This window comes from Balaenoptera musculus, chromosome X, assembly GCF_009873245.2.
Source record: "Balaenoptera musculus isolate JJ_BM4_2016_0621 chromosome X, mBalMus1.pri.v3, whole genome shotgun sequence".
Classification (NCBI taxonomy): Eukaryota; Metazoa; Chordata; class Mammalia; order Artiodactyla; family Balaenopteridae; genus Balaenoptera; species Balaenoptera musculus.
Window position 1 is genome coordinate 45,281,298 of NC_045806.1, and position 111,793 is coordinate 45,393,090.

The 111,793-nt window shown below is 45.0% G+C and overlaps 4 protein-coding genes and 1 pseudogene across 10 annotated transcripts in view; 2 read left to right on the forward strand and 3 right to left on the reverse strand.

The window, feature by feature from the left end:
- Positions 1–7,048, reverse strand: part of IQSEC2 (IQ motif and Sec7 domain ArfGEF 2) — a 76,174-nt gene extending 69,126 nt beyond the window's left edge. For both annotated transcript variants that reach the window (XM_036840481.1, XM_036840480.1), the window contains exon 1: positions 6,148–7,048. In XM_036840481.1, coding sequence (XP_036696376.1) covers positions 6,148–6,854 — 707 coding nt within the window. In that variant the 5' untranslated portion in view covers positions 6,855–7,048. The remainder of the gene's footprint in view (positions 1–6,147) is intronic.
- Positions 7,049–8,333: 1,285 nt separating this feature from the next.
- LOC118888287 lies at positions 8,334–9,182 on the forward strand (annotated as a pseudogene).
- Positions 9,183–48,032: 38,850 nt separating this feature from the next.
- SMC1A (structural maintenance of chromosomes 1A) lies at positions 48,033–93,590 on the reverse strand. 5 transcript variants are annotated; one of them, XM_036841104.1, is made up of 25 exons: positions 93,372–93,586; positions 88,337–88,525; positions 88,106–88,218; positions 86,916–87,119; positions 86,584–86,822; positions 85,687–85,945; positions 85,453–85,593; positions 84,126–84,208; positions 83,764–83,971; positions 82,236–82,421; positions 81,963–82,142; positions 81,716–81,862; positions 81,479–81,616; positions 80,385–80,501; positions 80,172–80,278; positions 76,583–76,724; positions 74,705–74,850; positions 74,460–74,613; positions 73,300–73,410; positions 64,550–64,706; positions 63,920–64,074; positions 63,649–63,800; positions 62,461–62,530; positions 62,065–62,175; positions 48,465–48,609 (listed from the first exon to the last, which is right to left on the reverse strand). In XM_036841104.1, exons 1-25 carry the CDS (start codon positions 93,478–93,480, stop codon positions 48,562–48,564), a joined length of 3,666 nt encoding a protein of 1,221 aa, XP_036696999.1. In that variant the 5' UTR covers positions 93,481–93,586; the 3' UTR covers positions 48,465–48,561. The 5 variants fall into 5 exon arrangements, with proteins under 5 accessions (XP_036696998.1, XP_036696999.1, XP_036696996.1 ...); XM_036841101.1 differs by lacking the exon at positions 48,465–48,609 and adding an exon at positions 48,637–49,362 and having other exon boundaries at positions 93,372–93,587; XM_036841102.1 differs by lacking the exon at positions 48,465–48,609 and adding an exon at positions 58,918–61,631 and having other exon boundaries at positions 93,372–93,480.
- A 75-nt stretch (positions 93,591–93,665) lies between these two features.
- Positions 93,666–108,056, forward strand: RIBC1 (RIB43A domain with coiled-coils 1). Of its 2 annotated transcripts, XM_036841107.1 has the most exons (9): positions 93,859–93,896; positions 94,223–94,315; positions 97,914–98,006; positions 100,040–100,156; positions 101,774–101,855; positions 102,060–102,410; positions 106,855–106,973; positions 107,415–107,809; positions 107,925–108,056. In XM_036841107.1, exons 4-8 carry the CDS (start codon positions 100,040–100,042, stop codon positions 107,796–107,798), a joined length of 1,053 nt encoding a protein of 350 aa, XP_036697002.1. In that variant the 5' UTR covers positions 93,859–93,896; positions 94,223–94,315; positions 97,914–98,006; the 3' UTR covers positions 107,799–107,809; positions 107,925–108,056. The 2 variants fall into 2 exon arrangements, with proteins under 2 accessions (XP_036697001.1, XP_036697002.1); XM_036841106.1 differs by lacking the exon at positions 97,914–98,006 and having other exon boundaries at positions 93,666–93,896.
- A 262-nt stretch (positions 108,057–108,318) lies between these two features.
- Positions 108,319–110,745, reverse strand: HSD17B10 (hydroxysteroid 17-beta dehydrogenase 10). The gene is made up of 6 exons (XM_036841108.1): positions 110,621–110,745; positions 110,097–110,261; positions 109,302–109,466; positions 109,045–109,173; positions 108,858–108,966; positions 108,319–108,658 (listed from the first exon to the last, which is right to left on the reverse strand). Exons 1-6 carry the CDS (start codon positions 110,645–110,647, stop codon positions 108,468–108,470), a joined length of 786 nt encoding a protein of 261 aa, XP_036697003.1. The 5' UTR covers positions 110,648–110,745; the 3' UTR covers positions 108,319–108,467.
- Positions 110,746–111,793: the final 1,048 nt, after the last annotated feature.

Sequence of the window (111,793 nt, forward strand, 5' to 3'; positions counted from 1 at the left end):
CACACTGTGCAGCCAAAACAAAAAACAGGCATCCTTGCGTGAGTGCTTTTCAACATGGATGCCTGGAGAGAGACCTGACACCACAAGGAAGTGAGGGTAACTAGCAAATGATCTTGCCCTAAATGACTTACCACAACAGAGGAATAAGTCATTTACTCATCATTCTTCCCCATGACAAGTGTTGATTCTTCTGCCAGGGAACATAGCAGAGAATGAGCTAGAGGGGCTGTGTCTTATTCTGACTCCAAGACACCGTGCCTAGCCCAGGGTCAGAGCCCAATAAAGATTTGATGGGTAAATAAGTAATTTCCCACTGGATGAGGCAGAGGGCACACAGGTCCTGTGCAGGCCTCTTTGCTCCTTTCAGGACAGAAGATCCCGCATTAAGGGAGAGGAACATGGTATGACATGGCCATGGCATGGGAGGGACAGGTAATGATGAGCAGATTGGCCTAAATGTCTCTGAAGTCTCATCTGACTCTGCTACCCTGACATCCTATGAACTGGGAGACTGGTGAGTGGGAGGAACACAGAGGGCAGAGGCCAAACAGCTCCAGGGAGCATGAGGAAAAAGCCACAGAGAAGCCAAGAGAACCCTGAAGTTGAGTCATCTCTCTCTACAGGAGTCCTGAAAGGAAGAACACCTTAGGCACCCCTGGCCATTAGTGCACCGGGACTTAATCTGACAATCATTTGTCTACTCAACATTTACTGAGCAGCTACTATGTGCTGTGCTATGTTTTTCCAAGCTTCTAGCTCCTTCAGTTACGCCCACAGCACCTAGCAGAGGGACTGACACAACGTGCACATGATATATGTGTATGAAATCTTAATCTGACGGAGCCCTCAAACTAGTAGAGATGACACAAGATGTAAACAAATAAAGGTATAAAAAGGGGCAAAGTGCTCATTTCAAGGGTCAGGGACAGACCTGTGCGCAAACACGGGAGAGGCAACAACAGTGGAATGCAGCCTGGGCACTGGATGGAACAGCCCGGGAGGAGGGAACAACATGAACCCAGAGGCTCTCAGGAGGCTGAGTGGGCTGACAATGGGGCACACGGGCCAGTCTGGCTGGAACTCGGTCTGTGTGAGGGGGACTGTAAAAAGATGAGAGGAGAAAGGTGAGATCCTAAAGGGCCCATGCATGGCAGGCAAAGCAGTCTGAACCTCCTCCTGCAGGCAGAGACAGCGGGAAACTGCTGGAGCCCCACACAAAGCTTGGTCTGGCTGTACCTCATCAGGGGCCCAAGGGAACAAGAGCAGGAGGGCATCGATTAGGAGACTGTGGTCAAAATCCAAGAGGCTATCAGGAGAGGGAGCTTGACTCAAGCAGTGGTCCCAGGAGCTCTGCTGGGGGAAGCCCAGAGCCACACCCAGAGCATCTTTGCCGTCTTCACACCTGCCTGCAGGAGGCATTGGTGGACCAAAGGCTCAGAAGCCAGATAGTTCTGGGCCTCATGCAGTTGTGTAACCTTGGGCAGGTCATCGCACCTCTCTGACCTCTCGTTTCCCTGTCTGAAAAAAGAGGATAATACCAATATCCACCTGGCATGGACTCTGTGCAAATGAGATAAGAAGTAGCATGGAATGGTGGGTGAGAACGTTGTGGACGGACTCTGGAGCCTGGCCACCTGGGCTCCTTCTAACTCCTTCTCAGTTCTACTACTTATTCACTGAGTGACCTTGGGGAAGTTATCCAACCTTTCTGGGCCTCGGTTTCCTCATCTGTGAAATGGACTTAATAACAGTATCTACATCAAAGGATTCATATGGCGATTGAATGAATTAATACACAGAAGGCACTTAGAACAAATAGTGCTTGGCACACAGTAAATGCAGGTTAAAAAAAGACGTTAGCTATTGTTACATAAAGCCACATAGGGTGGTGCCTGGCACATAGAAGGCTGAGGCTCACTCAGCACATGTGCGGCCCCTTCTCCATGCCCCAGGCCTCCCCTGTGCTCCCAGCAAACTCAGAGGCCACAGGAGGCAGAGGTGAGACAGATGAAAGAGTAGCAGAGGGCAAGCCTGGGTCCGGTCTTCCTCCCACCTCCCCCTCCGTCCGACACCCACTCTCTCCAAAGCTCCCTGCCCAGGTCTTTGACCAGTGGCCTGGCCTCCACTCCTCACTGCCCTTCCTACTCATTTTGTCCTAAGCACCGGCACTACAGTGGGTCAGGCTTGGTCCCCTGTGTCTTTGGCCAGGGAAGGGGGTGGGAGGGCTCTCAAGCCTCAAGCGCAGAGAGTCTGGTGTTTGCTCAGCCTGGGGGCCCCTCCTGCTCTGTGCACACAGCCAAGAAATGTTTGTGGATGACAACAGCCCCATTCTCGCCCCAGATCTGACTGAGAAGCAAGATTCCTCTAATTCTCATTCAATTCGACATTATCATTGCCTCCCACATGAGTATAATGCTCCCAACACAGTGGGGGGAGGGAGAGAAATGGTATTCCCTCCTGGGAAGAAGGAAAGACCCCCACCCCCCGCCCAGGAAAAGTGCCCAATACCCCAAAGGAGACAGACTTCCCCAAGGCCCCTCCCTGGGCTCCCTCCCTCCCTCCCAGTGCCCTCAGCCCCCGTGGGGAGCGCACTGACACTCCAGCGCACACACAAGACAACCCGGCAACTGTGCCTGGAGCCTAGACCACGCATTGCCCTGGCCGTTGAGAACACCAGGCCGGTCCTGCTGGTTGCTGTTCCCCAATGCAAGCCAGCCTGCTCGGGGTGGGGGGTGTTGCAGAGGATGAAGAGTTACCACCAAACCAGCTTCAGCCCACCACCGCCTACGGCAGAGCCGGAGCTGGGCCCAGGCAAAAATCGTAGGAAATGCAGCTCTCTTCAGCGTGGAGGACTCAGCAGTGGCCCCCAGCATGCCTGTAAATCATTCCAGGCGCCAGAACTGCAAGGGGGGCCAGGCCAAGATCAACAACGAAAACAGAGCTCTTCTCTAACCATGGGGAGTGGGGGTAACAATTCCAGGGAAAAAGACCTGAGCATTACAGAGACCAGCAGCTGCTAAAAAAACAAACAAGCAAGCAAAGACCTCATGTACAGAGGCCCAGTGGCCAGAAGGAGGTCGGGCCTCATCGTGCGCTATGCTGCACTAGAAAGGCCACACCCAGAGCACAGCAGAAGGCAGACTGGCATCCGGGAACCTGTCCAGAAGAGACAGTGCGGGAGGATGTGGGAATCCTGGGGGGATGACATAGGTGGGGGTGGACATGACAGCTGCTATCAACTGCGGTAGAGGGCAAGTTCACAGGCTCGGGAGTCTGTCTCACAGATAGTGTGACCTCTGGTGTGTTACTTCACTTCTCTGAGCCCTCGGTTTCTTCAGCTGTAAAACGTGGGTTGTGGTGACAGACGGACAGGGTCCCTGGGCAGAGAGGCCCTTCAACAAGCAGCAGCTGGGCCCAGGCCCCTCTCTCCCCTCTTCCTCCACCAGAGGGAGCCTGGGGACCAGGAGCGCCCAGCATGTACCAGCTCTACCTAGCCTCCCCCAATGCTGCAGCCTCTGCTGCTCAACACCCACCCTGCCTGCCCTGGCTTCCAGCGGCAGTCTCTCACCCACTCCTTACAAACCCAGAACAGGCCTGGCAGGGGAGTAGCTTGCAGCAGCTGTGGCGACAACAATGGTTAGTGCATCAATAGGCCCTCCTGACGCCTGGTCGAGAGAGAGGGAGGGAGAGCGGAAAGAAGGGAGACAAGGCCTTCTGCCCTCCCCCATCGACTCCCCCTCTCATCACTCATCCCAGAGCCATCTCCCCCTGCTCAAATCCTCCAGATACCTCAGGCTCTCCTGGCCTCTCCCAGTTGGTGACCTGGCCAGGTCCTGAGGCCAAGAGACTCCTTCAGGCTGGAAAGCTCCAGTGGAAAAATAACAGGCCTCGGAGACAGGTGGACTTGGGTTCTAGCCCCAGCTCTATTAGGAACTGGCAGTGTAATCTTGAGCACGTTCCCTTCATTTTTTTTGGAGCCTCACTTTCCCCATCTCTAAAACGGAGTTGCTAGTGCTCACTGCACAGGCCCTGTTGTGAGGACCGAAAGAGGTAATAATGGGTGTGCAAATATTTAATATATGGTCAGGAGAAATTCAAAGTACCCTCTAAATCCCCGTATTAATCCAGTAGGAAATGTGAAGCAAGGGAATCCAACAAACAGCCTGGAGGGTGCACAAAAAGAGGGAAAGACCGAGAGGCAGGCCTGTCCAGATGGCAGAAGCACAGAGCTCAAGAGCAAACAGGCTTGCAGCCAGCCAAGAGATTCAGACCCACGTCTACAGGATGGAGAATCTGAGAGGAATGGAATCCTAGAATTGGGGAAGACCCAGGTCATTTCATTGGGCTTTCCACCAGTTCAGGAATTATGCTTTCTCCAGCCCTCCCCGACCCCCTTGAGGCAGTCCACTGCATCACCAGACAGCCAGGTTGGAAAGTTCTTCCTGATTTATCCCAGAATTTCCCATTGCTCCTGGTTCTGCTCCCTGGAGCCACACATAATGAGGCTGCTTCCTCTGTCACAGGTTTGACTACTCTGGAAAAGTCTTCCGCAGCTAGGCTAAAGGACCACAATGCCCATACAGTCTCCCTCTGTCCCCACCCCATCATGGCCCTCTCCTGAAAAGGCCTTGCTTGGTCAGTCGACCTGGCCCCTCCCTCCAGTGTGGGGCCCCAAGCTGCACACAGTCAGTCCTCCTGGAATGGGCTCCCAGCAGCCCTGCCTGGGCAGAAGAGCCCATCTCCCTCTGGGGCAGCCCACACCAAACCTCAGCTGAGGGTGCACTGCAGTGAAGCCCAGCCGAGCCCTTGAGCTGCAGCTGCTGCTCCTGGGGCCCAGCCATCTCAACCCAGCACCCCAGCCTGCTGCCTCACCACGGGGGAGTTGCAGAGAGCTGTCTCCCGGCAGATTTCCTGAGGCAGAAGGCTTCCCCACCCCCAGCCCAGCCTCCAAGAGACACTCCACTGGTTGTGGCACATGGTAGGACCAGCTGAGCAGTGAGAGGAGGGGGAAAGCTGTCCATTCGCTAGAGGACTTCAGACTTGCTCTGTAGTGGTGGCTGGATTAGTCACAGAACCATCAAATCTAAGCTGGAGGGGCCCTTTAAAGAGCATTCAAGGCAGACCTTGCCTTTTAAAAAGATATGGGGGAACTGATGGCCTGAGAGAGGAAGGGACTCAGTCAAGGTCACAAAGCCAATCTGCAGCAGAGCTGGAAGGGGAACCTGGGTTTCCTAACTCCCAGGTCAGTATTCTTTCCAATCCCGCAGAAGAGAAATCAGGGAGCCTTTAGGGCAGCCCTGTGAGCCTGCACGCCCTTGACTCTCTTGGCCTGACATTTATCCCGACCAGCTCACCGTGGTATCTGCATGGAAGAAGTGGACCCAGCCCATGCCCCACCAACCCAATAGATGTTGCCAAGGTGTCCCAAATAGGCAGAAACACAGACCCCAGCACAGAAACTGGCACTGATCCAACAAGAGGGAAGATCTGTAGACTTCCCTTGCTGGTACGCTCTTTAATTGGGTGGTTTTTCCTTGAGGGTGGAGAGGGGGTGGTCTTTGAGGAACTAGCCAAGGGCCGGGCCTCCATCTTTGCTCCCCCGACCAGGATGTGCTGCAGTTCCCCTCAGAGGGATATCAACCTCCAGCAGCCATTCTGGTCCCCACCTGCCTCTCTGCGAAAGGATGGAGCTGAGGCCGCCAGAGGAGATCAGATCAGGCCTGTGCTCAGGACCCGCAGAGGAGACCGGGGCGGGGGGGTTTTCTTTCCCTTGGGGCTCTGATCTGACACCGTCGGAGACAATAAAAATCCCAACCGGCACATCCAAATAAAATAAATAAATGAAAAGCCATCCTCTGGCAAGGATATAGCGAGGGGGTGAAGAAGTGGAGGGGATGATGACTGCTCCAGGCCCTCACTGGCCACGGTTTTGAGAAAGAAGAGACGCCTGCACTCATCGGGCCAACCCACTCTGGGGTAGCTAGAGAAGGGGTGTCGGCTGCACGAGGGGGACCCGGCTTCTCCCGGCAGGTTGGGACTGGAGAGAAGGACATGGAATCAGGCACCGGCTTCTTACTTTACCAGCCATACAAGTTGGAGAGGGAACTAGCGGGGAAGAGCCAGGGAAGACAAACACGCGTTCCTTACTTTCTCTGGAGGGTTGTGGCCGGGCTGGTGCTGGTACTGGTACTGTGGCCGCCGCCGGCCCCGGGGCTGGAGCTCCTGGATGCGCCACGGCTCAGCTGGCCCCGCTCTCGCGGTGGACGGGGCCCCACGCCCACCGCCGCCGAATAGCCGGATTCCTTCTCGCGGCCCGGGTGCGCTGGCCCGGCCTCCCGCCCGCCACGCTCGCGACCCAGGGCTGGGTTCTCGTGGTGCAGGTGGCACTGGGCCACGTCGCGCTCGCGGGCAGAGTAACCAGCAGTGTCCTGGAGTGGGTAGGAGGCGTCCCGCTCCTTGTCCCGATACACAGCCTCCCGGTTCTGATAGGCGCCGTCCCGGTTCGGGTAGCCCACGTCCCGGGCCGCCTGGTGGAACTGACTCTCCCGCAGCTCGCGGTGGTGGAACTGGGTCTCGCGCAGGTTCTGGTACTGGCTCTCGCGGCTCGGGCTATCCCGCGCACCGTGGGGGTCCCGGTGCAGCTCCCCGCGGTGCAGCTGGCTCTCCTCTCTCAGGTCGCGGTTCTCCTGGGTGAGCTGGTCCAGCTGGCCCTCCAGCTCTTCGATGCGCCGCCGCTGGGTCTCCAGCAGCTGCTGCTGGCTCTCTATGATGTTGTTCAGCTCCAGCAGGTACTCCACTGCCCGGTTGGGGCTCTCGGATCCCGGGCCGCCCGGGGGACCCGACCCCGCCTCCATCCTGGCGGCCCAGGGACAGGGGAAGGGGCAGGAGAGCCCGGTCCCCGCTCGCTCACGGCGCCACCCTCCCCCGGGCCCAGCCGGGGGAGGGGGCCGGCGGGACGCGAGGGCGCGCACCGGGCTCGAGGGCCCGGGGGCCCGGGGGGGCCCGGGAGACAGCGCTGGGGCAGGCGGCACGGGGAGCAGGAGCTGAGGCTGCCGCTGCCGCTGCCGCCGCCGCCGCCGCCGCCACCGCCACCGCCACGGCTCTCGAGGACGCGGCCCACGGCGCTCCGCCCGCTGCGGAGTCACTGCGCAGCGCGGCCGCGCGGGACCGCCCCGGCCGCCGGCCCGCCCCCCGCCCCTGCCCCCACCCCGCGCGCCCGGCCCGCCCCCGAGCGTCCCACCTGCCACCGCCGCCCGCACCCGAAGCCGGACCCGCCCCAAGGCACCCGGGCCAGCCCCATCACATTCCACCGGTCCCAGAGTCTGCACTTAATGCAGCCTAAAGAAGCCCTCCATCCCAGTCCGTTCCAATGTCCCTTGGGTCCACCAGGCCCAAGATCCTCGTCTAAGACCTCCCAGAAAACTCCATCCCAGGCAGCTCCCAGGTCTGGGCATCACACAGACTCCCCATCCCCTGGGTCTGCCAATCCCAAGTGTCAGATTCCCCATCCCATCCAACCCCTGGACCTCCTACCTCAGGTGACCTCTCTCTAGCCCACAGCATGGGCAGTCCCAGGATCTCCCACTCCAACAAGCCCTGGGACACCCCATCACAGCCAGTCTTAGGATCAAAGCCCCATTCATTCATTCAACCCCCATTTTCTGCTCTCTTTTGGAAATGCTCACCTCCATTTACTCCATCACCTCCATCCAATGAAACTGTACCCATCTTTCAAGACTTATATGCCACCTTACTGAAGTCAGCCCTGATCTCCCCAGCCAGAATCGCTCGCTTCCTCCACACGTCTTTTGTGGCACTTGTGGGACAAGTGGAACTCTGCTTTATAGCGCATTCATTTTTGTTCTTGTGTCATGTCCTCTGCCAGACCAAGCTCCTTAAAGCCAGAAACATGTCTTCATTCATCTTTGTGAGCAGGTTGGGGTAGAAGAGAAAGCTTGAGTTTTACAGTCAGACAGAACTGGATTTAAATTTCATCTTCTCTCTGAACTTCCATTTCCCTGTCAATAACACCTACCTCACAGGAGTGGTCTTGGGAAACAGCATGCAAAAACATTTGTCACAGAAAAGACAACACAGAAAATGGAAGAAAATATTTGCAAATGATATATCTGAATATGTAAAGAACTCTTACAGCTCAACATCAAAAAAACAACCCATTTTTAATGGCCAAAGGACTTGAATAGATACTTCTCCAAAGATATACAAATGACCATTAACCACATGAAAAGATGCTCAACATCATTAGCCATCAGGGGAATGCAGATCAAAACCACAATGAGCTTTCCATTGTAACTTAAAGGGAAACTTTCACAATGTCCAGAGCCCTTGATATCCTGAGATGAAGGAGGAGGATGTCCTTAAATTCCTTGCAGCAGGAACCCACTTAGGTGGCACCAACCTTGACTTCAAATGGAACAGTATGTCTACAAAAGGCAAAGTGACGGTATCTACATCATAAATCTAAAGAGAAGCTTCTGCTGGTGACTCGTGCCACTGAAAACCCAGCTGATGTCAGTGTCATATCTTCCAGGAATACTGGCCAGCAAGCTGTGCTGAAGTTCGCTGCTGCCACCAGGGCCACTCCTACTGCTGGCCACTTCGCTCCTGGAATCTTCGTTAACAAGATCCAAGCAGCCTTCCGTGAGCCACAACTTCCAGTGGTCACTGATCCCACCGCTGACCACCAGCCTCTCACAGAGGTGTCTTATGTTAACCTGCCCACCATTACTCTGTGTGACACAGATTCTCCTCTGTGCCACGTGGACACTGCTACCCCATGCAACAACAAAGGAGCCCACTCAGTGGGTCTGATGTGGATGCTGGCCTGGGAAGTACCATGCATATGTGACACCATCTCCCATGAGCACCTACTGGAGGTCATGCTTGATCTCTGCTTCTACAGAGACCCTAAAGAGATCGAAAAGGATAAACAGGCCACTGCTGGAAAGGTGTGACCGTGGAAGAATTTCAGAGTGAATGGACTGCTCCAGCTCCTGAGTTTACTGCTACTCAACCTGAGGTCACAGGCTGGTCTGATAGTATGTTGGTGCCCTCTGTGACTATCCAGCAATTCTCTGCTGAAGATTGGAGCACTCAGCCCACCACTGAAGACTACTCCCAATGCTCAGGCCACTGAATGGGTAGGAACGACCACTGGGTAGTTTGAAGCTGTTCTTCCATAGGCTCTTAAACAGAAAATGGAAATAAAGTTGTTGAAAAATAAACATCAGTTTCTTAAAACACACACATACAGATACCACTTCACACCCACTATGATAGCTAAAACAAAAAGGACAGACAAGGAGAAGTACTGGTGAGCATGTGGAGCGATTGCTGGTGGGAATGTAAAATGGTTCAGTTGCTTTGGAAAACAGTTTGGAAGTTTCTCAAAATGTTAAACATAGGGTTACCATATGACCCAGGAATCCAATCCTAGGAATATACCCAAGGGCAATGAAAAATGTTTACACGAAAACTTATACATGAATGTTCATATCAGCATTATTCATAATAGCCAAAAAGTGGAAACAATTAAATGTTCATCTGTTGATGAATGGGTAAACAAAATGTGGTATATCTACACAGTGGAATATTGTTCAGCCATAAAAAGGAATGAAGTTCCAAAACATATAAACAGCCCATCCAACTCAATGTCAAAAAAGCAAAAAAATTTTTTAAATGGGCAGAAGACCTCAATAGACATTTTCCCAAAGAAGATGTACAGATGTCCAACAGGCACATGAACAGATGCTCAACATCCCTAATCATCAGAGAAATGCAAATCAAAACCACAATGAGATGTCACCTCACACCTGTCAGAATGGCTATCATCAAAAAGACCACAAATAACAAGTGTTGATGAGGATGTGAAGAAAAGGGAACCCTAGTACAATGTTGGTGGGAATGTAAATTGGTGCAGCCACTGTGGAAAACAGTATGGAGGTTCCTCAAAAAACTAAAAATAGAACTGCCATATGATCCAGCAATTCAACTCCTGGGTATATATCCAAAGAAAAGGAAAGCATTACTTCGAAAAGATATATGCACCCCAATGTTCGTAGCAGTATTACTTACAGTAGCTAAGATATGGAAGCAACCTAAGTGTCCTTCAACAGATGAATGGATAAAGAAGATGTGGTATATGTACAAGATGGAATACTACTCAGCCATAAAAAAGAGTGAAATTTTGCCATTTGCAACAATATGGATGGACTTGGAGGGTATCATGCTTAGTGAAATAAGTCAGACAGTGAAAGGCAAATACTGATGATATCATTTATATGTGGAATCTAAAAAATAGAACAAAGTAATGAATACAACAAAACCGAAACAGACTTACAGTTATAGAGAACAAATTAGTGGTTACCAGTGAGGAGAGGGAAGCGGGGAGGGGCAAGAGAGGGGTAGAGGATTAAGAGGTACAAACTACTATCTATAAAATAAATAAGCTACAGGGTATATTGTACAGCACAGGGAATATAGCCAATTTTTATAGTAACTATAAATGGAAAATAACCTTTAAAAATTGTGAATCACTGTATTGTACACCTGAAACTTATATAATATTGTAAATCAACTATACCTCAATTCTTAAGAAAGGAGTGAAGTACTGATACATGCTAAAACATGGATGAACCTTGAAAACATTATGCTAAATTATGCTAAAGGAGACACAAAAGTCCACATATTGCATGATTCCATTTATATAAAATTCCAGAATAGGCAAATCCATAGAGACAAAAAGTAGCGTAGTGGTTGTCAGGGGCGAGGGCATGGGTTGGGGAAAGAAGAGTGACTGCTATGGGGTTTTGGGGAGGGAGAATGAAAATTTTCTAAAATTAGATGGTGGTGATGGTTGCACAACCCTGTTAATTAAAAACCACTGAATTGTACATTTTAAAAGGGAGAATTTTACGGTATGTGAATTGTAACTCGATAAAGCTGCTTTTTAAAAACACTTTGCACAGAGTCTAGCATGTAACAGCAACTACAGTTGCTAATAACACATCTATGGTGCTTACCATGTGTCAGGCACTGTGCTAAGTACTTTACATGCACGAACTCAATTTGCATGACAATCCTATGAGGTAGATAATGTTATTACCTCCACCTTATGGATGAGGAAAGTGAAACCCAGAGGCTGAATGACTTGCCCAGGGTCACACAGAGGCATAGCCAGGATGCTCAGATGTTTCCTCCTCACTTCTCTGTATCTTTCCTTATACTCTGTACAAAATAGGTGCTCCATAAGTGTTAAATTAATATATCCATCAAATACTTCTATTCATCCAGCAAACATTTACAGAGCATTTATTATGTTCTAGGCAAACCTGCATTTCCATCCCTGTCCCTGCTTCTCTCATTCAGATTCTCTGCGAGGTAGGAGGCAGATGGGTACAAAGTTTCAGTCACAAAATATTTATTGAGTGTTTACTATGTGTCAAGCAGTATTATAGACACAGAGGATATACCAGTGAACAAAATAGACAACAGTTCCTAACCTCATAGAGCTGACATTCTACTGGGGGAGAGAGACAATAAAGAAATAGAATAGATAGAACATGTTGGATGGAGTACTGGGTTGAATAGTATCCCCTCAGACTTGATGTCCACCCTGTGAATGTGATCTTTTTTGGAAATTAGGGTCTTTGCAGATGTACTCAAGTTAAAGTGAAGTCATATTCTATTGACATGGGTCCCAATCTAATGACTGGTGTCCTTAAAAGAAGAGGGAAATTTGGACATAGACACACACACACACACAGGGAGAGAGAGAGAGGGAGAATACAATGTGAAATGGAGGCAGAGTTTGGAGTCTCCAAGCTAGGGAACACAAAGGATTGCTGGCAACCACCAGAAGCTAGGAAGAGGCAAGGAAGGATTCTTCCCTCTAGCCTTCATAGAGAGCATGGCCCAATTTCGGATTTCTAGCCCCCAGAACTGTGAGAGAATAAATGTCTGCTGTTTCAAGCCACCCGGTTTGTGGTACTTTGTTACGGCAGCCCTAGGAAACGAACCCAGATGGTGCTAGATGCTCTGGAGAAAAACAAAGCAGCAAAAGATGATGGAGAGCTCTGGGTGAATCAAACATAGCCTGTGCCCTAAGGGAGCTCCCAGTCTAGTCAGACTACAATCCTAAGTCACAAACAGGACTAACAAAATGGAATGTGCAAAGAACAAGAGTGGAGGCACCAGGACTAGGGTGCTGGGAGGTCTTTATGGTTGTGAAGGTATTTGAGCTGAGCTGAGGATTTCAACAGGTAGAAGTGGTAGAGCTGAGAAATACCTGTTGAAGGGAGCCACATGCCATGGCAGGAAAGGAACAGAGTTGGGAAAACTGTGTGTTTAGGGAACCACACGTAGTTTGAAGAGAGAAGGAGAAGTGCACGCGTGCGTGCGTGCAGTTGTAAGAGATAGAAGGAGATGGGAAGACATGGCTTGATTCCCCTTGGAGAAGACTCCAAACCAAACTAGAGCATCTGGACCTTCTGTTATAGGCAATGAAAAGTCATGGAAGGTTTTTGAGCAGGAGAGTAACATGCTAGGAGGGGAGGGGCTCCTGGACATGGACATTAAGTGTACCGAATATTACACACTACAAAGTGGGTTTTTATTGGTTCATTGTTGTCGTTCACCAGAGACTGTGGCACTACCTTCTTTTCCTGCCTGCTGCCTCCCAGAGTCGTTTCCCAGAAGCCTTGGTCCCCGGTGTGATTGTTGCAATTCCCCTTACCCCAGGGCCAGCTTTGCCAAGGAATGCAGAGCTAAAGCAGGAAAGAACCCTGAAAACCACATCTCACTGCTGCCAGTATCCAGTCAACAAGAACTCATCATGATGATGAGAGCCATGAAATATTTTCCTCAGATTTGAAGGCGGCATCTGTTCAAATTGGTTTTTCCTATTGGATTCTCACAGCTCTACCACAAGCAGATCGTCTCCTATACTGTTAGCTGCCAGACACAAGATGGGAAAATAAAATTTTTTTTTTAAATCATCAGTCTTTTCCCTCAAAGAGTTTACAGTCCAGAATATCCAACCTGAAGCTTAGAGTGCTTAGAGATGAACTCATTTTTCAGATGAGAACACTGAGGACCAGAGAGAAATGATTTGCACATAATTGCTGTGTGACCACTAGGCTATAACTCCTTACTTGGGCTATTTCCTGAGGTCTGGTATTCCCAAGAGTCTTAAGATTGAAGACTGTAAAGAGAAGAACGGTAAGAAAGTGACCATCTGTGAGGCACATAGAAGGAAAAAGGAACGGAAAAGGAAGGCTCATCCCTGTGGGGATCCCTAAAGAGACAGCGGTGCTTAAAACTGAGACAGCATTTTGCTAATTAATTAATTATCCTTCCAGCCCCTTTCCCCCTAGTGGGGGAAGGGGCAAGATGTATGTAAAGTACCTGTCAGCCTTTGAACAGTCTCACAGAAAGCAATCCTAATAGGCCAGTCTGGGTTTCGTTTAAGGAAAAATTTTCTCTCTGAAGATGATTTGTAAGCTCGAGTCTGTCAGAACATAAAACCACATAACCCAATGCATTTCCAATTTTGTCCTAGCTGCCATAAAACTTCGAGCCAAATTCAGAGTCCAATTATAATCCAGTTCATTTTAGGTACCTGGCAACATCTATTTGTGCTTCCTTTACATGGTCTCTGGTCTGTTTTCTTCCACATTTTTATCCCTAATTGTCTTTCTTTCATGTTGTAACTGATGAGTTGCCTAATATCCTCTTTAAAGTAGGTGGGATATAAATCTTACATAAACTAAACTATATTACAGATGCTAAGGGGATTTGAACCAGTGAAGAACATTTGAAGGAACAGATGATATTAGGCCTAGAGGAGAGCACGCTTATGAAGACATGATTCCTGGCTTCGAATATCCAATAAGCTGTCAGTGGGGGCAATGTAGTGGAATTATTCTGCTTAGCTCCAAAGGGCATAGCCAGAAGCAATGGGTGAAAATTACAGGGAGACTCCCAGAGGGAAGAAACATCTCATAGGCAAAGCCTAGTGAAGAGGGTGAGTTCACCATCAATGGAGGTCTTCAAATAGTGGCCAGACGGCCTCACTTGGAGGGTCTATTGCCTAGGGAATGTAAACACTGGATGGAGGGGTTAGATAAGATGATGTTAAAGGCCCTTTGCAGCCCTGATATATGAACACAGTTCTAGATGTAGACAAGAAGACTGGGGGGAGGGGGGGCAGGTGGGGAGAGGAGAGAGGAAAGAAAGAAACAAAGGTTCATGGAATTCTGAAACATTCTTCCCAAAAGCAGTGAACCCTAACTGCTCCTGAGAACCTTGTAAAAGGGAGAATGGTCCATAAACAGAACTCAAGTCTGCATTCCCCCAGTCCTATTCTATGTGACACCTATAAGGCAGGAGAAATGGAAGCATCCGCTCCACTGTTCCCACTGCCATCTAACCAGCTGGTATTCAAGGAAGAGCAGGGCAAGACAGTTAGAGCTAGAAGGGGCCTTAGGGATTTTGTAACCCCAATCTTTCATTTTAGAACCAAAGAGAAGGAGGGCCAGAGAGTGGAAGGAGCCTGTCTATCTGTCAGCCACTTCACCCGACCCTGTGCTGCTGAAGGGCAGAGACCGCTTTGTTTACCTTTCAATCCCCCAGCCCAGCCTGGCCCCAGGTCCTTGCACATGATGTGTGCACAGTAAGCAGTTGGAAAATCGAATTACCCAGAAGGGCTGGAACCAGGAATTAGGTCTTTGACCTCCAACCTATGATGATTTCCATGACCAAATTTCATCCAATTCAATTCCCCGGGCATTTATTTGGCATCTCTGTATGCCAGGCCTGGAGCTATAGCAAAAGATGAACAAGAGGCAGGTTGTGCCCTCAAGAAGCAAACAGCTCCTCCTGGGAGCTGGGTTCTTCCCCTCTCAGGCCCTGCACACCTGCTGTTCTTTTGGCATAGAAAGCTCTTTTCTGCTGCCTTTGCCTACTTACCGCTTATTCATTCTTCAGATCTCAGTTCAAATGTCAGTTCATCAGCAGCACCTTCTCTCACTCCCAGATGAGGCAGATCCCTCTGATATATGCTTTTGGTGAGTCCTCCTTCCTTGAACTTAGCAAGTGTGTAATTACACATTGATTTGTGTGGTTCTTTGTTTGCTTCCCTCCTACCTCCCTCACTAGACTATTAGCTCTACAAGGGCAGATATTCCATCTGTTTTGCCCACCACTGTACCACGAGTCTGGCAAAAAGCCTGGGACATGGTAGGTAAGCAGTAAGCAATCCATGTTTGTTGAGCGCATGAATCAACAATCTAATGGGGTATATAGATAGATAAATTACAACTACAATTTGATGTGATGACAGCTATAAGGTAATACAGTAATCAATTCTTTATTTATTTATTTTTAAAATATTTATTATTTGGCTGCACCGGGTCTTATTTGCAGCATGCGGGATCTAGTTCCTTGACCAGAGATCAAACCTGGGCCCCCTGCATTGGGAGCACGGAGTCTTAACCACTGGACCACCAGGGAAGTCCCACAAATCAATTCTTTAGGAAGGAGAAAGCCAGGTCCTGTATCAATGGAGCTGGCCTTGTGGAATGTATATACTGCCAGGAAGTCAAAGCATGCAAGCATAGCACAGGGAGATCAGCTCAGTGCTTTGTGAAGACCTAGAGGGGTGGGATAGGGAGGGTGGGAGGGAGACTCAAGAGGGAGGGGATATGGTGATATATGTACACGTATAGCTGATTCACTTTGTTGTACAGCAGAAACTAACACAATGTAAAGCAATTATACTCCAATAAAGATATATTTTTTAAAAAAAGCATGCAAGCAGCAAAGCCTTGTGAATGTTCCTGTTGTGTTCAGACAAGCCAACACTATGTGCCAGCATCTCCTATATCCCCAGTCCCCAGAGAAGCAGGGTAGTTCTGCCACAGTGAGACAGACTAGGCAACTGACTGCCGGTTGGGGTTTGGGCACAATTGGCAAAGTCAGACCATGTGGGACTGGCAAGGCCAAAAGGAAGCTCCTGGAATTCAAGGTCCACAAATCTTTCTGTTCCTCAGTGTTCTCTACAAGAGAAAGACTGAAAGGATTGGTTGGTCCTGGAATGAGGGGACACTTCCGTACCTTTTTTTTTTGGAGGGGGGGTGGTTAGACCTACTCCCAGGCATAAGAGAGTGTTGCCCTCTAGTGGTAATAATAATGGTAATGATAACAATAATGATAGTGATAATAACAAGTAGGGGATGTGGGCCTTGCTAGGGTGACCAACTATCCCAGTTTGCCCAGGATTGTTTCAGCGCTGAAGTTCTGCTTCCCAGGGAACCTCTGAGTCCCAGGCAAAATGGTACAGTTGGTCATCTAATCCCTTGATGGTGTTCAACACACTCTGGATGGATACACATGATCTCATTAGATGGCTCATAACACCCCCCACCAAGGCCAGGAATCAGGATTCAGGCTCCACAAATCTGTAGAGCTTTAGAGATTCTGTTTATTTTCCAGATGAAGAAAGACAGCCCAAGAGAAAGGAAGTAACTTCCTTTTTCAACATCACATTACAAAATGGCAGAACCAAGATCAGCATCTAGGTGTCCAGACCCACAACTCCGTGCTTTTGGCCTCTGCCTGGCATGCCCTCACCTACATTATCAGTTTGCCTCTGTCCCACATCCTCCAGGAAGACTTCTGTAAATTACCCCTTAATTCTTTCAGAAAGCTTCCCCCTCTGAAAGCCTGAAACACTCATTTGGCACTTAGCATGTGCTATAAGTACTGGTTTTTGTTTTTAATCCTTTAAATGTATAACTAGAAAAAAGGAAAGCTCCTCAGCTCCCCACCCCCAACCCCCGGCCATACTGGAGAGGAGAGCAGCCTCTGGGTAGAAGAGTCTCACGGGTGCCCATAGTTTGTCCAGGGCCCTGAGGAAAGGGCATTTGGCGTTGCAGAGCAAGGAAAGAAGCAGAGAAAGCCTTTTGCAATCACCAGGTGGGATAGATTTGAGAGCCAAGAGTTGAACAGAGGTGAGAAGGCGTCCCTGCAGCCTCAAAAGGAAAGAAGAGAGTGAGAGCCTTCCTCGCCCTAGTGATACTATCAGGGAATGGGCCCTAGTTTTCTTGTTACCAGAATTGCAGTGTCCTTCTCTGCTCCCCTGGTCCCTGACAAGGACCCCCCAACTCGGCTCTTGCCTCTCCTCTCCACTGAGACAAATTTGCAAACTCCCACATCTCTGTGGAAACGGCAGAGAGCAGGAGAGAAGAAAAAAGGAGAAAAATCCACCCACATGCCAACAAACTGGAAAAAAAATAACCCAGGCCTTGTCTCACTCAGCTGTTGGCTTGCTGCTCCCTCCCACTGTGGCGGCTGCTCCTGCCTCCTGCACAGGGACCTGGCTCTGTGCAGTCTCCCTTCCCACCCTGAGCTGGCTTTTGTCAATCCCCCTCCCTCCGCCCCAGCTATGGGGAGAGAGGGTCTTGGAGCCCAGGGTAGAAGAGCTGGAAGGGAGGACTGACAGAGCCACCAAATGCTTGTGGCCAACTACAAACTCAGTTCCCATCACTGTCCTTCCAAACCATACAGGGGACCCTCTTCTCATCCCAGAGAAAGAAGTCAAGGAGCTCTCCCTCACCAGGCAACTTTTTCCACAGATGCTGTCCCCTTCCCCCCGCCAACCCGTTCCTTCTGCTGCCTCTCTCTACCATTTCATTTCTACACTCTGTTTGCAGTCTAACTCCCTCTACTCCAATCTTTTCATGTCCTACCCTTTCTTCACCTCTGCCCCAGTTCTGGGAACCATATATTTTTAAAAAATGGAATGTGCTGATAGGAAAGGAGAGCTCTGGAAATCATCACTATTAGGAACTATTGAGGAAAACAGAGATGTTTAGCCTGCAGGAGAGATGTTATGGGCTCAGAGAATTATGGAAAGATGGAACCACAAGGAGCTTTTTGGATAACCTTGTCCAACCCTTCATTTTCTAGGTGAGGTGACTGAGGCCCAGAGATGGAAGAAGACCTGGACTGTCATGAAGAAGAAAGGACAACTTTGGTCTGTGGGCCTCCAGGAAACCGAAGGAGAACCAGTGGGTGAAAGATATGAGAAAGTAGATTTAAATGACAGTTTTGTTTCTTCCTTCCAAATCCTTATTCCTGTTATTTCATTTCCTTCCCTTACTGTGCAGGATCTCCAATTCAATGCTGAACAAAAGGGGTGACAATGGGCATCCCTGTCTTGTTACTTATCTTAAAGGGAAAAGTTTCAATGTTTAACCATTATATATGTTTGCTGTAGGATTTTGGAGGATGCTTTTTTTCGGTTTAAGGAAGTTCCCTCTTATACCTAATATGCTTAGAACTTTTTTTGTCACTAACAGGTGTTAAATTTTATCAGAACCTTCTCAGCATCTTTCGTAATGATCATAAGTTTTTTTTTCTCTCTTCTAATCTGTTTATATGGTCAAGAATGCAGTGCTTAGCTCAAGAGAAAGATGAAATTTCTAACACAGAAAACCATCCAAAGAGCCATCGGCTGCCTTATGGATCAAAGTAGTCAGCTCCAAGTCACTGGAAATGTTCAAACAGAAGTGCAGCCATTCAATAAATATTTAGGTGCCAGACTCTGCTCTAGATGCTGACAGTTTGGCGATGAAGAGGGTCCCAGCTCTCCTGGTGGTCACATTTTAGAGAAAGGATGACAGATACAAACAACCAACAAATACAGGAACAGGATCATTTCGGAAAGTAAAATGCTTTGAAAACAAATGAAAATAATGTGCAAATGTAGTGTGACTGGGTGGGGCTGGGGAACAAGATTAAATAGAATAGTCAGGAAAGGTCTCTGGGCAGATTTGGGATATATTTTTACCTGAACAGCACTATCAATCAACTTGATCACATTGTCACTTACAGACTACAAGATTAAATAGAGTAGTCAGGGAAGGTCTCTCCGAGGAGGTGACAGTTGAAGTGAGATTGAATGACAAGAAGGCAATCATTTCAGGAAGATCCAGAGGCATGGCATCCCAGACAGGGTGAAACACAAGGGCAAAAGCCCTAGAGTGGGAATGAGCTTGGTGTATTCAAGGGATTTCAGGAAGAAGTCTGACTAAAGAGAGCAAAAGGGGAGACTGGTACTAAATGAGGCAGGAGAGAAATTCTGGAGCAAGCCTGTGTAGGACCATGTCAGCCATGGGAAGGTGTTTATTCCAAGTACCATGACAAGCCATTAGATGGTTTTGAGCTGGGATTGACATGTCTATGATCATTCTGTCTGATGTGTGGAGAATGGATTATAGTGGGGGCAAAACTGGAAACAGGTAGACCAGTTAGGAGGCTAACGATGAGACCAGTTAGGAGGTCTAAGCAAGAGACCACGATAGCTTGGGCTAGGATAGTGATGATGGAGAAAGATAAGTGGAAAGATTTTGGATCTGTTTTTACCTATTTTTAACAGCACTATCAATCAACTTGATCTCACTGGCACTTATAGACTACTCTTTCCAACAACAGCAGAATGTACATTCTTCTCAAGCTTGCAATGAATGCTCACCAAGATAGTCCATATTCTGGGCCATAAAACACATCTTAACAAATTTAAAAGAATAGAAATCATACAAAGTATGCTCTCAGACCACAATGGAATTAAACTAGAAATCAGTAACAGGAAAATTTCCAGGAAATCCCCAAATGTTTAGAAATTAAACAATATATTTCTAAATAACATATAGGTCAAAGAAGAAGTCTCAAGAGAAATTTTTAAATATTTTGAGTTAAATGAAAATGAAAAATACAATTTATGAAAATTTTGGGGATTGTGGAAAATCCCAAACAATCTACCCCCCCCCCAAAAAAAACCCTTCTGGAACTAATGAGGGTGTATATAGATAGCAAGGGTACAGAATACAAGGTCAATACACAAACATTAATTCCTTTCCTATATGTCAGTAGTAAAAATTAGAATTTGAAATTTTAAGAAAACGGTACTACTTACAATAGCTGCAAAACAATGAAATAGGTATAAATATAATAAAATATATACAGTATCTGAATGTGGAAAACTACAAAACACTAATGAAAGGAATCAAAGAAGATCTAAATAAATGGAGAGATATTCCATGTTCATGGATAGGAAGTCTCAATATTTTTAAAATATCAGTTCTTCCCAACTTGATCTATAGATTCAACATAATTTTGGTCAAAACCCTGCTAAACTATTTCATAGATATAGACAAAGTGATTCTAAAGTTCGTATGGAAAAGCAAAAGACCTAGTGCAACCAAAACAATACTGAAGAAGAACAAAGTTGGAGGATTGACACTACCCAATTTCAAGATAGCTACAGTACCAGAAGCTACAGTACACAAGACAGTGGAATGGAATAAATTTTAAGGTAGAGCTAAAAAAATTGTTGATGGAGGTATGGGGTGAAGAAAAGAAAGGAATCAAGAAGGACAAGATGGGAGGAAGATTGGGTTAGATATCTTTAAAAGTTTCTTCCAAACTTTGTTTTAATAAAAAGCTGTAAGGTCTATGATTCCTTGACCTGATCCACATATTTCTCCTAACCCACTACAGTTATACTTGGGGCTGGGGTCTCCCTAGTTATTGACCCCATACCTCCAAGCTCAGCTTGCCCCCCCCCACACACTCCCTTTTCCTCTTCCGTGGAGGGTATGCTGGGGACTCTGCAAGTAAGAGCCAATGAGCAAGGTGAATGCTGCAACTAGTCTTTTTATTTATTTATTTATTTTTGGCTGCGTTGGGTCTTGTTGCTACGTGTGGGCTTTCTCTAGTTGCGGTGAGGGGGGGCTACTCTTTGTTGCGGTGGCGGGGTTTTCATTGCGGTGGCTTCTCTTGTTGCAGAGCACGGGTTCTAGGCACGCAAGCTTCAGTAGTTGTGGCTCACGGGCTCTAGAGTGCAGGCTCAGTAGTTGTGGCGCACGGGCTTAGTTGCTCCGTGGCATGTGGGATCTTCCCGGACCAGGGCTCGAACCCTTGTCTCCCACATTGGCAGGCGGATTCTTAACCACTGCGCCACCAGAGAAGTCCTGCATCTAGTCTTGATTCTAAGAGGCTTCAAGCTCTGTGGTCAAAGTCCGATTACCCTATAATTAATGTGTTAATGAAGCATGAGGGAGAAGGTGGGGAAGAGAAAGAGGAAGAAAAGGAGAATGAGGGAAAGAGAAAAGGGGAAGTTGAAGAAGAGATGGGAGGGGAAGGAAAAGAGAAAGAATAAATGGTCTGTTGGCAGAAAGGGGAGAGAGGAGCAGGCCATTACGGCACACAGGAGGCCCCTGTGGCAGAATGCACCCAGCCATGCTAGCCTCAGTCCATGTCCTCCGCAATAGCCCCTTCTTATTTGTGGCGCTAAGAGAGCAGAGAGACTTATATGGAGAAGTAGGTCTTTGTAGTGACTGCATGTGGTCAGAGTGGGCGGGGTGGGGGGGATGAAAATAAATGGATGGATTTAAAGCAGTGGTGTTTAACTTTTTTGTTGAGTCGCAGGCCTGTGTAAGAATATAATGAAAGCTATGGCTTGTACACTCTCCCTAGAAAAATGCTAATACACACAATCATACCAAATTTTGCCTGCAATTCAGCATGTTCGTGGATCCTTTGAAACCTTCCAGGGTCCATGAACCCTTGATAGAATTCTGAACAATAGAATATTTAGGAGGTAAAAATCAGCATGATTAGTGAATGGATTTCATGTGGTAGTTAACAGAGTGAGTCAGAGAGGAAGTCTGGATTTATGACTGAGGTGGCTGGATGGATGATGGAGCAATTCACTGACACAGAGTAAAGAGTAGAACCAGGAGAGTGTGGTGTCACAGAAACCAAGGGCAAATCATCTTCCAAAATGGAAGGAATGGTTAACATGCCAAATAGTACACAAAACAAAGTCTGAAAACCAACCACTAATTTAGCAACAAGATCACTGGGAGTCTTGTAGAGAACATGGAGTGGTGGGGGTGGATGGCAAATTACAACGGGCTAAGAAGGAAGGAGTGGAAGGCAAAAGCAATGGGTTAAGAGGTGATCAGAGGAAAAAAAGATAAAAATGAAAACAGTGAACAGGAAGTATGGACAGGAGTGCAAATACTGTTCTCAAGCTGTTCGCCCATGACAGTGATAGAGATACACTGCAGAAGCTAGAGAATGATGAGGCGCGCTGAGGCAGTGTTGTTGTTATCTTTTTGTGTGTGTGTGGTGAGAACATTTAAGTTCTATTCTCTTAGCCAATTTCAATTATACAATACAGTGTTATCAACTCTAGTCATCATGTTATACATTAGATCCTCAGACCCTCATCATATAGCTGAAAGTTTCTACCCTTTTACCAACCTCTCCCCATTCACCCCCCACCCCCCAGCCTTTGGTAACCACTTTTCTACTGTCTGTTTCTATGAGTTTAACTTTTTTTTTAAAGATTCCACATGTAAGTGATACCATGCAATATTTGTCTTTCTCTGTATGGCGTATTTCACTTAACATAATGCCCTCAAGGTCCATCCATGTTGTCACAAATGGCAGGATTTCCTTCTTTCTCATGGCTGAATAATATTCCTGTGTGCGTGTGTGTGTGTGTGTGTGTGTGTGTGTGTGTGTGTGTGTGTGTATCACATTTTTTTCATTCATTGATGGACCCTTAGGTTGTCTCCATATCCTGGCTATTATGAATAATGCTGCAGTGAACATGGGAGTGCAGATATCTCTTTGAGATCCTGTTCTCATTTCCTTTAGATATATACCCAGATGTGGAATTGCTGGATCACAGAGTAGTTAATTTTTTGAGGAAGCTACACACTGTTTTCCATAGTGGCTGCCCAATTTACAGTCCCACCAACAGTGCAAAAGGGTTCCCTTTTCTCCATATCTTCGCTGACATTTGTTATCACTTGTCTTTTTGATGATAGCCATTCTAACAGGTGTGAAGTTATATCTCACTGTGGTTTTGATGTGCTTTTCCTGATGATTAGTGATGCTGAGCACCTTTCATGTACCTGTTGACCATTTGTATGTCTTCTTTGGGAAAATGTCTATTCAGCTCCTCTGCCCATTTTGTTTGGGTTTTTTGCTATTGAGTTGCGTGAGTTCTTTATGTATTTTAAATATTAACCCTTATCAGATATATGATTTGCAAATATTTTCTCCCATTCTGTAGGCTGCCTTTTCACTCTGTTGATGGTTTCCTTTGCTGTGCAGAAGTTTTTAGTTCCACTTGCTTATTTTTGCTTTTGTTGCCTTTGCTTTTGGTATCAGATCCAAAAAAATCATTGCCAAGACCAACATCAAGGAGCTTACCCCCTGTGTTTTCTTCTAGGAGTTTTATGGTTTCAGGTCTAATATTCAAGTTGTTAATCCATTTTTAGTTGATTCTTGTGTATGTTGTAAGATAGGGGTCCAGTTTCATTCTTTTGCATGTGTCTATCCTGTTTTGTCAGCACCATATACTGAAGAGACTACCCTTTCCCCCTTGTGTATTCTTGGCTCCTTTGTCACAAATTAATTGACCAATATATGCATGGGTTTATTTCTGTGCTCTCTGTTCTCTTCCATTGATCAATGTGTCTGTTTTCATGCCAATAACATACTGTTTTTCTTCCAGTTTAATTGAGATATAATTGACATACAGCACTGTATAAGTTAAAGGTGTACAACATAATGACTGAACTTTTAGGGTCTAATAGCATGCTGTTTTGATTACTATAACTTTGTAATATAGTTTGCAATTAGAAAGTGTGATGCTTCTAGCTTTGTCCTTCTTTCTCAAGATTGCTTTGGCTATTTGGGGTCTTTTGTGGTTCCAACAAATTTTAGGATTGTTTGTTTTGTCTCTGTGAAAAAAAGATTTATTGGAATTTTGATGAGGATTGCATTGAATCTGTACATTGCTTTGGGTAGTATGACCTTTTTAAAAATATTAATTCTTCCAATCTATAAGCATGGAGGATCTTTCCATTTTTTATGTGTCTTCTATTTCTTTCATCAATGTCTTATAGTTTTCAAGGTACAGATCTTTCATTTCCTTGGTTAAATTTATTCCTAGGTATTTTATTCTTTTTGATGCAATTGTAAATGGAATTGTTTTCTTAATTTCTCTTTCTGGTACTTCATTGTTGGTGTATAGAAATGCAGCCGACTTTTGTACATTGATTTTGTATCCTGAGACTTTACTGAATTTGTTGATTAGTTCTAACAGTTTGTTTATTTGTTTGTTTGTTTCTTTTTGTGGAGTCTTCAGGGTTTTCTATACATGATATCATGTCATCTGCAAATAGAGGCAGTTTTACTTCTTCCTTTCCAATATGGATGCCTTTTATTTCTTTTTCCTGCCTAATTTCTCTGGCTACAACTTCTAGTACTATGTTGAATAAAAGTGGTGAAAGTGGGCATCCTTGTCTTGTTCCTGATCCTAGAGGAAAAGCTTTCAGCTTTTCATCATTGAGTATAATGTTATCTGTGAGCTTGCCATATATGACCTTTATTATGTTGAGTACATTCTCGCTACACCCAGTTTGTTGAAAGTTTTTATTTATGAATGGATGTTGAATTTTGTCAAATGCTTTTTCTGCATCTATTAGGATGATCACATGATTTATATCCTTCATTTTGTTAATGTGGTGTATCACATTGATTGGTTTCTAGATGTTTAACCATCCTTGCATCCCTGGAATAAATCCCACTCAATCATGTTGTATTATCCTTTTAATGTGGTGTTGAATTCAGGATATTGACCTATAATTTTCTTTTCTTCTAGTGCCCTTATCTGGTTTTGGTATCAGGGTAATGCTGGCCTCAAAAAATGAGATTGGAAGTGTTTCCTCCTATTTTTTGGAAGAGTTTGAGAAGGATTGGCATTTATTCTTCTTTAAATGTTTGGTAGAATTCACCAGTGAAGCCATCTGGCCTGGGGCTTTTCTTTGTTGGAAGGTTTTTGATTACTGATTCAATCCCCTTATTGGTAATTTTTTCTATTTCTTCATGATTCAGTCTTGGTAAGTTGTATGTTTCTAGGAATTTATCCATTTCTTCTAGGTTGCCCAATTTGTTGGAATGTAATTGTTCATGGTAGTCTATTATGATCCTATGCGTGTCTGTGGTATTAGTAGTAATAACTCCTCTTTCATTTCTAATTTTATTTATTTGGGTCTTCTCTCTCTTTTTCTTGGTAAAAGTCTAGCTAAAGTTTTGTCTATTTTGTTTATCTTTAAAAAAATGGCTCTTAGTTTCATTGATCTTTTCTATTTTCTTTTTTGTTTCTATTTCATTTATTTCCACTCTGATCTTTATTTCCTTCCTTCTACTAACTTCGGACTTAGTTTGTTCTTCTTTTTCTAGTTCCTTGAGGTGTAAAGTTAGATTTTTTAATTTAAGATCTTCTTTCTTAATGTAAATGTTTATCATTATGAACTTCCTTCTTAGAACTGCTGCATCCCTTAAGTTATAGTATGCTGTATTTCCATTTTATTTGTCTCAAGATATTTATTTCTCTTTTAATTCCTTCTTTGAGTCATCGGTTGTTCAGTAGCATGTTGTTTAATCTCCATATATTTGTGAATTTTCCAGTTTTCTTCTTGTAATTGATTTCTAGTTTCATACTATTGTGATTGGAAAAGATGCTTGATATGATTTCAGTCATCTTAAATTTATTAAGACTTTTCTGTGGCCTAACATATGACCTATCCTGGAAAATGTTCTACGTGCACTTGAGAAGAATGTGTACTCCAATTCTGTTGGATAGAATGTTCTTGTGTTGTTGTTGTTGTTCTTCTTAAAAAAAAACAGCTTTATTGGGATATAATTACATAGCATAAAATTCACCTGCTTTAATTATACAATTCAATTAATTTTAGCATATTTACAGAATTGTACTACTATCACCACAGTCCACTTTTCAAACATTTCTATCTCCCCAGAAAGATCCCTTGTGCTCATTTATAGTGACTCCCCATCTCCACCCCCAGCCCCAGGCAACCACTAATCTACTTTCTGTTTCTATAGATTTGCAACTTTTGGAAATTTCATATAAATTGACTCATAATATGTGGGGTTTTGGGTGTGTCTGGCTTCTTTCATTAAGCAAAATGTTTTTAAGATTCACACCTGGAGTAGCATGTATCAGTACTCTATTGCTTTTTATTGCCAAATGGTATGGATATATCACATTTTATTCATGCATGCACCAGTTGGTAAACATTTGGGTTGTTTACACCTTTTGGTTATTATAAATAATGCTATGAACATCCAAGTACAATTTTTAATGCAGATATATGTTTTCATTTCTCTTAGGTAGATACCTAGGAGTAGAGTTTCTGGGTCACATGGTAAATTTATGTTTAATTTTTTTAAGAAATGGAGGCAAGTATTTTTAAAATAGAGGTAAAGGACTTCCCTGGTGGTTCAGTGGTTGGGAATCTGCCTGCCAATGCAGGGGACACGTGTTCGAGCCCTGGTCCAGGAAGATTCCACATGCAGCGGAGCAACTGAGCCCATGCACCACAACTACTGAGCCTGCACTCTAGAGCCCACGAGTCACAACTACTGAAGCCCGCGCACCTAGAGCCTGTGCTCTGCAACAGGAGAGGCCACCGCAATGAGAGGCCCATGCACCGCAATGAAGAGTAGCCCCCGCTCACCACAACTAGAGAGAGCCCACACACAGCAACAAAGACCCAACATAGCCAAATAAATAAATAAATTTATTTAAAAAATAATAATAAAATAAATGAATAAAGGTAAAATGCACCAAACAGAAAAGTAACCATTTTAAAGTATACAGTTCAGTGAAAATACATAGGTAGTGTTGTGCAACTATCACTTTTATCTAGTTACACAATATTTTCATCACCCCCAAATGGAAACCCTGTGCCCATTAGCCAGTCACTCCCCATTCCCCCTTTGTGCCCAGCCCCTGGAAACAAACAATCCACTGTCTATAAGAATTTACCTTTTCTGGACATTTCATGTAAGTGGAATCATACAATATGTGGTCTATTGTGTTTGGCTTCTTTCATTTAACATAATTTTTCAAGGTTCATCCACATTGTAGCATGTATCAGTACTTCATTCCTTTTTATGGCTAAATAATATTCCATCATATGGGTATATCACCATTTTGTTTATCCATTCATCAGTTGATGAACATCTGGGTTGTTTCCACCTTTCAGCTATTGTGAATAGTACTGTTATGAACATTCATGTACAAATATTTGTTTGAATACCTTTTTTCAATTTTTCTGGGTATATACCTAAGAGTGGAATTGCTGGGTCATGTGGAAATTCTATGTTTATCTTTTAGAAAAAGTGCCAAACTGATTTCCACAGTGGCTACACTATTTTACATTACCATCAGCAATGTACAAAAGTTCCAATTTCTCTAAATCCTTGCCAGCACTTATTTTCCTTTATTTTATTAGAGCCATCCTAGTGGGTGTGAAGTGGTATCTCATTGTGGTTTTGATTTGCATTTCCCTGATGATTGATATTGTGCATTTTTTCCCATGAGCTTCATGGTCATTTGTATATCTTCTTTGGAGAAATTTCTACTCAAGTCCTTTGCCCATTTTTCAATTGTGTTGTTTATCTTTTTGTTGTTGAGTTGTAGAAATTCTTTGTATATTCTAGATACAAGTCCCTTATCAGATGTATGATTTGCAAATATTTTCTCCTGTTCTGTAGGTTATCTTTTCACTTTTTTAAAAAGATTTTAAAAAATATTTATTTTATTTATTATCGTTTATTTTTGGCCGCATTCTGTCTTTGTTGCTGTGCACGGGCTTTCTCTAGTTGTGGCGAGAGGGGGCTACTCTTCATTGGGGTGTGTGGGCTTCTCATTGCGGTGGCTTCTCTTGTTGCAGGGCACGGGCTCTAGGCGCACGGGCGTCAGTAGTTGTGGCACGTGAGCTCAGTAGCTGTGGCTCATGGGCTCTAGAATGCAGGCTCAGTAGTTGTGGCGCATGGGCTTAGTTGCTCCGCAGCATGTGGGATCCTCCTGGACGAGGGCTCGAACCTGTGCCCCCTGCATTGGCAGGCAGATTCTTAACCACTGTGCTACCAGGGAAGCCCTCTTTTCACTTTCTTGATGGTGTTCCTTGATGCACAAAAGTGTTTTTTTTATAAAGTCCAATTTATCTTTTTTTGCTTGTGCTTTTGAAGTTATATATAAGAATCCATGGCCAAATCCAAGGTCACAAAGATATACACTTATGTTTTCATCTAAAAGTTTTATTGTCTTTGTGCTTACATTTAGGTATTTGATCTGATTTGAGTTAATTTTTGTATATGGTGTAAGGTAAAGGGTTCAACTTCATTTATTTTGCACGTGGCTAGCCAGTTACCCAGAACCATTGTGGTGAGGCTGTTTTTTTCCCCCATTGAATGGTGTTGGCATTCATCTTGAAAATCAATTGACTATAGATGTTTGGGTTTATTTTGGACTCCAAGTTCTATTCAATAGATCTATATGTCTATCCTTATGCCAGCACCACACTGTTTTGATTACTGTATCTTTGTAATAAGTTTTGAAACTGGGAAGTGTGAGTCCTCCAACTTTGCTTTCCTCTTTCAAGACTGTTTTGGCTATGTGAGGTCCCTTGCAATTCCATATGAATATTAGGTTCAACTTTTCCTTTTCTGAAAAAAATGTCAATGGGATTTTGTTAAGAATTGCATTCAATCTGTAGATGGCTCTGGGTAGTATTGCCATCTTAACAATGTTAAATCTTTCAATCCATGAACATGGGATATCTTTCCATTTATTTAAGTCTTCTTTAATTTCCTTCTGTAATGTTTTGTAGTTTTCAGCATGCAAGTCTTGCATCTCCTTGGTTAAATTTATTCCTCTGTCTTTTATTCTTTTTGATGCTATTATAAATAGGTCAATGGCTTTTTTATGATACAAGAGACTTGAACATGTTTAAAGGCTGAGTCAATAGAGAGGGAGATACTGAAGATACAGGAGGGAGAGGGGAAACTGATATATCAAGGTTTTCCTGAGTGGGGAATGGGGCACAGAGCACCAATGGAAGGATTAGTCTGCATGAAAAAGGGCACCTCTTCCACTGTGACAGGGGAGAAAGAGCAAGGATAGGTCAGTTGGGGATGCTCATGATTTTGCAGGTAGTTTGTGGCAAGAAGTTGAGAACATTGCTGTTTGGGGGTTTCTATTTTAAGTGCAGTAGGAGGTGAAGTGAGGGGGGAAGGGAGCGGAACATGTAGGAGGGCTGAGGAAATGAAGATTTAGCAAAGCTGCCGTGGAGGCTTGGAGAGCAGATCAGGGAAACAAGATTTCCAGGGCCCAGTAGAAGTTGGGGACCATGACTTTTAAGTGGCTCTCATCTGAGCAATTGTATGAGCCTAGGATTGACAGAGAGAAGGTGGAAAGTTGTATTGGTCTGGGGTTGAGGATGTGCTGGAAAAACAACAAGGCATGTAATTGAGGGCATTATTGGCTAGAGAATGGCAGTTTGGGTAGATTTCCACTTTTCAGGGGAGAGAGGTAAGTTTCAGTTAAGTCAGGAGGTGAAAGTTGGTCAGTGAAGGATCTGAAGACTGGAGTGAACATTTGTATTTTGGCTGCTCAGCATTCGAACACTCTTCCTATTTGGGAGGAAACCCAAGATAGGTTTGGAGGCAGGGCCCTACCATGCACTACTGAAACCAGGGAAGGTGGCACATATTTCTTCTCCCCATCCCCTGGTGGCTAGTGAATGGGCACATGACCTCAGCATGGCAAATTACATGATCCTGCCTGGAACTTTCAGTGTTGAAGGAGCCATACAAAGGTATGCTGGGTCAATTAATGATATTTTCAACCAGCTGCTGGAGACTTAAAAATCTGATAGTATAGCAATAGTATCAGGGGATAGCAAGGTCCAGCTGTAGTGAAAAGTGTTAGTTGGCAACGGGGGCAACAGCATCATCCTATCAAACCATTCCTGCAGCAAAATCTTTGCTGTGTCATGTCATGCCACTCTTGGTTCCTGACCCTGCCTGGTTCTCCAGGCCTCTCATGGAACCTGTGGATTACCTGATGCCCTTTTCTGTTAGTCATGATAGGGTGGCTTATGCTTTGATAATAAATAAACCCCAAATCTCAATGACTTAATACATATGAGTTTATTTCTTGCTCATGCAAAATCTATTGCAAGTCTAGTGGCTTTTCAAGACAGCTCCTTTCCAAGAAGTAACTCAGGGATACAGGCTGACATCTTGTGGCTGTCTCATCTAGCACCTGAGGCCCCCTGGTTGCCATAGCAGAAGAAGAGGGAGCAGGAGAACTGAGCACCAGTTCTTAAATGCACAGTCCATTGGCCAGAACTAGTCACATGGCCCCATCCAACTCTAAAAGGACTGGAAATATGGGGGAGCTTGTGGATATTCAGCAAACAGTAAATGACTCTGCCACATCTTCCAGTAGTTTCATATTCTGCTACAGTTAACCAAAGTCATTACTAACACTGTTTGCAATCAATACCTGTGCCTAGTAAAGGATATAGGTGGTTAGAGCATTTAAAAATATATATCTTCATTTTTCCTGATTATAAAGGTGATACATACATGTTTTTAAAATTTGAACATTACATAAACATTTAATGTAAAAAGTAAGAAGTCCCTCATAATCTCACACCCCCAAGATGACTGTTATTAATAGTTTGTTATATAGTCTTTCTCTATATATTTTTCTATGCTAAGAGTAATGTTATATCAAAACTAGGATCATACTATAGTTACTATTTGCAAGGGCCTTCTTCACTTAACTCTATATATCTGACCTTGTTCCAAGGCATACAGATCTAAACTTTTCTTGTTCTTCCCCCCCGTTTTAATTTAAAAAAATTTTAAATTATACAAGTATTGATAATATAGGAGTAGGTTATCCTTTTAAATTTTTTAAAGCTTTAAGGTGAAGCTAAAGTTCTTTTTGACCACCACCCAATTCTAATTTCTTCCCTGCCTTTACAAGTGTTTGAATGACTGCATAGTATTCCATTATATGAGTGCAACATAATTCTGCAATTCCCTTTCAGTGGACAATCAGCTTTTCCTTTTTACTGTGGGTTACATGCAAATATTTTTCCAAGTTTACCCTTCAACTTTACTTATAATGTCATTCACTAAAGTTTACATTTTTCTATGGTTAAATTTATCTATCCTTACATTGTTATCTGGGAAAAAAGTGAGAGGCAGAAAAGTACATATAGTATATTACCATTTGTGTCAGAGAGGAGGGAATAGGAATAAATATTCATATTTGCTCATAGTAGCATAAAGAAACATTGATTGAATGAATGAACAAGAAGTTAACAAAAATGGTTACCTATAGGGTTCAAGGGGAAAAAGGTGAATGGGGACAGGGTGCAAGCAATGCATACCAGTGTACACTTATTTATACAGTTTTTATTTTTTTTAACTATATGCATTAGACTTCCTATTGCTGCTGTAACAAATTACTACAAACTGAGTGGCTTGAAATAACACAAATTTATTATCTTACAGTTCTGAATGTCAGAAGTCTGAAATGAGTCTTTCAAGGCTAAAATCAAAGACTGCAATCCTTCTGGAGACTAGGGGAAAATCATTTCCTTGACTTTTCTAGTTTTTAAGGCCACCTGCATTCCTTGGTTCATGGCCCCTTCATCTTCAAACCCCGTATTATAACATCTTCAAATCTCCCTCCTTCTCTCTCTCATCTCTGCATCTGTTGTCGCATGTCCTTCTCTGACTCTGACTCTCCTTCCTCCCTTGTGATTACACTGATCCCATCTAAATAATGCAGGATCATCTCTCCATGTCGAGGACCTTTTTAGTTCATTCCTTTTTACTACTGAGTAATACTCCATTCTCGGGCTGTACCACGTTTTGTTTATCTATTCACCTGTAGATGGGCTTTGGTCCAGGTTTTTTTGTGATTATGAATAAAGTATGGGTAGTTTTTGAACATTTATATTTTTGATACATCTGGAATTTATTTTAGTATAAGGAATGAGATAGAGGTCCAACTCTGTTTTTGCCAAATCACAAGCCAATTATCCCAACACCATTTATTGCATAATCCAGCTTTTCACGGATGATTTAAAATATCATCTTCCAACATACTAAATTCTCCATAGACTATTTTTTTCTTAACTTCTTATTGTATTCCATTAATCTAGCTGTCAGTTTTGAACCAATACCACTGTATTTTAATTCCTGTGCCCTTATAATGTGTTTCAATAATTCATAAGACTGGTTGGTACTCAATTTTTTTTCAGAATTTCCCTAGTTATTTCTAAACGTTTATTTGTCTAAAGAGATACACTTCAGAACTTTAATGTCAATTAAAATTGTTTGGATTGTGTTAAATTTATAAATTAATTTGGGGCGAATTCACATTGTCTGTCCATCCAGGTACTAAGTATGTCCCTCTGTTCAAATATTTTATATCCTCCAGCGGAGCTTGTTAGCCATATGATGAGATTCCCAGAGGGTACGGTAGAAAGGTTTTGGAGGAAGAGAGGCAGTTCAAGATTGGTTCAAGGGAGGGAAAGCACAGAGTTGTATACAGGAGAGAATATATGATTAAAGGAGCATCTATAAAAGATGGTTACTGTATTAGCTATCTATTGTTGAGTAACAAGGAATCACAGCAGCCTTTATTCATCTCATAGTTTCTGTGGGCTTAGCTGGGCCCAGGCCCTCTGCTGGATCCTCTGTTTCAGGGTCTCTCACAAGACTGCAATCAAGTTGCCCAGGGCTGGGGTCTCTCTCATCTGAAGGCTTGATGGAGAAAGGATCCACCTCCAAGATCACCTGTTTGTTGGCAGTTCCTCAAGGACTGTCGTACTGAGAGACTCAGTTCCTGGCTGGACGTTGGCCTTCACTTCCTAGGCAGATGAGCCTCCCCAGTATGGCAACTTGCTTCATCAAAGCCAGCAAGGGAGAGGGCCTGCTAGCAAGATGGAAGTCACATTCCTATGTAAGCAATCCCTAAGTGACATCCTATCTCCACTGCTACATTTGATTGCTCAGAAGTAAGTCCTTAGGTCAGCTCACACTGACCTAAGGGGAGCAGATTTTTACACAGGGTGTGAATACAGAGAGTCAAGGATCATTGGGAGGTCATCTCAGAGGCTACCTGCCACAGTTACTAAGAAGTGTAAGGTATGGTAGGTTTGGTAGCATTAGCTAACTCAAAACTTGTGAAAGGAATGTCCTAGAAGCCGCCTGGTACATGGGGATAAAGAGGGACACGGGTCTTCATGGTTCTCCTATAATCTAGATCAATTGCATTTCCAAGAGAATTGCGATCTCTGGTGGAAGAGGAGACTCCACGTGCATTAGGCCAGCTCGATAATAACCATTTCCATTTCTGTAGCACTTCACGGTTTACACATCTGCTTTTGGAGCCATTATTTAATTTGATTCTCATAACAACCCTATGAGGTAGCCAGGTTCAAAGAGGCCACATGGCCACCTCAGATCTCACAATCAGTGGGTGGCGGAGCTGAGACTAGCGCCCCAGTCTTCAAATTCCTAGCCTGTTACACCAGAGTGTCTTCTCCAAAAACACAAAAGTATGCTGTTTTTCCTCTTCAGAGGCTTCTCCTATCATCATCCTCCCTCTCTGGGTTCTTATTGTGGCTCAGTTATTATTAGCCAGTCAGTCAAGCTTGCTGCACCTTCCAGAATTACTGTGGGGATCAGAGGTAATGTTGTAAAGTTCCCAGCCCACTGCCTGGCACACAGTAAGTTTTCACTAAATGGAAGCTATTATCTGCTATTATTTTTTCAACTCTTCCAGGCCAGCCTCATTGCCACTCACCTTCAGTTCTGCTCCTTCCCATGAATCTCTGTAGCACCACATCCCAAGGTAAAACTTGCTTTCAAAAGACATCAATATCCAACAACTTTTTAAAAAATATTTTTTCTGATCTAATATTTCCATAAGGGTGTGTGTGTGTGTGTGTGAGAGAAAGAGACACAGAGACAGAGACAGAATGCACAAGTGCATGCTCTTTGACTAATACTCAACAACTTTTACAGGCAGTCATTGCCCATCTACCAACACTTCCAACAAGGAGTATTTGGTTGTCAGTGGTGTGGCTTCAGCTTTCTTTCCCCCTAAATAAAAAACCAAACTCTTAAAATATAGGTATAACACCTAATGCCCAAATCTTTGTTCCTAAATGCCATTCTCAACTGAAAAGGACCAGGTCTCCTAGGGAAAAATGGTTGATTCTGGGGCTGGGGCAGGGAAAGAGCAAGATGAGCCTGGAGCACCTTGTGGTGCCAGAAAACAAGGAAGTGCTCAAGGAAGGATGGAGACCTGCCAAAAGGACAAGGATTCATCTTCCTGCTGGCTAAATATGGGACATTTTGAACATCGAAATAAAGAATGATCTTAATGCATTATAACCCACTGAATATGATAGACAACCCTAGGTCCATGAGGATATAAATACATAAATGTAGGAGAAGGGAAAGCTCTCCCTTACACTGGAGAGCCAACTAATACAAGTCCAAAGAATGATGGCATTGGACAGTCACCATTTGGCAACCTCAAGAATCATCAGTGAATGCTAAAACTGGTGGGCGAAAGTTTGAGGAGATGAGGAGATATATATATATATATATATATATATAAACTCAATGTATCTCTCCACAAAATATTCACCAATGACAAAGGGGAAAATAGTAGCTTTACAGTGGAAAAACACAAATAGTCATCATGTGCCTCCTGATACGATGCACTGAAAAGGACACAGCATCCCTTCTGTGATATTCCTACCAAAGTAAAATCTAATCGTGAGGGAACATCAGAAAAAACCAAATTGAGGGATAGTCTAAAAATAACTAGCCTGCACTCTTCAAAAATGTCAGTGTCAGAAGACACAAAGACTGAAGAACTCTTCCCTACTGAAGGGAACTAAAGAGATATGACAACTGAATGCACATGGTCCAGTTTTCTTTTGCTATAAAGGACACTGTTGAGGAAACTGGTGAGCTCCAAATAAGTTCTGTAGATTATAATTATAATAGTATTGTATCAATGTGAATTTCCTGATTTTGATGATTGCTCTGTGTTTATGTAAGATAATTTCTTGTTTTAGGAAAAACATATTGAAGTATTTAGGAGTAAAGGGGTATCACGTCTGCAACTGACTATGAATTAGTTCACAGGAAAATATATACATATATGAGACAGAGGGAGAGATAGAGTAAGACAAGTGTAGTAAAATGTTAACATTTGAGGAATCTGGTTTTCTTAAAAATAAATTTATTTATTTATTTATTTATTTTTGGCTGCGTTGGGTCCTTGTTGCTGTGCGCGGGCTTTTTCTAGTTGTGGCAGACGGGGGCTGCTCTTCATTGAGGTGCGTGGGCTTCTCATTGCAGTGGCTTCTCTTGTTGCAGAGCACGGGCTCTAGGCACGAGGGCTTCAGTAGCTGTGGCACGTGGGCTCAGTAGTTGTGGCTCGCGGGCTCTAGAGCGCAGGCTCAGTAGTTGTGCACGGGCTTAGGTGCTCTGTGGCATCTGGGATCTTCCCGGACCAGGGTTTGAACCCCTGTCCCGTGCATTGGCAAGCAGATTCTTAACCACTGAGCCACCAAAGAAGTCCCCATTTGAGGAATCTGGATTAAGAGTATACAGCAGTTCTTTGTACTATTCTTGGAACTCTTCTGTAAGTCTGAAATTATCTAAATAAAAATTTAAGAGAAAAAAATCCTAATTTAAAAAACATAGTTAAAAAACATTTACAAAAAACCTAGAGCTAGTATCATACTTAGTGGTGAGAAACTAGACTTTTTCCCACTAAGATCAGGAACAAGGCAAGGATGTCTGCTCTTATTACTCCTTTTCAACCTCACACTGGAAGTCCTTGCTAATGCAATAGGCAAGAAAAGGAATTAAGAGGTATACAGATTGGGAAGGAAGAAATAAAACTGTCTTTGTTCACAGATGACATAATTGTCTATGTAGAAAATCACAAAGAATCAACAAAAAGATGGCTGGAACTAATAAACAATTACAGCAAGGTTGCAGGATACAAGGTTAATATACAAAAGTCAATTGCTTTCCTATATACCAGCAATGAACAATTGGAATTTTAAATAAAAAACACAATATCACTTATATTAGCACCAAAAAACTAAATACTTAGGTATAAATTTAACAAAATAGGTACAAGATCTATATAAGGAAAACTATAAAACTCTGATAAAAGAAATCAAAGAAGATAAATGGAGACATATTCCATGTACATGGATAGGAGGACAATATTGCCAAGATGTCAGTTCTTCCTGACTGGATCTATAGATTCAATGCAATACCAAGCAAAATCCCACCAACTTATTTTGGGGATATCGACAAACTAATTCTAAAGTTTATCTGTAAATGCAAAAGACCCAGAATAACCAACACAATATTGAAGGAGAAAAAGAAAGTCTGAGGACTGACACTACCTGACTTTGAGACTTACTATAAAGCTCCAGTAATCGAGACAAATGTGGTATTGCTGAAATAATAGACAAATAGATAAATGGAACAGAATAGAGACCTCAGAAATAGATCCACACAAATATAGTCAACCAGTCTTTGACAAGGAGCAAAGGCAATTCAATGGAGAAAAGATAGTCTTTTCAACAAATGGTGCTGAAACAACTGGACATCCACATGCAAAAACATTAATCTAGACAAAGACCTTATACCCTTCACAAAAATTAACTCAAAATGGATCATAGGCCTATGTGTAAGATGCAAAACTATACATTCCTAGAAGAGAACATAGAGGGAAAATCTATGTAACCTTGAGTTTGGCAATGACTAAAAACAACACCAAAAGCACAACCCATGGAAGAAAAAATCGATAAACTGGGCTTCGTTATCAGTGGAAGACACTTAAAAAGAATGAAAAGAAAAACCAGAGAATAGGTGAAAATATTTGCAAAACACATATCTGATGAAAGGCTGGTAATCAGAATATACAAAGAACTCTTAAACCACCCCCCCCCCAAAAAAAATCCAATTTAAAAATGGGCACAAGATCTCAACGGACACCTCACCAAAGAAGATATACAGATGGCAAATAAGCACATGAGAAGATGTTCAACATCTATGTCATTAGGGAAATGCAAATTAAAACAACAATAAGATACCACCACAGACCTATGAGAATAGCCAGAATCCAAAATACTAACACCACCAAATGCTGGTGAGGAGGTGGAGCGACAGGAACTCTCATTCGTTGCAGGTGGGAATGCAATATGGTACAGCCACTTTGGAAGACAGTTGGGCAGTTTCTTACAAAACTAAACATACTCTTGCCATACAAGCCAGCAATCATGCTTCTTGGTATTTACCCAAATGAGTTGAAAGCATGTCCACACAAAAACCTGCACACGAATGTTTATAGCAATTTCATTCGTATTTGCCAAAACATGGAAGCAAGCAAAATGTCCTTTAGTATGTGAGTGAATAAATAAATTGTGGTACATCCAGACAATGAAATATTATTCTGCGATCAAAAGAAGTAGGCTATCAAGCCATGAACAGACACAGAGGAACCTTAAACACATATTACTAAGGGAAAAAAGCCAATGTGAAAAGATTACACATTGTATGGTTCCAACTATATGGCACTCTGGAAAAGGCAAAAGGATGGAGACAGTAAAGAGGTTTCCAGGGCTTCAGGGAGAGGAAGGAAGGGGTGAATGGGTGGAACAGGGGATTTTTAGGGAAACTACTCCGTATGATACTGTAGTGGTGGATACATGTCATTATATATTTGTCAAAACCCATAGAATGTACAACACAAAGGGTGAGCCTTGATGTAAACTATGGACCTTAGTTAATAATAATGTATCAGTCAATTATATCTCAATAAAGCTGGAAAAAAAGAAAAAATAACAATGTATCATTATTGGTTCATCAATCGTAACAAATGTACCACACTAATGCAAGATGTTAATAATAGGGGAGACTGGGTTGGGTGAGGGGGGTATATGGAAACTCTCTGCATTTTCCATCCAGTTTTTGTGTAAACCTAAAACTGTTCAAAAAAATAAAGTCTATATATAAAAAAAGGAATGAATTATTGATACATACTACAGCACGGATGAACCTTGAAAACATTATGCTAAGTGAAAGACGTTAGTTGCAGAAGGTCACATACTGTATGATCCCATCTATAGGAAACGTTCAGAATAGGAAAATCTACAGAGACAGACAGTGGTTTCCTAGGGAAGGGGAGATGGGGGCTTTGGGGGTGACAGCAAATGGGTACAGGTTTTTTGGGCGGAGTAAGGAAAATATTCTAAAATTGATTGTGGTGATGGTTACACAACTCTGGATATACTAAAAGTCATTGAATTATACACCCTAAATGGATGAATTGTCTAGTGTGTAAATGATATCTCAATAAAGCTGTTAAAAAATAGAAACACAGCTTTGCACACAAAGGACACACAGGGACGTGCTAACAGTGGAGAGACCCAGTAGAGAACTGGGGAACTGAGGGTGGGGTGAGAAAGAGACTTATTTTTCACCGTGTACCTTCATGTGTCATTGGAGGGTTTTATCCTGTGCGTGTTTAACATAATCCTAAATTCCCCTCAAATACTGTTTCCAACAAGCCTACCTTGCTTTTCCTAACTGCACTCAAACAACGATCTCTCTCAGCTCGGTGCTTTGTGACCACCTAGAGGGGTGGGCTAGGGAGGGTGGGAGGGAGACGCAAGAGGGAGGAGATATGGGGATATATGTATATGTATAGCTGATTCACTTTGTTATAAAGCAGAAACTAACACACCATGGTAAAGCAATTATACTCCAATAAAGATGTTAACAAAACAAAACAAGACAATGATCTCTCTTATGCTATCTCTCAAAATAAGACACAGAGAAAATCAAACCTAAAACCTGGCCAAACAGTTCTAAAGGAGGAAAGAAAAGTAATAAAAGGAATGCCAAAACCCATGCAGAAAGGAGTTCCATAAGTATACCCACTCAATGGAATATTGTGCGGCCATTTGAATGATGTTTATAAAGACTTTTAACGGGGAAATGTTTATGTACAAATGGCAATATATAATTGACTATACAGCCTGATCTCAAATATGTTTCTTAGGCCTAGAATACAGCCTAAATGCACCAAGGTACTAACACTGGTTTTCTTTGGGCAGTAGGATGTGTTTTTTTCCCCCAAATTTTCATCAATGAACATGTATTACTGTTGGAGGGAGGGGCATTTATTTTGTTGTTTGGGGACTTCTGAGCAGAGGGTGAGAGAGAAAGAGAGAGAATGTATACATATATATATTTTTTTTAAAAAAATAGAAACATATAAAAAATATATTTTTTAATGGAAAGTGCCCAGTCTGGGTCCGGCATTCTAGCTCCGGACCCTCCAAGGCCACACTCCACCCTTTCTTTCAAAGCAAAGCCCCCACCGGTCCCTCCTATCGGCCAGGCCTCCCTCAACCCAACCACTCTTGTCCCAGCCCCTTGCTGAAGCCATGATCCACTTCGCTTCTGAACTTTCCTCATCCCCTTTCATTGTGAAGCCTGACACTCCTATGCAAGTCCTGCCCTTGCTGCTGATTAGGTGTCTAAACTTCGGTAAGTCACTTCCTGTCTAGGAGCCTCAAGTTCTTCAGAGATGAACCGGGATATTAAGTTTCCACATAAAGGGGCTGCTGTGACTGTTAAGAGGTTATGTATAGAGAGACCCAGCAAGTAATAGAAGCTCAATAAACGTTCACGCTCCAACCACCCCCGCTCCGCCTCGATACGCCTTGGTGTCACTACAGCACAAGGTCACAAATAGGTGTTCAGGATATGATTTCTTCTCTCTCTCCTGCCTTGACCATTGTTTCTCTAAGACGCCGGTTCGAGGCATGACTCCACCATTAACTACCGCAAATCGGTTGTCTAAAGGGGATGTTGGGGACAATGTGGAAGTGACTTGGAGTTGATCAGAGTTGGAGTCTCACCATTGCTGTACTTAGCTGTGTGGCTTTGGCAAGTCATCTAAGTCTCCCTGTGCCTCACTTTATTTACCTATAAGGGGGAGGGGAAATAATAGCACCTACCTCGGTGGGCGCCCTCACCTTCTATCCGCACCGCACCCCGTCTCTCCCACCACACCTCACTTCCCTGCTCACTTGGCTGGTTTGCCTCACCCTGCGTCAGCTGGTGAACCAAGCCACGCCTCCTCCCGGAGCAACCACGCCCCGGAGCTGAGAGGAACCTGCCAGAAAAGAGGGACTTCATGCAAGCCCAAAACTTTTGGGCAGGAGTGCACAACCACGGAGCTGAACCCAAATTTCGTTCGTCATTCAACCATTCACGCACCTGAATGCATGCGATGAATATTCGCTGACCTTTCCTCTAGGACCAGACAGGTGCTGGGCTTTGCTGGAGACGGAGTCAGCTGCCCTCTCGGAGCTTCCCATATGCAGGAGAGAGAACCCCAGACATCAATTCCACAAAGGGCAGGGCGGAGTGGAGCTCTGGGGGCTGTGGGAGCCCAGAGAACAGGATCCAATCCTGCTTGGGAATCAAGGAAGGCTGCTTGGATGAAGTGACACTTGAGGTGAGTTCATTAGGTTTGGGGAGTCATTGTGAAGGGCCTTCCATGCAGGAGACATTGCACAGACACCGAAGGGAGAGCCTGGTGCATTGAAGGACCCACGTGTAGTCAGTTCAGTGGCCAGAGAACAGTGTGTGAGGCCAGGGTGGCAAGAGATGAGGCTCGAGAGGCTTGGCAGGGGCCAGGACTGTGGGTGGCCTTAATTGCCCAACAAGGAGCTAGAATTTTATCCTTGTGGGGGGATGGGGTGTCACAGAAGGAAGTGACGTGTTGACTTCTAAACCAATGTGGTCTCACTGCTGGTGCCCAGAATAGTAGGTTAAAGGTGGCCAGTCTGGAAGCAGGGAGCCGGGGAGTAGACTTGGGGTCAGTCATGTGAGAGGTGCTGAGGCTGGAGCCAGGGCAGTGGCAGAGGATGAGGAAAGAAGGTGGAGTATTTGGGAGACAGAAAGGAGAATCAGAAGGACTTGGTGAGGGACTGGCTTTGAGGAGAGAAGGGGAGTTTGGGCTGCACGTAAAGCAGAGAATACAGAGGAAACATATAGCACATGTGCCAGGGAGTGATTGAGATCATGTTGGGAGGAACTCTGAGGGCTGAGAATTCAGCGTGGGATAGCAGGGGCAGAAACACCTTTCTGGAGGAGGAGGGATTCAGGCTAAGACTCACCGTGTGTCCTAGAGCCAGTCGCTTTATCTTCCTCTGGTCCTTTAGGTCCCCACCTGCTAAACTGAGAGACAGAGAATGATCATTGTGAGGAGTGAATCACATAAAAGAATGTCCAGGAGGTGCCGAGGCCTGTGGGTGATTTGGAGGGGGAGATGTGGGGCAGGTGTGTTTGATCCACGGTGAGGTGGGTCTGGGCTGCCATTTGTGCGACAGCATTGCCATTGGCAGTGGGAAGCACCTACTTACAGAAGAAGGAGGTGTGTGGGGAGGGGATATGTGACCTGAACACATGTGTGTTGGATTTGAGAGCGTCAAAGGCCAAGGCAGTCAAATCACTCTTACCCTGGGAGGCCGTATCCTGACAGTCAGGAGCGAGGGACTTCTCTGAACGGTGAGCCCCAGACTGCTACTTCCTCAGGAAATACCTAGACCAAAGCCTCTGGGTTCTGATCTCAAGTCGTCACCCGAGTTGCCGTGTGAGCCTGGGTCAGTTCTAACCCACTTTGGGTCCCAGGTTTTCCATATGAACAACAACGACGATAAAAGCATATGTGTGCTGGTGGAGAGGTGGATGAAATGTTTTCAGAGGTCCTCTCCAGGTTTGTTATGCTTCAGTTCTATGACCCTGAGTCCTTTTTAAAAAAGCCTAGTCCTGTCTCCGTCCCTGACTTACTGTGTGGCCTTGAGCCAGCTGCTGGACCTCTCTGGGCCTATTTTCACATCTGGAATATCAGGAGATTGGGCAAGAGAGTCTCCAACATCCAGTGATTCTCCCTGGAGGACGCTCACCCTCTTCTCCAGCTGAAAGCTTCAGACAAATCAGAGGAAAGCGAGGCGCTGGTCACAGACGACCCCCTCCTTCCAAATCTTCCGTCTTCTCCCACTGCCCTCCCCTCCCTACTGTCAGGAGCTTGCAGCACCAGCTCGCTTGCCAAACTTGTTGCTATGACAACGGGTTACAAATAACTCAGATGCAGACAAAGATTTTAACCCAAGAGCTGCTGGGCCAATGGCTTCTTCCTCCCTCCCCACATCAGACGGAGGGAACAATCTGACAGATTCTTTGGGATCACATCACTCACCTGCTCACAAGCCTGCCAGGGCTCCTCGGTGTCACAAGATTAAGTTCTGGTGTCTGAGGCCCTCCTGGAACCTGATTCAAATCCTTCCAATTACATTTCCCACTTGCTCCCATTAAAAAGCAGTCACTCCCATTTTTGAGCACCTACTGTCTGCCAAGCCCTGTGTTGGATGCTTTACATACCGTAGCTAAGAAGATCTTCCCAGAATTCTATCAGATAAACATTATTATTCCCATTTTGTAGAGGAGAAAATTGAGGCTCACGGATGTGACTTGAGGAAGGAGGTCAGCGAGTCAGAATTCAAACTCAAATCCACCAGACTTCCAAACCCGGGCTTTTTTCATTGTGGTTCACAAATGTTGGTCTACCCACTTGGGGCATATTCAGACAAGCTGGGGCAGTTAAAAATTCAGATTCTAACTTCCATTCAAGAAGTTGGAACACGTCTGTCTCCTCTAACTCCTGCGACGTCATAAAATAAGAGTAAAGGAATCACGTGCATAAACCCACATCTCCAAAGAAAACTGGAGAAGTTTCCATCAATCAGGGAGAGATTTTAACAAGCTTCTGGCAAGCAGAAAGGGGCTGGAGGGGTGGTACTGAGAAAGCCCAGCAGGGAAAGGTGAGGCACAGTCCACACATGGGAGGGGATCCATGAGAAGAGCACTGGTCTAGCCTGCAAAATTCTGGCGAGGCGGCTCTGGTGCAGAAAAGGTATCCTGACAGTGGGAGTGAAGTGTAGAGCCCCCAGCGGGGGGAGAATTGAAAGTACGTGTTGGAACAGTTGACTCCCCCACCCTCCCTCTAACCTTCCCTGTGCTCGTGGGTAGAAACCACAAGAGCCAAAGATCTATACTCAAGCAGAATACAGAGAGTTCCCCCAAAGAAATCAAACAGTCCCAGAGCAAAGCCTCCACTTTCTGGACATAGAGATCCTCCAGCAGATGGTCCCCACCCAGTCACCTTAAGGGGAAATTTAATAGCAGACTTGCCAAACCCCTACTCCTTCCACAGGCTCCCAACCAATCAACCTTTTATTGATTTCGTCTTAAATCAATGGGCTGAGAGGTTTGAACATTTGTGGGGAAATATGCTGATAGGTTTATGAACGAACTGATGAAGCAAACGGTAAAAGCTAAGGCTGGGCACGTTTCAAGTGGAAAAGAAACAAAAAACAACAACAACCCAAGCAATTATTAAATTCAGGAACACACCTCAAAAAGGCCAACCCCCCCCCCCAAATCCAGGTAATTATAGTACATTTCTTGGCTCGGTTGCAACTACTGATTTGCTAGGAATTGGGATATAAACATACTGGAAGAGTGAAGGGAGGGAAAATAGGAATGTGTGTGTGGAGGGGGATAAAACCTTCTTCTACCATAACGAGCTGTCAAGAGATAATGTCTCAAATTGCTAAGTTAAGAAATAGTAGCATAAGCACATAATATAGAAACATGGTGGTCCTTCAGTGAAAAATCCTTTCAGCTACAAGTAACAAAAAACCCAACCGACAGTGGCTTCAACACATATAGCATTATTTATTCATTTGTTTATTTATTTATTTTTCGGGAAGTTAACTTGTTATTTACAAAAGTGTGGCATGTGTTCAGCTGCTCAATGATGCCATCAAGGATCCAGGCTCTTTCTAACTTTTTCTTCCTTAATGTGTGGAGTCTACATCCTCATGTTCATCCCCTCACGATCACAAGATTTCTGTCACAGCTCCAGGCAGCACAGCTATACTCAAGGCAGAAAGAAGAAGGAAGGGGACGTTGTCAGATATGTGTGTCTCAGGAAAACAAAAGCCTTTCAGAAGGCCCCAGCAAACACCTCAGGGCCATAACTGGAACACATAGCAATCTCTAGCTGCAAGGATGGCTAAGAAAGTATCTGGCTCTTCAGCCTCTGAGTGGGAGATGGCAAGGGAGAAGGGGGTTTTGGAGTAGTAAGTGACAGAAGAAAAAGCCAAAGACTGGTAAAATAAAGTTCTTGCCTCTAGGGAGCCGGACTTGCAGTGGGAAGGAGTGGGACAGGTTATTGCTGGGGTTTATTATGAGCTCTTTAGAACTTTTTTAATTTTTCAACTATGTGCAAGTCTTACTTTGATGAAAAGTAAAAACTTAGAAATAAAGTGCTATGGTTTCTATGAAAGAAAAACATTTTAAAAATAAAAACTGGTGGCAGTTTTCTGTTTCCAGAGCAAAGGACATCCATTCACCTTAGAAGCAAACTAACCAGAATTGGGTCTTTATTGGACTAAGGAATCTCGGGTATCCACCCACTGATCTTACAGAAAATTGTGCCATCACTATTAACCTGAATGTGGCTGCTGGAAACCAGTACAGCACTGTGTAGCAGTTACATGGGTTGACTGTGGTTAGACAGTCCTGGTGCAATTTCCTGTCTGCCGTTCATTGGCTTTGTGACCCTGGGCAATTGACACCTGCGAGCCTCACTTTCCTTCTTTAGGAAATGAAGGTAATCCAAGTGCCTGGTTCAGAGTAAGCACTCAGCAAATGTTACCAACTGTGGTACAAATGTTAAACGTTCTGAGCAGTGACATAATTTGGGTGTACTACAGCAGTATTATGCTTCTACTGAGTTCGGTTTTTTTTTTTTTTTTTTTTTGTCCTATTCATGGGCTTGGACTGAACCGTCCCTGAAAATTATTTTTTGTTCCTGAGAGATGTGTGTGCATATTTTTGCCCAGGCTTTTGCTCACAGAAGATACGCAGTTTGGACCATCAAAAAATGTGCAGGCTTGGATTGCTGTTGGCTCCTACTGGAGGACGGACTGTAAAAAGGAACTAGTCTGGATTATTGTTTCCACAACATTTATTGCTATTTAACATTAAAGACAATCCACCCTGTGAAATGTGCTGCTGACTACTGTGATTGCCTTGTGTAGGACACAGGGACCAGGTCACCACTGTGGGAAGTAGGTGTGGTGAGAATATCCCAGAAAGAAAATGGATATGGGCAGTGTCGTGCTGGCACAGCAAGTACAGCTGGCCTGGGAGTGGGGGACAGAACGGTGACCTCCCCTTTCTGATGTCAAGGTGAGAGCTGGAGATCTGGCCTCCAGGTAGGGAGCATATGGCCAAAACCATCCAGTTGGTGGATAATAATCTTTCCCACACATGGTATCAGGCTAGGGGGCTAAAGAGAGGGACAGCCAATAAGCGATCCCTTTCAGAGGAGCGTGGGTGACATTCTTGTGGAGAGGTAATATCTTGTGGAGAGGTATCCATTTACAGTTTTCCTTTCTGGCCTGGTAATTATCATCTGTTATCCCCAAGACTCCTGTAAAGTTCTGTTAAGCACACATGCAGGGAAGACATTGCATCCCTTAAAAAACAAAACAAAACAAAACAAAACGATGCTATGAAAAAGGCATCTTTGGAGAATAAGAAAGAGTGCTTAGAAATTTTAAATGACTGCCAAAAATAAAAATCTTCAATAGAAGATAAAGTCAAGAAAATGTCCCAGAATGCACAACAAAAAAGCAAAGATATGGAAAATATGAGAGAAAATGAAAAGACGAAGACAATCACCCAGGAGGTCAAAATCCAACTAACAAGAGGTCTAGAAAGGGAACAGAGGAAATAGAGGAGAGAAAATTTGCAAAGAAATAAAACAGTGATTTCTTAGAGGAGGTGGACCTGAGTCTTCAGATTGAAAAGGCCCAACCACCAGGTGCCCAGTAAAACAGATGGGGAAAAAACACACTTTTGGGCTCATCATTGTGATATTTCAAAACACTTAAGTATGAAGGGAAAAAAATGTAAGCTTCCAGAGGTAGGGAAAACAGGTCGCCAACAAAAAATTAGAACCCGACTTCTAATCAGCAACACTACATGCTAAAAGCAATATATGCAACTTTCAGAGGAAAAATATTTTTAACGTAGAATTCTAAAGACAAACTATCATTCAAATATAAAGGTAAAATAATGCTACATTTTCAGACATGCAAAGACCCCAAAATTTACCTTCTTAGGAAGTTACTGGAGGATGTTCTCCAACAAAATATGTGACGTATCAGTCAGGATCGTTGGATGCAAGTAAAAGAAGCTGACTCTAGTTAACTAGAGCAGAAAAGGGATTTATTGCAAGGTCATTACTGTAGTTCACAGAAGTCTGGAGAATCGGGCAGGAGAAGCCACAACTAAGGCCACGCTGGGGGGACAGGCCACGCTGGGTTTGAATGCTGCTACTGGCACTGCTAGCCCCACTGCTGTGACCCCTGGACATGACCCCTAGCATCACATGCCACTGAAGATGAACTCTAATCATCTTTCTGTCTGTTCTCATTTACTTGTGGTCACCTTCAGCACTGTGTTAATCATGCTCTTCAGTCCATGGCACATTATTTTCATCAGTCCATCCAAGGCCCCTCTTTTGCTTGATTTCATTGTAGTATTATTTTCCCCTGTCAGTCCCCACCCCACCCCAACTCCCACTCTCCTGCCCACCTCAGTGAACAACTCCAGTGTATGTCATGTATATACACTTCCAATCCATCTTCCACAGATCTCCTTAGATATATGCACAGCCATCATATTATACAGTGTTGTTTTACATTTACACAGATGGCATTATGCCATAAATCTCATTCTCTTTTTCACCTTTTCCATTCAACGCTGGGTTTTGGAGACCTACCTATGTGACTATATGTAAATTTAGCTATTTTCCTTTTATTGTTTTATATATCCCACCTTATGAATATATCAGTTTGCTTATCCAGTCCCACGTGATGGTCACCTGGGTTGCTTCCAATTCTTCACTATCACAAACAATGCTGCAACAAACCACCTCAACTATATTTCCTTAATGACCTGTGTAAGAATTCTCTGGAATATATACCCAGGAGTGCAATTGCTGGGTCGTAGGGTATACACCTACTGAATTTCAGGAGGTACTGCCAACTTAGTCTCTGGAATACCTGTACCAGTTTACACTCCCACCCACACTTTTCCTTTTCCTCACATCCTCATCAGCACTTGATAATATCTGACTTTCTATATGTTGCCATCCTTTTATTGACTTCGCAATGTTATTTTAATTTTCATTTCTTTAATTATAAACAGAGTTGAAAATCTTTTAATATATTCAAGTTTCCTCTTGTGTAAATTCAAGTTTCTCCTTCTGTTAATTACTCTTCATATCCTTTGCCTATTTTCCTATTGAGTTTACTATCTTCTTTTTCTAGTTATTAATCTTTTGTCAGTTTTGCTCATTGCAAATATATTCTCCTAATCTATCATCCGCCTGTTAATCTTGTATATTTCTGTCTCCTTTGTGTTGCTTACTCTGGATTCAAAGCCATGAACAGAGTATCCAGCCCTTGCTGCCTGGTGGGCAGGGAAAGGAAATCTGACCACCTTCCGTTTCCATAGAGGAAGTGGGGGCCTGCCTTCCACCGAGACTCACACGATGGGGAATCCCCCCAAACAGGATGGAGATTTAGATACTAGGCAGCCAACAGAGTTCACTCCTTTGGTTGTCCAACATCCACATATACCCTTCTTCCCAGACTTACTCTAAAAAAATGCTTTCACAATGTAGTGCCTCATATAACCAAAAAATGCACTCATTCCTTCTCTGAAGGGTGAGACCAACAAGTATAAGTTATAATGCTTTCTGGTGCAGGCGATATAAAACCCAACTCAAACTGGCTTAAATAACACAAGCAATTTATTGGCTCGCTTAACCAACAAGTCCATAGGCAGGGAAGACTTCAGGCCTGGTATGATGAGGAATATGGTTCCATTTCCCTGTAATTCTCTTGGCTGTGCCTTCTCCATTTGTCAGCTCCATCCTCAGGTAGGCCTTCCACATGTTCACAAGATGGTTAACAGCAGCGACCAGGCTACATGCTTCTTTGTTCATGTCCAAGGGAAGACAGGCTACCTCTTCCCTCAAAAACTGAACAAAAGCTTCAGTGTGATTGGATCATCTCTGAACCAATCATCACTGCGGCAAAGGGGAGAGAGAGATTATCCATAAAGTTCTATACCTAGAGCTGGCAATGGGGTCAGTCCCACCCAAATTGCATAGTTGTTGTACAATGGGGGAGGAGAGGAATGGATGTTGGAGAACGACTACAAAGTCCACTACAAAGGAGTAAACTAAGAAAGAGGAAGATATGGGGTCCAGGAAAGATTGGGTCCAACCCAGAAGAGTAATGAAGGGACGTCCCAGGATGACAGTTGTGCTGCAGGCCTATAGAGCAATCAGTCCAAATTGGAGCAGGAAGACGGAGGGCTCCAGGAGGGAGGTATCTGGGAAAAAAGGGGATTCAAACGATTTTATACTTTCCTTAAGAATTTGGAACAACTTAAGAAGGAGATAAAGTCAGACAATGCAAGGAAAAGAGAAAGGCAATTAGAAACTCCAGGAAAGAAAAATTGTATAAGAAAAGAAATGTAATCCTAGTACACTGATTGGAGCATTAGGAACAACATTTACATAATCATAATAACATAAACACTTTATTGACTTTAAGCTTTTAGAATGACCTGTCAGCAAAGTATGGATGACTTAATTTTGGTTGTAGAACAGAATGTAAATATTATTAATCTTGTTAGTATAAAAGTAAAAGTATAAATGACAGAAGTTGAGAGATTGAAAGAGGGAATATAAGTCTATTACTTAAAGGTACAAAGGTAAGAAATAGAGGATATATAACTAGTGATATGTTTATATTGGGGCATTGGAGGAGGGCAGTTGGGTGGTATTAGTAGCAGGAAGTCAACAGATAATGTCTGAAAGTGATAAGTTGATAAACAGAAAAAATTGTATATTATTTAGAGATATGAAGATTATTATCAGAAAAGTAAAAAATAAACAGTTATAAGTAGACTAGTAGATTTCCAGGACAAGATAGTAGACTTACCACATGTTTATCTCCACTGCCACCTGAAACCTTGCTAAAATGATAGTAAAGGAATTTTAAAAAAGTATAAAAACACAATGATGAAGAGAATGTCCATCAGGAGCAGGTCCATCAGCAAAAGAGAGATTCCAACAAATGTCTGGAAGATAGGAAGTAAATGGAGAAATGGTGACTGATGAAGCATGGTGGAGGAAGCCACAGCCTGGAGTATGCATGGAGGTGATGCCACCGAGGAAGGAGTTGATCTTTCTCTGCAGAAGCCTGCAGTGTCTTGGGTCTTAACAATGCCAGGTATGGTATAGAGTGGGAGTGAGATGTGGGGCTGAAAACAGGGAGATTAATTGGAAGGCTGTATATCAAACTGTTAACCCACCACCCTGTGTACAATTCACAGCAGCCAGGTGTCTACCCATTAGGCAAAACCAGAGGTTTCTTATCTAAGGAAACTGAACAACCTTGGAGAAAAGATCTTTGCATTTTGGCGCAGCAGAGTAGTCAGCTATTCTCCAATCATCCTAAAGGTAAGCCACCAGTCACCTAGCTCTGTACCCCATATACAGAGCTTCCAATCAAATTTTATTGCTACATTCTTAAATATGAGTAAACAACTATAGATCACCGGGTATTTGACAAAAGACTACAAATTGAAAGAGATCAAAATACACAAATGGGGGAAAACAAATCCCAAAGGAAATAAATATTTCAAAGAACACAATGAAATATAAAAATACCTCTATTATTCTCAGAAAGATTCAAGATAATAGTGCATCCATTAAACAAGAACAGGATGCTATAAGAAAGGAAAAGATAACATGAATGGATATTTGGAAATTTTAAAGTGTGATTGGCAAAGTGAAAAGGAATGTTAATAGAAGAGTTGGAAAATAAAGTTAAATCTTCTTCTAGAAAGTAAACAAAAGGGAGAGAGAGAGAACTAGGAATGGAAGGGAGAGGGAGGGAGGGGGGAAGTGTGGCAGCAGTTGAGAGAACAGATAAAAATACAAAAGATCAATTCAGAAGGTCTAACATCCAACTTTAAGGAGTTCCAGGAGAGAACAACAACAATAACAAAAACAAAAACAGAAAAGAGGAATGTATCAAAGAAATAATATGAGAATTCCCAGAGTTAAAGAACTCCAAGATGAAGGGACCTAACCAATGACCATCACAATGAATGACAAATCCCCAAACTTAAACACATAATTAGGAAATTTTAGAACACCAAGAATACAGTTTAAAAAAAATAACTATTTAAAGGTGGGGGGGGTGGATGGAGTAAAAGTACTTTTCCCTATTCTTCTCCCCAAGTACAGCTAAAATCCTGGGATATTACATATAAACATAAGAAGACTGAGAGGTGGAGAGAAGAAGGCAAACCTCCTGGGGACCTCAGTAGCAGAGGAGCAACATGGTAGTGAGCTCCCTTGGTTTGCTTTTTGCCTCACGTATCCCAGACTTGGTGCTGGAGAAGACGGCAATTAGATAATAACCACTCTACTCCAGCCAAACACCACAGAAAAAACTGTGGCCCCACCAGCAAAGGCCAAGTGGGGAGCCTAGACTTCTACCTTTGCTGGCTATAAAGAGTAACTCTTCCCCCTTCTCACTGGGGTGGTGTCAGAGAAGGCTGTGTGGGGAGCCAGAACTACCACCCTCACCCAAGAATCATGAGGAAACCCTCCTTCTGGGGTGTGAACAGAGATTGAGTGAGGATCCTGGACTTCCATGCCCATCTGGTAGTAACAAGGCGGCGTCCCCTCTTTCACTGCTGGAACAGTGTCTAAGGAGACAAGCTAAAACAATTAAATAATCCTCGTATTGGACTTCCCTGGTGGCACAATGGTTAAGAATCTGCCTGCCAATGCAGGGGACATGGGTTCGATCCCTGGTCCAGGAAGATTCCACATGCCATGGAGCAACTAAGCCCATGCGCCACAAACTACTAAGCCTGTGCTCTAGAGCCCGCAAGCCACAACTACTGAGCCCGCACACCACAACTACTGAAGCCCGTGTGCCTAGAGCCCGTGCTCCGCAACAAGAGAAGCCACCGCAATGAGAAGCCCATGCACCACAACGAAGCGTAGCCCCCGATCGCCACAACTAGAGAAAGTCCGAGTGCAGCAATGAAGACCCAATGCAGCCAAAAATAAATAAATAAATAAATAAATTTATTTTTTTAAAAAATCCTCGTATTTAACACCATACCCAAAGTGCCCAGGTTTCAATAGAAAATCACTTATGTTACCAAGAACCAAGAAAATCTCAACTTGAATGAGAAAAGACACTCAATAGACTCCAACACCAAGATGACAGAGATGTTAAAAATCATCTGACAAGGGTTTTTTTTTTTTTTTTTTTGACAAGGGTTTTTAAGGAGCCATCATAAAAATGCCTCAATGTACAATTAGGAATATGCTTAAAACAAGTGGAAAAACAGAAACTGTCAACAAAAAAATAGAAGATATAAGGAAGAATCAAATGGAAATTTTAGAACTGAAAAATACAATAACCCAAACAAAAACCTCAATGGATGGGCTAACAGCAAAATGTAGGGGACAGAGGAAAGAATCAGTTAACTTGAATACAGAACAATAGAAATTACCCAGGGACTTCCCTGGTGGCCCAGGGGTTAAGAATCCGCCTGCCAATGCAGGGGACACGGGTTCGAGTCCTAGTCCGGGAAGATCCCACATGCCGCGGAGCAACTAAGCCCGTGTGCCACAACTACTGAGCCTGTGCTCTAGAGCCCACGAGCCACAACTACTGAGCCTGCGTGCCACAACTACTGAAGCCTATGCACCTAGAGCCCGTGCTCCGCAACAAGAGAAGCCACCGCAATGAGAAGCCCGTGTACCACAACGAAGACCTAACACAGACAAAAATAAGTAAATAAAATAAATTTAAAAAAAAAAAGAAATTACCCAATCGAGAAAATAGACTGCGGAAAAAGTGAACAGAGACTCAGGGACCTGCGACACTATAAGAAAAAATATAACATTCATGTCACTGAGATCCCAGGAGAGAAGAAATAGAGATGGGTAGATTTATGTAAAAGCAATTAGACTCAGACGAATATTAGGCTTCTTATCCTCAAAATTGGATGTTAGAGGAAAGTGGAGCAATGCCTTCAAAGTTCTATGGGAAAAAGATGTTGAACCCCTAACGTTAGGGGACATCCATGGTGGTCCAGTGGTTAAGACTCTGCGCTTCCACTGCAGGGGGCATGGGTTCGATCCCTGGTCAGGAAACTATGATCCTGCATGTTGCATGGCCAAAAAACCCCCAAAAACAAACAAACAAAAAAACCCAAAACAAATCAAACTTCTGCCAAGTATAAGAGTGGAATATGGATATTTTCAGATATGCAAAGACCAGGAAGTCTACCCCCTACACAACCTTTTTGAGAAAGTTACTTGAGGATGTATACTATCAAAACAATGGAAAAAATAAACAAAACAAAAACCCTGGGAACCAGTAAATAGTAGATATAACCAAGGAAAGCTGTGAAGGAAAGTCTCAAAATGACAGCCATGCATCAGGCCTAGAGAGCAACTAGTAAAGATTTGAGCAAGGAGATGGAGGGCTCCAAGAAGAAGGTCTTTTTCTTTATTGGTGGGGGGGTGGACTTGATGTACTTAATGTGATAGAGATTTTGGGAAAGAAAAAAATGGAATATATGAAAAAGTAAAATAGTGAAAGAGAAACTTCAGGAAAAATGAAAAACTGCTACAAGGAAAAAATTATAAAAGTACATAATTGGGACTTCCCTGGTGGTGCAGTGGTTAAGAATCCACCTGCCAATGCAGGGGACACAGGTTCGAGCCCTGGTCCGGGAAGATCCCACATGCCGTGGAGCAACTAAGCCCACGCACCACAACTACTGAGCCTGCCCTCTAGAACCTGCAAGCCGCAGCTACTGAAGCCTGTGCACCTAAAGCCCGTGCTCCTCAACAAGAGAAGCCACCGCAATGAGAAGCCCGCGCACCACAACAAAGAGTAGCCCCCGCTCGCCACAACTAGAGAAAGCCCGCGCGCAGCAACGAAGACCCAATGCAACCAAAAATAAAAAATATAAATTTATTTTTAAAAAGTACATAATTGGCTCTGCAATGAACAATTAGTCATATTAATATAATAACTGCTTATTGCTTTTAAACTTTTAGAATCAAACTATTAAACTGTAGACAAAACACACAGAAAAAGCCTTAATCATGTTTACAGAACAGAATTCAATGTTACCAACTTTGACACATAAAAGACCAGATGACAGAAGTTGAGAGGTTGAACTGTGGGGAAGAAAGCAAAAAGATATTCTCAGCTAACAAAATTCTGGTCAAGAAAAATTGTCTCATGGAACAAGGAATCACAATGTTGCTTAAATTCAGAAAAGTATCTAATAGAGAAACTAAATTATATTAGAAGCAGGAAGGACAAGAGTTGAGCTTGGTGTAAATTATCTAAATCCTCATCTGTCATAGCAGGACACCAATGGGTAATGTCTGAAATTGATAAAAGACAAATCACATGGCATAGTATTTAGATATGGAGATAACAATCAGAAGAAATAACTAAAAGTGGTTGCTAATAACTAAAGGCGGTAGAACGGTGGTGGGGATGCGTGGGTCAGTAGACTCTTCCTTTTGTACTAATTTGAGTTTATTGATTTGTTTTCTGAACAACGTGCATGCATTACTTCTATTTTAAAATGAACGTGTATTTAAAATTAATTTTTAAAAACAGAAAAAGGACACCCCTCCCCACCACTTACTCCCTCCCCGCAAATTCCCTTGTCCCTGCAGACCTAATGGAGGCAGAATATACAAATCTTTGAGAAACCTTGCAGTCTCCCTCCCTGCCTCTCCCTTAAATGCAGCTCTACTGCAGTCAAACTGGAATATTCGTTAGCCCAAGCTTACCATACTTATGCTCATCTCCTTGCTTGGAAAAAAAAAATTACTCCTTATCTCCACTAGTTGGAATCTTCCTTATTCTTCAAGGCTCAGCTCAAATTCCACCTCCTCCAAAAACTCTTCCTTAGTCCCCTGGCAGACCTTCCTTCCTCCTCGGTGACTCCCGAGTCTTCATTCATGCCTCTAGTTATGACACTTACGTGTTCTTTCTTCAAGTATGTTATTCAGGTCAATGTTTCATGCCCCCACCATCCTTCAAAGCAGCTATCAGAGTGATCTTCCTAAAATACCAGTCTGACTCTGTCACTTCCCTGCTTCAAACCCTTCTATGGCTTCCCATTGCCCATAGAATCAAAGCTAAGCTTGACTCCCTGGCTTCCACCATTTCTTCCACTGCTCCCCCCAAAATCCATGTGCTTTCACACTCTTTATGTAATTTTGCTTAGGCAGCTCTTCTGCTTGGAATATTCTTTCCCCCATTTCTACATGGTAAACAGCAGCTCTTCCTTCAAGATTCAGTTCAAGTACCCCCTTCTCTATAAAGGCTTTCCTGATTACTCCCTCCATCCCGCCCCACCCCAGGAAGAACAATCCGATGGCCTTATATTCTCTACTCTGCCTCATCTAGACTTCTGTTAGATCATTTGTCACAGTTGGTGCACTTATCTGCTTACTTATCTGAGTCTCCAGGTAAACTGTGACTTCCTGGAGTTCAGGGAGTATATCTCATCTCCAGAACCAAGCACAGGGCCTGACATGCAGCAGGAACTCAATGTATGCTTGCTGAACAAATGGATGGAAAAGTTATGACCGAGTGAATACTGGAAAGAACAAATGAGCAAATGCTTATATTAATGCATGAATGAATAAGTAAGTGAATGAGTTATACATGAATAAGTGAATAAATGAATGATGACCAGATGAATGAATGAGAAAAAGAAGCCAATGAGTAAATGAATGAAAAGTGCCTGTGCCAGTGAGGGTATGAGAGAAGAATGAATGAATTTCCACCTCTGTCTCGGTTCAAACCCACCTGGAAGACCTTCTGCCCTGCTCTTCACCCATCTAAAGTGCACGCCACAGTGTTAACCTCTTTTAGATTACAAGGAACAGACACACTCAGGTTAGTGATGGAGATTTATTGAAGCATTCACAGGGAAATAAGGAAGACAAAAACAGCTACACAGGCAGCCTCACAGAAGAGAAACTTGAAAATGGTTCATGATCCAAAGCAGCTCTAGAGCCTGGCTTATCTTGTCACCCCCTCAGCTGCAGGCATCTGTTGCTCCCTTCTCTAGTGCTTCCCAAAATGGTGACTCAACTTCTTTCTCGCAGAATTTATACTCCTCCTACTGCTACTGACTACCTTTTCTCTGCTCCCCTCCTCCCTAGCCCATGGCCTTCAGGGCCTCAGAGTTTCTGGGCCTCCTGGCTCCTGCAGCTTCCTGGCTTCTGGGGCTTCAGTTCCAATTAATCCAGGGCTTCTGTGTGCTGTAATTTCTGCTTGCCTTGTCTATCCCGCTGCCTCTTTGATTGCTGTTGCCTTGCTGCCACGCGGTTGCAGCTACCTTGTGGCTCTTGCAGTCTCATCGCTTCTGCTGCCTCATGGATCTTGTCTGTTCAAGCCTTATGCTGCTCCGTGAATCTCAGATTCAGGGTCTCATGATTTCTGTTCCTCATGGCTACTGCTACGTCGTGGCTCCTGTTGCTTCATGGCTTGTGTCCTTTTGACCCATTGTCTTGCTGCTTCATGGCTTCTGCTACCTGTGGCCCCACATTCTAAAGATATGTCTCATTATTTCTGCAGCTTTCTCCTTGCTTTCACTGTTCAGTTTCTGACACCCTTCATCCACCACCACTCCTGCCTTGATAAATTCTAATTAACTGTTCACTTCTTCTGAATGCCTCACATTCAACCTCCCTGAAAAAGCATCTGATTGTTTCATATATTTGCCATCCGATACAGCCCATCACTAGGAGGCAGAGTTCTTACATCAGTCCACCTAGTAGGCCACTGGCCAGCTTAGAGACTAGCTGTCCTTGAGTAAGATACTACCCCAACTTAACCATCTGTGGCCAGGACTGTGAGGTCACATGGTACAGAACATGGCAACTCATGCTTAAGAAACCCCTTAGAAGGGACTGTGGGCATGGCAGGTCTGCTGAGGGCTTCCAGAAGGGGGCAGTGTAATTGGCAAGCTGCTTCTTGGGCTGTCCAGTATATCGACCTTCAAGGCCAACCTAAGTCCCACCTTCTCCATGGCCTCCTCTCCCTGTCCTGATCTGCAATGGGAGAAATCAAGGCTCTAGGGGCAATGTGGAAAGGGAACTTAGGTTCCAGTTCTGGCTCCAACACTTCCTAGTAGAGGGGCCTTGGGCAAGTTCCCTCCCCTCTGAGAGCCTCAGGAAGGGGTTAGACAAAATCCGTAAGTTCGGCTTCCCTGGTGGCGCAGTGGTTGAGAATCTGCCTGCCAATGCAGGGGACACGGGTTCGAGCCCTGGTCTGGGAAGATCCCACATGCCACGGAGCAACTGGGCCCGTGAGCCACAACTACTGAGCCTGCACGCCTGGAGCCTGTGCTCCGCAACAAGAGAGGCCGCGACAGTGAGAGGCCCGCGCACCGCGATGAAGAGTGGCCCCCGCTTGCCACAACTGGAGAGAGCCCTCGCACAGAAACGAAGACCCAACACAGCCAAAAATAAAAAAAATAAAAAAATAAAAATCCGTAAGTTCCCTTACAGGTCTGACATCTGGGTATCTCCCTTGGGGTTACTGTATAAGGGATATAAGTCTTATCTGGGGAAGCCCACAAAAACATCTGAGGTAGGAAAGAGGGAGTCAGAGTCCTGGCTTGGAAAAGCACAGGAGGTGCTTAGCCAAGATTTATTGAACTTGATGAATCAATCAGTGGCCGGGGGGAGGGGGAGACCACACAGCACACAGAGAATGTTTACCTAACTTGAGGAATTCCAGTTGCTGAGGAGGCTGGAAGGAGATTCTGAGTCAGATGGATAAGGAAGGAGAATGACTGGGATAGGGTAGGAATCTTGGCTATTAACGAGTATTCATTCTATCCTCTCAGTCACCCTCCACATCCAATAATCAGTCACCAAGTCTGCTTCATCATCTTCCTTTAACGGCTCATCTCCAATCCATTCCCACTGCCCTTACCCTTGAGTGGGCCTAGTATTTTCAACTGTTCCCTAACTAATCTGTCTCCCCTCCCTCCCTCACAAATGCATTCATTCATGCATACATTCATTCAAAACTATTTATTAGGTGCCTGTTTGGGGTCACGCACTGTGCTTTTTGCTGGGGATATACCAGTAGCAGGATAACCCCAGGCTGACCCTTGTGGTGCTTACAGCTTATTCAGAGAGACAAAACAAGCAAATATAAAACAGTGTGAGAATTGAACAACAAGGAAACTACAGGCATGGGAGCATACAGCTTGAGCATCTAACCTAATCTATTTCCACACTGGCTGGCCAGAAAGGGGTTTGTTAAAATCACATCTTATCTGGAGTCTCCTCTGCTTAAAACTATTCCACGGCTCCCCTGCTGTCTCCAACCCACAATTCCCAAACCTGGCTGCACACTGGAGTTGTGCGCAGACCTTTATAAGCACTCCAGATCCTAAGGCCCCCACTGCAGTTATGGAAATTGAATTTTTAGAGGTTGGGGCCCAGGATGCCCCAAGTGTTTCTGGTGCACAGCCAGTTTGGGAACCACACTGTCCTATGAGGTAAATCTGCTCTGTAGCCAGGCTCTTACGACCCTCTTCAAATCTGGTTCCTGACTACCTCTCTAGCTTCATTTCCTGCTGCTTTTCCCCAGCCCAGGAAACCTTATGCTTCAGTATTTCTGAATTGCTAGGATGTTTCTTGCCTTCAGGTCTTCGTGCATACTGTTCTCACTGGAAACTCCTTCCACTTCCTCCTCAACTGGCTAATTCCTGCCAGTCCCCCAAGAGTCAGCTCAGGTGTCACTTCCTAGACTAGAGGACATCTTCCCTGAACCTCTACCTAAGCTAGATGCCCCTCCTTTATCCATGCTCCTGTCAGAGCACTGATCACACTGCTTTATGAATTGCCTCCCCAACTAGACAGTGAGTTCCTCAAAGACAGGAGAAAGATTTGACTCACGTTTGTGTCCCGAGACTAAGGCTACCGGGTCCAGAACATAAGGGAGTCAACCTAGTGTCCTCCAACTAGCCCTAGGGATTCTACTCAGATCCAGTTGGCTCTTGGAAACACACCATGGTGGTGTCTGCTCTTCTCTGGGCACAGCCTGCACTGAGCACGTGTTGCCTTGTGATGATAGGAGGTGGTATGGCACAAGGGAAAGCACTGGGCAAGCACAGAGGAGATCCCAGTGGAAGTCTAGGCTCTGTCAGCAAACCACTGGGATCTCAGACAAGTCATCTCACCTCTCTGATCCTCAGGATTTAAACCTTTTGTAGCACTTGTGTTCCTATGTGCCAGGGTCTTATCCTGAGGCATCTCATGTAATGCTTTCTACCTCGTGAGGTAGGGATTAGTTACCCAGATTATCATCCACACCTACTGAATTAGATTTCCAGGGGTGGGACCAGAGCAAGGAGCTCCACATCCTTTGGACATGGGGGTGCAGCAGGGAACTGCTGCTTTTCATTATAAGCCCTTCTGTACTATTTTATTTTCTAACTGGTGTATATATTGCTTTGATTTTTAAAAAGGAAAAAGAGGGAGTTCCCTGGTGGCCTAGTGGTTAGGATTCCTGGCTTTCACTACCATGGCCCGGGTTCAGTCTCTGTTCGGGGAACTGAGATCCTGCTAGTTGCATGGTGCAACCAAAAAAAAAGAAAAAGGAAAAAGCTTCGCAGGTTAAGGTTGATAACTACCCTTAGAGTGGAGAAAGCACAAGACTGAATTGGAGGGTGTGGGTTCAAACCCTCATTGTTATCTGGTAGCTGGGTGATTTAACCTTGCTGGGCCTCAGTCTCCTCATCTGCAAAGTGGGAAGAATAGCAATCGCTACCTTTAAAGTCCTGTTATAATCTACATGCCAGCCAAATTGCTTCAGATATATATCATTTCATCTTCCTTACACCGCTGCAAGGTAGGTATATATTATCTCCTTTCCTACATTAGGAAACTGAGGCTCAAGGAGGTGAACTAACAGGTTCAAGTTTCTACAGCTAGGATTTGAACCAGGGTGACTCCCCAATTGTGCTCTTCCACATATGCCAGCATTTCCCAAATTACAGCACACATACCACTAGTGGTATGTGACTTCTTTGGTTGAACAGACAAATTTATTTTGTTTTGATAGCTATCCCTTTTGATATGTATTAGAAAATACATACTTATTAGCACATCAAACCCATGGTTTCACGGTTATCACTACTCAGGATGAAATGAAGTAGATAACGATATTAGACCTAAGACAACCTCAAGAAAAATACTGAGTAAACAGTACAGAAAGGCAATTTGGAAGTATCTATTAAAAACAAAAATATAAATAACCTACGATTCTGTAATTCAACTTGTAGGAATCAACCCTAGGTAAATTTTCACACACGCACACACGATGCTTCTGCGTAGTATCCTTATAAAAGCCAAAACAGAAGAGTCTTACTGTCTATCACACGAGAAATGGGTAAATAAAATGTGGCAGAGTCACATCATGGCAATCTACATAACAATTACTAAGGATGAACTGCATCTACATTTAGCAACATGCATAGATCTCAAAAACACTGCTAAGCAAAGAAAGAAAACTGCAGAATGATTCAATACACCATCTGCATTAAACACAGTATTTTCAATGAACTCATACGTAAAAGTCTTAAAACAAAGTCAAGATGGATGTACAACAGACATTATAGCAATTGAGAGGGGGAGGGGGAATGGTAGTCGAATGAAGCTAGCTTTATTTGCAACAATCTAATTTCTTAAAAAGAAAATGGATTCATGCATTACTTGGGTAATTAGAACTGATTTAACTTTTAAAAAGAAAAATGTAGTATACAGATCGGACAAGGTGATGGTCTGACAGTATACATGAACAAGCAAAGACCGACCTCATGGCAGCAGACTGCACTGCCTCTGCACAGTGCCTGCAACTAATGCGGTTAGTTCCCAGAAGGAACATTACACTCATTCAGCCAGGATGCGGCCCAGGCTACCTCTCCCCCACTTCCTCACAACCCAGATTGGGGCCTAGGCACCCAGTTATCATACATGATTGAAGCGATAGGGTTCCTTAGGTCCACCACTTACCAGGTAAACCCCATCAATGCCCTGGAACTTCCCCAATAACCAGGGCATTCAGCATCTCCCAGATTTGGAGGCTCCTTATGTCCCTAACAACTGGGATCAGAAGCCCTCAGGGGTTAGGCATGAGAAGGCTTGTATTCTGAGGGGTTGGCACCTAGTGGGCTCCAAGCAGGGATAAGGCCTCCAGTGAGGAGTTTGACATCATTAAATCCTATGAGGTAGGTAAATACTGTTAGCCCCATTTTACAGTTGAGGAAACAGGCACAGAGAGGTCAAATTACTTGCCCAGTGTCAAACTAGTAAGTGATAAAAAAATGGGACTAGAATTGTCCCCAGAGCCCAGGCTCTGCTCCTAGCACCCAACCAAATCCTACCAACTTGTCAAGGTCCAGCTCAAATGTGACCTCCAGGAAGCCTGGAGCTGATCATCCTCTTCTCAAATTCAAAGCACCTATACATGATTCAGCTAACCACGGGAACTCATGAACCCACTAGCATCTCCTTAGTAGGAGGGTAGAGATCATGTCTGATTCAGTTCTGTATTCCTAGCATAGAGTCTGACAAAGAGGGTGTTCAGTACGTATTTGATGAACACACGAAATGAATGAAAACATTAATGAGTGAATGAGGGTGGTTTCATGTAACTGCCTGAATCCTGAGGTCTGGCTATGCCCAGCGCCGGGGTGCTGTCATACTAAGCTCTCTTGGAATCAAATTCAGCCTAGGCTCCTTCTAAAATGGGTCTCCAATATCTTTATTATTTTTCAAACACACCCACATGCGCACATGTGGACACATATACACACACGTACATACCCACACACAAGCAAAATGCAGGGGGCCCAAGGAACCCATGATTATGGGTGATGGGGTAAGGTCCAGGGTGGTGGAACAGGGGATGGACAGATGGCCCTGTTCAGCTCAGTTCAGCTCAGCACCTCCTTCCAGAGGCCAGGATGCTCCCTGAAGCTCAGGAATTTTTGCCCCAGAACTAACATCACCTCTGTTCCTCTTCATGCTCGATAGCAGTGCCTAAATTTCATGATTATACCAAACGGGGACAGGAGGTAGGGAAAGGTTGGGAGCCAAATATCCAGAGATTGGGAGAGGCGTAACTTAGGGATCTAGACAGGGCAGGAGGGCAGAACTACTGCTACTGTTCATTGGGGTTGGGGTTGGCATCTGGGTACTTGGTGAGGTCGAAGGTCAGGACTTTGCTGATCACACAGTCCCCTTGCTGAAGGAGGAGGGAGAAAAAGAAAAATAAAATTGTAAGGAGAGAATTAAGAGGGGTCAAGTGCCCCAGGACTGTGGGGCCTCAAACCCTCCTCCCTACATACCTGCCCAAAGCCCAGGCAATGGTTCTCTGGGTATGAGAGGATGTGCTCAGTTCCATGTGCCTTCTTTTCCTGCCTATCTCTGCACTCTCCTCCTTTTCTCTGCTGTCTGGCTGCCTCTGTCTCGCCTTTCCACCTGTCCCCAAATGCAATGGCCCTGCCCAGCTGAGCTGGCTAAGCCTCCAGGGCAGGGCTCCAACAAGCCCAGATGGTCATTCAGGACCTGAGTCCCTATGCTCCCCCACCCCCGTGCCCCTCCACTGCAGCCTTCCCTTCCTGCCCTGGGGAGTCAGGCAGGGAGTGGGGCTAGCTCCTGAGCCAGGCCCGCCCTACCTCGGGGTAGACTCCAATGAGGCTCTCAGCCTTGGTGTAGAACTCCTCCTTGAGAGAAATGACGATGGCCTGGAAGTTGCAAGTCGACTGCTCCTTGATGTAATTTGCTACCTGTGGGAGGGGCCGTGGAGCACTTAGCAGGGCTGAAGCCCTAACGCTCCCTGTCTTATCCAGTCAGAACCAGAGGCAGATGGGGTGGGGTAGGGGGTGGAGGGTTGGGGGAAGAGAGGCTGAAAGGAGGCCACTGACTAGCACAGTGCTGATGACCCTGGGCCCAGCCTCCCAGGCACAGAGAACAGGCTGCAGGAATGGCTAGGGTGCACTCAGGAGTTGTTCCCTGAAACCCAGCCCCAACCTGGGGGCCTCCCTCCCGGGCCCCACTTTCCTTGCACCCACCTTGCCAATGTTGGTGTTATCCAGGGCGGCATCGATCTCATCCAGGACGAAGAAGGGGGCTGGCTTGTAGCTGGGAGGGAACCAGTAGGTGAGCTGACACTGATGGGGGCAGGGGCGGGGCATGACAGCCCCAGAGCCCATCATACAGGCCAGCACCCGCTTCCATTTCTTCAGAGATTAAAAAATCCAGGTCTGAATGTTGCCTGAGCCCCTACAGGCCAATATACCAACTGAGTCCTCCTTTGCATCCAGCCCTGCGCTCCAGGATCCCACAGAACAGAAGACATGGTCCTCTCTGGAGCGTCCAGGTTGGCTGGGGAGATAAAGCTGTCCTAGGCTCTGGCCATACTGACCAAGCTACCTGGAGGTCTACCCCACCCACTCACACCATGTGTCCCTGCCTCTGCACATGCTGTACCCTCTGCCTTGGAATGCCTACTGGTCTCCCTGGCTAACTTCTACTTATCCTTTGCATTTCCTACTCAAGTGTTAGCTGCCCATGAAAGGCTTTCCTGGCTACCCACACCCTCCCAGATTGGGTTGGTGGCTCTCCTCTGTGCATCCACAGCTCACACGCTCAACCGGTTACAACATTTAGCTCACTGTCTGTTTACACATCTGGCTTCCACTAGACCATGAGCTCCTCGAAGACAGAAACCATGTCTGACTCATCTGTGTCCCTAATCCCCCAACAAGGTCTGGTACAGAGCAGCCATCAAGAAATGCTCACTGAATGATGCTGTACAATCAAGCACTAAGTTGTGGGGGGGAGTCAGATTCAAGTACTGTTGGCATTCAGTAGGGGGAGGTCAGGGTATGCCACAGTGGTCGAAGCAGGCTTCCTAGAGGAACAGGAGGAAGACAATGAGATGTGAAGGGGTGGAAGGTGATGGCCAAGCTAGATTTGCATGAAAAGGGCTTATGAGCCAGCAACCATGTGAGCAAAAGCCTGGAGGTGGAACTGAATACATGCAGGGGAGGGCATGCTGAGTGGATGAGGCTGGATTGGGAAGACAGGTCCAGGAAACCAAGGCCAGATATGCTGTAGTAGGTAGGGAAACAGGGATTCAATCCAGAGTCCACCAGATCATCTTCACCTCGGCATAACTCTGCATATCCTTGGACCCCAGAGCCTCCAGTGGCCTCAGTACAGTCTCCACCAACTGCCCTGGGGGGGCACAGCCATACCTGTGGATGGCAAAGAGCAGGGCCAGAGCTGCCACTGTTTTTTCCCCCCCTGACAAGTTGTCCATGGGCCGGAAGCGTTTGCCAGGAGCCACACAGTTGTAGTTGATGCCATCCAAGTAGGGCTCCTCGGGGTTCTCAGGGCCCAGGAATGCCTAGGGGGAAAGGAGATGGGTCAAGGGTCTGGGTCTAGATGGGGAAGAGGACAGGAAGCCTAGAGGGAAGGGCAAATGAGGATGGGTAGGGGCTAGTTGGGTAAGGGGCTCCAGCCTACCTGGGCACTGCTGTTACGGGACAGGGCCTTGTAGATCTCATCAATGTTGGTGGCCACTGATTCAAAACAGGCATTGAAGCGGTCAAAGCGCTCCTTCTTGATCTGTTCAAATGCCTGCTTGGCCTTCTTGGCTCGCTTTCGGGCTGCCTCAAACTCTGCCACAAGGGAAAGACAGGTGACCCCTCAGTACCCAGGCTCTGCCAAGGCTGAGGACCATGCCCTGGCAAAAATGACCTACAACTGACAATCCACAGAGCAGGGACATCCCACAGGAAGAGGAATGCCTGCGGAGGGGCCCCGGAAGACAGTTCCACGATCACCTGTATCCAGTGGGCCAGCCACATAGTGCAAAGGAAGAAACATGGGCTTGCAGCCACATAACATGGATTCTTCCCTGGGCTCTACCAGCAACCAGCTGTGTGACCTCAGGCAGGTCACTCATTCTCTCTAAACCTCAGCAGTTTTCTACTCTATAAAACAGGTGTGATAATCCCTACTGTTTAGGGCTCTTGGAAGTTTCGAGTAAGAAAGCACGTAAAAACAGGAGCTGTTGTGATGTATAACAGGCCCTTGCCATACCTCTAGCCTCCTGCCTTCATCTTAGAACCAAGAAGAAGAGGAAACCCTTACCATCTGAGGTTTCCTGGAACTTGTCTCGGACACTTTCCAGCTTTTCCATGGCCTTCATGTTGGGGGCAGCAATACGCTGGAGCACACTCTGCTGCTCATTCAGCTTCTGCTGCAGTGTGTTCATCTCCTGCTTGATCTCCTCCTCGGCCTGGGCATCCTGCAAATCCCAGGCCCAGCAACATCAAGAAGGGCCAGGCCCCTATAGAGATACCTGATCCGAGCGGGGGCCTGGGGACCTACTCCCACGCAGAAGGCAGGTTCTTTTTCCCTAACCCTGCTCCTCTCATCAGGTCCTGCCAACAGTAACCATTCCCACCGTCCCTAGAAATTACAGGCTGATGTCGCTTTTCTCATCTCTAGCCCTTCCCCCAGGCCCTGTCAACCTCTCCATCTCTCAGGAGGAGCAGCTGGTGGTGCCCCTCTCTGGCTCTCAGCCCAGGCCATGAGCCAGCGCCATCCCAGGGTGACCTAGAGGCTCCCACACAGGCTGGTCTGGACTCCACTTACAGCTCGACAACGAATAAGGCAACTCACGTTTTCTGCTCAGATCACCACACCTGAGCAAATTCCATTTGAACTTGGTTTTAGGTCTTATGGATGTTGTGATGCATGTCTGGGCTTGTGCCTTTCTGCCACTTTTAGTCAATAAATATTTACTGAATGCCTTCCAATGCCAGGCACTGGCCACTCATATCCTGTGAGTCATGGCTCCTGTGTTCATAGAGCTCATGGACTAACAGAGGAATGCATATAAGCAAACAATCAGAACATCGTATGGTGAATACCCAAACAATGATAAACAGATGGTGATGGGTCAGCACACAAGAAGGGCACCTAACTCAGACAATGGGGCTAGGGAAGGCTTCCAGGAATATTTTTAAGCTCAGGCCTGTAGGATGAATGGTGAGGACAGAGAGAAGGAATAGTCTTCTATGCAGACAGGAGTATCACATGCAAAACCAGGGTTTATTCATGGTTCATTCAAGGAAATCAAAGCAATTCAAAAAAGTAATCAACTTTAATGAACTTCAAAAGCCAAACAGGGGAATTCCCTGGCGGTCCAGTGGTTACGACTCAGCGCTTTCACTGCCGGGGCCCAGGTTCAATCCTTGATCAGGGAACTAAGACCCCGCAAGCCACACAGCACAGCAGAAAAAAAAAAAGGCCAAACAAATAAGCAAAGGGTAATTCAACATGGCAATAGTAGCAACTGCGTGTGTGTGTGTGTGTGTAAGCACACGCGTGCCTGTGTGCTAGGCAAAGAGACAAAGCTGGAGGCACATGAAGAAGCCCAATGATAACGGGCCTTTTAAGAAATCTGGACTTTATCCCAAGGGAGGTGAGGTACCACTGAATGACTTCAAGCACAGGAAGGACATGAATATATATTTTAGAAAAGCCTTTCTGAACATCTCTCTATATATATGTATGGAGTGATTCGTGGATACAGTATAAGTAAAATATGGAAGGTACACAATAGAATGCTATCTTTTATCTAAGAGAGGAAATGTGAATAATTTACATACAAATATATTTGTATTTTAAAAATACAACAACAACAAAAAGATAATCCAAAAACTAAAATGGTCACACATACAGGAAGGGGGGTGAAGTTGGACAAGAAAGGAAGCTAAACTTCTCTTCACATACCTTGTATTATACTTTTGGTTTTAGAATCAAATGAAGAATTTACATAATTATAAAACAAAATTAAATTGAATCAAAATGTGAAAGCCACTGGGTAGAAAAACTGTTGGGGAACAAGATACTGACAAGATGCCAAAGAATCACCCTAAAGATTCCTTATTACTTACAAAGGTAAAAGTGTATGCTTAGCATTGAGATCTGGCAATTGATACCTTAACTGAGGATCAAACCTAGCATCATGAATAGTGGGACACCCTAACACTATGTGCCTCCTGGTGTGGTGCAATATAAAGTACACAGTGGGGAGTTCCCTGGCGGTCCAGTGATTAGGACTTGGTGCTTTCACTACCATGGCCTGGGTTCAATCTCTGCTCAGGGAACTAAGATTCTGCAAGCCACGTTGCACAGCCGGCGGGGAGGGGGAGTACACAGTGAAATGTTTTTGCCAAAAACTTACTTAACCCAAATCTATCAAGCCTCTAAAATAGTTCAAACTTCCAATTTATAGGAAATACAAGGTTAGGTAGAACAAATTAAACAGAGTAATGAAAGGAAACTAACATATCCATAATGTACCCATAACATATCCTGTTCTTCAAGACAACATGTAGACTGTTCAAAAGACCAGTGTTATGAAAAAAAAAGTGAGGGGACTGCTCCACATTAAAAGAAACTAACTAACTAAATAAAAGAAACTAAAGAGACAGAACAACCAAAAGCAATGCATGAATTTGATTGGATCACAGCTTAAAAAAAACAAACTACTGGGCTTCCCTGGTGGCGCAGTGGTTGAGAATCTGCCTGCCAATGCAAGGGACACGGGTTCGAGCCCTGGTCTGGGAAGATCCCACATGCCACGGAGCAACTGGGCCCGTGAGCCACAATTACTGAGCCTGCGCGTCTGGAGCCTGTGCTCCGCAACAAGAGAGGCCGCGATGGTGAGAGGCTCGCGCACCGCGATGAAGAGTGGTCCCCACTTGCCGCAACTAGAGAAAGCCCTTGCACAGAAATGAAGACTCAACACAGTCATAAATAAATAAATAAATAAATAAAAGAACATGAATTTCTTTTAAAACAAAAAACAAAAAACAAACTACTACAAAAGACACTTTGTAACAACTAGGGAAATTTGAATATGGGTGGAATATTAGATATAAAATTATTAATTTTCTTAGGTATAAAATTGAACTGTGGTTATGCAAGAGAATCCCTTGTACCAGCATGCTGAAGAATTTAGAGCTGAAGTCTACAACTTCCTTCAAAAGGTTCAGCAAAAACAAAAAAAGTGTGCAGTGCAGAGGGAGGGAGAGAGTCAAGAGAGATAAGAGAGAAAGCAAACTGGGAAAATGTTCATTGGTCAATCTAAGGTGAAAGGCATATGGGTGTTCAACTGTACTATTCTTTCAGTTTTTCTTGTAGGTTTGAAAAGTTTCAAAATTAAAATTGGAAAAAATAAAGGAGAATACTAAAAAGCAAAATCCTTTAAAAATTGAAAACTAAACAAAAGAAATCTGACTATATATTAAGCTGGTTAAACACTCAGAAGATTCTTTCAAATCACTTTAAAACATAGGAACACAACTATCCATGCCCAGTGAGCCATTAGCTTAGTGAGCCATTAGCATCAAGGAAATCTTAAATAGCATTCAATAATCGAATTGTTACTAATAATATCTTATTATGATTTTCTATATATATGATAGGCTAAAGTAAATATACTATTGAATACTTCCTAGAAACCAGATTTTTAGCAAGAATAATTGGAAACTCAAACATAAAATCAACGTTAAACTGTGAAAATTACAATTTCAATTGGAAGTATCAATATGAACTCATGATACATTTTTCCCTCAAAATAAAAAATGCATTTTGTAGCCCAGTCTACTGAAAAGTTCTAGAAGCACTGAGCAACACAGCAGTCATGAACATTCCAGTGTCCAGATGGTAGTTGCTAAATAATAGCACTCCCTACTAAAAGAAGTCAGAGCTTCTCAGAGAAATGGCTAATTCCAGATCTGGGGTGGGAAACGTAAAGGATGAGCCTGGACATACCAGAAAGCAAGGAAGATATCAAAGACTACAAGAGGGGACTTCCCTGGTGGTCCAGTGGTTAAGAATCCGCCTTCCAATACGGGGGGGCGGGTTCAATCCCTGGTCGGGGAACTAAGATCTCACATGCCATGCGGCACAGCCAGGAAAAAAAAAAAAAAAAAGACTACAAGAGTTGTGTCAAAATTATTCAGAAGGGGCTTCCCTGGTGGCGCAGTGGTTGAGAATCTGCCTGCTAATGCAGGGGACACGGGTTCGAGCCCTGGTCTGGGAAGATCCCACATGCCGCGGAGCAGCTGGGCCCGTGAGCCACAGCTACTGAGCCTGCGTGTCTGGAGCCTGTGCTCCGCAACAGGAGAGGCCGCGATAGTGAGAGGCCCACGCACAGTGATGAAGAGCTGCCCCCGCTTGCCGCAGCTAGAGAAAGCCCTAGCACAGAAACGAAGACCCAACATAGCAATCAATCAATCAATAAATAAATCGTTAAAAAAAAAAATTATTCAGAAGCCAACTTGAACGAGTTCCCACTGGCCAAAGATACAACACCTTGATGCAATGAGAAGGATAATAACCACAACAGAGTGCAACACATCAAATGTGTTTAAATCCATAAGTTCATAATAACATGAAAACAACTCAGTGGACAAATCTTGAGAATGCCTAAGAACCAACTCATTATTTTATAAACTGGTAAATAAAGGGCAAGAATGAAGCACATATATCCTGCCTTTCCTATACAAACCACCTCAGGGTAACCAAATAATTGAAGAGAGGAAATCTCTTTACAGTATTCCAGCTAATAAAGAAATGATAGAATAAGATGACCATTTTGCAACCCCTGACAAATTATGTAATGGATCTAGGCAATAATCATCATGGCTGCAAGCCACACAAAAAGAGCCAATGACCAGACATTATAAACCTCCTGATGGAAGTAATGACGTCATATGAAGTAGTCTTGACCAAAATAAACCCCAAAACTTGAATCTAATCAAACCTCTAGATCTGAGCTGTCCAATACAGTGGCCACAAGCCACATGTCACTACTGAGCATGAAAAATGCAGCTAGTGTGACTGAGGAACTAAAGTTTTAATTTTATTGAACGCTAGCTAATTTAAATTTAAAAACGGATACTCAATTCAGTTACTACAAAACTTCTAAGTATATTTGGAACAACTTAGGTATGTGGTTCTCCTTTTTCAATTGTAAATTTTAGGATATCTAAATACAGATCAAGTATTTCTGAGTAAAATTTAGCATCCAAATTGAGATGTGCTGGAAGCTTAAAATAGATAATGAATTTTGAAGACTTAGTACAAAGAGATGGTTAAATTTCTCATCAATAATTTTTATACTGTTTACGCATTGAAATGATCATTCTTTTGGATATACTCGGTTAAACAAAATATAGTATTAAAATTAATTTCACCTTTTAAAAGTTACACATGTGGGTGATACTGTATCTCTATTGAACAGCACTGATCTACATGTAACTACCCACTTACAGGAACTATGGGAGACAGCAGAACTTATTTTTTTTTGCTTTGTTCTGGGGGAACATTTTAAAAACCACAGGATACAATCAACAAAGTACAGAATGTAGAAAATCCTTCAGGAGAAATGAGCAAATTTCTTCAACAACAATAAATATTGCAGAGAAAAATAAAAACAGACAGAGGGGGAACTTTTGGATTAAATGAGACTTAGGAGACATCATCAACCAATCACTATATCAATCATCTATCCCTCTTTCATCTTACTTGACTCCCAGTTCAAGCAAGCAAACTGTGAGTGTGTGTGTGTGTATAACAATCAGGGAAATGTGAATACTAATCGTAATATTATTATTAAGGAATTATATAATAATATATAATTCCAATGTTAAGTAATTGGGTTTTTTGTATGATAATGATTCTAAATATTTTTAAGGATTTTCTCTTATAGAGATACATTCTGAAATATTTACAAATGAAATGACATGGTGTCCAGAATTTTTTAAGTAACCTGGGGGTGGGAAGGGGAGGATGGAGTGTGTGGGGGTGCATATGAAACAAGTTTGGCCATGAGTTTATAACTGCTGAAACTGGTGATGGCCACATGAGACAGCACTGTACTATTTTACTTCTGCATATGAAATTTTCCATAATAAAAATCTAATAAGAACAATAGCAAAAATCAACTTGAAGTGGCTCCCGCTGGCCAAGAATGGGACAATTTGAATATCAAAAAGAAAAATGACTCCAAATAGACTGAAACATACCAAAATACATTTAAACACTTAAGTTTATAATAAATATAAATTAGAAACCTCACTGGTCACCTTTAAAGGTTACAAGGGCAACCAACTCATTCTGAAAGCTGGTAAATAAAGGCAAAGAATTAAGTATTTATTCTACCTTTTCTGTACTAACTGAATTTCAAGGGAACTAAACAGTTGATGTGAGAAAGTTCTTTTTTAGAAATCCAATTAATAAATGTAGGAGGAATGAAAGAATCAGAAAATTACCATTTTGCAGCCCTTAATAGATGTAGGCAATGATCGTTCGTTAATAGCTGCTAAAACCAGCTGTGAAAGGCTGATAGGGAACTTTATAAGATTGATGGGGCTAACAACACCTGAACATGGTGATCATGATTGTTTTTCCTTTTTTAACTTTACATTACGTAAATTTTTAAACATTCACAGAAATGCAGAGAATAATACAATGAACCCCACGCACCCAGCTTCAATAATTATCAACTCATGGCCAATACTCTGCCATCTATATCCAATTTCTTTCTATATTCAACTATTTTAAACCAAATCTCAAATGTTTCATCCATAAATACTTTAGTATGTACCTCTAAAACAGGGTTTCTGAATCTCAGCACTAATGATATTTTGAGCCAAATAATTTGTTGTTGTGGGGGCTGTCCTTTGTGCACTGTAGGATGTTTAGCAGCATCCCTACTGTCTACCCACTAGATACTGGTAGCAACCTCTGCCCCAGTTGCGACAACTGGGTGTGACAAGAGTATCTCGACATTACCAAATGTCCCCTGGGGAGGCAAAATCCACCCCACCCATTGAGAACCACTGTTGTAAAAGGTAAGGACATTTTAAAAATAAAACCACAATACCATTATCACCTAAAAATATTAACAGCAATTCCTGAACATCATAAACTATCTGGTCAGCGTTCAAATCATCCCAATTGTGTTACATAAAAAATTTTTTGCAGGTTTTTTTCAAAGCAGGTTCCAAATAAGGTGCCCACATTACAATTGGTTGATATGTCTCTTAAATCTCATTTAATCTATAAATTCCCCTGTCTCTCTTTTCTTTGCAATAGATTCAAGGGAAGGCCACACATTGTAACTGGTTGATTTGTCTCATAAGCCTATAAAAGTTCTCCCTTTCTGTTTATTTCTTTCTTCCCATTTATTTATGGAAGAGACCAGGTCTTTTGTCCTTTAGAGTTTCCCACAGTCTGGATCTAGTTAACTGCATCCCTGTGCTTTTATTTAACATGTTCCTCTGGCACCAGTGTTTCATATAATTGGTGGACATAAAAGCTTAATCAGATCCTTGTTTGAGTTTTTGGCAAGAATATTTCATAGGTAGTGTTGAGCATTCATCAATCTTATCATTACAAAGATAGAGAGAACTGACATTCAGTGTCTACTGATGCGATGCAAAAGGAAGTTCATAAGTACACGGTACCACATATGATATATTCTTGCCAAAAATAAAAAATGAATCTGAATCCAATCAAACCACAGATTTAACTACCAGTTTATAGGAAACACAAGGATGGAAGAACATGTTAAAAAACATCATGGGACACAATCAGCCAAATTCAGAGTATAGAAAATTGTACAAGACCAATGACCCAGTTTCTTCCATAAATAGCAAGAAAAAAATAAAAAGGGATAAAAAAATGTTATAGACCATAAGAGACCAATTTAAACACATGGACCTCACTTGAATCCTGACTTAAACACAGAAACAATATTTTTAAAAAAGATATTTATGGGACATTCATGGAAATCTAAACATTTATTGAATATCAGATGACATTACACAGTTAGTGCTAATTTTTTGGTATAATATCGTGGTTACATTTTTTAAAAAGGTGTCCTAGAGATATATACTGAGGTAATTATGAATGGAATATCTAGAATTTGATTTAAAATGTGCCAATCAGGAGGGGGAAGGGTATAAAAAACAGGATTGACCATATGTTGCTAATTATTGAAGCTGGATGATGGGTACCTGGGGTTCATCATATCATTCTCTCTACTTCTGTATCTGTTTGAAATTTTCCATAATAAAAAAGTTAAAAAAAAAAATCAAGTCCCCCTGCCTGGCTATAAGGAAAGATTGGAAAGCATCAGAAACTATTTGGAAGGCTCCTACAGTAGTCCATGTGAGTGGTGAAAGCAGCCTGAACTAGAGAGACAGTGGAAATAGAGAAAAGTAGAATTCAGTAGATATTTGGAAGGTAGAATTGACAGGGCTTGGTAATTCATTGAATATGCAAAGTGAGAGAGAGAGTTAAGGACAAGGCTCAGATTTCTGGTTTGAACCTGGGGCTGGCACTGAAGAGAAGAGGCCGATTTGGGGAGGAAGGCTGGGGTTTGAGGTACCTGTGGGCCCTAGCATAGAGACGGCAGCTGAAGCCAGGGGAGTAGAGGAGATACCCAGGATGAGAGAACACCAAATGAGAAGGAAAGGACACCTGGGACAGAGCCCTGAGGAACCCCCGAGGTCTATCTGTTCACTGTACAGGAGCCTGTTCTCCGTGTATCTGGGCTGAGATGTGTACACAGGTGGAAGGGGAAGACTGGCAACAGGCAGGGATGGGGGCAGCTGGGGGTGGAGGTGGAAGATGTGCCTGTGTCTGTGTTTGTATATGGGGGGAAGCCATGGATCACAACTCCACCCCACCCCCCGTCTTGCCAGCTCGCCCCTCTTTCCAGACGTGGTCTGTCTCCACAGGGCCCCCAGATGAGCTGACCCTCTCTCTGGACAGCTGGGAGGATGTACCCACTCCCCGAGGCTGAGCCTCACCTTCAGATCCTCACACAGGTCGCCGTAGTCAATCTCGATGAGGGCCTCTCGTGCATAGATATTGGAAGTTCGTTGGGAGCCACTCACTGAATCCTCCCCCTGGGAGCTACCCTGCAATGGCGAGAGGGAGATTCAAATGGAGCCGAATGGCCATAAGAGCACTTGCTCCTCTAGAGGGGGCTGAGGGGCTCCTTTGCAGCCTTCGATGTCTTTGAGAAGCACCTTGCTAGAAAGTACTTGTGGCAAAAGGAAGAGCAGCTCTGACAGCAGAAAGATCTGAGTTCAAAATTGGGCTCTACCGCCGACTAACCGTGTGACCCTGGGCAAGCCATGCTGTTGCTTGAATCCTCATTTAAACACACAAACCCTCATCTGCAACACAGGACAATGCCTGCCTGGCAGGGTTGTGCTTAGGATTAGGAGTAATTATATCACATGCTACCATGATGCCTGGCACACTGCTGGTGTTCAAAATATTTTGCTGAATTAAATGGAAATGCTATTTGGGAAGAAAGGAGGGAGAAAGACATGTGGGACTGAAATACATGTTCAGGTCAAAGACAAGATATCTGCAAACCTCCTCTCAGTTAACATTCCCACCCCCTTGCTACCAAGCTTCACTTTCAGTGGATAAAATGCCTTGGCTCTTCTATTGGCTGGTGTCCCTCCCTTTCCCATAACTAAGCTTCATCACCTCTGCATTGCTGATGTCCCTTACCCAACTCTCTCCTGGCCAACCTCCCTCACTGCAGCTAAGTTACCATCCCTCAGGTCCCTCAATTCCGTCTTCCTTTGCTCTTGGCTAATGTCCCTCAATTCCCACTCCTACCAATATCCATCACCTGCTGGAACTATCTTAGCTCAAGTCCCTAAGGTTAATGAATGACTTCCTCTTCTCCTGGCTTACCTCCCTCACCACCTACTGACATGCAGCCCTACCCCCAACAACTTCCCTCTCACACCAAGGCTATTACCTTTCACCTCACTTGCCTTCACAGCCTCACCCTGCCTCATCTCCCCTGCATCCCTCCTTTTGTCTCTCACCACCTGCACCCACCATCCTTTTCTCTCTCTCTCACCTGCCCTCCCTAGCGACCTTCATCCCCCATTCTTGGTTATGTTATTCACAGCCCACACCCACCACCAGCCTTAATACTCACCTCTTCCTGACTAATATCATCCATGGTGCCCTTAGACAGTGGCAACTTGATGTCCTGCATCTTGCAGGCCTGTAGCAGGTTGTGGCGGTCACTGCGTTTCTGTTCAAGCTTGGTCTCTATGGCTGTCACCTCCTTCTGTAAATGGGTCATTTCCCTAAGAAGATCCAGGAAGATAGGTGAGACCCAAATCCAGCAAGCTGCCCATACTACGTACTTCCCCCAGGCCCAGGCCTGAACCCACTCACTTGTTGGCGCCCCCCAGTTTCTTACGAATCTCCTCCATCTCATGGTTCTTGTCATTCACCTCTGACTTCTTGGCCAGGTGCTGATTCTTCAGGTCTTGTAGCTGGGCCATGGTCTCATCTATGATCTTCATGTGTCTTTGTTCCTCCTGGTCCCAGCACGGTGAACAGGACAAGAAGTGAAGGCTTTCCCCAGCTCACCTTGGGATCTTCTCCCATTGTCCCCACCCTTTCCACCAGACAGTTTGCTGGAATCTGTTTCAATGAGCTCTGCTTTTACAAACCCCCATCACCCCTCTGAGTTCTTTTACCTTTTTCCAAATTATTTTGTTGACCTCCCCCTTACCCCAATATACAAGTTGCCTGCTGTAGAAAAGTTCAAAGTATAGGAAAAGTATGAAGCAGGAGGAAAAAAAGAAATTACTTGTAATCGCACCAGCCAGAGAGAACCAATTAACATTTAGCCTATTTCCCCTCAGCATTACTTATGGACAGGTCTACATAGCTGAGACTAGATTGTAATTAAAAGTCTATATTCTGACTTAATGTTATTTAAGCATCTTTTCCACACCAAGACTACTGTCATGAGCAATAACATCAATGTTTTTGAAACACCCACAAAAACAATACTGTGTACTTTCCATGAGTACATATATATGAATGCAAAAGTATTTAAGTAAATGCCTATAAGGTCTGGAAGAATACACCCTACATGAGATTAGCCCCAAGAAGAGTAAGGGGACTGGGATTGAGAGTGGTCAGTCAAAGGGGACTGTCATCTTACCTATTATGTTCTGATTTTTTTTTAAAGGAGAATGTTTTCATTTTGATCTGAAAGTCACAGAAGGGGACATATCTGCAACTTTCTCTCAAATGGCTCATAAGAAATAATATGCAGGGCTTCCCTGGTGGCGCAGTGGTTAAGAGTCCGCCTGCTAATGCAAGGGACACGGGTTCAAGCCCTGGTCCGGGAAGATCCCACATGCCGCGGAGCAACTAAGCCCATGTGCCACAACTACTGAGCCTGCGCTCTAGAGCCCAGGAGCCACAACTACTGAGCCCGTGTGCCACAACTACTGAAGCCCGCACGCCTAGAGCCTGTGCTCCACAACAAAAGAAGCCACCTCAATGAGAAGCCCGCGCACCGCAACGAAGAGTAGCCCCCGCTTGCCACAACTAGAGAAAGACCATGCGCAGCAATGAAGACCCAAAGCAGCCAAAATATAAAAAAAAAATAATAAAAAAACTTAAAAAATAAACAACCTGGGGGACCTCCCTGGTGGCGCAGTGGATAAGACTCCGTGCTCCCAATGCAGGAGGCCTGGGTTCAATCCCTGGTCAGGGAACTAGATCCTACACGCATGCCGCAACTAAGAGTTCGCATGCCAGAACTAAGGAGCCCGCCTGCTGCAACTAAGACCCAGCACAACCAAATAAATAATAACAAAACAAAAAACAAAAAACAAAAACATCAACCTATGTGTCAGCATTTTGGATTTCCTCATGTATTACTGAGGAGAAATGTATTCTGAAGACTCTCAATGGATGGTGCCAAATGGCCTAAGAATGTTGGTTTTGTGCATCATGGCCAGTATCCTTTTTTTTTAAAAAAAAATCTTGGGTGATGTGATAGGAAACAAATTACACATAATTGTTTTAATTTGCATTCCTTTGATTTCTACTAAGCCTAAATCATATATACGTGTTTATGGGTTATGTGAATCTCTTCTTGAACTGTTTGTGCCACTTACTCATTTTTTCTCCCTATTTAGGTCTTGGTGTTCTTCTTATTTAGAAGAGGGCTTTATAAATTATGGATATTATCTCTTCCAATTTTTCCTCTTAGCTTTTAGTTTAGTTTTTCATGGTCTCCTTCCTTACCTTCTTGAGCTTTTCTATCTCATTTTCATCTTTTTTCACTGTCTGCTCCCACATGTGTACTTTATCCTGGTCCTCCTTCAGTTGGTTCTTTTCAAAATCCAATTGGATGCCCAAGCGAGTCTTCTGATTCTCGAACTCCAAACTGTGGGGAGAAAGGAGAACTAGGCCTAGGGCACAGGGACTCAGTTACTGCTGAATTTTAGTCACCACTCAGCTCATCCACATAAAACTGTCCCCTGAAGTTACAGAACTAAGTTCCTTGGCCTAGCTTTGTAGATATGGCACAAGGCAGAGGAGATTGGGCCAAACTCCATGAATCCTCCTTTAAACACTGGAGCCCCTGTTCCGAGTTCCTAGAAGGAGGCACAAAAAGGTCCACCTGAACCCACCAGCTAAGATAATTCCTATTTATTAAGCTTCTATGTAATTTACATACATTACCTCTAATCCTCTAATGAACAGCTCCACAAGAAGGCATTATTATCCTAATTTTACAAATGAGGAAACTTGGGCCAAGAGGTAAAAGACCTTGCCCAAGGACACAGAGCTGGCAAAGTGAGATTAGATTCCAGGTGTAAACACCAAAACCTGGGTTTCTTCTCCTACGGAATACTTGCAATATAATGTGGTGGGATAAGGGGACTGGTATCCCAACTCTGCCATTTACTATGAATCTCAGACAACTTAGTCATACTTTCCATGCCTGTTTTCTCACCTGAAAAATGGAAATAATAATAGTACTTACCTCAGAGTTATTGGGAGTTAATATGTATAAAGTCCTTAGAACCATGCCTGGTACACAGTAAGTACTCAACAAATTTTAGTTATCATCACCATCTCCAGGTATACTGGCTGTATTCAGTTCATATCCAGTTCATGGGCTTTGACTCTTTCCAACTACCCCCTAACCCCCGCATACACCTCTGCCCCAACATTCCAGAATCTCTAAAGGGGCAGAGCTTGGGTAGTACAAAAAAAAAAAAAAAAAAAAAAAATGGAGAAAATAGATTCCTGCTAGTTCCCTCCTCCCTATCTCTATAGAAACTCAAGAGTATGTAACCAGCATACGCAGATACTAGCAGGACAGGCAGGTCTAACTTCCAACTGTCCCTCCACCCCCCAATATGGTGTGACAGATGCTGCCAGATGTCATGCTAGCAGCTTAAACCTATTAGTCACTATAATCCAAATGGAATGTAATTAACTCTATAATTTTGAGCTATGCAATTTTAAGTTCAATCTCCTAAGCATGACTCACAAAGCCTTCTGTGATCTGGCCCCTGCTGACCTCTCCAACACCTCCGTCTTCCTCCTGACCCCATTTTTCTGCTCCAGACATTCAATACTTAGTTTGCAGAACAAGGTATGCTCTCTCACACCTCTGAGCATGCTGTTCTCACTGCTTGGAACTCCCTTCTTCTGTCTACTGTTTGGTTGGCTAAATCCTACTCACTCTACAGGTCTCCAGTTCATCACTCCTTGGTCTGCAAAACCTTTCCTGACAATTGTGAGCAGGTTCTTAGTTTCTACTACACTTTGTTGGGTTCCTCCCTTTTTGGTATAATCATACCCCATAGTCCATAAAACACTTATGATCGCTGTATGTACAAGACCTTTCCCTTGTCTCCTTTGGTTCAATCTGATTTCTACTCCTATTATCTTCCCTACAGTGAGCATGTACACCCAAGTGACATACATACATACATACACACATATACATACGTACGTATATAACCTTAAAAATGCATATCCTTGTAAAATGTTGTTTTGTTTTTAAATTTATACAAATGTACAGTGTTATAAATTTATCCTGTTACTGCCTGTAAATCTAGTTCTTGTCTGAACTGCTACACAGTATTCCATAGTCTGTATAGTCATCACATTTAACTTATACTTCTCTGCAGTGATGGCCGTCTACATTGCCACCAATGTCCCACTATTACAAATTATGCCAAGATGAACAACTTTGAATGTGTCTCTTTGTCACCCTGTGGCCAAGACTCTCTCTGGGATATAGACTCAGGAGTGGCTTTGCTAAGTCACTGGGCTCGTGTAGACTTATTTTCACCAAATACTGCTAGATTGTTTTAATTCGCATTTCCTCTAATTAGGAATGAGATGGAACATCAATTCACACTTACTAGCCATTCGAGCTTCTCTTTCCATGAAATGCTAACTACATCCTCTCTCCATTATTCTATTGGGTCTCTAGGTTTTTATTTTTCCTTTTGTTGATTTGCAGCTCCTTGAACATTTTCCTCTGTATTTTCTATCTACCTCAAGTACAGCATCATTCTGAAACTGCTGATCTACTTGTTTGTCTCCCTCATTACTCCATAACTCCCTGAGGACAGGGACAGTCTCTGATTCAATTCTATATCCCTTGAGCCTGACTTGGGGGTAGGAGAGCAATGAACAGTTACTGTATGGGTGATGGGCTAGACGAACTGCTGACTGAAGCCCTGGGTCCAGGGGGTGACCTCCTTCAGAGAGACTGTGTCGTGTTCATCTATCTTACCCTCATCTCCCCACCCTCTCCAATACCTAGCACAGGACAACTTGGCACAAGTAGGTATTCAAACAAGGTTTGTTGAACAAATGAATAAACTAAAGTGGGAAAGAAAGGAGAAACTTGCTTTGTTCTTACTATTCTTCCAACCTAGAACTTTGGTCCTCCTCTCCCACATCACCCATCAGGACAATGACAATAATAAAAGCTAATATCTATTGGGAGTTCCCTGGTGGTCTAGTGGTTAGGATTCGGTGCTTTCACTGCCATGGCCCAAGTTCAATCCCTGGTTGGGAAACTGAGATCCTGCAAGCCACATGGCGCGACCAAAAAAAAAAAAAAAACTAATATCTATTGCTCTTAGTAGGTGCAAAGTATCATGCTAAATACTTTATAAGGATTAAGCCCAACCTCTGATCCACCCCAACAATTCTGAGATAGGTATCACAATTATCCCACTTGACGCATAAGGAAACTGGGGCTTAGAGAGGTCAAGTCACTGCCCAAGATAAATGAACCATGGAGCTGGGATTTTAACCCAGGTAAACCACGTTTAAAGCTGGTACTCTTTTTTTTTTTTTTACTTTTTTTGGGGGTTTATTTAATTTATTTATTTATTTATGGCTGTGTTGGGTCTTCGTTTCTGTGCGAGGGCTTCCTCTAGTTGTGGCAAGCGGGGGGGCCACTCTTCATCGCGGTGCGCGGGCCTCTCACTATCGTGGCCTCTCTTGTTGCGGAGCACAGGCTCCAGACGCGCAGGCTCAGTAGTTGTGGCTCACGGGCCCAGTTGCTCCGCGGCATGTGGGATCTTCCCAGACCAGGGCTCGAACCCGTGTCCCCTGCATTGGCAGGCAGATTCTCAACCACTGCGCCACCAGGGAAGCCCTAAAGCTGGTACTCTTAATCCCTATACTGTGCCACATGCTTCCCTGATGTCCCTGTTCTTTAAGGATGACCTACCATAAATGCCCATCGTTGTAAAAGCTGCTCCCTGCCTTATGATGGCATTTGACTTCCCAGATGTCAGGCTAGGGGCTCAAGGGCACCCCAGTCTCCCCTTCTAACCACACTTCCACCTACCGCTTCTTGGCGATTTCATTCTGCCGCTTCACCTTCTCTTCCTCAAACTCCCGGATGTTGCGCACACCAATCTCCCGACAAAACTCTTCAAATACCTCATCCTCTACCTGAGGAGAGAAGCAAGGGAGAGAAAAGGCCCTCTGGGTCAGAGTGCTGCTTCCAGCCTCAGTCCTGCCCTGATGCACATGCTGGCATGGCTCATCCTCTACCAACCTGGTTCATTTTCTCCTTCAAGTCTTTCATTTCCCTCTCTCGACTCTGGATGATCCTCTTGATATCATTGATTCGAGGCCCAAAGTTGGCTAGCTCACTCTCCAGCTTGGACTTTTCCTGAAGGAAACAGGGTTGAGAGGACAAAAGAGACCAGGATCCTTGGAGAAAAAGAGCCACCCTGAGTATACTGACCCCATGGACAAAAAGGGCTAACTTGCCACATGCTGAGAGAACCTGACTTAGCACTGCTGTCAAGGCTGCATCATATCTCACTTGGACCATCACATGGCTTCCTCCCTGGCCTCTAGTCAGCCAGCTTCAATCCAAAAGGCTGGGCACACAGTAAACATCATTACTTACAGGTCCACACTCCCTCATCAATAACCCCTGGGGCCAGATATGTTTTGGAATTCAGACTTTTTGATTTTAGAAAAATGATACATATACTACATATTACATAACACCTCCAGGGTGAGCTGGGGAACCACCCATAATCAAACACATTAATATATCTATAAAACTACCCCCACCCACAGGGACTGAAATATCTGTAGCTCACTTTGAAAACTTTCAGAAGAAACTCAAATATTTGTTGAATGAATTAGTTATGTTAATAGCACCTAACATTTACTGAACATTCACTGGCTATGAGGAATCAGTCTAAATACTTCACATATATTAACTCATTCAATCTTTGTAAGGACCCTATAATTCTAACCCCACTTTACAGATTAAGATGAAAAAATTGACACTGAGAGGTTTATTTTGTTTGTTTTTTGTTTTTTTTCCTGTTTTGTTTTGTTTTTTGAGTACCTGCAATACATATGTTTGAAAAAGATATTGTTTCTGGAATATATTTTTCAAAAAACTTACAAACCAATACAAAAATGAGCAAAAGATTTGAACAGATACAACACAGAGGTTTAGTAACTTGCCTAATGTCATACAGAGCCAAGATCTGAACCCCTGCTTGTCTGACTTTATGCTATGTCTGGTCCCCAAAGGAAGTGGGACAAGTTCCCCACCCCCAGAAAAACCTAGGCCAGGAATGTGAGGATGGCCTTTGGCAAACAGGGCTGAAGGCCAGGCCCCACCTGCAGATTCAGGGCCAGATGTCGTGTCTTGGTCTGTTCTAGGTCACTCTGTGAGTACTTGAGCCGCATCTGCAGTCCGTGGGCCTGAGACTGCACCTGACGTAGTTCTGCCTCTTTCCGCTTTGCCTTCATCTGCTCCTAAAGTGGACAAGAGAGAGGGGCTAGGTGGTAAGAAGGTGGGCAGCTGGCCTGGGCTTCGGACCCCCATTCCTAGGGACAGCCCTGCCTATGGCTTACCTTCAGCTCTTCTGTCAACCGCTCTTTCTTCTCTTTCAACTTGTCTACTGCTTTCTCATCCCAGCGCCGGGCCTTGGCCTTCAGATCACTAGCCCCGCCAGAGATCACCCCTGACTTCTGGAACAGGGTCCCATCCAGTGCCACTGTCTACATACAGCAGGGAGTAGAGAGGAGAGGGGAGAAGCTAAACAGAGGAATCGCCAATACTAAGCTTGTCCAGCTCCAATTTGGGCAAGGGAATCCATACCTTGTGGCGCTGGTGGCCTCCAAAGGCAATGCGGCGGGCATCCTCCACATTGTCACAGACAAGGGCATTGCCACAAGCGTACTGCAGGGCTTTTTTGATGTGAGGTGGCTCATAGCGAATAACATCAATCACCAGCTTGGCCCCCTTCAGCTCCCGGAGTTTCTCATCTGTAGGTTTCACCTGTGAGAAGAAGCTCAGTTAAGTGGCGGAACACGGAGGGCTAGGAAGAGCAGCCCTCTCACACTGCCCTGACCCCATCACCACCAGCTTCACCTCCAGGTAATCAAGAGGCAAGAAGGTCTCAGGCTCCCCACGCTGCTCCTTGATATACTGAATACAGTCCCGGCCTGTCTTCTCTGAGTCCACGATAATGGCATCCATGTTCTTACCCAAAACCTTGGTTACTGCAATCTGATACTTCTTTTGTGTGGGCTGGCAGAGGTCAATGAGGCGGCCGTACTAGGGAAAGTCAGAAGAGAAAAGTGAAGCATGAGGCTTTTGGGAGCTGGCCTGGGAACCCCAATTCCCAGCCTGGAAGGGGGTGGAAGCAGGGCAGAATTTCTATCAGGAACACAGCCCCCACACTATGGAAGAAAAACCTACTCTGGCCCCAAAGCAACAACAACTTCAGGCAGTCATGTCTGAATCCAAAAATCATCTTTCTAAACCTCACTTTTACCATTTCACAGACCACTGCCACCCCAGGCATTATGCCAGAGACCCTATATGCATTATATCAAATTCTCACAAACACCCAGCAAAGTAAATCTCTTTGTTTAGTTCACTTCCCCCATGCCCCCCAAATCAACCATGGTTCCCTAAGAACTATCAGATAAAGGGTAAGATCTTTAAGGGCAGTGACTGAGCTTAACTCCTTCTTATCAACTCCCCAGCAGTGTCTATAGGAAATATCAGGAAATAGTTGTGGAACTCAATTAAGTTGAACCCAGGGATGGAATTACAGCAATAGAGGAGTAATATTCAGGGAATCTGGGGACTCAGGATTTGGTTTAAGAGGCCAAGAGATCTGATAAAGCCTAGTGAATGAGCTGGTTGTTACATGCCAAAAAAGCTCATACTGAAGCCTGCACAGAGCTACTTCCTGGGAGCTAATTCCTGCCCTGTGGCCCCTTCCCTTCCCAAAGCCCTCTCCAGTTTCCCCACCTCCCACAGAGGAGTGGACACAAGCAAGACAAAACTTTCAGAAAGATACAACTGGTGTGATGAAAAGAACACGAGGTTAAGAATCAGAACAAGTTGGGTCTGAACTGCAGTTTTTTTTCTTTTTTTAAATTTTATTTATTTATTTATTTTGGCTGTGTTGGGTTTTCGTTGCTGCACGCGGGCTTTCTCTAGCTGCGGTGAGCGGGGGCTACTCTTCGTTGCGGCGCGCGGGCTTCTCACTGCGGTGGCTTCTTTTGTTGCGGAGCACGGGCTCTAAGCACGCGGGCTTCAGGAGTTGTGGCGTGCGGGCTCTAGAGCGCAGGCTCAGTAGTTGTGGCGCACGGGCTTAGTTGCTCTGAGGCATGTGGGATCTTCCCGGACCAGGGATCGAACCTGTGTCCCCTGTACTGGCAGGCGGATTCTTAACCACTGCCCCACCAGGGAAGTCCCTGAATTGCAGTTCTTATACTTATAAGCTACGCTGTTTTGAGCAAGTCATTTAACCTCTCTGACCCTCAGTTTCCCTAGCTGTAAAAATGGGATTAGCAATCCTGTCCTCACAGGGCTGCTGTGAAAATTATCTGACAATGAGTGTGAAAGTAAGTGCTCAGGAAATGAGTTCCCTCTCCACTCTTACCACAGAGCCAGGGTACAGGCGCTTGATGCTTTCCATAATTTCTGCCTTTCGCTGTTGGCGGCTGCTCTCCTGGCGGTCAATGCGTGCATCCCCCAGCTGCTCCATCACCTGGTTCAGCTCCTTATTGATCTCATCAATTCGCCGCTTGGCCATCTCCACCTCCTCTGTCAGCTCCCCCTCTAGCTTCTTCTGCTCCTCGAGGGACTGCCTACAAAGTAAGGAAACACAAGGGTTACCCTGGCTGGCCAGAAAATATTCCTGGCCGAGAGGGACTCTGTGGGTCCTGCCTGGAGAGGGGCAGGACAGGAAGGGTTCACAAGAACAGGCCTGGAAGTAAGAGGGAAGGTTACAAGGCCACATACTTGCTAGTTGTGATGTATTCCTCCAGTTTCTCAATCCGCTTCTGATTCTCTTCAATCTCCCTCAGCTTTTGCTTGATCTTGGCCTGGGAGAAAGACAAATACACTACATCACCATAGGCTGAGTAAGTTAACTCCAAGACCATGGGGCCCTGGCTCACCCTCCCCATGTGCCTGCTCATCCAAGAGCCCAACAGTCACGGACAATGGGTCACTAGTGCAGGAGGCCCATTAAAAAGCAGACACACAGGGACTTCCCTGGTGGTGCAGTGGATAGGAATCCGCCTGCCAATGCAGGGGACATGGGTTCGATCCCTGGTCCGGGAAGATCCCACATGCTGCAGAGCAACTAAGCCCGCGAGCCACAACTACTGAAGCCCGAGCACCCTAGTGCTCGTGCTCCGCAACAAGAGAAGCCATCGCAAGGAGAAGCCGGCACACCGAACAAAGAGTAGCTCCCGCTCGCCACAAAAAGAGAAAGCCCGCGCGCAGCAACGAAGACCCATCGCAGCCAAAAATAAATCGAATTAAATCTTAAAAAAAAAAAGCAGACATACAGATGGTGTTCAATGTGGCTCTGCTAACTGATGGGGTCACCCTGGGCCCTATGAAACCCTCTCATAGGTGTTCTACCCAGCCTGGGCTAACTTCCTCACCAATCAAGAGAGGCTCGAACCAAAACAAAGTAAAGCTTTCTGGGCCTTTCTGCACCTCTGTTTTCTCATCTGTAAAATGCAGGTAATCTCCACTTCATATGATATCCATTAAGTGCTTAACATACTTAGCTGTTAATACTAATGCCTAACGCCTTCTTTTAAATATTTAAAAGTACTTAGCATAATGTCTGGAACATTGTAGGCTCTTGGGGTACTATAATAACTTTCTATCATTCTTATTATTTTATTATTATTGTTATTAGGAAAACAGTAAGTGAAGTATACTTCAAAGTGTGGGCTTTAGGGACTTCCCTTAAGGTCCAGTGGTTAGGACTCTGTGCTTCCACTGCAGGAGGCGCAGGTTCGATCCCTGGTCGGAGATCTAGGATCCCACATGCTGCAAGGTGCGGCAAAAAAAAAAAAAAAGTGTGGGCTAGACTGCCCAGGTTCACATCCCAGTTCTGCCACTTAATAACCTTAGGCAAATTACTTCACCTCTGTGCTGTACTTTCCTCATTTGGAAATTGAGGAATTAAATGACTGTATACACGTAAAAAACAGTGTCTAGCACACAGTAAGTGCTTGCTAGATGTTAGCTATTGTCATTACTGTTAAGACTATCATTACTTCCTTTTCTCTGGACCATCATTCCTAATCTTGTACGGCATGCCCACCTCTGTCTCTACTTTCTTCCGCTCTTCCAGATCCAACCGGTCCTGGTCGGCCTTCTGGTCTCGATTGAACTTCTCCAGCTCCTGGGCCAGGGTAGCTGCTCTCTTGCTGGCTTCTTCTTTCAACCGGTGATATTTCTTCACCTGTGTCAGGGACAGGGAAGGAGAACAGGGATGACCAAGTCAGTCCATGTCAGCCCAGCGATCTCTCTACTCCCCACCCCCCCAAGAGCTTACCTGATTCTCCTCCAGGGTCAAATCTCTGCCCTGACTCTGACTCTCCTCTTCCATCCGTTCCTCAAACTCCTGCCGGGCTTTCTCCACTGACAGCATCTCCTTTTCCAGCTCATCCATGTCACCTTTACGCTTCTTGTAATGCTTCTGAGCATTCTGTAGGGACTTCTTGGCTGCTTCCAGCTTCTTGATTTTGTGGGAGGTATTCTCCTTGGCTTTGATGTACTGAGGCCGCTTCTGGTTCAGCTCTGAGTCCTTCTCCCTTTTGCCAGAGGGGAGGGGGGAAACCAGTTAGCACTGTGGGAGAAGGGAGGGTTCCAAGGCTTTTTAATCCAAAGGGGGCCTAAACTCCAAGCCTCAGGGAAGTGCCTAAAAGAACAAGGGCCTGATGTCCCACAGATCCTCAAAAAAGGGGCTATTCCCTAGAAATGATGGCTTCAGCCTGGCATTCCAGCCACTCTATAAGGTAAAGCTACCACCCCTGCCTCAACCCTAGCCAGGCCAGGCCCCTCAGTAACAACTCCCAAGAGTAACCTGTGTTCACGTAATCTGACTTAACCTTTTCAAATTTCTGTCCTTTAAACTTCAAGCTCCAGTTTTCCTCTTCTAGGAAGAGACTACCAGCCACGAGTGGCTTCCCATCACTTCCTCTCACTTGGCAAAGCCACCACCCCTTTCAAGTTCTCCTCTTCTGAGTACCTATCTACCCAGAGTCTGAGTACTTAAATACTCTATTTGTCTAAAATGCAAGTCAACAAATGTGCCTGATTCTAGCCAAAGCAAGTCAAGGGGAAGATAGAGAAACTAGTATAGGCACTGGGCTCTGGGCTCAGAGGAGCCCTAGGAAACAGCACAGCCTCTTGGCTTTCCACAAGTCACATGCCCAGGTCTGCCACTTACTTGATCTCCTTCTCAATCTGCTGCTGCTCCCGCATCATTTTGCCCAGCTCCTTCTTCTTCTCCTTCAGCTCATCCTCTACCTTGTCCATCCGCTTCTTGTCCTTCTCAATCTCCTTGTTCTTAGAGGCCAGTTCTTTGTTGAGCTTCTCGATTTCCACTTCATTATGATAAAGTTTGAAAAGTTGCAACTGTACCTGAGCTCGCACCACCTCATCCTTCAGGCGCTGGTAGCGGTCAGCCTGTGCAAATAGGGGTGTGGAGGCAGGGGTGCATCAGTAAGGCACTGGCTTCAATCTGGCCTCTCAGAGCCCAGAGGCAACCTGGCCACCTACCTCTTCTTTTTCTTGTTTGGCCTCCTTGCGTTCAGCTGCGATGTTTTTTTTGCGATGGTAATTAAACTGCGTGTCCTCTTCAGCTTTCACCATTTCCTTTTTTCGCTTGTCATATTCCTGGGCCAGCTCCCCAGAGCGACTGATCTCTTCAAAAAGAGCTGTCCTCTCTTTGGGATTCTTCATGGCAATAGATTCCACAGCGCCCTAGTAAAGGTCAAAACACTCTCTCCACTTAGACCCTAGCCAGTCCAGTTCCCGCTACCCACTCCCACTCAATCCTTCAGAAAAAGTTCACTGATCCCTTCCCCACACTGGGTGGCACATTTCACCATTGAGCTTTGAGGACACATTCCCTGCCTTTTGAGGTACATGGGGAACAGAAGAGATAGAAGCAGAGACAACACCGTGTGTTACATACAATGACAGCAGTAGCACAGAAAAAGAACTAAATGAAGCTTGAGGGTAGGAGACTGGTAGGGGTACCTATGTAGGAAGGTTTCCCAAAGGTGACATCTAAGCTGAGTTTGGAAGATGGGGAAGAAACTAACCAAGAAAGTAAGAGAGACGAGGTTATTCCACGTAGAGGAAAATTAATATTGCAAAGGCCTGCAGGCCAAAGAAAGCAGGTGAATTTGGGGAATTGTAAAAGGCTTAATTAGGCTGGAAGGCAGGGCTAGAAGGGAAGAGTAATGGCATATGAGGCTAGTGAGGTGAGCAAGAACCAAAGGGTGGTGTTTCATGAATGATAGGAGTTGGATTTCATGCTAAGGCAATGGTTCTCAAACTTTAGTGTGCATCATAATAACCTGGAGAGCCCGGGAAAACACAAATTGCTGGGCCCCACCCCATACTCTCTGCCCCTATAGGTCTGGGGTAGGGCCTGAGAATGTGCATTTCTAACATGTCCCCAGTTGATGCCGATCTGGAGACTACAATTTGAGAACTGCCATCAGAAGGCAATGAGAAATCACTGAAATGTTTTAAGGAGAGGAGGGAAAGAAACATATTTGTGCTCCCATAAGATGATCCTGGCCTAGGGGATGAACAGGAAGGGGCCAGACTGGAGTCGGGAAGCCCAGTGAGGAAGCCGTTACATTAGTTCAGGGGAGAGATGATGAAGCCAGAGATGCAGCAGGTCCAGTGGGGATAGGACAAAAAGCAGGTAGCCAATAATTGTTAAAAATGCCCACCTGGAAGACGAGGAAGTTACGAGCTTTGATAAGAATGCCCAACTTCTCTAATTCCTCACTGTATTCATGTAGCTGGACCACTTTGTTGTTGATCTTGTACTCAGAGGACCCCCCTACAAGACAATGCATGAGTCAGCCGAGGGTTAGGCCTCCCTCCTACCCCAACAAACTAGTCTAGCCACCCCCCGATGCTCGTGGACCCAAGGAGAACCTCTGGCCAGCCTCACCCACCAACAATGACACGGGCAAAGGTGCGGTCCTCAGCACCCTCCTCAGAGTAGACCATGCTGACAAAGGCCCGGTTGGCAGCTGGCTTGCCCACAGGAGCTCCATGGATCAGGTCCCTCAGGGTCTTTACCCGCAGGTTGCTGGTTTTCTCACCCAACACAAAGCTGATGGCATCCATGAGATTTGACTTACCTAAGGGAGGACAGGACAAAGTAGAGGAGGGGAAGTCAGGAAGAAGGGGAGAGGAAAAGGAATAAAGGAGACACTGACAAGAACATAAATGTTCCCTAATCACTCAGTGCACAGACTAACAGGAGGACAAAATACTGCTTTGCCCCTGTAAAGATTGGGCCTGACCAAAGCCCTGGATCAAAGGCTTAGAAAAACAGCTCCTTTGCAGTTACCACTTACAGCAGCCAAAAACTAGAACCCCATCTAAGGAAATGGTATATTCACAGAATAAATCGTTCTACAACATTTTTTTTTTTTTTTTTGGCCATGCCGCGCAGCATGTGGGATCTTAGTTCCCCAACCAGGGATCGAACCCAGGCCCCCTGCATTGGAAGTGTGGAGTATTAGCCAGGAAAGTCCCTCTACAACCTTTGATGACATGGGAAAATACCCACAATAGGAGAAACAAGCATGATACAAAACTCAACATAGTTTGATCTCAACCAAGTTTAAAAAAAAAAACACACAAAACAAAAAAACACACAGGGGCTGAGGGAAGGGGGAAAATGCAGAGCTGTTATTTGATGAGTATAGTCTCAGTTTTGCAAGATGAAAAAGTTCAGAAGATTGATTGCACAAAAATGTGAATATATTTAACACTACTGAACTGTACACTCAAAAATGGTTAAAATGGTAAATTTTATGTTATGTGTATTTTAACATAATTTTTTTTAAAAGGCATATTCCTATAGTGATACAACATGAAGCACACAGGATCACCTATGAAGTATCTTACCAAAAATATTTGACCTGAATCTAAACAAACCTTTAGACCTACCTTCCAGTTTATAGGAAATACAGCAGTTAGAGAAACATGGTAAATGACACCATGAAAAAACCTTAAGACAAACACAGAATGTGGGATATTCTACAAGACAACTGGTCTGGTCTTTTCAAAAAGTCAGTGGCTTTTGGGGAGAACCATTCCAGGATACAGAGATTACTGAGACATAAGCAAAGGCAGCACACAAACTTTGATTGGATTCTGGTTCCAAAAAAGATCCCAAAAAGACATTTTGGGGAGCAATTTGGGAAGCTTGAATATAAACTGGATAACTGATGACATGAGGAAATTAATTCTCTCAGGTGTGATAACAGTATACTGGTAAACAGGAGAATGGTGATCTTAGTAGATGAATGCTGAATCCTTTAGGGGTGAAACGTCATCATGTCTGCAATTTACTTTCAAATGACTAAGTAAAACACAGGTGTAGGTTTGAAAAGTTTCATAATCAAAACTTGGGGGGACTTCCCTGGTGATCCAGTGGTTAAGAATCCGTCTTGCAATGCAGGGGATGCCAGTTCAATCCCTGGTAGGGGAACTAAGATCCCACATGCCACGGGGCAACTAAGCCCGCATGCCACAACTAGAGAGCCCATGCAGTGCAACTAATGAGCCCACGTGCCACAACTAGAGAGAAGCCCACACACTGCAACGAAGAGCCTGCACACTGCAACGAAAGATCCTGCATGCCACAACTAAGACCCAATGCAGCCAAAAAATAAATTAAAAAAAAAAAAAAACTTGGGGAGAGGGAAAGGCATAAAAATATAAACAGTATAACAGTGGTCATTTCTGGGAAAGAAAATAGGTAACAAGTCAGGGAAGGGAGAGAATCTTCTTTTTTTACTGTATATCCTTTGGGATTTTCTGAATTTTATACCATGTGCATATATTCACTATTCAAATAAATAAATAAGGCTTTTAACATTAAGAGTGATTATCTTTTCAGTAGTGGAGTCACAGTTTTTACTTTCTCTATTTTAGACTCAGAAAAAAATATATTTAAAAAAATTTAGACTGGGGTTGGGGGTAGGGAATAGTTTAATCTCTATAAATTCTATCTCAAGATTCCCCCCAACATGCTATCTGACCTTGAGCTGAGGACCTGATTTCTAAAACCCTTCTACCCAGCTATAAAAATGGCAGCCCAGGTCCTTCCACAGAGGCAGTACAAGACAGTGATTAAGAGCTTGGGTTCTAGTCCAACAGACCAGGTTCTAATCTTAGTTTCACCACTTTTAGCAGACCTTCCTTTCCCTCACCTGCAAAATCTGAAAAACCATGACTCATGGGTAAAGCATCTAAAACAATGGTTGGCACATAGTTCTCTGTGGGAGTGGCGGGAGCACAGGTATGACAGGCACAGGTTCTGATCCTGGCTCTGAGAATCAAGTGTGCAAGTGATCACAACTCTTTGTGCCTGGATCTTCTCATCGATAAAACAAAGATAATGGTATCTCCCTCCTAGGGTCATTGTGAGAATTTAAATGTAAAGTGTCTTAATAAATAAAGTACTTGCCACACAGTGAATGCTCAATAAATGGCAATCCTATCCTAACCAGGTCTGGACTCTTAGCTTAGTCTCTCTTATCACAGCAGGACTGGCACATCATGCAGACCAGGAGTCAGCCTTTTAGGCACTCATTTCCAACTTCGGGGCTTCTCCCATGCTCTCCAAGGATGGCAAGAACATCTCACAACCAAAGGCCTCCCTACTCTCAATCATTCAATATTGTAAACATTTTTATAACATGCATTATGACCTGAACAATGATATAATGTTTCAAGGAATGTCTTCTTTGGGGCACTCCATAGACCAGTGATGAAGATACAAAACAGAATAAACGTTAACATGTAGAAAGTGTCTACTGTGTGGCAGAGAGGAATTCACTGAGGGGAATCAAAGAATGCCTCGTGGAGCTGGGCACTGAAGAATGGGGTCGGATGTAAGCCTGACATCTACTCGAAGAATGAGGAAGAAGGCGGTCTCTTCCCCCTCCCCAACTTTCCTTTGATTATAAAAATGTAGCTCAACTTAATCCTTGGAGCAGAGCTCCCTCGCCTTCCCACTTGTATCCCTCACAAGCATCCTATAAATCTACTTCTTGCCTGTCAAAAAAAAAGAACGGGGTAAGGGAGGGCCAGTCAGACCAAGGGCCTTTTCGGAATACCTGGGTATACAAATTTACCCATGTTGGGGAGACTGAATGCCAAGAGGTGCATCTCAGCTCTTTCCACAGGGGCCACCACACCAAAATCCTAAGAAACTGCAGTGGAACCCCAAGCATTAGCCATCTAGGCCAGTAGTTCTCAAATGAGGTGGGGGAGGGTGGAGTGATTTTGCCCCTCCCCCCTGGGGACATCTGGTAATGTCTGTAGACATTTTTGATTGTCACACCTGGAGGGGGTGGGGGAGTTGCTACTGTCACCTAGTGGGTAAAAGCCAAGGATGCCACTAAACATCCTACAATCCTAAAAGCCAAGGATGCCACTAAACATCCTACATCTTACAATGCCACTAAACATCCTAGTGGGTAAAAGCCAAGGATGCCACTAAACATTCTACAAGGACGGACCCCACAGCAAAGCATTATCTCACTGGAAATGTCAACAGTGCTGCTGTTGAGAAACCCTGCTTAATAGAGAGCCATATCTAGGCAAGACTCCAGGGAAGGTCATCAGTTACAGCTACTTCAGCAAGGGCAGTCCCTCAGGCTAGAAAGTGATTCAGCTAGAACACCTCTGAGGTGAAGGAACACAGCAGGATTCCAAACAGATCTCTAATGTCCGTAGATGGGAGGACTCCAGGGTGTATAATTTAGAGATGGGGAATTTAGATATGAAATAGAGGCCTTATCTGACTAGCCTTTCTTTCTTCCTTTCCTTCCTTTTTCTTTCTTTTTATTTTTTCTCCCAGTTTTAACAAGATATAACTGACATACAACACTGTATTACTTTCAGGTGTACAACATGATTCTGTATTTGTATATATTGCAAAATGGTTGCCACAATAAGTTTAGTTAACATCCATCACCTCACAGTTAATTTTTTTCTTGTGACTTTTTTAAGATCTACTTTAAAATATACAAAATATACAATACAGTACTGTTAACTAATGACCATTCTTCCTAAAAAGCCATCCAAGTCACTCTATCACATCACTGTATCACATCAATCCTGCACAGCACTTATCACAGCCGAAAAATAACTTATTTCCTCCTTTATTATCGTCTTTCCCCTCTGGAATGTAAGTTCTCCGAAAGCATGGCTTATTCTGTTCTCGGCTGTTTCCACAGCACCTTGACTGAATAACTCCTTATAAAGCAGTAAGCATTCAATAAATTTGACGAGCGAATGAGTTCTGACTTTTGACGGTTTCAGTGGTAGGAAAGGCATGCCTCGAATTCGAGGCATCCCCACCTCTCAGTTGAGGCCGGGGAGTCGAGACCCCAAGCACTCCGGAGACGCGAGCTCGGAGTCCGAAATTCAAAAGTGCCGCCTCCAGAGAAGAGTTTTTAAAAGAAAAAAAAAAAAAAAGGAATTGGAGTGTACCAACGCAAGGCGGGAGGGGGCGCTGGGATGAAGCAGAAGTATACCGTTTGGCCCGGAGGCTACGGGAGGGCCACGAGCGGTCCCACATCTGCCGGGGGGTTCACACAATGCGTGGAGGCCGGATGCAGCTGCTCCGGGAAGGAACTGCGTGGCCAGCTACTGGCAGCCGGCTCCGGACGCGCCACTTTTGGCTGCAGGGGGCAGTGGGCGGGGTAACGTACACTTCGGCCCGTACCACTGGGGCCGGGAAGGGGGTCGCGCAAAGAGCGGGCAACTGACACCTGGGGAAAAGGTTCGCGTCAGAGCACCCGGGCGGGAAAAGCGGGTCCAGGTCGAAACCCTCAGGAGGGCAAGGAACCTGTTAGGGTTCGCGACATTTCAGGCTGCACAGGCTGGGTTGTACTACTGTGCTGCCGGATAGGGGGGTCCAGGCTGGGACGTTAAGCAGGGCCGCAGCCGGGTTTATCTCACCAGAGCCATTGGGTCCAATGATGGCGGTGAACCTCTGAAATGGTCCGATAATCTGCCGACCCTTGTACGACTTAAAGTTCTCGATCTCAATCAGCTTCAGGAAACCCATGACCGTGGCGGCGCCGGCGGCTGTAAGAAAGGCCGCGCCGTACACCCGCGAACTGTGATAGCCCGCGCGGGAAACACCGCAGTGCAGGCCGGGCGGACGGCAAACCTCGCGAGAATAAGTCCAGGCCTAACGGCATTTTCGGCTTCCGGCGCGGGCGGGGCCTTCGGGCTGACGTGGAGGTTTTCTTGATCCGTTGCCAGGGCGCGAGGTTACGACAGGCATTTGGGCCCCTCCCCTCTTTCTTGTCGCACGGCAACGCAAACCGCCTCTTCACCCAACATAGTCTTGGAAGGAGGCAGGCGGGGCCGGGAGGAGTCCGCAGCTGTTGGGATGGGGGAACCTGTATGAAGGAGCCGATCCTTGCGGAGACAAGCCAGGAGTCACAGCAGGATTATGCCCTCCAGGGCAAGAGGAAGGTGGGAGCTCGGCTGCGGCTTTTGCCTGGCCGGCGGGAAGGCTCAAACAAGAACGGGGTCGGGAATTGGAAGGACCCCAGGGAGCGGAGGGCTGTACAAGAAGGAGGGGCCAGCGGGAGGATTCCGTGTTAGAGTTCAGATCTTGCTGAGGGTGGAGTAGGGTCGGAAGTGGAGTGGGGTGGGGTTATAGGTGGGATGGGGTGTGAAGGGGGATGGGGCGTGGATGGAGATGAGGGTACTCTGGAGCGACTGGGATACGGGCTGGGGAAAACTGTGGCCAGAGGTACTGTCCCTATCCCCCGCCTCCCTCCTGTTTCTCCAAGCAGAGTTCAGAGACTGCCGCTATAGCTGCTATAGTCTTGGACCTGATCCTAGACCCAACCTGGGAGCTTCAAAATTGGGACTCCTTGCTGAGAAAGGTATTTTGTGTGAACCCCTGGGAGTCAGGGTCCCTAAGCCAGTGCTCTCCACCTCTGTCCTTCTTCCCTTCTCCCCCCTTCATCTCTCTCTCTCCGTGCCTCACCCCCATCCCATTCCCTCCTCTCCATCCCCCTCTGCCGTCCCTTGCTTCCTCCCTTCCTCTTCTCTCTCTGCCCTCCACCCCTATCAACCGCCCTGTTGCCCTCTTTCCTCTTTTCTCCCTCTGCCCCTGACTCTGCCCTTTCTGTCCCCTTCCCCTCTGTTTCCCATCTTTCTATCCCTCTCCTCCATCCCCTCATCCCCCATCACCTTATACCTGCTTTTTACTAAGCCATGGCCTTAGCAGTCCAAGAGGCTGTCTGTGGAATCTTTCCCTTCAGTGTGACCTTATATTGTCGTGACAGATGGAATGAGTAGGCTGGCGTTGGTGCTTAGACTTAGACATGAAAAGGGTCTGGTGGCTGCCACAGCCATTCCTGTAACTATTTTTTAAATGATGTCTGGAGGCTGGGAAGAGTCTTAAAGTCTTAGGACAAGTCCAGGAAAGTGAGAAAGCTTGGTTGATGCAATCTAGCAAATGAAGTTCAGTTGGGAGAAACAGTCATGATCAGGCTGAGGGGATAAAATGACCAAAGGACAGCAATCTCATATAATTGACAGGAACTACTGTTCCATTTAAGATGAAATGGAGCTTGGGGGGAAAAAAATCAAATTGGATCCCTACTTCTCACACCATATACAAAATGCAATTCCCAAATAGATTAAAAACTTAAATGAGAAAAGCAAAACTTTAGAAATTTTAGAAGAATATATAGGAGACTATCCTTATGACCTCAGGGGATTTCTTAAATAATAAAAACTTTTGAGCTTAAAGGAAAAGATTGGTAAATTTGACTACATTCAGATTCCTCCAAATTACAACATAAAGTGAAAAGATGGTAAGTGCACACAGAAAGCTTCTAAAGTATTGATACTGTTCTATTTTCTGGGTTCTGTGGAGGGTTCACAGGTGTTCATTTTGTTGTTATACTTCATAACTTACATGTGTTAACCATATTCTTTTGTGTGTATCAACTGTTACCATAAAATTATTATAAAATAATAATAAAGTGAAAAGACAAGCCACAAATTGGAGATGTTTGCCACAGGTAAACTAAGAAATGATTAGTGTGTAGAATACATAAGGAACTCCTAAAATTAATAGGAAAAGGACAAACTGATTTTTTTTTAATGAGCAAAAGATATGAATGGGCACTTCACAGAAAAAGAAAAATGGACAAAACACACATGAAAAGATGTTACAACCTCATTAGCAATAAGGAAAATTCCAATTAAAACTGATAATTATAATTTTATACCCACAAGTTGGCAAAAATTAAAAAGTCTGTAATATCCAGTGTTGCTGAGGATGTGGAGTGGCTAGTTTTTATACGCTATAGTGAAAGTATAAATTGGTACAATCTCCTTGGAAAACAACATTATCTCGGAAAGTTTAAATAGGCTTATGCCCTATGATCCAGCACTTCCGCTCCTAGGTATATGCTAGGGAAGCTTTTCCACCTGTATATATAAGTCTCTTTTAATCTACAAGTCCCTCCTCTTTTCCTCTTGCAATTAAAAAATAAATAAACTGGGTTGTTTGACTAGAGTCCTAGTCTCTCTTGAACCCAGTTCAGTCAGGCCCCACCAAGAATGTTCTAATCAAGGTCATCAGCAACCCTCCCCTTCAAATTAGTCAGTTCTCATCTTCATCTTACTTAACCCATCATCGGTTGCTCACTCTCTCCTCCCAAAAGCACTTTCTTCACTTGGCTTCTCAGGCATTCCCGTTTTTTCTCCCACCTCACTGGCCACTCCTTAGCCTCCAGTGCTGGCTCCTCCTCTCCCTGTCTCCCCTGAGGCATTCTTAACTATCTACAGTCCCTTAGAGATCTCTCACTGCCTCATAGCTTTAAATTCCTTATATCAGGATGGGCTAAATTATGCTGAGGTTACAAACAACCTCAAAATCTCAGCAGCTATATGTGGAAGCTAATAAATACAACAAACTAGTAAATATGACATAAAAGAAGCAGACTTACAGATATTGAGAACAAACTAGTGGTTACCAGTGAGGGGGTAGGGGCAATATAGGGGTGAGAGAGTGGGAAGTACAAACTACTGGGTGTAAGATAGGCTCAAGGATGTATTGTACAACATGGGGAATATAGCCAATATTTTGTGATAACTGTAAATGGAAAGTAGCCTTTAAAAAACTGTTTAAACGTGTGTGTGTGTGAGTTGTGAAAAAAAAATAATATCTACTTCATAGAAATATTAAGAAGAATACTAGTAGGTCAAAAATAGTCAAATATCAGCATTTTCATATGGTGCAACCTAATAAATGAGTTACTAATACAACATGCTTATAATTGCACCTTTACAGTAAATACTCAGTAAATGTTAACTGTGATGACAATAAAAAAAAGAAAAAATAATAAAATAAAATCATAGGCTATATAAAGCTTAGTAAAAATATGTGCTACATAAGAACAAATTGTTTCTGACAGAGGCCCTGAGAAAGCCTTCTATAAATGAGGAGCAAGAGCTTTTGTTTAAGTGATCTATTTTTGTTTATTTTTAGTTTCAAGCTATGTTATGGGTGGGTGAGGTTGCTGGTTAACTAAATTCCAGTTAGGTAAGGTCTTGCTATACAGAAGCAGAATAATAAAATTATCAAAAAAAAAAACTGTTTAAAAAAAAAAAACCTAAGGACAACCAATCCAAACAGCCACCTAGGCTTTCTCAAATAAAGCAAGCGCTTCAGCTATAGCCAATCAAATAATTTCCTTGCTTTCCATCTCTTCTCTTTAAAGATCTTTCCCTGAACTCTTCTTAACCACTTCTGGTTTGACACTGCCCGGTTTGTTTTTGCTCAAATAAACTCTTAAAAACATGTTTTTTTAAGGCTCAGCAGTTCATAAAAACAAAGATTTCTCACTCCTGCTTCTTGTCCACTGTGGGTTGGCTACATCTCTGCTCTGTCATCACTCCAGGACTGAGGCTGAAGGGGCAGCGCTCACCTGGGACATTGCCGGTCCCACAGCAGAGTGAAGAGGGAAAGTGGCTATCATGTAATGGCTCTTAGTTCTGCTTGGGAATGGCACATGTCAATTCTCACATTGCAGAGGGCAAAGCAGATCATGTGGCTAACCTTGAGGACAATAAGATAAGGATATAGAATCCTTCTGTAAGGAGGAACAGCAAATTTTTTTTTTTTTTTTTTTTGGCCACATGGGGCTTCTGGGATCTTAATTCCCCAACGAGGGAACAAGGGATCTAACCTGTGTCCCCTGCAGTGGAAGCGCAGAGTCCTAACCACTGGACCACCAGGGAATTCCCAACAGCAAATCTTTTTGAACAATAACAAAATTTACCATACTATATGTATGCTATCAATGGGTATCTAATCAACCTCTCAAACTCAACACTTCAAAACTGATCTCCAGATCCTCATCCCATTCTGTTCTCCCCACACAGACTATTCAGTTGATAGCAACTCCTCTGACTGCCCCAGCCAAAATCCTTGAAGTCATTCTTAACACTGCTCTCTCACAGCACATCCAATCCATCAGGAAGTCCTGTTGGCTCTGCCTTCAAAATATATCCAGAATCTGACCACTTCTTGCTACATCCGCTGCTACCAACCTGGTGAGTCATCATCATCTCTTGCCTGAACGACTGCAATAGCCTCCTGTCTGGTCTCCCTGCCTCTAGCCTTGCCTCCCCTCCCCTCCAGTCTATTCTTAACACAGCAGCCAGAGCGATCCTTTAAAAATCAAAGACAGGACACATCACTCCCACTGCTCAAAATCCTCCAATGGCTGCCCATTTCTCTCAGAGTAGAAGCCACAGCCTTTACAATGGTCTATAAAGTCCTACATGCTCTGCACCCCCCCACCCAATCTATCTAATGTCATTTCCCACTCCTCCTTGCCTCCCTGCTGTCCCCTTGAACGTGTGCCTCTTCTGTCCACCTTAAGGCCTTTGCACTTGTTCCCTCCGCCTGCAGTGCTCTCCTGGTTATCTGCATAGGAGACTCTCTCACCTTCTTCAAGTATTTGCTCAAATATTACCTTCTCAGTTATGCCTCCCCTGAGTTCCATATTTAAAATTGCAACACGCCCCCCACTTTCTTGGCAGTTCCAATTCCCCTTATCCTGCTCTATATTTTTTTCCGAAGCACGTATCATCTTCTTACAAACTGTTTAATGTACTCTCTATAGTCTGTCTGTCCCCACTAGAAAGTAACTTTCACAAGGACTCAGATTTTTGTCACTTTTGCTCCTTGATGTCTCCCAAATGCTTAAAGGATCATCTGACAGTAGGTACTCCATAAATATTTATTAAATGATAGAATGAACATGGGTGAAAAAAGCAAGATGCAGAAGAATGCATACTGTGTGATACTCCATAAAATTCTGAGACAAGAAAATGTTTTAAAATATTGTTCAGGGAATTACGCACACACAGTATATTAATGCATATTAGTAAGGGAATGGTAACACTTTGGATAGTGGTTATCTCTTAGGGTAAGGATGAGGGAGGAGAGACATAAGACCCTTCAATAGTATTGATCATTCACTATTTCTTAAGTTGGGGAGTTGGTTCATGGGTCTCTTTTATCATGCTTCCTAACTTACATATGGCTTATATATATTCTCCTGTATGCATCAAATATTTTAGTTACAAAATGGTTAAAAGAGAGAGAGAGAGAGAGAGAGAGAGAGAGAGAGAGAGAGAGAGACCGGAACTAGTTATATGAGGAGTTGAAGAATGGTGTTCCAAACAAAGGAACACAGTGTACAAAGGCCCTGAGGTGGGAACAGTTGTAGTGTTGGAGGACTTGATAGGAAGCCAGTGTGCCTGGAGCACTGTAAGCAAGGGATAGGGAGGCATGAGATGAACTGGAGAGGTGTGCAGGAACCAGATCTTGAAAGCCCACAGTAAGGAGTTTGGATCTGATTCTAGGTGCAGTAGGAAGCCAGGGGAGGATTTTAAGCAGGTGCAAGACATGATCAGATTTAAGTTAGCAGAAGTGGTTTGGGCTGTGGCTTTGGCTGGCTCACGTGCCAAAAGTGGGCCTCCCAAAATATGAAGGAACACAGGCAAATTGAAGCCCTCTAGCCTTTCATTTGACTGGAGAATAAGTAATAAAAATAAAGGGGGAATGGTGGTGGCATTTACTGAAACGGGGAAAACTAAATAGAACATAATGCAAAAGGGATGTTGTAAATGAGTTTGAGACTTGGAAAGGTGAGCAGGGGTCAGATCATGAAGACTCATAAATCTGGCAAAGGGGGTTGGACTTGATCTTGTAAACACTGGGGAACCATTTGCTTTAAAGCTGCTTTTAAGGGTTTTAAGCTGAGGCGTGCCATGGTCAGATTTGTTTTCAGAAAAATCACTTCAGTAGCCAAGGCAGAGAAAGAGGTAGAGAGCATAACACTGGAGCAAGGGAGGCCAGTGAGGCTCCTGGGAATATTGTCTGGCACCAGCTTGTGAGGCCTGAATTAGGGTGGTGACAGCAGAGATGGAGAACACAGATATGAAATATGTCAGGAAGTAAAATCAGTAGGAATCAATAACTGGTGAGATACTGTGGGGAGAAAGGAATGGGGGTGGGGGTGTAGTCAAGGAGGATGGTTAGCACTGATTGGCCATTCACCTCACCCTTGCTCCAGATGTATAAGGTAGACCCACCACCAGATCCCAAGGAGGTGGCAGCCATCGAGGCTAGAAGAAATCAAGAAAAGGAGCAACAGGGCCTATTCTTCAATGTGTGGACCAGAGGAATGCGGGTGAGTGGGCAGCGGGGACATTCTCTGGACCAGGGGCCACCTCACTCTTGCACCTGGAGAGGAACATAGCAGTGCCCATCACAGCCCCTCCCTGATTCAAGCAGACTGTAGAGCTAGAAAGGAAGGAGGAGGGTGAAAAGGCACCCACCCCCACATGTGGGAAGGGCCTGGGAAAGGGGACTGGGGGTGCAGGGGAAGAGACTGGGGGAAGAGGAGCCAGTGACAGCTGACTTCTCCAGTCAGCTCAGGGCCAAGTGGCCTGGTTCTCAAGGGACAGGCAAATGGAGCCGAAAGAAGTCTATAAAGAATATTTGGGGGCTTCCCTGGTGGCGCAGTGGTTAAGAATCTGCCTGCCAATGCAGGGGACATGGGTTTGAGCCCTGATCCGGGAAGATCCCACATGCCGCAGAGCAACTAAGCCCATGCGCCACAACTACTGAGCCTGTGCTCTAGAGCCCGTGCTCCGCAACAAGGTGCAATGAAGAGTAGCCCCCACTCGCCATAACTAGAGAAAGCCCACGCCCAGCAACAAAGACCCAACTCAGCCAAAAATAAATAAATAAATAATAAATAAATAAATTTATTAAAAAAGAAAAAAGAATATTTGGTATTGCACGCATATGCCTAAACTCTTTCTGGAAGGCTACATAAGAAACTGTTAACTGTTCCCTGGTGGTCCAGTGGCTAAGACTCCGCGCTCCCAATGCAGGGGGCCCAGGTTCGATCCCTGGTCAGGGAACTAGATCCCACATGCCACAACTAAAAGATCCCATATACTGCAACGAAGATCCTGCGTGCTGCAACTAAGACCCAGTGCAGCCAAATAAATAATAAAATAAATAAATATATTTAAAAAAATAAACTGTTAACCAGCCTGAGGGACAGAGATGGGAGGGACACTTACTCTTCACTAAACTGTATTCCCTTTTGCACTATTTTGAAACGTTTTAAATGAATTATAATCAAAATAAAGAGAAAATATTGATAGTTTAAGAAAAAATAGATTGCTGGCTGGGTGATGAGTGGTGTGACTGAGATCTAGTTGGCAAGCGTTTCCTCAGGGCCTGCTCTGTGCCAAGCACTGGGTTGGGCAGTAGGGATACAAAGCTGACTAAGGCCCAGTCTCTGCCCTTATCAGGCTCACAGTCTGGTGTAGGAGATAATCAATAGAGGCAAACTTCATTATAGTGTGGGCAGTGGGCCCTAGATTCTATGGGAGTAGCACCTGCTGGAGGGGTCAGGAAAGTGAAGTCTGAGCTGGTCTTAAGGGATGAATAGGAGTTTGGGTAAAGAGGGGAGGAAAGAGTGTTCCAAGTGGAGGGAGATGCTGGAGCAAAGGCTATCAGTATGAAACAGCCTAAGATGTGCAGGGAACTGTAAGCAGAGCTCCTGAGGGTGGGAGAGGGGAAGAGGGTGAGATGAGGCTGGAGACAGAGGAAGAGGCTAGACCACTGAGGGACTTACAAACCATGCCGAGATGGTAGAACATTATCCAGTAGGTACTGGGGATCCTATAGGAGGATTCTGAAGCAGGTAAATTCTGAGCAGTCTGTGTTAGAGCATTCAAGGCCCACTGCTGGGCCCATACCTTGATTTAACTCATTTCTTTGGGATCAGGTGGATGCTGAAGCCCTGAACAGCCAGGCGGAAGAGAAAAAGCTTCGGAAGGCAAAACAGCAGAGCGAGGTGGCAGCTTATGGTAAAAGCCCAAGGCCAGGGGCCAGCCAAAGGGGAAAAGCAAGGGCCTGAGTGGGATAAGGCAGGGCAGTTCTGCTTCGGAGTGGGGCCTGAGGCCTGGGGTGTGGTAAGACAAACCAGACTGGCCTTTGGGAACAGTGGCTGTGCTGAGTGGGCTCTGTCCCTCCCGTGGGGCCTTCTCCATGCCCCTGCCCACCACCCCCAGGTACCAACCAGGTGCAGTATGATATGGTGGCTCAGATGCTAGAGAAGGAACAGGCAGAACGGACACATCGGCTGGACAAGAAAATGCAAGAGTTTCGGAAGCAGAAGCAGCAGCTCGAGAAAAGGCGTGAACTTGACATTTGGGATTCAGACCCACTCTGGGGGGAGTTTCCAGCTCATCTTGGTGACAATGATCCCCACTGGGGCCCAGCCAGCCTGCAGTGCTTCTCTTGGGAAGATTTGGACAGGGCCACATGCCTGAGAATGCAGCAGGAGGAGTTCATGCACAGCCTCGAGAGGCCACTGCAAGAGCAACAGCAACAGCAAGCCAGAGTTGAGGAGAACTGTGCAGGTAAGCAGCGGGGCCCTCCAGGCTGTGACCTGAGGCCTAGTGGGGAGTCATCCTGAGCTGGATACAGCGCCCAGAAGACCAGAACTGTGTGGGGAGGTCCAGTTACCCATAGGGGCTGATGCTGAAAGGTTAGACTGAGCAGGCCCCAACCTCCCTGACTTCCTTCATCAACTGACAGTATAGCCGCTGATCCCCAATCAGCCATTACCTGGAGGCAGCAGAGTGAAGACAAACCTAATGGCTCTGCTGCTTACTAGCTGGTTTGGGCAAATGAACTTTCCTCTCTGTGCTTCAGTTTCCTTATCTTTAAAATGAGGAAATTAATCCATACAACATAGAGCTCGTATGAGAATGAAATGAGATACTGTAAGTAAAGCACAAGCGTCAGTGCTCAATAACCAGTAGCTACTATCAATATTACTATGACATCTGTGGCCATGTCCCCCTCTTCCATTAGAGTAAGCCTTTCACGGGCAAGGACCATCTCTTATCTACTCACGCTGCTCACCTTTAAAACCACCCGTTATAGCACCCTGTTCTGTTATACCGCTTATCATGGAGGTAACTAAGTATCTGAAAGTATTTGTGGAATGTCTGTCTTCTCCCCAAAATGTCAGCTCACTGAAGATGAACCACATATCTCATTTCCACCCCTATATCCCAGTTGCCTAGTACATTGTCTGCCACAGTGTCAGGAGCTCAATAAATCATTGTTGGATGAACAATTGAAGACCAAAGTAAACAAGAAAGGCACCCTACCCTCCAGGAACCCACAGAACCATGCCTTCCAGAAAATCAGTGTAGAGTAAGAGGAAAAGATACATGCACAAGTCATTTACCAGCACATATCTATACTTTAACACTGCATTAGGTACTATGAGAGGTACTGTGATAGAAGTATATATAGGACATGGAGGGAATATCAATATGGGAGTGGTCAGTTCCCACAAGGGAAGGGAGGCAGGGTAGGGGGTTGGCACAGGCCCGCTGTCAGGAGCCAATTTTGGAAAGTTGGGTACAATTTCGGCAAGGCAGAGAGTGGGAATGAGAAAAGGTCATTCTAGGCAGAGCGGGTAGCAAAAGGAAGAGCTAACCTTTGCTGAGCACTTACTGTGTACCAGACACTGTGCCAAGATTTCTACCATGTATTAACTCATTTTATCCTCACAACAACCCTATGAGGCAAGTACTAGTAGTATCCATACCTTCGGTGGAGGAAACTGAAGAACAGAGATGTTAAATAACTTGCCCAAAATCATACAGCTAGTGGGTGATGGAGGCGGTAAGTGAACTCAGACAGGCTGGCTCCAGAGCCTGCACTCTTGACCGCTACGCCACACTTGCTGTCAGTCACTATGAGAAACTGGGGACTCAGAGGCCAAGGGAGAAGTTTCAGAGAGGGAGTCATCAATAACGTCAAATGCCCCAGAGAAGTTCAGATAGGAAAAGAATGAGACTTGAAAATGAGATTTGGAAAATGAGATTTGGAAATTAGGAGTATTTGGTGATTTTTGTCAGAACAGTTGCAGTGGAACCAGGGGCCAGCTGCCCAATGGCAGCAGGCAGGTGTACGAGAAGGTAGAGCAAGGCAACAGGGACAGCAGAATGCTGGGAGAGGGTCTGTGTAGTGTCATGGAAGGAGCATGGGCTGATTCCTCAAGAGATCTGGATTCAAATCCCAACTTACTACTTGCTGGCTGTGTAACCTTGGGCATTTTACTTCACCTCTGGACCTCATCTGAAAAATGGGGCTGATCTTTCCTCTCTGGGTTGCTACAAAGAGTGAAATGAAACAAGGCACCCCTATCCTCCCTTCCCCCGCCCTCCAGTCTCTGAAATCTGTGTCCCTGTGCCTCTCCAGAGCCAACCCCTCAGCCTATGCTCTGGACCCCATTCCCCCTGCCTCCCACATAGGCTGTGCTACCTTAGGTACTCCCCACTGGGTTCTCAACACTTGCCCTTCCACTGGCCCCTTCTGTGAAGGCTGTAAGCATGCTTGTGTCTAACCCTTCTTAAGAAAAAAACAAAAGTCTCCCTCCACTCTGTGATTCCTCTAGATGCTGTGAGCTAGCTGTTTTCCTTTACAGCCGTACTTTCTGAAAAATCTGCTTCCACTTGCTCTTTCCTTCCGAACTTTCCAGTCACACCTCAACCCCTGAGATCTCATTTCTCCCCACACAACTTCACTGACACTACTCTTACTAAAATCATCAATGCCCTTTATGTTATCAGGTACAAGAGGCTCTGTTCAGTCTTTTCTCCTTGACTGGGACTCTCTTGCTACACTTGACTCTGATCACATCTTCCTTCTTGAACCTCTCTTTTCCTTGGCTTCTGTGACAGCACATTCTGCTTGTAGCTCTCCGATCATTCCTCCTCTGTCTGCCCTTTATGGATTCCTCTTCCTTCTACTTCTTCCTTCCTTCTTTCTTCCTTCTTGAGACTCTGTCCCTGGCGCACTCCTTACCCTGCATACTTGCCTCAGGCGCCCTCGGTCCTCATTCTGGTTTCAGCTAAAATGTCGCCACCTCTGTGCTGAGGACTCTCTACCTGCAGAATCAGATATCCAGGTGCCTGTGGACCACCTCCAACTCAGTTTCCTAAACAATTCATCAGTGCTCCCTAACCTGCTCTGAATTCTGTATCCTCTAGTTCCAGTGGTGGCCACACAATGCATGGAGTCATCCCAGCCAGGACCCTGGAAAGCATCCAAGTCTTTCTTCTCCCTTACTCCCTCATCCAATCCATCAAGTACTGCTGATGTAACCTCCATATATTTCCCCTCCATCCTTTCCATCACTGGCCTGGTTTGAGCCCTCCCAACTGGCCTACTGCCTTAGCCTCCAAGATGGCTTCCCTACCTCAACTGTCTCCCACCAGCCTGACTGTCCTCTATACTGGCCACCAAAAGGAGCTTTCTAAAATGCAAATCTGTGTCACCCCCTTACTTAAAATCCTTCCATGTTCCCCACCACCTTCAGGGTCAAGTTTTTAGTCCTTAGTCTGGCCCCTGTAGAGCTCCCTAGTCACTTGCATTTTATGCTCTAGGAAGAGCGGACTATTTGTAATTTAAGATACAGACCATGCTGTTTCTTGACTTCCTTCATTCATTTGATAAATATTTACTGAGCACCTACTATGTGCCAGGCTGTGATGCAGGTGCTAGGGCATGGTAGTGGATAAAACAGACAAAAATCCCTGCTTTCACAAGGGTTACCTTCTAGTGACGAGAGAGACAGGCAATAGACAAAAATAATTAAGTAGGGCTTCCCTGGTGGCGCAGTGGTTGAGAATCCGCCTGCCAATGCAGGGGACACGGGTTCAAGCCCTGGTCTGGGAAGATCCCACATGCCACGGAGCAGCTGGGCCCGTGAGCCACAATTACTGAGCCTGCACGTCTGGAGCCTGTGCTCCGCAATATGAGAAGCCGCGACAGTGAGAGGCCCGCGCACTGCGATGAAGGGTGGCCCCCGCTTGCCACAACTAGAGAAAGTCCTTGCACAGAAACGAAGACCCAACACAGCCACAAATAAATAAATAAATAAATAAACAACCCCCTCTAAAAAAAAAAATAAAGAATTGTTACTTAAAAAAAAATAAGTAAATTGTAGGGTGTATTGGATGGTGACAAATGCTAGGGAGAAAAATAAATCAGAGAAGGAGGATAAATGTTGGGGGCAGGCAGGTGGCAATTTTAGGTAGGAGAGTCAGAAGGCCTCACTGAGGCGGTAACATTTGAGCAAAGACCTGAGGGAGGCAAAAGAGCATGAGACAAGAGCAACGTTTACTGCAAATCCCTGAGGCAGGAACGTCTGGCATGTTCAAGAAACAGCGAGGAGACTGGTGTGGTTGGATTGAAGCAAAGTTTCAATACATTTGCTCATGCTGTGCTTGCAGCCTGGAATGCCCTTTGCCCTTTCTGACTATATGCAACATGTATTTCAAGGATCACCTCCTCCTGGAAGCCTTCCTCTCACCCAAAGCTCTCTTAATGCCCTACACACATCTCTGTCATTGCCCTTACCACATTGTGGTATGATGATCTACATTTGATCCATCTCCTCCATTAGACAAGGAGCTCTCTGAGGACAGGATCTAATTCCTTGGTATCCTCAGAACCCAACACATGGCCCTTAGACTGAGGCTCAGAGATGAAATGATTTCCCCAAGGTCACACAGCCCAGAAGCAACAGAGCTGCATTGAGACTCAGGTCCATTGGAGGCATCTTTCAGTGAGGCACCTGAGAAATTCTTGTTGCTGTCACTTTGGTTATCCCTAGCCCCAAAGAGTAGCTCCTTCCACACATCCCTCCAATGAGGACATTACCCCCTTCCCAAACATACATACACATACATCCACAAAGCTCGCTGAACAAATGGCTGAATGAGTGAACCAGGAATGCAGCAAGCCAGTACAGTGCCCTGACCATATTTCTCTGTGTAGATACGCTCAGTGAACAGCTGCGCCTAGCCATGGACTTGCGGGCCACCCAGCTGGCCAAGCTGGAGGAGTGCTGCCGCAAGGCCATAATGTCTGCCAAGGCCAACTCCAACAAGGCCCAGGTACGTATGGCCAGAGCCATCCAGTGCACCCGGCTCTCCCCAGTCCCCTGAACAAAGTCCTGGGGAACCTCAGCCACATCTTTCCCCTCACAACCCTTCTCGAATTAACACCAGCCCTCTCATCTACCTGAGGATTTCCCCCTTCACCCAAGGGCCCTCTTAGGTCAGAAGGTCCCCTTCCCCACCTCCAGACTCAGGATGACCTGAGAACAGAACACTGCCCTCCCTTCCCCAGCCTCTTAGTCTAAGGGCTTCCAGAGGGCAGGGGAGTTCCCTGCCTATTCCACCCCTTCCCCCACCTTAAGTCACTCAAAGGCCATGCAGTATCTGTTCCTTCTCTCCCTGAGATGGAGGAGAGTAGGGCCATGTCTCCCCCTCCCCTGTGACTGAGAGTTCCCTGAGGCTGGGCATCCAAATGCTCACATTCGGGGGCCCCACCAGGTAGCTAAGATGGCTAAGCAGCAGCGCCATGAGCATCAGCACCAACGGAAGGCCAACTTCGTGGAGATCCAAAACCAGATCACAAGTGACCTACTGACTGAGAGCCCCCAGGTCGCCCAAAACCCTATGGCTCCGCACAGGGTCCTGCCCTATTGCTGGAAGGGCATGACTGCAGAGCAGAGAGCTGCCATCAGGAAAGTACAGGAGGTGCAACACCATGAAAAGGAGGCACAGCGCCAGACCGAACAAGCACTGGATACCAAATGGGAAAGCCAGCCTATGTGCTTGGCCCAGGCGGCAATGGAGCTAGAAGAGCAGGAGAGGGAGCTGTGTGCTGAATTTTGGTGGAGAGTAGGCTCCTTCGACCAGTGGCTGGCTAAGTAGCAAAAAGACCAGTGAGTTCTAGGGGGTGGCAGCAGGGATGAATGCCAAGGGAGGGTGGAGACGGATGGCAAGGGCCAGGGAGAGAGGGAAAGCCCATCACCTGAGGCCTCTGGATTTCTTTCACAGGCAGAATTATCTGAATTCAGTAATGTACACCAATCAACCTACAGCCCAATATCACTTGCAATTCAACACCAGCAGCCGCTGAGCTCAGGATGGTCATCTCTCCTTCCTCCCCCATCAAGCTCACAGAGGCTAAGAGTCAAAAGAGGAAGATGATGCAGACCCCCTCCACCAATCCATTTCCCAGTGGGAGAGCTGAGCCAGCACCCCCACCTTTGACCCTAGGTAATAAAGTTATTCACTAAAATCAAGGCCACGTGTTGTAATAGGACACAAAAGGTGTGAGGTACTGCCTTTCCCGTCCCACCCCTGGAGTCTGAGCATCCAACCCTGTCAGAGTCTCACCCATTCACCTTTCTTCCCCATGCCAGTTCCCCCAGCACACAGTGCTGCTCACTCCCCTGTGAGAAATAGACTTTATTAGGCACGAAGGGTGACTGGTGGGCAGAGGTTACAAAATGGCTACTGGGCTTCCTCCCAAGCTGGAGTAGAGTACTCCAGGAAGAGGAGGGACAGAGGAGCCTGTGTTTTCTCTGCCTTCCCCCTTCAAGGCTGCATGCGGATGGCCCCATCCAGCCGGATGACCTCTCCATTGAGGAATGGGTTCTCGATGATGGCCTGTACCAGATGAGCATACTCAGCAGAGTCACCCAGTCGGCTGGGGAAGGGCACCTGGCTGGCCAGGAAGTTGCGCACTTTATCTGGGAGGGTGGTCAACAGCGGAGTGCCAAATAGGCCTAGACAAGACAACCAGAGTCAGAGACCCACCCTCGCTTTCATATTTACCTGGTCCCTCCTCACCTTAACCCTACTTGTGGTGCTTCCCTATGCCCAGAGATAGAAGGCTGCTGCTGTTTAGATGGTAAATACCTTCCCCTCTCAATTGCCCACGGATCCCATCCAATCCCAGGTGTGGCAGGGAGGGGATATGTCTACCTGGAGCAATGGTCATCACCCGGATGCCCATGGGAGCCAGATCCCGAGCAATGGGCAGTGTCATGCCCACTATGCCCCCCTTGGAAGCAGAGTATGCAGCTTGTCCAACCTGGAGAAGGAGTGGAGGTCATAGGGGGAAGGGCCCCAACAAGTCACCAAGGCACAAGCCTTGCCCCTACTCACACACCTGGCCCTCAAAGGCAGCTACACTGGCTGTGTTGATGATGACCCCACGTTGGCCTCCCTGGTCTGGTTCATTCTGGCCCATCTCACCAGCCACCAGGCGGATCACATTGAAGGTGCCTATGAGATTCACCTGGAGGACCAGTAGAGACATGGTGTAGGACCTAAAGCAGAAGCAGCCTTTTGTCCCCTAAAAGCTTTGGGGACACCCACAGCCAGATACTTCTTACTACTGCCCCTGGAGAACCTCTAAGGCCTTACATTGAGAACTCGCTGAAAGTCCTCCAAGGTATGGGCCTGGCTCTTCTTTAAGTTGTATGTCTTGCTGGCCACTGCAATGCCTGCACAGTTGACTGCCACATCCACACGGCCAAACTTTTCTTTTGCTAGAGTCAGGGCTGCTTGCACGTCCTTCTCTGAGGTCACCTTCAAAGGGAGAAGTGGAGAAGGTATTCATCTCCCATCACACACATACCACTAAATCTTGAGGAGGGGAGGGCAAGGCAGGCTCACTCTTCGAGTGACAAGAGAATTGTGTAAGCAAGGGAGAGGCCAGGAGAAAGAAAACTCGAGAGTGGGACAAAGGTGAAAATGTTAGGTAATACAGAGCAGTGTTTCAAAACATTTTTGAAATCCATACCCTCTTCTGATAAATTCACATACCCCTGGAGATTCTCAACTGCTGTGGATCAGAGAAGTTTTGAGAATTACTGATATGAAGATAAACTAGCTTTTTTGTACCCCTACCTGCTAAGATAATTTCGTCAAGCTTTACTTCTGTAGTTTGTTTCATGAAAAGTTTTTTGACTTTGCAAATATAAAATTACAGGGCACAATATGCACTTTCAAACTATACATACTTCCTTGAGGAGATTCTGATATGGCCAATTCCCAACCCTCCCCCCCGCGTTGTGAAACCCAGCTTTAGAAATTCCTTACCGCAGGCGTTTGAAAACGGCTCAGGCCAAAAGGGAAAAGGAGATGGGTCCACTGCCCACATACACGGTACCCTTATGAAAAGGGACCCCATGGGAGAGGTGAGGTAATCCCACTTACGTCCGCTGGGGCAAAGGCGCAGTTCTTCCCTAACTTCTTGGCCTGGGCCTCCCCATCCGAGTTGGGCAGGTCCAGAAGTACAGCAGTGGCCCCCTGCCCCACCAGTCGTTCCGCCGTGGCCAAGCCTAGGCCCGAGGCTCCACCAGTTATTACGGCGACCAGACCCTGTGAAGAGGGGCACGGTCAACAACTATACTGTACAGACCACCCCCACCCTTGCATCTGCCCATTTTCCAGGCTTCTGCGAGGGAGGCTCCCGGTCACCCCTGCGGTTTAACCCAGATGTGCCTCCTCACTTTAACGATGGGACCTCTGGGTGTCTCATCCCCAAAAAGCCCATCCAGACACCCCGCATGCACGTGCCCCAGAGAGCTGACCTTCACCTCCCGAGGCCAATCGCCGCAACAGCAGGCCTCGATAAGAGTAACCCTTTCTCCCAGCACCGATCTCTCCCCCCTAGTTCTACGGCCGCGCCGTCCCAGCGGGTGCAGAGGGGCAAGAAGCAGGGGCGAAGACCCGGTTACCTTCACGCTCCGACACGCAGCAGCCATCTTGCGCTGGCCTCTCTACAAGCAGGACTGCCGGGCGGTCGCTGGTTGGCCGAGGCAGAGCCGCGGGGCGGGGCCGGCGAGGCTGGCTGTCAGCGGCGAAGGACAAACGGCGAGTGTCGGCGGTTAGCGTCCAAGACCCGAGAGCAGGCCCAGGCAAGGTCCCGGCCGAGAGTTATTTCACCCGGGGGAGAAAACAACGAGTAGCAGCATCGCACCGCCACAACCTCCGGCCTTTGGGCAGACGGCCAGCTCCGCTGGGGGGAGGGGGACAGGAGATTGAGAGTGTGTACCTTACTCCTCGGAAAAAGCCTCCATTCAACATTCATATGTTTATATCTGAGAGACTCCTATATGCCAGGCTCTGTGCGGGGCACTGGGGATAACCAGAGGAATAATAAAAGGTTCATGCCTTATGAGAGGGAAGTTGGAAAAAGTTCAATTGGAAAAAGAGATAATTACAGTACAGACACAGACGAAGGCAGGGACAAAGAACCAGATTCTAGAACCCAGACATGGATATCCAAAGACGGAGATTCTGAGAGCCATGTGCAGAGAAATATGTCGAGGAAGAGATTGAGAGGAACAGAGATGACCGACAGATTCTCAGAGATATGGATGTGGAGAGCCATTAAGAGAGAAGCTAGGAGACAGACATTCTGAGACAGCTGCTGAGCAGCGCAAACCCAAAGAGGCATAAACAGAGAAGCCAAAAACATCTTTCATCAGGTCAGCCTTTGCTACTGTCTTCTACGTCTAACCTATTTTAAACCCCAAAGCCCAGATCAGATTGGAAACATTTCAGATTGGACCTCAACGAGAGACTGTCATTTAAGACCCAGAACATCCTGGAACATCTTTTAACCAGTATCCCAATTAGAATCCTGAGCCCACCTAATCTACGTAATCTGACTTCTTTCTATGGAAGTATACTTCTCCCCAAACCGAGGTCTTCAGACCATAACCTTAGTCTACATTTTCAGCCTCATTCGGTTGTATGTTTAATCTATCTGAAGTATCTCCCTTTGTGTTTTCCCATCCAGGAAGACTTCCCTCTGGGCCTCCTAAATGTTGACCACCGCCACACTCATGGTCACTACACCATGTTCATGAAAGGATTTAATACCAGATTCACAATCTTTCTGACAA

Bases quoted from the DNA above. Each gene is read 5' to 3' on its own strand.
- HSD17B10 (XM_036841108.1), bottom strand. From the start codon at position 110,647: ATGGCTGCTGCGTGTCGGAGCGTGAAG. The intron at 109,467-110,096 runs GTAAGTGGGATT...CTCCCTTTGAAG, and splicing joins GCGCCTTTGCCCCAGCGGAC to GTGACCTCAGAGAAGGACGT. The intron at 108,659-108,857 runs GTAGACATATCC...TGTCTTGTCTAG, and splicing joins GGTGATGACCATTGCTCCAG to GCCTATTTGGCACTCCGCTG.
- RIBC1 (XM_036841106.1), top strand. From the start codon at position 93,825: ATGAAGGAGCCGATCCTTGCGGAGACAAGCCAGGAGTCACAGCAGGAT. The intron at 94,316-100,039 runs GTATTTTGTGTG...CCCTTGCTCCAG, and splicing joins GGGACTCCTTGCTGAGAAAG to ATGTATAAGGTAGACCCACC. The intron at 101,856-102,059 runs GTAAAAGCCCAA...CACCACCCCCAG, and splicing joins GAGCGAGGTGGCAGCTTATG to GTACCAACCAGGTGCAGTAT.
- SMC1A (XM_036841101.1), bottom strand. From the start codon at position 93,480: ATGGGTTTCCTGAAGCTGATTGAGATCGAGAACTTTAAGTCGTACAAG. The intron at 82,422-83,763 runs GTAAGAGTGGAG...GACTTTCCCTAG, and splicing joins GCCTGTACCCTGGCTCTGTG to TACGGCCGCCTCATTGACCT. The intron at 64,707-73,299 runs GTGAGGCTCAGC...TGGGATTTGCAG, and splicing joins ACCTGTGTGAGGATCTGAAG to GATGCCCAGGCCGAGGAGGA.